Source organism: Puma concolor, chromosome D1, assembly GCF_028749965.1.
Source record: "Puma concolor isolate L17-30 chromosome D1, mPumCon1.1.hap2, whole genome shotgun sequence".
Classification (NCBI taxonomy): domain Eukaryota; kingdom Metazoa; phylum Chordata; class Mammalia; order Carnivora; family Felidae; genus Puma; species Puma concolor.
Window position 1 is genome coordinate 12,990,828 of NC_141676.1, and position 137,660 is coordinate 13,128,487.

At 53.4% G+C, this 137,660-nt stretch overlaps 6 protein-coding genes and 1 pseudogene across 22 annotated transcripts in view; 5 read left to right on the forward strand and 2 right to left on the reverse strand.

Annotated features, from left to right (window-relative positions):
• The window catches only part of UBE2L6 (ubiquitin conjugating enzyme E2 L6), a 14,346-nt gene extending 7,106 nt beyond the window's left edge, over positions 1-7,240 (forward strand). For both annotated transcript variants that reach the window (XM_025928088.2, XM_086677366.1), the window contains 2 exons: positions 4,023-4,209; positions 6,499-7,240. In XM_025928088.2, coding sequence (XP_025783873.1) covers positions 4,023-4,209; positions 6,499-6,650 — 339 coding nt within the window. In that variant the 3' untranslated portion in view covers positions 6,651-7,240. The remainder of the gene's footprint in view (positions 1-4,022; positions 4,210-6,498) is intronic.
• A 1,264-nt stretch (positions 7,241-8,504) lies between these two features.
• SMTNL1 (smoothelin like 1) lies at positions 8,505-20,060 on the reverse strand. Of its 3 annotated transcripts, XM_086677365.1 has the most exons (9): positions 19,928-20,049; positions 19,029-19,139; positions 16,092-16,771; positions 15,711-15,843; positions 15,537-15,591; positions 13,990-14,148; positions 13,712-13,826; positions 13,436-13,587; positions 8,505-9,135 (listed from the first exon to the last, which is right to left on the reverse strand). In XM_086677365.1, the coding sequence occupies exons 3-9, from the start codon at positions 16,767-16,769 to the stop codon at positions 8,991-8,993; spliced, it is 1,437 nt and encodes a 478-aa protein (XP_086533491.1). In that variant the 5' UTR covers positions 16,770-16,771; positions 19,029-19,139; positions 19,928-20,049; the 3' UTR covers positions 8,505-8,990. The 3 variants fall into 3 exon arrangements, with proteins under 3 accessions (XP_086533491.1, XP_086533490.1, XP_025784921.1); XM_086677364.1 differs by lacking the exon at positions 19,029-19,139 and having other exon boundaries at positions 19,928-20,060; XM_025929136.2 differs by lacking the exons at positions 19,029-19,139; positions 19,928-20,049 and adding an exon at positions 18,879-19,017.
• A 4,762-nt stretch (positions 20,061-24,822) lies between these two features.
• On the forward strand, positions 24,823-27,200 carry TIMM10 (translocase of inner mitochondrial membrane 10). Of its 2 annotated transcripts, none has more exons than XM_086677368.1 (3): positions 24,823-24,919; positions 25,420-25,535; positions 26,744-27,200. In XM_086677368.1, exons 2-3 carry the CDS (start codon positions 25,465-25,467, stop codon positions 26,943-26,945), a joined length of 273 nt encoding a protein of 90 aa, XP_086533494.1. In that variant the 5' UTR covers positions 24,823-24,919; positions 25,420-25,464; the 3' UTR covers positions 26,946-27,200. The 2 variants fall into 2 exon arrangements, with proteins under 2 accessions (XP_086533494.1, XP_086533493.1); XM_086677367.1 differs by having other exon boundaries at positions 24,841-24,988.
• Positions 27,201-27,344: 144 nt separating this feature from the next.
• On the forward strand, positions 27,345-28,244 carry LOC147576463 (small ribosomal subunit protein uS8 pseudogene; annotated as a pseudogene).
• Positions 28,245-36,622: 8,378 nt separating this feature from the next.
• Positions 36,623-68,843, forward strand: SLC43A1 (solute carrier family 43 member 1). 12 transcript variants are annotated; one of them, XM_086677374.1, is made up of 16 exons: positions 38,117-38,245; positions 40,363-40,555; positions 45,601-45,937; positions 54,348-54,525; positions 54,624-54,679; positions 54,815-54,891; positions 57,177-57,269; positions 58,887-59,020; positions 60,593-60,771; positions 61,877-62,023; positions 62,119-62,154; positions 62,392-62,530; positions 64,446-64,587; positions 64,853-64,926; positions 67,315-67,438; positions 68,514-68,843. In XM_086677374.1, the coding sequence occupies exons 4-16, from the start codon at positions 54,416-54,418 to the stop codon at positions 68,658-68,660; spliced, it is 1,458 nt and encodes a 485-aa protein (XP_086533500.1). In that variant the 5' UTR covers positions 38,117-38,245; positions 40,363-40,555; positions 45,601-45,937; positions 54,348-54,415; the 3' UTR covers positions 68,661-68,843. The 12 variants fall into 12 exon arrangements, with proteins under 12 accessions (XP_086533498.1, XP_086533495.1, XP_086533497.1 ...); XM_086677379.1 differs by having other exon boundaries at positions 38,120-38,245; positions 40,436-40,555; positions 41,488-45,937; XM_086677378.1 differs by having other exon boundaries at positions 38,120-38,245; positions 40,436-40,555.
• Positions 68,844-77,556: 8,713 nt separating this feature from the next.
• Positions 77,557-91,460, reverse strand: RTN4RL2 (reticulon 4 receptor like 2). Its single transcript, XM_086677382.1, has 3 exons — positions 91,091-91,460; positions 85,031-85,512; positions 77,557-78,361 (listed from the first exon to the last, which is right to left on the reverse strand). The coding sequence occupies exons 1-3, from the start codon at positions 91,119-91,121 to the stop codon at positions 77,612-77,614; spliced, it is 1,263 nt and encodes a 420-aa protein (XP_086533508.1). The 5' UTR covers positions 91,122-91,460; the 3' UTR covers positions 77,557-77,611.
• A 24,001-nt stretch (positions 91,461-115,461) lies between these two features.
• SLC43A3 (solute carrier family 43 member 3) lies at positions 115,462-137,418 on the forward strand. Of its 2 annotated transcripts, XM_086677384.1 has the most exons (13): positions 115,462-115,537; positions 116,222-116,589; positions 116,831-116,960; positions 123,508-123,554; positions 124,890-124,966; positions 125,188-125,280; positions 127,431-127,570; positions 128,865-128,962; positions 130,269-130,460; positions 130,710-130,829; positions 134,574-134,760; positions 135,385-135,508; positions 136,782-137,418. In XM_086677384.1, exons 2-13 carry the CDS (start codon positions 116,406-116,408, stop codon positions 136,881-136,883), a joined length of 1,494 nt encoding a protein of 497 aa, XP_086533510.1. In that variant the 5' UTR covers positions 115,462-115,537; positions 116,222-116,405; the 3' UTR covers positions 136,884-137,418. The 2 variants fall into 2 exon arrangements, with proteins under 2 accessions (XP_086533510.1, XP_086533509.1); XM_086677383.1 differs by lacking the exon at positions 115,462-115,537 and having other exon boundaries at positions 130,287-130,460.
• The last annotated feature ends 242 nt before the right edge of the window (positions 137,419-137,660 follow it).

Below are 137,660 nucleotides of genomic sequence, written 5' to 3' on the forward strand. Positions count from 1 at the left end.
CAGTGGGATGAGCTTTTGAAAGCTAATAGTAAGAGTTGCCATTCATTACCCACTGTGGACCGAGCCCTGTTTCCAGGGCATTGCCTGAGCAGTCGTACTGAGCCCTCTCAACCGCTCCGTGAGGAAGACTGACATCTTTTTAGGGTTGGGGAAATGGAGGCTGAGGCAGTTGAGTAACTTGTCACACAGAAGGTCACACAGAACAAGGTGGCAGGATACTGACTTTTCTATGATTTACTAATGGCTAAAATAGGGTCACTTTTGAGATTGGAAAGAAAAATTCTAGGGCTCTTAGGATATTGATGCAGAACAAAATAAGTTTATGATTAGCTTCCAATTATCAGTGCTGCCAAAATAACATAATAGTAGTATAATATAATAGTATTAATATAATATATAATATAATTATATAATTATAATATAATATAATATAATTATATAATTATAATATAATATAATATAATATAATATAATATAATATAATATAATATAATATAATAGTAGATGCTGGTAGTGGTGAGTTTTCATAATACTTTTATCCAGTGGCAGTTTTGTTGAGACTAAAGTTCAATTCTCCACAGCTTCAGCAAAGAAGCCCCCTTCCAGTGAGACAGTTGGCCAACACCTATAAAACACCAACTCTTCTCTAAGCACTTAGCAATGAATTTTTTTTTTGCAAAAAAAAAAAAAAAAAAAAAAGAATAAGGTGGCAGAGCTGGAAGAATAGCCGAGTGCTTTTTTTAAGCCCCAAACTCAGGGGCACCTGGGTGGCTCAGTTGGCTAAGTACTTGACTCTTGATCTCGGCTTGGGTCATGATCTCACAGTTGGTGAGATCGAGCCTCACATGGGGGTCTGCGCTGACAGTGGGGAGCCTGCTTGGGATTCTCTCTCTCTCTCTCTCTCCTCTCTCTCTGACTTTCGCTCTCTCTCTCTCAAATAAAGTAAACTTAAAATAATGAAAAATAAACCGAAAGCTTAGAAGGAAATCAGACTTTCTCAGCTGACCCTAAGGTATAGTGTGAAAGCCCTCGGGGTGGCCCAGCTTCTTCATTTTACGGATGAGGATCCCGATTCCTGGAGGAGCTCAAAGCCACATGGTGGGCTTGAGGCAGAGCTGGGGTGGGCTCCCAGGGCCTTCAAGTCCAAGGCTCCTCTGTTAAGACCCAGGAAGCCCAGCATGCAACCCTGCAGACAGGACACGTGGACATTCTCCCATCCTTTTCTGAGGCCTCATGCTCGGCTCTGTCTCCACTGCACAGGCCTTGGTCTCTTATCATCAAGAATGAAAAGCTGAGCCATTTTCCTTACCTGCCCTATACAGTTGCCCCATCTCTTATCTCAGACACGCCCAAGACCCCTATGGCTCCCCTTTGCCCTCTGCTAACTAAGAGGAGTTATCTTAAGACTTTGACTGTGGGCTTACATCCATATGTCCTTGTCCTGTCTTCTCAGTAATGAAGGCTCTGAAAGGATCTGGAGCTTTGGAAGCAGCCGGAAGCCCCTGGACTCTGTGCTGGGGTCACCCGAGTTCTGGGGCTCCCCCCTTCTAGGGGTGTAGACTAGTGCTCACATATGGAGACATAGAGTTGGCAATTCTGGGTTCCCCTCCAGCACTCCACTGGGGCCCTGGGCAAGTTACAAGACATTGAACTTGGGCTTCCTCATCTGAAAATGTAGATGCTAATAGTGGTGAGTTTTCATAATACCTACTGTATTACCTACTGACACACAGATAGTGCTTTCCATGTGCTGTTCTAAGCCCTTAACATAAATTAACTCATTTAGTTCTCACATAAGCTGTATGAAGAAGCCTATTATTGTCATAGGGAAGCACAGAGGTTAAGTTACTTGCCTAAGGTCACACAGCTAGAGTGGCAGAGCCAATATTCATACCGTGGCTCCGAAGTCCATGGAACCCCTGCCCTCTGTTGCATGGACTAATATTTGTCAAACTCTTAACACAAGGTGGCACAGAATAGGCACCCAGGAAAGTTTTTCAGGTTGCTCGAAGTCTGGAGGGTCTTCTACTGGCCCCTGGCTACCCCTAACCCCCAGTCACTCCAGCCCCTGAGTTCTTTCTTTCTGTAAAATTTTTTTATTATGGTAAAGTACACAATAACAATATTTACCCTTTTTATGTTTACAGTTCAGGGGCACTAACCCCATTGCATTGTTGTGCAACTGTCCCCATCACCCACCTCCAGAACGTTTTCATCTTCCCCTTCCGAAACTCTGTACCCATGAAACACTGACTCCCCATTCCCTCTCCCCCTGCCCTGCCCCATCACCTGGCATCTCATTTTCTATTTTATGGCTGTGAATCTGACTATTCTGGGTACCTCACGTAAGTGGAGTCATACAATATTTGTTCTTTTTTCTCTAGCTTGTTTCACTTAGCATAATGTCTTCAAAGTTCATCCATGTTGGGGCACACGTCAGAATTTCATTCCTTTTTAAGGGTAAATAATATTCCATTGTACATGTATGCCACATTTTGTTTCTGCATTCATCCATCAGTGAGTATTTGGGTTGTTAGCATGGATCCTGTGCTAATTCTGTGTTTGGATTTTTTTTTTAATTTTTTAATCTATTTGAGAGAGAAAGACAGAGCATGAGGAGGGGAGGGACAGAGAGAGAGGGAGACACAGGATCCAAAGCAGGCTGCAGGCTCTGAGCTGTCAACAGAGCCCGACTCGGGGCTCGAACCCACGAACCATGAAATCATGACCTGAGCCGAAGTCGGATGCTTAACCGACTGAGCCACCCAGGCGCCCCCTCTATGTTTAGATTTTTGAGGAATTGCCATACGTTTTTCCACAGTGGCTGCACCATTTTACATTCCCAAGCCCCTGACTTCTTATGATCCCCTCATTTTCTCCATTCCGCCCCCGCCAGTAATGATTTCTCCCATGCTTCATTCTTCTATTGCATTCTTCTTTTGCAACATGAAGACGTTGAAGCCGAGATGGCCATTTGTGGCATCATGGACGGACCTTGAAGGCATTATGCTAAGTGAAATGAGTCAGGCAGAGAAAGACAAATTCTCCATGAACGCATCTATAGATGGAATTTTTAAAAGTTTATTTATTTATTTGTTTATTTTTTTTAACGTTTATTAATTTTTGAGACAGAGAGAGGCAGAGCATGAACAGGGGAGGGGCAGAGAGAGAGGGAGACACAGAATCCGAAACAGGCTCCAGGTTCCGAACCATCAGCACAGAGCCCGACGCGGGGCTCGAACTCACGGACCGTGAGATCATGACCTGAACCAAAGTCGGACACTTAACCGACCGAGCCACCCAGGCGCCCCTGTTTGTTTGTTTAGAGAGCAGGGGAAGGGCAGAGAGAGAGGGAGAGAGGGAGAGAGAGAGAGAGAGAGAGAGAGAGAATCCCAAACAGGCTCTGCACTGTCAGCACAGAGCAGGATGCGGGGCTCAAACTCATGAACCATGTAGTCATGACCTGAGGCGAAACCAAGAGTTGGATACTTAACCGACTGAGCCACCCGGGCGCCCCATCTTTTCTTTTTAATTGTATCTGTGTGAGAAGACGGACGTTCGCTGAGCCCATGGTGGTAGTCATTTTACCATCCACTTACACCATCATGTTTGTCAATTCTTTTTCAATAGAAATGGACAGAAATTAATTATCCATTGAAAAAAAAAAAAAGAGCTGAGATAGTCCTAGTCAAATGTGACCCCGTTTTCGAACGAGGAAGCTGAGGCCCAAAGGTGGGAGGTGGCTGGCCCACAGTTGTCGCACAGAAAGAGCCAGGGTGGGACTTTTGTGACTCCCAGGCCAGTGTTCTTTTGTGACTCCACTAATCCACGGCTCAGTTGCCCAGTGAGTACAGGAGCCACCCGTGTCCGTTCATGGTCCCACCTGGGCGTGCCACAGAGGACTCCTCGGAGTCCAGGGGCGAGGCCGGGAGAGGGGCCGCCAGACCAAGGCCCCGGGAGGGAAACAGGCTTTTCAGAGCAGACGTGTGCTGGAACAGAGCTTCACCCCTTCTCTTGCGCAGGAGAAGCCACCCTACAACCTCAAGGCTTTCCACCTGCGCATCAACTTCCCTGAGGACTATCCGTTCAAGCCCCCTACGGTGACATTCACCACCAGGATCTACCACCCCAACGTGGGCCACAATGGAGAGGTTTGCCTGCCCATCATCAGCAAGGAGAACTGGAGTCCTTACACCAAGACCTGCCAAGGTGGGGCTGGGCCTCGCCTAACAGGAGGGTCTGATCCTGGAGGAGAGGCGATGGGACTGATTTTGAATCAGAAAACGCCCCAAAGAGGGGAGATAAAAATGGTGGGTCTCAGCTGAGCCTGTCTTCAGATAGAAGGGATGCGTCCTGAGATCCTGGGCCTGCTGACCTGGTCCTGCCTCAGCTTTCTACCTGGGCAGGTGGGACAGAGCAGCGTGGCCACGGGTCTGGGAGGGACGGGCTCTGTTGCTCTGTCTGCGGACCTTGCCGAGGTCTGCTCCTTCGCAGGCTCAGAGCCCGAAATGACAGTTGAGGGGATTGGCCCAGTAATGGCAGTACGTGTGGATTAAATGCTTTCTGCCCTGTGCCAGGAGCTTCACACACCACCTTCATCCAGTCCCCAGCAGCCCCGTACGGAGTGCTCTCACTGCCCATTGCATAGATGAGCACAGTGAGGCCTGTGGTAAGTGAAGCACTGGCCTGTGCTCGTCCCGCTGTCAGGTGGCAGAGCTGGGACTCACAGCCGGGCTTGGCTGACTCTAGACCAGCACTACCCTGCAGAACTTTCTATAGTGATGGAAATGATCCGTGGCTGCCCTGTCCACTTCCCTAGCCTCTGTGACAGGTGGCGATGGAGCACCTGAAGTGTGGTCCTGCGACTGATGTGAATTCCTGATTGCAGTTCATTTTAATTCCTTTCAATTTAGAGATCTGCATGTGGCTAGTGGCTACCATATTGGACAGTGCATTTCTATAGAGTCTGTGAATGTCATCGGTGCGTGAACCAACTCAGGAATTTTTTTTTTTTTAGTGTTTATTTTAATTTTTTTTTTTTTAATTTTTTAAAAAAAAATTTTTTTTTCAACGTTTTTTATTTATTTTTGGGACAGAGAGAGACAGAGCATGAACGGGGGAGGGGCAGAGAGAGAGGGAGACACAGAATCAGAAACAGGCTCCAGGCTCTGAGCCATCAGCCCAGAGCCCGACGCGGGGCTCGAACCCACGGACCGCGAGATCGTGACCTGGCTGAAGTCGGACGCTTAACCGACTGCGCCACCCAGGCGCCCCTAAATTTTTTTTTAACATTTATTCATTTTTGAGAGACAGAAACAGAACATGAGTGGGGGAGGGGCAGAGAGAGAGGGAGACACAGAATCTGAAGCAGGCTCCAGGCTCTGAGCTGTCAGCACAGAGCCCGATGTGGGGCTCGAACCCACGAACCGTGAGATCACAGCCAGAGCCGAAGTTGGACGGTTAACCAACTGAGCCACTCAGGTGCCTCTGGACCAGCTCAGGAGTTCTTAGCCTTAGAAACAAGGTCCCGGGGGGCAGGGGGTGGGGGAAGGGGAGGAGGAGTGGTCCTTGGGTGAGCTTCAGGGGGTCTGTGCAGCACTCTTAACTTAGAACTTCATGTTGGCGTGTATTCACACGTGCATGTGCCTCGAGAGATGGCCCACCGCCTTCTCCTGGTTCCCAGAGCCATCTGTGAAAGGTTAGGAGCCACGGGGCAATAGCACTTTATAGTCTGGAGCCTCAGAACCCCTTTTCCCAAATAAAAGTTGATTTATTTGGAATCCTTTTATTTTTTTTTTTTAAATTTTTTTTCAACGTTTTTTATTTATTTTTGGGACAGAGAGAGACAGAGCATGAACGGGGGAGGGGCAGAGAGAGAGGGAGACACAGAATCGGAAACAGGCTCCAGGCTCCGAGCCATCAGCCCAGAGCCCGACGCGGGGCTCGAACTCACGGACCGCGAGATCGTGACCTGGCTGAAGTCGGACGCTTAGCCGACTGCGCCACCCAGGCGCCCCTGGAATCCTTTTAAAAAAAATTTTTTTTTATTTCATTTATTTTGAGAGAGAAAGAGAGCAAGCAGAGGAGAGGCAGAGAGAGAGGGAGAGAGAGAATCCCAAGCGGGCGACATACTGTCAGCGTGGAGCCCGACTTAGGGCTATTTGGAATCTTAATATCAAACAGAAAAACAGGGCGGCTCTTGTTGGAAACAGAAACCCCATTTATCTCATTGACCCCCACGATGAGACGTTTCTATGAAGCCATGGAACATGGTTTGAAAAGCACTGACATAGCCAGACAGGGCTTTGGGCACCGTCAGTGAGGAATGAGGGGCTTTTAACTTGGTTGTAATGTCATCATCCTAAGAAATCGACCTCCTTGGGGTCCCCCACAGACTGAGCGTGGAGGTGCCAAGGGGATCTGGGAGGGGGCTGCCATCGCCTCCTTCCCAGGATTTTTCTCTCCGTCCTGATGTCCTGACCTGGCTTCTCTCCCCAGTCTTGGAGGCCCTCAACGTGCTGGTGAACAGACCAGACCTGGGGCAGCCGGTCCGGTTGGAGCTCGCAGACCTACTGAAGCAAGATCCGGAGCTGTTCCACAGGGAGGCCAGGGAGTTCACCCTCAAGTATGGAGTCGACCGGCCCTCCTAACTGGTTCTGACCCCTCTCTTTGCTGGATCCTCTCTGTGTGACGGGCGGACATTTCATGGAAGCTGTGGGGGGCCGGGGGGGGTGCGGCTGGAGCCTCCTGTCATTTGTTGCATGTTTTCCTTCTTAAGTAGCTAGTCATTAGCCTGTGTGTGTGTGTGTGAGCATGTGTGTGTGTGTGTGTGTGTGTGTGTGGCATGGACCCATTCCCACGTTCACCTGGCCACAGTGTGCTTTTCCTGCTCTTTCTCTGCCCCAGAGGCAGACGAGTTCACGTTTGTGCAATTACAGGCCAGCTCTCCAGGGCTCCGTGCTCTCACAGACACAGGTTGCCTTCAGGCCAGCTGGCAGGAAATGAACCTAGGAGCCGCCTCGCATCCCCCTAGGGCCCAGGCAGAGGGGCAGAGGGGATGTGAGGAGTATGGAGGGGGGGCAGGGCACTTGGAGAGAATCATATTTACACTTGAGTGATTTGTTTATTATTTGAAGTCAGCCAGACTGCTAATAGGTACTTCATGTCTAGATTTATGCGCGAAACCTTTCCTTTTCCCCTGATGAATCATGAAGTGAAGAATCTAATCTCTATCCAGAAATCTGACTATGTGGTTTTTTTATAGTGTGATATTTTTTAATGTTTACTTTTGAGAGGCAGGGAGGGGCAGAGGGAGAAGGTGACAGAGATCTGAGGCTCTGTGCTGACAGCAGAGAGCCCGAAGTGGGGCTTTGAACTCACAAACTGTGACATCGTGAGCTGGCCCGAAGTCAGGCACTTAACTGACTGAGCCGCCCAGGCGTCCCTCAGGCGTCCCTGACTATATGGTTTGTGTTTTTAAAATTTTTTAAATTTGAGACAGAGAGAGGGTGAGAGAGAGAATGGAGGAGGTGCAGAGAGAGAGAGAGGGACAGAGGATCTGCAGCGGGCTCTGCACGGACAGCAGAGAGCCCGATGCAGGGCTTGAACTCACGAACTGCAAGATCACGACCTGAACCAAAGTCGGATGCTCAGCCGACTGAGCCACTCAGGCGCCCCACATGCAATCCCATTAGGTTACCAGTTTCTGGGGGCCAGGCTTCAGCCTGGGAGGAAGCCCTCCAGCTTCCAGTCCGGGATGACCACAGAGACCATCTGTTTGTCCGGCCATTAAAGTCACAGATGAATTTGGAGACCGGCTGAGTGTTTATTGAGAGGATGGTGTGGTTTCCTCAGGAGAAGGTGAGGTGGGGGGTTAGCTCCATCTACACAAAGGTGTGGCCCTGTTCCCCAGAACTGGTGGCTCTCTGGGCTTCGAGTAACCCCAAACACTGTGGGCAAAGCTGGCCATGAGGGACTAGGCTGTTAATATGCCCCCACTTTACAGATGAGGCAACTGAGGCCCAGAGTGCTTCAGTGGGTTCCCGGGTCTGCTCTGCCAATCAGGGCAGAGTCCACACCTCCTGCCGCAGTGCCAAACCGGCTGGATTTCGTTTGTGTTTTTCACGAGCTGTTCTCATCCACACACAAAGCTCCAAAAGACTGATAGAGCCAGACAGGATTGTCAGCAGGAAATTATAAGCAGCTCAGGGGGTGCATCTCTAATGAGCAATAGAAAAAACAAAGCCAAGCCAAAACTTCAGCCCAAGCCGAAGGGATTAACTTAACCCGGAGGAAGGACTTTCAGGGGCCAGTGGTTCTAGGCTGTGGGAAAACCACCACTTTAGACACAAATGTAGGGTATCTTTGAGTTGAGGGAATCGCCCCAGGCCCCACTAACCTAGTTTGAGGTTTCCAGAGAATCTTCTAGCACCTGTTCTGGAATTCCCTAATTTGGGAGAAGTGTGGAAAGAGGGAAGAGAATCGGGAAAAACACCACCGATGGCTCAAAACATACGAATGCATTTACTTTCGGCCTCACTTATCGAACACTTGATGTGACAGGCACCGGGCAAAGCTTTCCGTTCATTTTATCGTCTCGTTTAACCCTCCCAACAGGTCCACGAGGTGTGACTGTTCAGATGGTAAACTGAGGCTCAGAGAGGTTAACTCACTGGTCCGAGGTCACACAGCTGCTTAGTGGTGGGACCCAGGCCCTCGTACTTTCCCGAACAGTGTTGTGGTTGTTGAGAAGTCGTGTCCGGTGAGGAAGCCCGGCGGCTGGGCTTCATTACCCCAGAGTGAGCGAGGTTCCTGGGCAGGGGGTGTAGGGTGCACTGAAGGGCCAGACAGGATTTTACAAAAGTACCTTTAATGCGTTTAAGACTGGTGCCACCTGCCCTCGCTTGAGCCCCAGCTCCGGCGGCCTCGGGGGGCCGTGGCCGGTCAGCCGGGCGTCCTGCCCCTCTCCGCCTGCAGCGCCGGTCGCCTCCTCATTTCTTCTTGGTCTTCACCAGTCCCTTCTGCACCAGGCTGCGATACAGCTCCTGGATGTAGGTGTAGACGCACTTGGAGTCGGGCACCGCCAGCCGCACCATGTCATCCACCTCCAGCAGCTGGGCACAGTCGGCCAGTTTCCTGAGGGGCAGGGGTGGGGGGTGGTGAGGAGCAGAGCCAAAGCTGAAGGATGTGGGGGGCAGGGGAAAAGGGGGGCAGCCCAGCAAGGATGAAACCCACAGAACTGTGTGTGTTGGAGCGGGGAGGTCGTCTCGGCCGGCCGTCCTATTGTACAGACGAGATCACCGAGGCCCTCGCTGTCCACACTCACACGCAGCTTGGCCTGATTCCAAAGCCCCTGTTTTCAGTGCACCGTGCATGCTCGTGTGGGAGGACCCCTGGTTTCCAGTTCTGCATGCTCGTGTGGGAGCATGGAAACCTCTGGTTTCCAGTTCCGCCTTAACCCGCCCCTTCCACGTGCTGGCACACCTGTCGTCTGGGAGGCCAGGCCCCTCGGTAAGAGTTTAGAGCATGGAAGCCCAGTCCTAGCCAGAGCGCGGCTCGCATCATCTGCACCATCGCAGTCTCCATATTCATGCAGTCTCTACGCGTTTCCTGAGGACCTACTATGTGCCGGGCACTCGCGTGGGGAATTCGGCACCATGCAAAACCTAGACTCCCTCACTCGTGTCACTCACTGACGGTCTTGTGGCAGAAGACAGGCAGTAATCAAACATGCCACAGACAGCGCGTCGGATGGTGAGAGGTGCTACGGAGAAATAAGGCAGGGAAGGGAGATAGGGTATATCCCTATGTTAGGGGGTGTTTTTTTTAATAGGGTGCTCAGGGAAGGCTTCTTAGAGTAAATCATGGGCGTGTCTGAGGGAAGAGGATTCCAGGCAGAGGAAACAGCATGTGCAAAGGCCCTGAGGCAGGAGTGCTTCGAGTGTTTGAGGGACTGCGTGGAGTTTAGCAGCAAGTCCTCTTTTTCTAACTTCCCGGCTGCTCTTCGGGGCCACGTGCTGCTGGCTTTGCTGAAGCCGATAATCGGAGCAAACCACTGTTGGGGCCTTGGTACCACATGCCATGTACTTTATCGGGGTTTCCCCGGGAGTGGTCTCATGTACTCCCCGCCTCCATCCTCAACCAGCAGAAGAGGAGCTGGAGGCTCAGAGCATTTGGGGGATTTCCTCAAGGTCACAGTGATGCAGCTGGAATTCAACCTAAGCCTGTCCCTGGCACCCTTGCCGTGCAGCTGGGTGCGGGTCCCAGCCTGCCAACCTGCCATGGGTGCCGACTGTAGGCGAATCTGGGGGCTCGGCAGAAATCCTCTCTCGGGGCTCACGGCGGCTGGGCTGAAACCCAAGCTGGACTGGCCTGAGAGTCAGGAGGGAGGCACAGACTGGAAGATTTCCTGGAATGGGCTGTGCTCCCTGACGCCCAATGCGGTCGTGTCAGCTCTGGGGTGTGGGTCAAGGTGCTGGTCCCCTACGCGGGAGAAGCTTCATTCCCGCAGGGCCTGGGGGTGGGGCCGGGCTCCTCGGGCAGCACAGCTGATGGAGCCCTCTGGGGGCCGGGGCACTGCTGTTCCCCCTCATCCCAGGATTCCATGGTGATCAGGAGAGTTCTCGAACGGGGCAGTGGGAGGCGATGGCTGTGGCAGGGGCCCCCTTACTTTGCACGCCTCATCACACCAAACCCAAAGAAAAGCGAAGTCAGCCGCCAAGAGTCACAGCGCTGAGAAGGAGGGGGCAGGATTCGAGCTCGGCAGGTCGACCTCTGCATCCTCCAGCCCCGCGCATCCCCACCAACATCCTTCCCTTTTTGCTCCTGCCCGATGCTTCTTGGCAGCTCGGCATCATCACCTGATGGTTCAGTTTGCCTGCCTGCAGCTCTGGCTTGGAACCATGGCCAGGCAGCAGCAGGAGGAGCACAATGACCTGTGTCCTGCAGGCCGGGGACACATGGTTCCTGATGTTCACTCAGAGCTCTCAGTCTCGACTGGGGGGGGTTCACTCCCATGTCACGGCCCTGCCACTGCCCTCCTGTATGAACTAGGTTGTCGAGTGACCCCACTACTGCTATCCACGCTGTAAGACTGCTGACAGGATAGAATGAGAGGGGACCCAAGGAAAGCGCTCGGCATGACACCCAGCACCTAACCACCCTCAAGTCATGGGGCTTCTCATCATCATGACAGGTGCTTCTGAGCCCAGAGCAGGACGGGGTGCTCCTGACCTCCTCGGCTTCCCACCCCAGGGCACTCACTCCATCCCTTGGCAGGAAAACATGAACCTGAAAGGGATCTTCTGGAATATCAAGGCTGATGGTTTTCCAATTGCATCCTTGGTGCCTGAGGGCCCCATACATATGCCTCAGGGAGCATCCTGGGAAGGGTGTTGGGTGCTGAGCTGGTGTGCTCCAGGAGCCCCTCCCGACCTAGAAAGGTCCCCCCTTGAGTGACGACATTGATAGACCATGAAATCGAAGACATAAGCAAGCTGATAGAGAGTGGAAAATGGTGAGGTTAATGGATTAGAAGTCCCCACGGGGCAAAAAATGTCTTGCAGTGATGGTGTTAAACCAAGTGAGTTAGAAGGGCGAGGGGTGGGGACAGGTAGAGAGCGGAATGTCTGAGACCAAGATTTTGCACGTGGTATAGTTATTGGCAGAAACTCATAACCATGAGCAGGTGGCTGAGGAGAAGAGGGACGAGCTCAAATAACCAAGAAGCCAGAGGGTTCTAATGATTCATGTTAACGGGTCACGTGGTCCAATGTCATCCAGGCTGTGGACAACTATCGTTTGGGTTAGGACATGTTTTGGGCCTTCTGTGCCCATTTGATTACATACGTGTTACAGCCATGAACGTCAAGCTCTATGAATGAGATTGTGTTTGAAGCAATATCTAAATTTCATAAGGAAAGTGTTATTTAGTTAAAGGAAAGTTTAAAAAAAGTAAAAAGTCCCCATTTAATCCGTTTTATATGTTGGGCATTCACTTAATATTTTGTGTGAGGAACCTGCTGGAAAAGAAAGACCCCATTTGAAAAGCACAGGTCAGGGGCGCCCGGATGGCTCAGTTGTTTAAGTGTCCAACTCTTGATCTCGGCTCTGGCCATGAACTCACAGCTCATGAGATAGAGCCCCACGTAGGGCTCTGTGCTGACAGCGCAGAGCCTGCTTGGGATTCTCTCTCTCCCCCTCTCTCTGTCCCTCCCCTGCTTGCGTTCTTTCTCTCTCTCTCAAAATAAATAGGGGCGCCTGGGTGGCTCAGTCGGTTAAGCGTCCGACTTCGGCTCAGGTCACGATCTCACGGTTCGTGGGGTTCGAGCCCCGTGTCGGGCTCTGTGCTGACAGCTCAGAGCCTGGAGCCTGTTTCAGATTCTGTGTCTCCCTCTCTCTGACCCTCCCCTGTTCACTCTCTGTCTCTGTCTCAAAAATAAATAAATGTAAAAAAAAAATTAAAAATAAATAAAAATAAATAAACTTAAAAAATATATTGAAAGAAAGAAAGAGAGAAAGAGAGAAAGAAAGAAAGAAAGAAAGAAAGAAAGAAAGAAAGAAAGAAAGAAAGAAAGAAAGAAAGAAAGAAAAAAAAGTATGGTTCGGCCTCACTCTTCCCGTTTTGCCCACAGGGGACACACAGGCCCAGAGTTGGGAACGTTGCGGCCTTAGGGCTTCCCGGCAGGTTGGTGGCCAGGTCTGGACTCGATGAGAGGGCTCAGCGTTCCAGACCAAGGTGTTTGCTAATGTCCCTTGTGACCTATTTCCTGTCCCAGGGCTTTGGGGGTGCCCTCGTGTCTACTCCGGGGCCTCAGAGTTGCCCTCACTGGCGACATCCTCTGCAGAGTCTATTGCCACCAGGTGGCTCCGAATCATAATCATCATAAAAAGTGTGATGTCATTCATCACAATAGAGGAACGACAGCTAAGATTTTTTTTCACAGGGTTTGCCGTGGGTGAGGCACGGTTATACTTTACTTATTTACCCAGTTCTCACCGTAATCCTGCAACGGAGGAAATGCCGTGCCCATTTTAAAGATCAGAATGTGAAGGCTCAGAGAGGTACAGGAGCCTGTCCAAGGTCACACAGCTAACAAATGGCAGAGTCAGACCGTGGCCCCAAATCTCAGCCACCAGCCTGTCGAAAACAGCAGGCCGGCTTCTCCTCTCTTTCTTACCCTGCCTGCATTTTCTTTCGGGCACCTACCCCCGCCCCCAGCATTACATTTCATACGGGGTGTGTGTTTATGATCCGTCCCTCCCTTTAGGATGTAGGCCCTGGCAAACAGGGATTTTGCCGAGTTCATCTACTGCTACGCCCTGAAACAGTTCCCGGCCATCACAAAGTGTCTGCTGGGTTCACGAGCATGTGGCCACGGCCTCCCTCTGACCACCCCACTCCCCAACCCGGGTGAATGGTGTGGCCGCGGCTTACTCAGCGGTAGAGAAGGCCAGGGTGAGGTTGTGTCGGCGCTGTGAGGGCTCCAGGGCAGTGTAGTCGAAGGCATCGGGGAAGAACTTGTGGATGAGGGCGCAGAAGGCCATGCCACTGCTCCAGCTGGAGGAGAAGTTCTGGATGTCCACGTGCTGCAGGGGAGGGAGCCCAGAGCAGACCTCGGTGAGCCTGGACGTTGCCTTGGGGCTCGGCCCCGCTCAGACCTGCGGCCCCGGGAGGGCCCCCTGCCCCACATCGCCCCTGCTCCGTGCCCACCTCGTAGTTTCTGGTCATGGCCCGGCACCACTCCAAGAGCATGTTCTTGACACTGCCAATGGCTGCCCCTGCTGCCTTCGTGTTTCGAAACAGGGCCGTGGGGCCTGAGGCTGCCCTGCAGGGAAGGGGTGGGATGGAGAAGGCCAGGCCAAAGACGTGAGATCCCACAGGAGGTCCCATCAGGGAGGAGCCCCGGACCCAGACATCAGTGCCCCCACCTCGGCCGGGCCTCCCCTCCGCGGTTCCCCGGGGAAAGCCCAGCGCAGCCCGCACCCTACCCTCCGAACTTGTCCACGATGGCTTTGCGGTTCTGTGCGCGGGGCCCCCGGGGCCGGGCAGGGGCCGACACCCTGCGCTCCGGTGCCTTCTCTTTCTTCTTCTCCTGTGAGGGAGGGGGCTCCGTGGGAGTCTGGGGCGCATCGCTGGGTGAAGACTCACTGTGGGGAAGGTTCAGAGAAGTGTGAGAGGGGCTGGGAGCCGCCACTATAGGGTACAGGGCGGGGGGGGGGGGGGGCAGGGGGCTGGCCAGGGTGGGAGCTCCCTGCAGCCGCAAGAGGCCTAGGAAGCTGAGGTCCCCACTCCCTGAACACATTTTCTCTGTGCCCAGCACTGGGAGGCGGGTCAAGACGGGATGATGAAGTTCGGTGTAACTTTGGGAGCATGTGGTCTGGTGAGATGTGTGGGCGGAACTAAGATAAGTGTGACGTCTGATGGGAGTTTGAATCCTGGCTTTGCCTCTTATTTGATCTTGGGACTATCCTGTCACTTCTCTGAGTCTCAGCATCCTGGTCTGTAAACTGGGGACGAGAAGAACTACCTACCAAGGGGGCTCTAAGGCTTGAGAGCGAGGGGGAGTGGAGAACACCCAGCTCTGCCTGTCGCGTAACTGTCCGAGTGCTCAGAGAACACTGACCCATTACCTTTCCCTACAAAAGCGACGCGGAGGTGAATTTCAGGTCAAAATAAAGGAAGCTTCTTCTAATGGGTTAAGTTACGCGATGGCAAGAAAGCTCTCACTTTATCCAGCACCTGCTGTGTGCCAGGCACTGTGCTAAGGGCTTTATACGTTTTATTTTTATTTTTTGAAGTTTATTTATTTATTTTGAGAGAGATGGAGACAGGGCCAGAGGGGGAGCGCAGAGCCTGACGCGGGGCTCGAATTCACGAAACTGCGAGACCATGACCTGAGCCTAAACCACAAGTCTGTGCCCCACCAACTGAGCCACCCAGGCGCCCCTATACATTTTCTTTTCAAGTAATCTCTCAGCCCAGCGTGGGGCTCGAGCTCATGACCCCGAGATCAAGAGTTGTATGCTCTACCGACCGAGCCAGCTGGGCGCCCCAAGTGCTCTGTACATTTTATGTCACTTAAGCCCCACAGTAATCCTCCGAGGTAGGCACGGTCACGGTGCCCACTTGGCAGAGGAGGAGAAAAGTGACAAAACCAAGGTCACACAGTTGGTAAGTGGCAGAGTCATGGTCTGAACTCAGGCTTTCTGCTCGTGCTCTGTGGGTCGTGCTGACGTTAGGGAATGAGCCGAGCCACACGACGAGGAGCCCCGTGAAGATCTGTCAAGGACGCCGAGGACAAGGAGGCTTTAGCAGGGGAGTGGGAGCGAGTGGATGAGGCACGCTCCCCCCTCCTTTGCTCCCATTCTCGGGCTCCTTTGGTTTCGTGGGCTCTGCCCTGGGACAGGGGACCGAAAGCCAGGAATCCTGGAGCATCTCAAGTTCAGGCACCAGGGAGACCCAGGCTCGGGGGTAGACTTTGAAAGGAGCATGTGGTAGAGGGAGTTGGAGCTCGGGCCCCAGACCTTGACATTACCTGGCCGAAGGACTGGTCTCTCCTGAAGCTGCTGCGGTGTCTGGACCCAACCCACCTGGAGGGAGGGAATGGGAGGGTGAGAAGCTGGAGGGAGGGAAAGGTGGGGAGAGAAGCTGGAGCTCCCCTGTCGTGTTGTCTGCACCCCCCTCAGGGGAGCTCCCTGGACTCACTCACCTGGGCTGAGACCACTGCCCTCCTCCGTGGGGCTCTCGAGCCACTCCTCGGGGGAGCTGGGAATCACTCCTGCTCCTTCCTCCGACTCTCTCTCCACACCCTGGTCCTGCTCTTCCTGGGGACCACCTGACTCCTGGAACGAACACGATCTGTGCGGGCTCATGGGCACACAAGCGCCTGCCCAAGGCTTCGTGAGGACTGCAGAAAGATCTAGAAGGCAGCCTGGGGCCACGGGCCCCACCCCAGGCTCTCGATGTCAGTGGGAAGACTGGACTTTCTCAAAGGAACAACGCGGGGCAGGGCGGGGGCTTGCTTCCTGGGCTGCCAGGGACTCCAGAACACTGTGGGGGCCTCCTGCCTCCCCTCCTTTGCCTGACTCACCGCCTCCTTCACGTCAGCCTCCTGAGGCTCAGCCTCGGCCTCCTCCTCTTCCACGGCAGCCTTCGTCTCCGAGTCCGACCCGGCCTCTGGGGCATCCGCTTTCCCTTGAGCTTCCGCTGCAGGCCCCTCCGGCTTGTCGCTCTCCTCCTGAGAGGCCACTGTGGCCCCCTCCTTCCCATCAGCCTCCTCGGCCCCAGTCTCGGCCTCCCGCTCCCCAGTGGCCTGCTTGGGCTCAGCCTTGGCCTCCTCACTCACGTGGGCTTCCTCCCTAGATTCAGGCTCGGCCTGCTTCTCGTCAGCCTGCTGCTTCCTGGAGGCCGGCGTGGTCTCCTGCCCTTCCTTGGCCTCCTTGGGGTCAAGCTGGGTCTCTTCCTTCCCATCAGCGGTCTCCTGAGGAGCCGCCGTGATCTCTTCCTTCCCGTCGCCCTCCTTGTGAAGTTCTGCCTCCCCTTTGGCTTCCACCTTGACCTCATCCCACCCGTTTGCTTCCCCTTGAAATTCAGCTGACGTGCTGGCCTCGGCCAGTGCTCTTTCCGGAGGCCCCTCTTTGAGGATCTTCTTCTCTGTGGCTTTGGCCTCCTTTTCTGCAGAGGCTCCACCTCCCTGCGTCACCGGGGCCTCTGCGGCTGGGGAGACAGTGGTCCCGTCCTTGGAGGGCTCCCCTTCCTTCTGCTCCATCTCTGGAAAGTGGAGACAAGCAGACCTGGTCGTGCCCCATTGCCGTGTGAGGTGAAGGCCCCACGCGCAGAAAGCGCTGGCCCCAGAGTCTGGAGGCCTGCTGTTCAGTCCCGGGTCCCCCATGCCTGGGCTTGTGACTTGAGCAAGACATGAAGTTTTCTCACTGTGATAAAGTGAAGGGGTACAGCGCTGCACCCCAAAGGGGTACAGGGCCACGGTGACTTGACATTGGATGGCGCCCCCTTAACAGCCCTCTGCGGGCTGTGGCTTGGGCTCTAGAGAACATTAGATCCTATGATGCCTCTTCAATGAGTTTGCCTCTTTCTGAAGAAGCCAACGAGATGGTTACAATGTGTACAATGTGGTGCCGGCGTCGGGGAACGCCTGTGGGACAGCGGCTACTCTCCCGTTTTAATGGAGCCCAAAGCAGGCGGGAGTATATAGCTAGAATGTGATAGGGCTGTTCTGTTTCCACTGTACTTATGTTTACAGTTCCTTTCTCTTCCTGGCCGGTGATATTGAGTGTCCATTTCCACTAGGGAGATAAGGTTTCTTTTGAAAATACATTTATTGAATTTAAAAATAAGTTAATGCAAAGGAAGGCATTCAGGAAAGGATACAGGTGGTACAGATGTGGCTTAATTCTGGGGGTGGTGTAAAAATGCCCGAAATCTGGGAAAACCTGGGCCAGCTGGTGTCTGGGTCTCTCCCAGCTGCCCCAGCTTTGGCACGGTCCACCTGTGGTTCTCAGAAAAGCCGGGCCTGGACACGGAAGAGTTTGTTTTGGTGAAGAATAGAAACGTACTCTCCCTAACCTCTGCCAGAGACATCTGAGCCTCCGACTGCCAGGGACGAGTCGGGGGAGAGGGACATTATGATACCTCAACGTGAGGTTCCCTATCCAAGTACTGTACCTACTGTAGGATGTACAAAAACAGGTGGGTGGGGGGGACAGGGCCGCCTCCTTCATCCCCCTGCCCTTCTTGGGTGTCTGTTTACAAAGAAAACAATCCTCAAATAGTGTTTAGGGCATGACTCAGACGGTAAGAGAAGTAGGCACTCCTGTCACTGGCTAAAAATACCTCCTGCCCTCTGCGATGCCACCATTCTGGGACACGGTACCCAGGGCACCCGGGCAGTTGGGACAGGGGCAGGAAGACAGGCGGACTGGTGACAAGGCTCTGTTCCTGCCACCCACTCGGGTCTTACTGCCTCCAGTCCGGATCCCTGGGGTCCCTGGATTTGGTGCCCCCACCGCTTCTGAGGAAGCCGGCTAGAATTTGCAAAGATGCTCGCACCCCTCCCGCTAGAGCCCCTTCATGGTTGAGCGGCTCCAGCAATGGATTAACTGGAAACTAACCAGCAGGATGGAATGCACATCAGCAGGGAGCCAGGAGGCCGAGAGCTGGCTTGACCCCCCCATCTCCTGGTCACTCCCTCTGAGACCTGAACAGATCCTTTCCTTCTCAAGTGCTCAGTTTTCACTGACAAACATAGGATTCATCTAGATCAGGTTTTCCAAACTGTTCGGCGGAAAACGAGGGCCTCCTGAGACATTAATAGGGGCTGGGATTGGGGGGATGTAGTCTCTGGCTGAGGTTATTCCAGAAACGGCCTACTTTTTACCCTTTTAGAGATACACAACTTCTTTAGCGCATAAGTGGATTCTAGATACTCCATAGTAAGGGAAATCTTAACTTTGGCGTGCCTGGGTGACTCAGTCCGTTATGCATCCGATTTTCTTTTCTTTTTTTTTAAGTAGGCTCCACGCCCAAGGTGGGCCTTGAGCTCACAACCCTGAGATCAAGGGTCACGTGCTCTACCGACTGAGCCAGCCGGGTAGGTGCCCAGAAGGGAGCGCTCGGCCCACATCAGCTCGTAATGTCCTGACCCAGCCACGAGGGCATTTAGTTGGTGAGACAAGGCAGAGAGAACGGAAGGCCAGTAAGATGTCCACAAGCCCCTTTTACACCTCAAAGCGCGGTGGTGCTTGGCAGAGACATAGAGGAGGGCTGCAGCCATCTTTCCCTTTGTCTACATGCCTCACACTGTGGGGGAGGCTGGGGTGGGGAAGGACGGGCAGGTGCACACACACACACACACACACACCTCCACCGTCCTGCGTGTTCATCACCTCAGCTTTCCGCCCCGCAGGCTCATCATAAATAGATAAGGAGTGAAGAGACTCAGGAGGTGAGAAGCCAGGATAGCACCATCCCACCCCAACACTAACGATTCTACAGGAGGTTGACAGCTTACGGTGTGGTGCCCTGTTCCACCTCACTCATTCCTCGCTCTCGCCCTTTGGAAGTAGGCGTTACTGGCCCCATTTTACAGATTGGGCACTTGAGGCTCGCGGAGTTGGAGTCCCTTGAGTAAAGTCACAGGACAATTGAATGGTTCAGCCATATCTAGAATCCAGGTCTCCTGACAACCAGCCTGGCGCTTCCGCCCACAGGGATGCGGCTCCCACCAGCTCCCCAGCCAGGGGCCCAGAGTGAGGGCCACCCCGCTGGCAGGCGAGGGCGGTTGGCTGTGGCTGACGAGTGCAGCTCTCTCTCTACCATGCATGGCGGGTGCCGTCCTCCCTCCCTTCCTCCCTCTCCTCTTCCCTTCCTCCTTCCTCCCCAGGAAGCCTACATTTTGTATCCCTTTCCCTCTCTGGGTTTCTCTCGGCTGACTGGGAGAAAAAGAACCCAGGAGCTTGGAGTCCCAAGCTCCAAATGCTGTAGACGACGCTTTATGGTTCTGTTCATGAGACCCCGAACCCCTGCCTCCCACCCTGTCTTCTGGTGGTCCTGAGGCTGCCACCATCCCCCACGCCAGCCAGTGACCCTCCCTTGGAGAAACCAGTCTCAACTGCTTAGAGAGTCTGCCTCCCACCCCAGCTGGCCTGGACTCCCAAGACCCTCTCTGCCCCTGTCCGGTCCTCCCTGTGAATGGCCACCTGTGGGCTGATCTCTAGTTGCCCAACACCTTAGGGCTGGGTCCCTGACCTCTGGCATCTAAAGAGAGCCGACAAAGAGGTGGAGAGGGTTAGCGAAGAGCCTGGATTTCTCCGACTCTGGGGCTCTGCGTAGAGGCTCCAGGCCTTGGAAGGTGGGAGAGGGGCTGGGCAGCTGGAGGGGCCACTTAGAAACGGCTGGGGCTTCTCCTACCTGTGTGGCCTCTGTCTGGGGGCTTGGAGCTGTCTCCTTCCTCCAGCTGAGCGGCCTCACTCCCCGGCTGCCTTTAGTCCCAGCCAGTGGCCTCCAGCCCCCAGCTCCTGGGTCTGCCCGCCTCCCCCTCCTCCTCCCCCCTCGCACCCCACCCCCACCTCAAGAGCCTTGGGTCCAAGGAGAGCATTGTTTACTGCCCTGTTGGTACAACACTTTCCCTTGGCCTAGGAGGCTCAGATTTCCCGTGAAGATTTGACAGGTGGCACCTTTCAATCACAGCGCGTCTTTCCTGCCCTGACCCCGGGGGCATCCATCCTGTGGCCACCTTTCTTCCCACTGTACTTGCCTGGCCCTGGTCACCCCGCAGACCATCCGCAGGCCCATGTGGAATATGGTCACCAGCCCTCTGGCCTCGCTGGCCCGTCCACAGCCCAGGCTGGGACTCCCCTGTTCCCTCTGCCCCCCCACCCCTACCCCATGTTCCTTTAAATAGTCTTTTACTCTTCTACAGACGGAAACAGCTGCTGAGGGGTGGGCTGCAAGGGGCCTAATGGGACAGCTGCCCACAGTGGGGGTGTCTCAGGGGCTCACACTGCACAGAGGGATGTGGGGGTGGGGGGGAGGGGCGAACAGGTGAGGAGGGATGGCCCAAGCTGATGGATCGCTGGGCTTAGAGTCTAGAAAATACAGGACTGAATTCTGTTTTAAGCTGAAGGGACGGGTACATAGGAGGCTCTGAACACATTTTTGTACTGAGTTGGGATTTTTGCTCAGAAGAACAGATCGTGCCTTCTCTAACGTGTCCTGTGATGTAAGAGAGGTATACTGTGGGAGAATGTGTGTAGGGCACGCCCCTGTCGCTGTTGAAGCCTGGGATCCCCGCCACCGCCTCCCCCAGCCCCTTCCACTCTGGCCTCTTTTCTGTCCCTCAAATAGGTTCATTCCTTTCCACACTCACGGCTGTCACCTTTTGGCTTCTGCCCTTTGCGAGACTGTTCATCCTTCTCAGGCTGCTCTCACCTCAAATTCTGTTCCCTTGGAGACCCTCCATGGCTTCACTTCCTCTCCATCACTTCAGCCTGTTTTATTTTCTTCATAATATTTATTGATATCCAAAACTGGGTTATTTATTTCCTTATTATCTGACTCTCATTGGACTGTAGGCTCCATGAAGGCAGGGACTTTATCTCCCATGCTCATCTCCCATCTCCCATGACTGTGTGCCCAGGGTCTAGCAAACTGCCTGGTTCGTATGAGGTGCTCAATAAACATATATTGAATAAATAAATAGGTTAATATAAGGTCATGGGAGGGGGAGGGGGCAATCCCGTGGGGCTTAGAGGCCACTGTAAGGATGTTGGCTTCTGCTCTGTGATTGGGAGCCAGTGGACCCTTTCAGGTGGCGAAGGACATGATCTAACTTTAGTTGTTGACAAGATGACTCTGGTTGCTGTTTTGAGAATAGACGGAGTCGGGGGGGGGGCGGCGGGGGGCATGAGCGGAGATGGGGAAAGCAGTCAGGACATTACTGCAGTAACCCAGGTGCAAGATGGTGGTGGCTTGGACAGGATGGTCAGCGCTGAAGTTGAGGGGAAGTGATGAGGAATGGTGACAGAGGATAACAGCGATCAAGGCTGTGCCCGCTTTGTCTCCAAGCTCACAGAACGGCCATTCTGTTCAAGCCATGGACGGTCTAACTCTCTCGTCTCCTGCTCATCTCAAAGGAGTCCACCTGGGCTGTCTTTGTATTCTGTACACGTCTCATGAGTGGTCAGGGCCCATGTAAGATTCCGGGTGACAAGCCAGCATCCCTTCCTTTGGGGTTGAGGTCTCAACCAAGAGGACAATACTGTTCCACGGTGAGTCACGAATACACAAGTCCCTTCTGGGAGGCTGCGGGGCTTGGAAGGGGTGGAACACGGTAGAGCAAGAGGCCAGAGGTTCAGCGTGGTGCTGACAGGGGTCAGCAACTGTAGATGATGTGTCTGGATTCCAAAGATGGTGTATCTGGATTCTGGAAGGTTAGGGCTGTGTAAACTATTTGTTTACGTTTATTTATTTTGAGAGGGGAGCATGCTTTGGGGAGGGGGCGGCAGAGAGAGAGGGAGACACAAAATCCCAAGCAGGCTCCACAATGTCAACATAGAGCCTGATGTGGGGCTTGAACTCACAAAACATGAGATCATGATTTGAGCTGAAATCGAGAGTCGGATGCTTAACCAACAGAGCTACCCAGGTGCCCCAATAACATGGAGGGAGTACTCAAGGTTAAATCTTACATAACCATCTGCAATATCAAAGCCAGGAAATGGACACGGGAACAATGGTTTGTATAGTTTTATGACATCTTATATGCTTAGATTTGTATAAACACCTCCACAGTCAGGATGCATAGCCATTCCATCAACACAAAGCTCTCCCTTGCTACCCCTTTATATGCACCCCGCCCCCCCCCACACACACACCAACTCTACCCTGGGTAACCATTTATCTCTTTGTCTCTATAATTTTGTCACTTTGAGAATATTATTTAAATGGAATCATACAGTACGTAACCTTTTGTAACACCTAATAAAAATCCCATCAAGGAAGCAGATAACTCTTGTAAGAACCCATTCCTTTTCCCATGCACTTTCTTAATATTCCATAATATGTTAGCTATAATATCAAAAGCAAAAACCAGCACAACGTGTGTCCACTAAAATATGTGTGCAATATTCACGGAAGCATTGTAATAATAGCCCCAAACTGGAAACAACCCCAAAGTCTATCAACAGGTGAATGGATAGATGAATTGTAGCTTATTCATACAAGCACTAGACAGCATTAAAAAAAAGAATAAAAGATAGACACAACATTGAGCTAAAGAAGCCGGGCACAAACCAGAAAATAATGTATAACTCCATTCACATGAAGTTCAAGAGTGGGCAACAGAAGTCAGAATAGGGCATCCCGGTGGCTCAGTTGGTTAAGCGTCCGACTCTTGGTTTCAGCTTGGGTCACACTGTCACGATTTGTGGGATCGTGCCCCATGTCTGTCTATGCTGACAGTGCAGAGCCTGCTTGGGATTCCCTCTCTCACTCTCTCTCTCTGCCCCTCCCTCCCTCTCTCTTTCAAGATAAATAAATAAAACATTTAAAAAAAAGAAGAAGTTGGAACAGTGGTTAACTTTGGGAGAGGGGTTATTGACTGGGAAGGAACATAAGATACTTTTTTTTTTTAAGAGAGAGAGAGCAAAAACGATAGTGAGAGAGACAGAGAGAGAGAGAGAGAGAGAGAGAGAGAGAGAGAGAGAACACATTTGGGAGAGGGGCAGAGGGAGAGAGAGAAAGAATCCCAGGCAGGTTCCATGCCCAGCCCAGAGCCCCACATGGGGCTCTTTCATGACCATACAATCATGACCTGAGCTGAAATTAGAAGTGGAATGCTTAATTGACTAAGCCACCCAGGTGCCCCCATAAGATAACTTTTGAAGGTGTTGGAAATATACCGTATTTTGATTTGAGTGGTGGTCTTAAGAATGACTATGTACGAGGTGCCTGAGTGGCTCAGTGGGTTGAGCAGCCGGCACTTGGTCTCGCCTCAGGTCACGATCTCACAGTTTGAGTTTGTGCCTGGCGCTGGGCTCTGTACTGACTCATAGAGCTTCCTTGGGATTCTCTCTCTCCCTCTCTCTGCCCCTGCCCTGCTCACATGCTCTCTCTCTCTCAAAATAAATAAACAAAATAAATTTTTAAAAAGTTAAAAAATCAAGTTTGTTTCATACATTTGTCATTTTACTGTATAAATGTTATACTTTAGTTTTATTAAAAAATTTTAAGTAAGAGCTACACCCAACATGGAGCTCGAATTCACCACGGGGTGGAGATGTAAGGAGTTGCATGCTCTACTAACTGAACCAGCCCAGAGCCCCTGTCATACCTTAATTTTAAAGTATGGGGGCACAGGGTTTGAGAAAGATGAGTCCTTACAGCAGAAAGGAGGGCCAGTGTTTAAAAATTTTGACTCTCCCGGGGAACCAGGGAAGCAAACAGTGACCAATCATATAGTGTCTAGCCCATCTTCTCCAACGGGCAGTGTATGCTTGCACCATTCATTTGCATCTTCTAAATTTCGTTTACTGGGAAATCCCTTGAAAAATCAAAGGATTGGGGTGGGTTTTTGTTGTGCCGGGGTGCAGATCTAGGAACACATGGAACCTGGAAAGATGCGTTCACAAGTACCTTCCTCCTCCCTCGTTCAAATACACTAGGTTAGCTCTGGTGGCAGCCAAAATTGCTCCTATTCACCTTCTCATGGCCCAGGGAGTCTAACAGAAGTTGCATAAAACAGACCGTACACATGTCTCATCTTTCTGTGAGCAGGAACCGTGCCTCGCTTCTCTGTGCAATCCCAGAGAAATCTTAGCACCTACGTGCAGCGGTATTCCCAGTGTCTCGGAGCGTTGGTTCTCAACTTTGGCTGCACAGAGAGCACTGGAGGATTTGAAACATTTATCGATGCCTACAGCCTATTCCCGGGAGTTCTGATTTAATTGGTATGAAGTGAGGCATGGGCTTCGGGGTCTTTTAAAGCGTTCCAGGTGACCTTAATGTGCAGCACAAACAGAACTGCTTTTGGGGGGCGGCTTTCCTTCCCCGCGCCTACTTTGCTGCCGTGGCGTCAACTCTCCGGGGGGTGCGGGCTCGGCCCCGCGACCCTTCCTCCGGAACAGTTAAATTCAGACCTCCCCGCGATCACCCAAGGGACTTGACAGCCAGGCTGCAGGCGCTCTGCACTCCGCCCAAGCCTCTATGGTGTTTTGGTGTCCTCTCTAGCATTTGCAAGGCGTCTTCGCCTCCAGCCGCGGCCGGCGGCTCCCTCTCTATGGTAGCGGATTTCCCAGCGCACCTCGTTGGTACTTCATTCCGGAAGCGGGTCCGACCAAAGAGGCGGGACTTCCCTCCCGGAAGTGACCCACGTGCTTCCGCCTTAGCCTACCTGGTTTTACGGTGAGTTCCTGGTATCTGCCGTAAGTTGGGGTCACTGCGGGCGTTGAGACCGGCTCCAGGCCGTGGTAAGTGAACTCTCGACTCAAGGTGACCCTGATAATGGCGCCGCCATTTCAGAGGTGCAGCCTCTGGACCGGGACCTGGGCGCCCTCGCTCCGCGTGTGATCGAATTCCCAGCGCCCTAGAGGTTCAGGCCCGCGGTTTAGTGTTTCTCTCCGGGCTCCCCATCTTCTCCTGGATAGAAGTGGCCACGAGGGACTGAGCGTCAGGGCTCCCGGGCTCGATTTCTAGGCCCTCCATTGATGCGCTGTGTGACCTTGGGCTAGGCAGTGTTCCTTTTCTGGGCCTCAGTTTCCCCATCTGTGAGATGGGGTGGTTAAACTCACTGAGGTCAGTGGCTCCTGCCCGCCCGGTGTCCTATGATTTCTCCACATCCCCCATCCCCTGGGATGGGAAACTGAACGGGAGGGGTGGACGCTGACGGTGATGTCTGCTCCCAGGTCGAGGAGGCCAGAAGGAGATCCCTTCCACGGTGCAGGGCTGAGATGGATCCGCTCAGGGCCCAGCAGCTGGCCGCAGAGCTGGAGGTGGAGATGATGGCTGATATGTACAACAGGTAAGAGCCAACCGCACGTTACCTTGTCTTCGAGAATGAGCCTAGGTCACCCTTTCTCAGAGTACCTTTCTGAGGGTACCCACCCCCACCTGCGACCCTCATGGTGGAGGGCTAATGCAAAGGCAGTATGGGGTCACTAGAATGAGATCGGGATGCTGATGGCGAGGAAGGAGCTGAGCAGGAAGGGCAGTTAAAGCTCTGATTAGGTTCCAGGAGCAGTTGAGCATCTGCCTTTTGACAAGCAGTACGTAGCCCACTTAGCAGTGGACGTTTCTTAAACTCGTACTCCACCTCAGGCACGTGCTGAGCATTTTACACACGTTAATCTTTTAAAAAAAATCTTCAAAATGACCCACTGGGCTAACTTTAGTTGTCCCATTGTACGGTGAAGACATGGAGGCTTCTGGAGGTTCAAGAACTTTCTCGGGGTTCACAGTTGGTGAATAGCAATGTCAGGACCAGTATATCAGTCTGACTCCAGACTAGTGGCCACAGCCATATGGCAAATTTGGGAACAAATTGACTCCCATCAATCACCGCTCTTCTGGTCTTGGGCAAATCACTTGGATTGTTGGACTGGTGGTTCTCCTGTAAAATGGAGATAATAATAGTACCTACCTCCTGGAGACATTGTTAATGTTAAACGAAGAAATGTATGACAAGCTCTAAGTATGGAGCCCAAAACGTAGAAGGCAATCCACACGTGTTTGCTGTTTTTATCGGCTTAAGCTTCCTGGTATTTTCTCTTGGTGGTTTATCTGGGAAGCTGTATGTTTGAATACTTTTCAAATATTTTAAATAATTTTAAGATGTAGGCTGTGAGGTCAGGGTCCATGGGTTCATAGCTAAGCTTTATGGGATCCTGAGGCTCTCCATGTTTTAATTTCCTTATCTGTAAAATGGGGATAGTGATAGCGCCTCTACCTCAGAGGATTATCGTGGGGACTGCATAACAGTCTGTGTCAAGCACTTAGTATGATGCCTGGAACCTAGCCAGTGCTCAACTAACGGTTCCTATATAATCAGTCATAAACGTGGGCTCAGATGACGTGAGGACTGTTAAGGACATTCTGAGATGGTTGAGATGCAAACTGAGGATTTAGATCGCCTTCTTGGGAGGTGAAATCAGTGTGACGGCAGGAATGATGGCAAGTTCCTGGTATGCCTCGGGATGCTGCCGACCTGACCTTGCCCTTGCTTCCCCCCAGAATGACCAGTGCCTGCCACCGGAAGTGCGTGCCTCCCCACTACAAGGAAGCAGAACTGTCCAAGGGCGAGTCTGTGTGCCTGGACCGCTGTGTCTCCAAGTACCTGGACATCCATGAGCGGATGGGCAAAAAGTTGACAGAGTTGTCTATGCAGGATGAAGAGGTGATAAAGAGGGTGCAGCAGAGCTCTGGGCCCGTGTGAGGCCCCAGCCGGTATACATCCCGAGGTGCGCCCTGTCTCTTCCCACTTGTCTAACAAAAGTGCCCCCATTGGGTGTCATCTGTGAAGACGGCCAGGCCGAGGCTCCTTGTGGAGAGGCTCCAGGAGCCCAGAGTATGATAGAGCTGTCTCCCAGTTGAAGAAGGGGTGTTTGTCCCCCTGGGATGTGACTGTGCATGTACGTGTATGTGTGTGTGTATATATACATATATATTAAAACGGATTTGTCGACACTTACCATATGCAGAGCAGTGTGGCCGGCACTTGGGGTAGAGGCAGCAGACACAGGCTCTACCAGCAGAGGGGGTCCAGCGTGGTGTTTGAAAGCACAGACTGGTCCGAAGGTTTAGGTTCCTGCCACAGGTCGGCCACTTGTCCTGTGACCCTGAACTTGTCCCTTCCCTGTGCTGTAGCTTCCTCATCTGTCAAATGGGGACAGTCGTAGGGCTGTTGGGAAGATTAAATGATGTACCACGTGCACAGCTTTTAGAATAATGACTAGGGCACAGGCAGTGCCCAGTAAGTATTAACCATATACATGTGTTGAAATAACAGCTTAAAATTTAAGTGGAGTCAGGCAGGCATTTTTCCAGATCTTAAGGAAATACTTAGAGGAGCGAGTGAACAGGAGATGGGATTTGAGAAGGAAGTAGCCAACCCCTTGGTTCCAAATGGCAATATCGAAACATGTGAAGGGCCCAGCCTCGGGTGTGACGTGAGTGATCAGGGAGGGGACTGAGTGAAACCCACTGCCATTCGCTGCTCGCCTGAATCAGAAACTGCACTCCTCACTCTTCACATGATGTCCGAGGTAGCTCTTTCCACCATCTTTTTGTGCTGCCATAATGGTGCACGTGAATGTCCTGGCCGACACCCTCGAGAGCATTAACAACGCTGAAAGAGGCAGGCACCAGGTTCTTACTAGGTCATGCTCCAGGGTCATCGTCCGGTTCCTCATTGTGATGAAGCATAGTCACGTTGGCAAAGTTGAAATCGTTGATGATCCCAGAGCTGGGAAAATTGCTTGTGAGCCTCACGGGCAGGTTAAACACGTGTGGAGTGATCGGCCCCAGATCTGAGATACAACTCAGAGATCCGGAAAAGTGGCAGAATAATCTGCTCCTGTCCCACCAGTTTGGTGTCGTTGCACTGACCGCCTCAGCCGGCGTCATGGGGACCATGAAGAAGCAAGACAAAAACACACGGAAGGGAAAATCCTGGGATTCTCTTTCTAGGGATGGAATACGTGCATGCAAATAAAATGTCTCGATGGTAACAAAACATCTGACCTAATCCACTCACCTGGGCTAAGGGGTCCTATAGGGGAGTGGGGGCCCAGAGAGGTGGTTGCTGGCCGGAGGTCTCATGAGAGGAGCGGTCACATGGAGGCCAGGACTGACTGCTACACTTTGCCGCCTCACTGAGGAGACCAGTGCCTCGACTTCCTGTCCTTCCTGTCCTGAGTGCCTCAGAGAACTGCAGCCTGCAGAACGTGTGGGTCACTCCAGGTGGGGTTTTGGTTGACACCAATGCCACTGGAAGGAGTGCCTTCACGGTAGAAGGTGTGTACCTGGGATGGAACCTCACCGGATCTCTAGGCATCGAGCAAAGGAAGCGATAGAAGCAGTGAGTTTGGGGCTTAAAAGGGCAGGCCGTCTGGGGTGAAATTTTCTAGCTGCGTGATCATGGGTGAGGCATTTACCTGCTGTGTGCCTCAATTATTCCCTCCATAAAATGCTAATGGTACCTACCTCACTGAGTGTTATGAAAATGAATCATGTTAATAACTAAAACACTTAGGAAAGTGTCTGCCTCTGTCACATTAAGGACTCCATGTTAGCTTTTTTGTTTGTCTGTTGCGGATAGACCCCGGGGAAACCTCAAAACCATGTCCCTTGACCTTAGTGGCGAACGGAAGGTGAAAGCTTCTCCCTAGGTACTGAAGTGCAAGCGTGGGCCAACAGGTGGCGCTGTCTGCCCGCATGATCAGCACTGCCGTAGACAATTCCACAAATGCCTATTAGCCTCTCCTGTGCTCGCCTTGTGCTAGGGAGAGGGGAGCCGGGAGGAAGATCTTGTGCTTGCCCTCAGGTTTAGCAAGGAACATCGCAAATTCCGATAGTGCATAGCGGGAACATCACAGAGGTGGTAGGAGTGGAGAGAAGAGGTTCCAGCTGGAGGGAATGGTACTTACAAAGGCTTTGCAGTGGCAGAAAGTGTGGAGCGTTCCAGAGACCGCTTCAGCAGGCCTGGGACGCTGAGTGTGAAGGGAGGTAGTGGTGAGAGATGAGACCGGGGGGGGGGGGGGGGGGGGCAGCGCTGTAAGAGCCTGAGAAGCTGTGTTAAGGACTTTGGATTTTCTCCTACTAAGGGCATAAGCAAACTGTTGAAAGATGTAAACCCTGGCAGTGAAAGTGACAGATTGGCATTTCAGAGGCTCTCTCCAGCTGCCAGCTGGGTGGGAAATGCAAGATGATGGTAGATAATGGATTAAGGGGAGAGGTGCCAGGGAGCCAGTAAGGATAGCTCGTGAGTGGCAGTGGTGTATTAATAAGTCTACTGTTTCAGTTAATCCTTATAACAACTCAGAAGCAGGTACAGTTCTCACTTTATTGCTTTTCTTTTTTAGAATGTTTTTGAGAGAGAGAGCATAAGCAGGAGAGGGGCAGAGAGAGAGAGAGAGAGAGAGAAAATCAGAAGTAGGCTCCAGGCTCTGAGCTGTTAGCACAGAGCCCGAGGCGGGGCTTGAACCCATGAGCTATGAGAGCATGACCTGAGCTGAAGTCTCAACGCTCAACTGACTGAGCCACCCAGGTGCCCCCAGTTATTCTCACTTTCTAGATGAAGAAGTTGAAGTCTGAAGAGTTAGTAACTTGCTGAAGGTCATAAGCAAGTGACAGAGCCAGGATCCCAGCTTATTCAGATAACAGAGCCCACTTTTAACCACCCCTCTAGGATTGGGGTGGTGAGGGGACACTCCTTAAAGAGATACAGGTCAGCAATTTCTAATTTCATTCAACAATATTGACTGTTGCTGTAACATGCAAAGAGCTATAGAAAGGGTCCAAAGTGAATTTGCTTGGACCCTGCCCTCGTGAATGGTGGGATGGGGGCAAGAGGGTGGGGACAGGAGAGAGGTAACAAACATACAAAGGGGGGGGGGGATGGGTTAGGCTCTTTCTGCCATAGAGAAAAGTCAGGAACTCCTAATCCTCATGTATTTTTGCTAGATTATCACAGTTTTACAATCAGGAAACGTCTCATGAAAGTCTGGGCTTTGCCTTCTTTTGAAAGTTTAGAAGCTCTCACAAGTCAGCCTGCATCCATGCTTGGTGGCAATCTGCTGGAAGATGGGCAGCAAAATTCCCACTAATTTCTTCCCTTTTCATCATCTGCTTGACCCATAGGCGTTGGTCTGTGCCTTCTGGGTTTTCAGATGAGCCGGCTGCTAAAACACGGAAATGTCCTGAATAGGCAGGCAGGCCGATGGTCTTGCCTTTGCTACTCACTCCTGGTACAGTCTGCTTCCCTTGAGTGTGCACCAGACCTACATACTTGCTTCTAACAAACAGAGCACAGCACAGGTGACAGGATGCCATTTCAGAGGTCAAGGTACAAAAGATTGTAGTGGCCTTCTTATTCTCTCTCTCTCTCCTCTTACTGTGGTGAGGCAAGCTTCATCTCGTAACTGCCTCCGTGGAGACCCATGTGGTAAGGAACAGAGGGCACCCTCCGGCTGGAGAGGAACTGAATCCTGCTGACAACCACACGAGTGAGCTCAGAAGCAGACGTTCCTCCAGTCGAGCTTTCAGATGACCACAGCCCTGGCTGATCCTTCACAGCTTTGTGAGAGACTCTGAAGCAGAGGACCCCTCTAAGCTGCACCCTGACTCCTGACCTGGAGAAACCAAGATACTAAATGTTTTAAGCCATTAAGTTTTGGGGTAGTTTGTTATGTAGCAATAGCTAACCAATACATGTACAGTTCTCACAACTATTACAATTTGTCTGAGACTATGGTCTTTCTACACCTATACCTGGCATGGGCCAGGCAACATTCCAGGCATTTGGGACACATCAGTGAACCAAACAGATAAAGATCCTTGCCCTCTTGGAACCTGTATCCAAGTGGGGATGGCTTTGCATAGTAGAAGTCTGGGTTGGCAGTGCTGTTTTGAAGGAGAGAGTCTTCAGCTCCTGGGGACAGTTCTTTTTTTCTTTTTTTATGTTTATGTTTTGATAGAGCCAAGGAGGGGCAGAGAGAGAGGGGGAGAGAATCCCAAGCAGGCTTCACACTGTCAATGCAGAGCCCAATGTAGGGCATGATCTCTCAAGCCCTGAGCTCATGACCTGAGCTGAAATCAAGAGTTGGACACTTAACCGACTGAGCCACATAAGCACCCCTCCCAGGGGAAGGTTCTTAACTTCTTTCAGGTTTTGGACCCCCATGAAACTCCAACACAAGCCATTATTCTTTAGAAAAATGTACATGCACATAGAATTTTGCATACAATTTTAGGGATCATCATAAAAATTTTTGTGGGCTGACCTGAAGGGAGTGTTGTGACGAGTACTGTTTTAACTGCTGGGGCAAAGAGAAAGACAAAAAATTTAACGGGAAGGTGTGGTAAAACCAGTTGCTTTTGCAGTTGTGAGAAGTGTGAGGCTGTGGGCCTATGTAGAGGAATGTGCCCCCAAGTCTGGGTGCTCAGAGAAGGCTGTCTCCCAGAACATGGTGGGTAAGTGAGATCTGAAGGATGAGTAGGAAATTGCCAGGCAGGGAGCGTGTACGCAGTGGGTTCCGTGCTAAGTGGCAGGAGGGTAGTGGTGAGGAAGGTGGGCACGGATCCCTGCCCTCTGGCACATACAGTCCATCAGACAAAACAGACACAACTTGATGAGTTTCATCAAAAGGAAGCTCAGTTATCACATAGATCACATAGCAAGGGAATTTATCGTTGGAATCACGCAAAGGGTGCCATCCCCAAGGAAGTGACCATGAAATCATAATCTGAAGAATTAGATAGCCAGAGCAGGGGAATGTTCCAGGCCCAGGAGGAACTGGAGGTGGGAGAACATGGGGGTACTCGTGGGCATGAAGAGGTCACCATGGTGAAAGCATAAGAAGAGAGAGGCCAGAGGGAGGTTGGGGCCCAGATGGACTTGAGGGTGTTGATGGGAGTTTGTGTATTTGTCCAGGGGTCATGGGAAACTTGGCAAGGGGAAAGGTCTGATCAAATGTGTGTGTGTGTGTGTGTGTGTGTGTGTGTGTGTGTGTGTGTGTTTATGTTTATTTACTTTTGATGGGGTGGGGGGGGCGGGGGGGGGATAAAGAGACAGAGACACAGAATCCAAAGGAGGTTCCAGGCTCCGGAGCTGTCAGCACAGAGCCCAACGCGGGACTTGAACTCAGGAGCCGTGAGTTCCTGACACAAAGTTGGACACTTAACTGACTGAGCCACCCAGTGCTCCCAAATCTGCATTTCCAGTAGATCGTTCTGATTGGATGGTGGGGTCACCTGCACAGGTGGACTCAGAAAGGCCAGGTTGAGAGGGGCGCCTGGCTGGCTCAGTCGGTGGGGCCTGCAACTCTCCATCTGGGTGCTGTGAGTTTGAGCCCCACCTTGGGTGTAGAGATTACTTAAAATCTTAAAGAAGAGAGAGAAAGAAAGCCCAGGTTGAAAGGGCTGCTGGTGGCAGCTGCTGATGACCTGGGCTTTGGGATGGCAGTGGATGGAGACCAGAGGTCTTTAGAGGTAGGACCCACAGGCTCTCTAGACGGGTTGGATGCGGAAGGTGAGGCTGGGAGCAAAGTCGGGTAACTCCAGTTCTGTGGCTTAAGCAACCAGGTGGAGGGTAGCGCTTTTACCCACACAGGCAGCAACGGAGCAGGAGCAGGTTAGGGAAGAGGAAGGTCATTTATGGTCATTATCGAGCACTTATTATTTTAAAGATTTTATTTTTTAAGTAATCTCTACACCCAATGGGGCTCGAACTTAAAATCTCAAGATCAAGAGTCACATCCTCCACCAACTGAGCCAGCCAGGTGCCCTTTTTATTTTAAGATTAAAAAAATTTTGTTTCCATTTTTTTTTTTTTAACGTTCATTCATTTTTGAGAGACAGAGAGCACGAGTGGGGGAGGAGCAGAGAGAGAGGGAGACACAGAATCCGAAGCAGGCTCCAGGCTCCGGGCTGTCAACACAGAGCCCGATGCGGGGCTCGAACTCACGAACCGCGAGCTCATGACTTGAACCGAAGTCGGACGCTTAACCGACTGAGCCACCCAGGCGCCTCCCAAAAGTTTTTAAAGTAATCTTAAAAATAAGTTATTTTAAAGCGTAACATTCGGTGGAGCCCAGTACACTGACAAAGTTGTACAACCGTCTCTACTATCTGATTGCACATTTTCATTGCCCCAAGAAGACTCATACTCGTTAGTAATCACTTCCCACCTTTCTCTCCCCCAGCTCCTGGCAACCACATGAATCTACTTCTGTCTCAGCGGTTCTGCCTAATCTGGGCATTTCATATAAGTGCAGTCATACAGTATGTGGCCTTCTGTGTCTGGCTTCTCTCACCCAGCATGCTTACAAGGTTCTTCCCTGTGGTAGCAGCACCAACTGGTACTTCATTCCTTGTGACCGAATACGACCACATTGCATATTAGTATACACACATTTTGTTTTATCCATCAATTGACGGACCACTGAGTTGTTTGCACTTTCTGGCGATCCTGAATGATGCTGTTATGAACATTTGTGTCCAGATTTCTGTGTCTGTGGATGTTCTCGGTTCTCTCGGGTATATTCCTAAAAGTGGAGTTGCTGGTCACGTGGTAACTCCATGTTAATGATGCCAGAAGCTGCCAAACTGTTTTTCCAAAGCAGCTGCACCATTTTATTTACATTCCTCGTGCAAAAGTTTATAATAACTACTTATTAGAAGAAATCATGTCTTACATACTGAACTGGATACTGTCATTTCCAGCACTTACCGGACTAGGAGAGGGGGGCTCAGGAGCGTGCGTGCCTTGGGCAAAATTGCTCAGCTCGTCTGCTGCAAAGCCAGGATCAGGACCCCAGCCTGTGTGCCTCCGAAGCTGGTACTCTGGTCCGCTCAGCTGTGAAGCAGGCTGCAGCTGGCAGCCAGCAGGAGAGCCCATGTGACATGGGTAGTGTCAGAGAAACGGAGTCTAGGAAGGGATTCCTTTTGGGGGACAGGAAGGGGGCTGATAAATCCTATCAATTCTGATATGGAAGTGTGTCTTAGATCTGTTCCCTTCTATTTAAAAAAAAAAAAAATCTAAACTATTAGAGTCGCTTTAAGACCTCTCAACTGTTCTAGGTTCTCTCTCCTTTCCAGTATATCCTCCATTCATTAGGCACACAAACTCGACCACATCTAATCGCCATCCTTAAAGAAAAGAAAAGAAGACAAGAAAATGCAATCCCGGAGTTCCTGTCGCCCATCTCACGACACTGAAAGTCCTTGGCCTCACAGAGGTCATTCCAGACTGACCCCAGCTTACTTTTTCAGCTTCATTTCCCACCCACCCCCCTTTCGTTTATCCAGCACATTTAACCAGGGGCTCGTTTACCTGCCGGGTGCTGGCATAGGTGGCAGGCACATACCTACCACGTGGCACCTGCCCTCGAGAAATTTATAGCTTGTGGGGGGAGGAGGCAGACAGCTACACCAATGAGTCTAGGTCAGTGTGAGGGCTTCAGCGGAGGTTAAACTAGTGTTTTGGGGGAATACATGGGCCCCCCGCGCCCCCCCCCCCCCGGCTGAGCAGACCAGACGGCTCCCAGAAAAGGGTAAAACGTGAGGTGAGTTGTGAAGGATGAGTACGTTGGAAATGAAGAAGGGAATCTGTCATGCCCACAAGAAGGAGAAGCAGGTGCAAAGGCAAGGAGGTATGAAACCAGCTGGCCTCACACTTCCCTCCACAGGTGCTTGCTGAGTGCCTCTTAGGTGCAGGTGCTGTTCTAGGTGCTGGGGATACAGCAGTGAGCACAGCCGGCCAGACCCTCCCCCTCCCGGAGCTGAGAGTCCACGAGGGGAAAACATGGACCGGTGTCAGGGATCAAGAAGGGCAAGCTTTAAAGTCGTGGGGGCCCATGGACCCCTAACGCCCACGGAAGGGGTCCATAAAGCCCTGAAATTTGAATGTGTGTATGTGTTCCTGGTCACACATGCATTTTCACAGGGAGTGCGCTCAAAACATTGCATATTGCATTCTCAAAGGGATCTGTGACTGTCTCAGGTTAGAACCCTTATTCTAGGCTAAGCTAAGGTGTTTGACCTTGATCGGGAAGTTCTGCGAGTCACTAATGAGCTTTAAAAGGTGAAACCATCAGAGCCTGACACCCCACTCCTGCCAGAGAGAACTCCTTGTGCCCTTTTCACTGCTAAGCCTTTGCTCTTGCTGTTGCTTCTGGCCTAGAGGGATGGAAAGGGCCACTCTTAAAAGCCGGAAGATCTGACTTCACATCTTGCCTCCACCTACCTTGTTCCAGCCGCCAGCCTTCTCCCAACCCCTGTGGGGTTGAAATGAGACCATGATGTTTTGAGGGTTTAATGGTTTTTGTTTGGAAAGCGCCCAGAGTTTAGTAGCCACTCAGCAAATGTGAGTTCCCTCTCTTGGCTTGGTGGCTTGGCCATTAAGGGATCCCCTGGTCTTGAGGTCTTCGTGGCCAGTCGCTCACATGGCTCCGGAGCTTTGTGGATATCACCACTACCACTCTCAACACGCTGTATTAAGTTCACATCAGTATTGACTGGCCTTTGCTTCACCTCATTAACCCACACCTCCCCCTCTATTTCACAGATGAGGAAACTGAGGCCCAGGGAGGTGGGGAGATTTACCAGGAATCAGTAAGTGTCTGGAAGCATCCTATTCCCAGGTCTTCTGAAATAATAATAGCAATAGCAGTAACAACAATCAACACTTGTTGCACGTACCCCACGCTGAGCGCCGGGCTCAGCATTTGACCTGCATCATAACCCTTAACTCCGTCGTCCTTCACCGCCCCCCCCGCCCCCCCTTATCCTAATTTACAAAGAAGGAAACCGAGGCTCAGGGAGTTTAAACAACTTGCCCAAGTTAAGCCAGGCCAGTCACTTTCCAAGTCCAGATGCAGACCTCCAGCTGACTAACTCTAAGGAAACCCATGTCATTCTGCTTCTCAGAAAACACTACTCCCAACTGCACAGTTCAAAACCCCACCCAAGCCGGCCCTGCATCGGGGCCAGTCGGCTCCAGCTGAGTCGTTCTCTGTTTTGACCAAGGATACAGAGGGAGCTGCCCAATTCGTCTGGGGGGCCCGAGGGAGAGGGCGGGGGTGGGGGTGGGAATTCTTTGTGCTGGGGCGTGTGCTGCGGGGGAGTATCTGGGGACTAGAGGGCGAGTCACGTGCGCGTGAAACTAGACCTAGGGGGAGGGGAAGGGAAGGGAGCCCCCGCCCCCACCTCGGGGCGCAGCCCGGGACGGGTGTAAATACAAGTATTAACTCCGTGGATCCGCTCCGCCTATGCCCCGTCTCGCGGATCGGGGGTGCCCGGCGGGTTCCCCGCTCCCCGACTTCTTCCGAGGGGGTTAGAGGAGGCAAGAACACCAGACTGCGGCGCTGAGTCCCCGAGGCGGCCCGGCCCCGGCGCGCAGAGAAGTCCGATAGCCCGTGCGGTTCGCAGCTGGGCCCGCGCGACCACGGCCGCAGAGCGTGGACGCGCCGCGAAGGCGCTGCGCTCCCGGAGGCGTCCGCAGCCGCGGGAGGCGCGCTTCCCCCCACCAGAGGTGAGCGGCGGGTGTGGTTAGGGGGTCCCCGGCTGCGGGTCCGCCGAGAGCCCCACGGGCCGTCTCCCACCGACACTCCCAGGCTCCCCAAGAAAAAACCCGCTCCCTCCCCCGAGCCCGTGGGGTCCCGCGGCTCGCTGTCGCGTCTCTCCAAGCGCGTCCCTCCCTCCCTTTCCTCCGGCCCCTCGGGTACTCCTCTTCCTCTCGGCCCCCTCGGCTGCACTTCCTCAGTTTGGAGCAACACTCTTGTCGGAGTTTGAACCGACCTGCGGGCGCGCCGGAACCCAGAGCCCCATTTCACAGATGAGGGTACTGAGGCCCCGGCAGCCGCGGCTGGTGCCTTCCGCCCCTCCCTCGCGCCCTTCCCCCCTTTGCCCTTCCCCGTCCCTCTCCTCTCCGCGGCATCCGTCTCCCCCCTGCCGCTCCCCACCCCCGCGCCGCCCGTGTCCCGTCTCCTCCCACGGTGGTGGCGGCGGCCGCGGCGGGGGGAGCTCGGGCTCCTTCCCTCCCTCTGGTAAACACACCCGCCCGCCGCCCGCCCGCGGGGAGCTCGGCCCTTATAAAGTCAGCGGCCGCGGGACTTCCTGCCGGAGCGCGAGCACCCTTCCCCGACCCGAGAGCGCGGGCTGGCTCGGATGCGCGCCGCGTGGTGGCCCGCGCCCTGCCGAGTGAGTGAGGGGCGCCGGGGCCGCCGGAGGGCCCGCCCCGGGTCTCCTTCCACGTGGCAGCTGTCTGCCTGGATCGAGGGACGGCGGGGACACCGGGCGCCTGGTGCGGAGAGGCGGAGGGCGGAGGGCCAGCGGGGGCCGGGCCCCAGAGGAGAGGAGTGGTCTTACTGGGGCAGCAGGAATGGGGGGGGGGGGTGTCTCAGGCTAGTCCCAGACTTCCCCTTCCTCCTCCTGCTTGCTTCTGGGGGTCCTTCCTGGCGCGGGCGGCCGGATGCTGGCCAGCGGTGGCTTCAGAGCGCGCCCTGCCCCTTGCTGACTTTTGGGGACTTGGGGAGGTGCGGGTTTGGGCCCGGGGAGCCGGGCTCTGCGCGTTCTGGCCTGGCTGGAAGAGCCCGGCAGCGCGCCAGGAATCTGTTGCGCTCAGACAGGACCTTCCTTGTTTCCGATAGTGGCCCGGCGGGAGCGCAGCGCCGCGTGAGCCCCTGGCACTGCCAGTGCGCCCAGAGCCAGGTCGGCGGCACCCGCCTTGAAGCCCAGGGCCCTGGGACCTTCGCGGGCAGGCTCGAGGGGTCTCAGGAGCCACCGGGATGCGAGACCCTTCCCCGGGGCCGCCGGGGGTCCGTTTGCTCAGCGCGGTGTTCCTGTGCAGGCTCGCGGCCAGCATGGCCCCCACGCTGCAGCAGGCGTACCGGAGGCGCTGGTGGATGGCGTGCACCGCGATGCTGGAGAACCTCTTCTTCTCTGCCGTGCTCCTCGGTTGGGGCTCCCTGCTGATCATGCTCCAGAAGGAGGGCTTCTACTCCATCCTGTGCTCAGGTACGCCCGAGGAAGGGCACGTCGGGCTGGGGCAGGGGCAGCAGAAGGGGAAGGTGGAAGCCGGGAAAGAACGCGAGGCTGAGCGGACGGGACGCGGGGCTGCCTAAGACAAGCACTGCGCAGGCGTTGGGACAGCCCCACTTCTTGACCAATTCAAACTTCTTCTAGAGAGTGGGTGGGTTTTGCCCCCTCTACCTCGTGTATCTAATCTAGGCTTCGCTGAATGCCAGGTATCGTGCTGGGCATTCAGACCCTTTGGCAGCTTCAGGTCTAGATCAAGATGGAGACCCCTAGAAGGAGAACAGGCACCCAGCTGGGTGAGGCATGTTTTACCAGGACTCCTATAAGGCTAAGTAAGACAAAGGAGAGTCTACAAAGTGCACTTGAATGTTAAACAGGCCGGTGCCGCTCCTTTTCCAAGACTTTGAGCCCGGGGTCTTCAAATCACCATCTGCACAAAGTCTAGAAGCCTCATTTCCTCCAGGCCAGGCACTGTGGAGGGACCCTGCTTTCCATTTCAATTCCTTTGGCTTCCCTTGTGTTGTCTAATGAGGAAGTAGGAATCCTAACGCTCCTGAGGGGAGGGGAGGAGTCCAGGTCCCCTCTGAATTGTTTTCCCTGGCAACTGGAGAGGACCTGCCCTTTGTCATGTAATGGTCTTGATTCCTGCCCTGCTCCTTCCGGCCTTCTCCACCTGTTTGTTTTTTAAATCAACTTTATTGAAAATTAATTTACATCCCATTAAAACAATTTTTTTCTAAAAATTTTTTTTTTCTAACGTTTTATTTTATCTTTTGAGAGAGAGAGACAGAGCAAGAGCAGGGGAGGGGCAGAGAGAGAGGGAGACACAGAATCTGAAGCAGGCTCCAGGCTGTGAGCTGTCAGCACAGAGCCCGATGTGGAACTTGAACCCATGAACTCGAGATCGTGACCTGAGCCGAAGTCGGCCGCTCAACCGACTGAACCGCCCAGGCGCCCCTACGTCACACATTTTGATCAGGCTTGACAAATGTATACCCCGGGAACCATCACCACCATAATCGGTATTTAGAATATTTCCATCACCCCCAGACTCCTGCTTCCCTTTTGTTTCCCACCCCTCTACCCGTGCTTTTTAAAAATACATGTGAGAGCTTTATTAAGATATGTCACATACCTTATGATTCACCCATTTAAAGTATACAATTCAATAAGTTGTGCAACTGTCAACATAATCAATTTTAGAACATTTCCTTTACCCCAAAAAGTAACCCTGTACCCATTAGCAGAATCCTAGGTTTATGTGGGACAAAAATAGATTTTTTTTTTTTTTTTTTTTTTTGAAAAGCACTTGTTACCTTTTAGTAGACCTCCCTCCATGGGGCTTCAAGCTGCCAGGACACAGCCATTCCTACCCCTTGATCTTCTCTTCAGCTCTTCTGTTGAAGAATTTGGCCTTCACAATGACAGGCTGCTTGGGGGAGCCCTCTCCTGTCCAATACTTTGTAATAGCCTGATGGTACCACATCACTGATAGGAGCTGTTCTGTATATTTTAAATAAATGGTGTCTTCTAATATGTGGGCTTTCGTTATAGGCTTTTTTCACTTAGCATGATGTTTTCAGGGTTGTAGTGTAATAGGTCGACTTATAAGATATCAGAAAGCTTACTGTGTATAAGTTGGGCTTAAACTCACCTTTCATGAATAATTGAGATAAAAGCTTATGCAGTTCCCTATTAGGGTTATCGGAAATTACTAACCACCCTATCTCGCTTCCGTAACTTCACCTGCTTGCTAAGTAGATAACTTAGGTTGCAAAATGCTCCCCACCCCTTCTACCAAGATCTGGCCTAGGCAAGACCAACATGTAGAAAGTCATGAACTCACTGCCCCACGGTATCTTAGGTGTCTAACTATGATTGGTGATTTTAAACCCTCTTAGAACAAAGAACTTTAAATTGATAGGTTCCCGCCAAAACTAACGGTCTGTGTGTCACAATATAATTGGCTACCGTGAAATGCTGTCAATTGTAATTGGTTAACTAAATAATGACGTACTCTGACTTGCTAAAATCCATGTAAGCTCACTGCTACCTTTGTGCGGGGCCATTCTCTGCACTTTTCTCCTTAAGATCAGGAGAGCAGGTTTGGCCCGGCCGTGAATAAAATCTTGCCTCGCTTCTATTCGGCGTCTGGTGTTTCATTTGGAGGTCCCACCGAGATTCTATGACCACCCGAAATTCGGAGGCTGAAGCGGAACAGCTAGGGGAGAGCTCCCGAGAGACGTTCCTCGGCCCCGGCCTTCCGTTCTCAGACCTGGCTTAAGCAAGGTACGCGAGGCGGCACCTATTTTCGATTTTCTGTTCTCTGTTTTCTGTTACCGGACAGATCTGATTCTAGGAGGGAAGGCTGGATGCGGCTTAACTTCCCCCTAGCTGGTATGTGGTGGAGACGTCCCCAGCACCATCTGGGTCTCCAGACCCTCTGGGTCTTCGGACCCTCTGGGTCGGGCTTGATCACCCCAACCATTTGTTCTACGTTCAGTGCTCTGTGTGCCCTGTTAAACGTTTCCTGTTAACCTATCATTATCTCTGGTGTGACCCACTGTTTAACCTCCGCCATGGGTCAGTCTTTGTCCAAGCCTTGCCCGCCCCCCCCCCCCCCCCCCCCCCGCCGCCTTAAATGGATCCTAAATAACTTCTCTGGTTTCAGAAAAAGAGGAAAGAACTATGGCTTTAACCTAAAGCCATCGTGGCTGCGGACATATTGCCAACTGGACTGGCCAACATTCTCTGGGGTTGACTGGCCCCCTGCAGAGGGCTCCTATAATCTTAACCTTGCTTATGCTGTCCGCAGGATTTGTCATGATGTTCATCCCAACCAGGAGCCATATGTTGTGACTTGGGTCGACCTAGAAGACCCATCTTCCTGGCTGAGAGAGTGCCAGAAACAGGGCCAAAAGCTCTCATCTGGCATCTCCCTTTCCCACTCCCCTTCCTCTTCTCCTCCAAACTCCAAACCCTTGCTTCCCATCACTCAGCCTTCAAAGAGGCTTTACCCAGTGCTTCAGGAGATAACCCGAAGGAAGGGACTTGTTATCCGATCCTCAGAGACCACCTCCTTCTCCCCAGACTCCACTAGCTCCCCAGGAACCCAAAGCCGCAGGAGACCCTTTGACTAGTCCCCCACATACCAGATCAGGAGCCCTCTGTAGAGGAGAACACCAGTCCTCTGATGCCCCAGTTCCCATCCTTCCTCTTAGGCAAACGGCTCTGGCTCCCGGTCCAGACGGCGGTCAACACGCCCGATGGTTGTCTACACTCCTTTCTCCACCACGGACCTCTACAACTGGAAAACTCAGTTTTCTCTGAAAACCCCCAGGGCCTAATTGACTTATTGAGCTCTATTTTCACCACCCACTTACCTACTTGGGAAGATTGTCACCAACTCTTGCAGGTCTTAACTGACTTCAAGGAAAGGGCCCGAGTGCCCCGGGAAGCCACGAGAGCAGTCCTTGGCCCAGATGGAATGCCTACCACAGATCTTCACAGAATAGAGCACGTTTTCCATTCCGCGCCGCCCCAGTGGGACCCTAACGCGGGTAACGGTAGGGAGCGTCTACTCCAGTATCGCCAGATTCTGTTACAGGGGCTTCGTGCAGTGGCACGAAAGCCCACCGATCTGACAAAAATTCATGACACGGTCCAGGGACCGAATGAATGTCCTAGAAAGGCTTTACCAGGCTTACCACTTATACTCTCCTATTGACCCCGAGGCAATAGAGAACCAAAAAACCATTAACATGGCTTTCGTTTCTCAGTCGGCCCCAGACCTCCATAAAAAGCTCCAAAAATTAGAAGGATTCGAAGGAAAGCTAATTTCAGAGTTGGTAGAAATAGCCCAGCAAGTTTTTCAGAGCAGGGACAGCTCTGCCGTTATGCAAGGGAAGGAAATAGGGAAAGTCCTCGTAGCGCCTGGGGAAAACCCCCGGGCAACAGCAAAGGACAGGGAAGGCCTCAACCCCGAGGCCAGAAAAGACCCTGAGCAACATTGGAAAAAAAATCCATGTGCTTATCGTAAGAAAGAAGGACATTGGAAAGATGAATGCCCCAACAAAAAGCCTCCCATCCTGGTCGCCCAGGAACAATGACACCACCACAGCTCCCCTCTTTCCCTGAATCCCCAGGAGCCTGTGGTTACCCTCAACATAGAAGGGAAAGAAACCAGATTCCTGGTTGACACTGGGTCTTAAAGAACCCTTAGGACCTGTGATTAAAGAAAAGGTATACATTCCGGGAGCCACAGGACAAGCGCAAGGCTACCTGCAGACTCGTGCCCGAATCACTGACCTAGCTGAAGGGACTATTACTCATTCCTTTGTGCTCATACCTGATTGCCCATATTCCCTTCTGGGGAGAGATCTGTTGCACAAGCTTAAAGCCCAAATTTCCTTTACCGGAAATTCTATAGACTTGAACCTACCGCCACCTGCCATTCTAGTTACCTGCCCTATATCAGAGGAATATCTACTCTTAGAAAAACCAGAGCGGAAAGCGTCTCCATTAATAGAAAAGTGGAAAGAGACAATTCCTACAGTTTGGGCTGAAACTAACCCCCCTGGACTAGCCATTCAACAAGCACCGCTAGTAATCCAGCTAGCTGCCACAGCCACCCCAGTCCGGGTGAGGCAATATCCCATCAGCCAGCAAGCGAGGGAGGGAATTGCCAAACACATCAACCGCTTGCGAGAAGCTGGGATCCTAATGCCATGCCGTTCTGCCATGCCATACTCCCTTGCTTCCTGTCCCAAAACCTGGGACTTCAGAATATAGGCCGGTACAAGACCTCAGAGAAGTTAACAAAAGGGTGGAGACAATTCATCCTACAGTCCCCAACCCCTACACTCTCCTGAGTGAACTCTCACCAAATTACTGCCTTTACTCTGTCCTGGACTGAAAGGATGCATTCTTTGCTTTGCCGATTGCAAAGGTCAGTCAGCCTATTTTTGCCTTTGAATGGACAGACCCAGATGGAACTTACAATGGACAGTTAACCTGGACTCGACTGCCCCAAGGGTTTAAAAACTCCCCCCACTCTTTGATGAGGCTCTCTGAAGGGATTTGGTCCCCTACCGGGAGAGCCACCCAGATGTTGCACTGTTGCAATATGTAGATGACTTGCTCCTAGCCGCTGACTCCTTAGAGAACTGCACAAAGGCTACAGAGGACCTGCTAAGGGAATTAGATGTTCTGGGATATAAAGTTTCCACAAAGAAGGTGCAAATTTGCTTGGACTCTGTCATATACTTGGGCTACCAACTGCATGCAGGCAAGCGATTGCTGGGGCCAGAAAGAATCCAAGCTACCCTCAGCATTCCTAAACCCACAACTAAAAGGCAGATTGGGGAGTTCCTAGGAGCTGCTGGGTATTGCCGCCTCTGGATACTGGGTTTCGCTGAAATGGCAAAACCCCTGTACTCCGCCACTGGGGGTGAAGGAACTGAGATGGTCTGGGGAGGACAAGAAGACAGGGCTTTTGAGCAGATCAAGAGCGCCCTCACCCAAGCCCCAGCCCTAGCTTTACCTGGTATTACCAAACCCTTCCAACTATTTGTGCATGAGATCCGGGGAATTGCTAAAGGGGTCCTTACTCAAACTCTGGGCCCCTGGAAACGACCTGTAGCCTACTTGTCCAAGCGGCTGGACTCTGTTGCCACCGGGTGGCCCAGTTGCCTCAGAGCTGTCGCCGCCACTGGTTAAAGAAGCTTCCAAACTAACGCTTGGGCAAGACCTTCAGATCATAGGACCTCACGCAGTAGCATCCCTGCTGCACTCCCCACCAGACCGATGGATCAATGCACGAATCATCCAGGATCAGATATTGCTACTAGACCCTCCATGCATCACTTTTCTGAAGGCAGAGGCTTTAAATCCAGCCACGTTGCTGCCTGATGACGACTCAGAGGCCCCACGCCATGATTACTTGGAAACTGAGTACTCTGATGGGACTGAGGGGGGGTACTTAAGAGATCAACCTCTGTCAAAGGTGGATTTCGAGCTGTTCTCTGATGGCAGCAGTTTTGTCAAAGATGGGATCAGATACGCAGGTGCAGCTGTAGTCACTCAGGACCAGGTTATCTGGGCCCAAGCCCTTGAGCACGACACTTCTGCCCAAAGAGCAGAGCTGATGGCTCTAGCCCAGGCCCTCAGATGGGCAAAGGGAAAAACGGTGAACATTTTCACGGATAGCAGGTATGCATTCGCCACTGCCCATGTTCATGGAGCTCTACATAAGGAAAGAGGACCGTTAACATCAGGAGGGAAGAAAATTAAAAAAGAAATCCTGGCCCTACTGGAAGGAAGCCTTATGGCTTCCTAAAAAGGTGGCCATTATACACTGCAAGAGCCACCAAAAGGCAGACTCGCCCCGAGCGAAAGGAAACGCCTTTGCTGACGCAACGGCAAAGGCCACAGCAGAAAGAGATGTTCTCCCGATTAAAATTTTGCCTCTGCTGCTTCCACGCTTTCTCCCCACGGAACCGTTTTAGACCAAAGAGGAGCTACGCCTGATAAAAACCTTGAGGGCAGAAAGAGATGACCAGCATTGGTATCACCTCGAGGATGGACGCATCTTCATACCAGAAGCTATAGGACGGACCTGGCTCCCGCAAGTCCACAGCTCCACGCATCTAGGGGCAACCAAGTTGTCTGAACTGGCCCAAAGAGACTATTTTATTCCAAACCTTAATAAAATCGTACAAAGCCTAGGAGACTGATGCAAAGCCTGTGCTGAGACTAACCCATCTCCCAAGTTTAATTTTTCAGGACAGCGACTACGCAGACAGATACCCAGAGAAATATGGGAACTTGACTTCACTGAGATGAAACATGGACCCTGTGGCTATCATTATCTCCTCGTACTAGTGGACACCTTCTCTGGATGGTTAGAGGCTTTCTCCACTAGACAGAGTCAGCTCAGATAGTGGCTAAGAAATTACTTCAATGAATTGGTTCCCCGATTTGGCATCCCTGTTGGTTTGGGGTCAGATAATGGCCCGGCTTTCATAGCCCAGATATCTAAAATGTTGGCCAAAAGCTGACAAATAAATTGGAAATTACATTGTGCCTACCGCCCCCAAAGTCCAGGGCAGGTAGTAAGAATGAATAGAACTCTAAAAGAAACCTTGACTAAATTAATTCCAGAAACTGGCGAAAACTGGGTAGGCCTCCTTCCTTTTGCCCTCCTCAGAGTACGCTGTATACCTTACGTAAGAGGCATTCCCCCCTTTGAAATCCTATTTGGAAGACCACTTCCCTTGCTTCCAAAACTGGGAGATGAACAATGGGCGGAAATCTCAAACCAACATCTCCTTAAGTCCTTGCAGGCTCTACAAAGTACATTTCCAGCCATCCGTAACCTAGTAAAAGAAAGCCGGAAGGAACCGCCCTCTGCAGTCGAACCATCAGACCAAGGACTCGGACCTGGAGATTGGATCTGGATGCAACATCACACCTCCCAAATTGAGAGGCACGCTGGGTTGGGCCCTATCCAATCATCCTGTCCACCCCATCCGCTGTGAAAGTTGCCGGCCGGAGCCACTGGATCCATCGTTCTCAAATTAAAGCAGCACACCCCGACCACATTCCTCTACAGTGGACTGTCAAACGGACCGAAAATCCTTTGAAGGTCCGGCTGGTAAAAGAATCCACTGGGTAATTTTGTTCTTAATAATTTCCTTGGTCGGAGAAACATGTTCTTACCACGCCCCTGTCCAGTACCGTTGGATAGTTAGCAAAACCACTACGGGACCGGTTTTAGCAAATTCTACCTCTTACGCTTCCCCTGCCTTGACCTTTAATCTGTGTCTTCTGTTCCCCATTGAGTGGAAACAACAACCATGATATCAAGGTGCTACCGGAGTTTTGCCTTGCCAGAGAACCCCAGACTGCCCAAGTTTCAAAGGAGTACAGCTTTATGCTTGTCCCTCTGATGGGCCCCCCGGCTGTCAAGGACGAGGCCAGTTTCACTGTGCCTCATGGGGTTGTGGAACCATAGCTGACTGGGTTACTGAAAAGGATCAGTTTATACCGTCTACAAGAGCAGTGTTTCCGACCGAGAGTCAACACCTAGTCACTATCATCATCAAAAATGGTTTAGATCCCTGATGGAATACAGGGAAAACATGGGGATTGAGATGATACGTTTCTGGTCTTGATCCCGGCACTGAGTTCACCATTCAGAAGTTTAAAGTTAGAATCACCCCTAGAGCGCCCATTGGGCCCAATCCTGTAATTAACCCTCTCCCTGACCCTGAAAAACTGCCCCCCAGGCCTCTAGCCCAGTCATCAGCTAAGTTTACGGCCCATTCGCCCACCACTGCTGCCCTTGTGTTGACTCCTCCCCGCGCTAGGAACAAACCTGAAGTAAGAGAGACCGATACCTTTAAAGTCTTGTACTATACCTTTAAGTTTTTAAATGCCACCAACCCTAACATCACTTGGGATTGTAGGCTGTGTTTGGATCCTAGGTCCCCTACTACATAGGAATAGGTGCTCCGGTCCCTTTGGGAATGAGAGAAGACCAAGTCAGGAATTTGAGCCATGGCCAGATAGAGGGTCATTGTACCCGGGGGCAGAACCCAAGTCTCACCTTAGGAGATCTAGAAGGAATGGGGACTTGTTTCTATGCTGGAAATTACCAGATGAAACAGTCCAGGTATTTGACTTATTGTAACAACACCATCTACTTGCCAAATACTCATGTGGGGGGTACCCTTTACTTCCTTGTACCGCCCTCTGGGACTTTGTTCGCTTGCTCCTTGGGTTTAACCCCTTGTTTAAACCTCCATCTTATAATCAAGAGGTCTGATTTCTGCATTCTAGTCCACCTCCTACCCCAGGTCTTCTACTTTTCAGGTGAAGGAGGAAGAGAACACCTAGGTTTCATTCCCCAGTCGATTTACGAGGGAACCCATTTCTACTATTCTAGTGCCCCTCTTTGTAGGACTGGGGGTTGCAGGATCCTTTGGCGTAAGTACTGCCGCTTTCATCACAGGGAATCAGAACTTCAAATTACTAAGCAAACACAATGATCAGGATATATCAGAATTAGAAAGGAATATCGGTAAACCATCTGAATCTGTAAACTCTTTAGCTGGGGTGGTACTTCAGAGTCGGAGGGGCTTAGACCTGTTATTTTTATAACAAGGAGGGCTTTTATGGCCCTTGGGGAACAGTGCTGTTTTTATGTCAATAATTCAGCAATCCTCTAGCAGAGCTTGAGTCAGGTCAGACAACGACTAGAGGAAAGAGAAAGACAAAGACAAATTAATCAAAATTGGTATGAGTCTATATTTTCCTGGTCCCCTTGGCTAACAACTCTCCTAAGTGCCCTTGCGGGACCCCCTATCTTTCTCTTTCTAGCTATAACTATAGGACCCTGTTTGATAAAACTACTACTCCAGTTCATAAATCAAAAAATAGGATCTATAAAGCTTATGGTATTACGTAGCCCATATGTCCCACTAGCCCAAATGCCAGAATAAGGTTATTCAAAGGTTTGAATAACTGACGAACAGGAGTGGGGAATGTAATAGGTCGACTTATAAGATATCAGAAAGCTTACTGTATATAAGTTGGGCTTAAACTCACCTTTCATGAATAATTGAGATAAAAGCTTATGCAGTTCCCTATTAGGGTTATCGGAAATTACTAACCACCCTATCTCGCTTCTGTAACTTCGCCTGCTTGCTAAGTAGGTAATTTAGGTTGCAAAATGCTCCCCACCCCTTCTACCAAGATCTGGCCTAGGCAAGACCAACATGTAAAAAGTCACGAACTCACTGCCCCACTGTATCTTAGGTGTCTATGATTGGTCATTTTAAACCCTCTTAGAACAAAGAACTTTAAATTGATGGGTTCCCGCCAAAACTAACGGTCTGTGTGTCACAATGTAATTGGCTACCGTGAAATGCTGTGAATTGTAATTGGTTAACTAAATAATGACGTACTCTGACTTGCTAAAATCCATGTAAGCTCACTGCTACCTTTGTGCGGGGCCATTCTCTGCACTTTTCTCCTTAAGATCAGGAGATCAGGTTTGGCCCAGCCGTGAATAAAATCTTGCCTCGCTTCTATTCCGCATCTGGTGTTTCAGTAGCAGGTGTCAGGACTTGGTGTCTTCCCATTGCTGAGTAAGACTCCACGGTATGGATCTACCACATTGTATTTATGCGTACATCAGTTGATAGGCATTTGTTTCCACTCTGGCTATTATGGATACTCCTGGAATACTTAGGTACAAGTTTTTGTGTGGACATATGCTTTTCTTCCTCTTAGGTATTTACCGAGGAATGGAATTGCTAGGTCATATAGTAACTATGGTTAACACTTTGAGAAAATGCCAGACTGTTTTCCACGGTGGCTGCACCTTTTTTTTTTTTAATGTCTATTTATTTTTGAGAGAGAGAGAGAGAGCGAGAGCGAGAGAGAGAGAGATGGAGAGCAAGTGGGGAAGGGGCAGAGAGAGAGGGAGACACAGAAGCTGAAGCAGACTCTAGGCTCTGAGCTGTCAGCACAGAGCCCGACGCGGGGCTTGAACTCATGAACTGTGAGATCATGACCTGAGCGGAATTCAGATGCTTAGCGGACTGAGCCACCCAGGTGCACTGTGGTTGCCCCATTTTACATTCCCACCAGTGGTGTATGGAGTTCCAGTTTCTCCATATCCTCACCAACACTAATGATTGCTCGTCTTTTTTACTATAGCCATTCTAGTGGATACAAATTCTCTTTTTATGGTTTTGATTTGCAGTTCCCTAATGGCTGATGATGATTAGCATCTTTTCATGTGCTTCTTGGCCCTTGGTATATCTTCTTTGGAAAAATGTCTTTTCAGATGCTTTGGCCATTTTTAAGGTGGGTTATTTGCTTTTTTATTATTGAGTTGTAAGAGTTCTTTATATTCTGGGGCGCCTGGATGGCTCAGCCGGTTAAGCGGCCGACGTCGGCTCAGGTCATGATCTCGCGGTCCGTGAGTTTGAGCCCCGAGTCAGGCTCTGTGCTGACAGCTCAGAGCCTGGAGCCTGCTTCAGATTGTGTGTCTCCCTCTCTCTCTCACCCTCCCCCGTTCATGCTCTGTCTCTGTCTCAAAAAGAAATAAACGTTAAAAAAAAAAAAAAAAAAGAGTTCTTTATATTCTAAGTGCAAGTCCCCTATGAGAGACATGATTTGCAAGATTTTTCTCCTCCCTGTGGGTTGTCTTTTCACTTTCTTCATGGTGTCCTTTGGAGCATGAAAGGTTTTTTAATATTGAGGAAGTCCAGTCTATCTTTTCCTTTGCCATTTGTGTCTTGCTTCATGTTCAAGAAATCATTGCTTAATCTAGGATCACAAAGATTTATGCCTAGGTTTTCTTCTAAGAGTTTTTATACTTACAGCTCTTACATTTAGATCTAGGGTCCCTTTGGGGCGCCTGGGTGGCTCAGTCAGTTAGGCGTCCGACTTTGGCTCAGGTCATGATCTTGCGGTTTGTGAGTTCGAGCCCCGCGTCGGGCTCTGTGCTGACGGCTCAGAGCCTGGAGCCTGCTTCGGATTCTGTGTCTTTGTCTCCCTCTGCCCCTCCCCTTCTCACAGTCTGTCTTTTTCTCAAAAATAAATCAACATGAGATCTTGGGGCCCTTTGTGGGTAATTTCTGTCTGTGGTATGAAGTTTCCACTTGGTGTTTTGAGTTGACCAGAGGCTGAATATGTGTGTGACCCCAGTTGTCTGGGATACCTAGAGGTGACCAAAGTGAACCCTCCTACTTTCTCTGAACTTATTTGTCTGTTGTTGGAAAGCAAGACACAAGGTGTCCCTCCTCCCCCTCAGGTGACTCCAGCCTAAATCTAAATCGTCAGCCATTGGGCTGATGGGGGGAGGGTGCTGTACCCTCTTTGCCTCAGTCACGCTGCCCTATCGAAAGTGCTTACTTTCCGCTTCTTGAAGCCTCATTCATTGTGGACCCAGCCTCCCTCCTCAGGGTTGCAAGAACAATCAAACCAGGAATGTGTGTCCTCACGGTGTGTGGAAAGAACCAGGCAGCATGGCTTCCAATTCTGTGTGTTGCTAGACCTATTTCAGATATTTACTTCACTTTCTTAATGTCTCAGTTATCCCATCTGTAAAATGGGACCAATACTCCTTACCCCCTGGGACCGCTGTGAAAATGAAATGAGAGCAAACACGTGGACTACAGGTGGGGGTCATAATTATGTGCCGGACCCAGCTTTGCTGTCATTTGCTGTGTGACCTTAAGCCAGTCACCCATCCTCTCTGGATCTCCACTTCTAAGTCTGTAAAACGGAGTGGATCCCCCTCGTCCTCCTTGCCACAGAGCAACGATGTGAGCACCAAATGCTGTCATTTAACAAATGTGGAGTTCATGGTCAAGGTGTTCACTAGGGTCGGCTTTGGGCTCCCTGGCCACACCCTCTGTCTTCTCAGTGTTTTTTGTTCTCTCTGGAGGGACACCCTGGGGTGAGTGGTTGAACCACCTGTAGGGGTGTCACGGTTGAAGAGGGCTCTGTTATTCAGAATTTAGACAGGGGCAAATCAACTTAACACATAACTACTCTTTATCCAGCAAAAGTGCCCAAACAATAAAACAATGGCTAAAGCTCATCAAGCCTTTGCTGTTTGCTAGATAGATCTTCAGTCCTCCTAGCAGGTCTGTGATATAGGTATGACTATTAACCATGTTTTGTAGAAGAGACAGCTGACGCTCAGAGAAATTAAGCCACTTGCCTGAGGTCACACAGCTAATGAGCAGAGCAAGGATTCAACCCCAGATCTGACTCCAGGACCTGTCTCCTAGTCCTCGTAGGAACAGTGTAGCCACTTCCAACCTCCTTCAGCTTAGAGTTATCCTGGAGCAGTCCTGCCATAGGCAGGACAACCAGCTAGAGCCCAATCCCACAGATGTTTTGGTGAACCTGACTGTCAGCTGCAGGAAAGTGAAACCTCAGGCCTTGAGGAGGGGCTGCCCATCCCTAGAGACTCAGAGAATGGGATCATTTTGTGAGTGTGTGTGTGCACGCGCGCGGCAATCCTCGGAGCCAGCCAGCCTCTCGAGGTTGCAGCCGACCACCATCCCATTTCACAGATGGGATAACAGAGTCTCAGAGTTTCAGCAGCACGGCTAGTGAAGCCGGGGTTTGAATGTGCTCTGTGTGTGGCTCCAGGAGTGAATGTTTGCCCGTGGTCCTGCTTTCCAGGGCTTCACAGATCTTGTCACTTGTAGTTCACCCTCATGATTTTACCTTTCCTCTGTCCTAGGAACTATTGACTTAATGCTTCCTTTTACATCAACCCACTTAAAAAAATTGGCCTGAGTTTAAAGCGTAATATCCTCGGAATGTTGGGTTTGATTGTACTTACACATACATCATACCTATGTGTCTAATACACACACACACGCACACATACATGTCTCCAACATACATACATATATGTGCGTGTTTTTCCAGTACATTCGCATATGTATGTATATGTGTATGTTTCAGATACACATTGAAATGACTAATAACTGTGAAACATCAAACTCCATTCCCTGCATCTCCTAACTCATCCGGAGTGCCCCAGTTATGCATACCACAATTAGGGAAACATGGTTTTTTTCTAAGGCTTCAGCTCTATCAGTAACTCAGTACATTTTCCCTGTCCCACTCCGTCACATTACTTGCCTATAAAAGCGGGCAGTTGGATTTCAAAGACCTCTTCTGTTGTAATTGGCGTGGATAGAGTTCTAAGTGCATGTTGGGCTGGCTTTATCCAAGGAGTCCGGCTTTATCCAACCACGCAGAGTGGTGGGGCCTCAGGAGCCAGCTCGTGTTGGTCAAACTCATAAGAGGCTGATGGATAAACCAGACCAACAGATGCGTTGACTGACTTTGAGCTGCTAGCAGGCCCCTGGGCTGTGTCGCTCCATGAGTGGAGGAACACGTCTCCTCGCCAGCACCAGCACAGGCACGGGAAGCGTCCTGAGCCGCCGTGTTCAGGACAGAGGGGCCTGGGGTGGACGGAATCGGGCTGGCCCTTGGAGACGGTCTTGAGTTTGAGTGTAAGCCCTCCTGTAAGAAGCTGTATGGCTGTGAATTGCTGTGCTTCTCAGAGCCTCGCCATCTATACGATGGGGGTCATTGGACTCACTTGGTAGGGAGGCTGTGCGGATGGAAACAGATACCGTATGAAAAAGCCTGGCACAAAGTAGGTGTTAACTAATCAAGAGCTAGTAGGACTTGTGTGAGGGAAGGTGCCGTTTGATGATGAAAGACTGAGGGGTAGAATCAGTGTCTAATTCAGGGGCTGCAAACTCAGATGCCAACTGGGCCAGGCAGTTCACAATAATCAATTAATAATAATAATAATAAGGTAAGGCAGGTGTAAGGTGGCAAATGTCTGGGGGGTAAAAGAGAGGTGATGACTTGGGTGGCTTAAAGGGGGCAAGACCTGGCAGAAAGGGGTGACCTCCACTCAGCTCCAGCAATGGCCAGATTTTCCGACTTCTTAAAGAGAAGCCAGATTTTTATGGGATAACTCCTTTTTTTAATGTTTATTTCTTTTGAGAGAGAGAGAAAGCATGAGAGCACATGAGTGGGGAGGGGCAGAGAGAGCGGGAGAGAGAATCCCAAGCAGGCTCTGCACTGTCAGCACAGAGCCCAACGTGGGGCTTGAACTCACGAACCACAAGATCATGACCTGAGCCGAAATCAAGAGTTTGATTATCAGTTGGTTAACTGAGCCACCCAGGTGCCGCGTTTATGGGATAACTTCCGATTTTGAACCGCACCCAATTAAAATTTGCACGCCAAGCAAAACACAGGTGCAGGCCACTGCCAGTCGCCTGTTTGCAGCCTGTGGCCTAAATGATCTTTGCATTCCTTCCCGCTTTGCCCACTGTCCCAACACAGTGCCTGGCACACAGCAGATAACTGGTGCAGGCAGACCTGGTGGAGAACTGAACCGTGCTGGTGACAATCACTGAATGATGGGGCTAGCCTGAACCCTACAGGCTTCTTCCACGGGCCTGGCCACCCTCCCCAGCTTCCCTGGCAGCTCCCCATCGCCCAAGGTGTTTCCTGCCCTGGTTGGCCAGCACTCAGGATCTGAGACTTCTTCCTCGTGTTCTTCCTTATGTTAACACACAGGTCACGTCACCCCTCTGCTGCCTGCGTGTGCTCCTGATATCTGAAGTCAGGAGTCATTGTCACCATGGAGGGTGGGTGCTTCCTCTCCTAGCACTCAGGCACCGGCACATCCTCCTGTTTTGTTCTCTTCATCGCACCTGTCACTTTTCACTTTTCTTTTTTTAACGGAAGCACTGCCCAATGTGGGGTTTGAACTCATGAGCCTGAGATCAAAAGTCTTGACTCTTTTTTTTTTTTTAACATTTATTTATTTTTGAGAGAGAACGAGAGTGCAGGGGAGTTGCAGAAAGAGAGAGAGAGAGAGAGAGAGGCAGACACAGACTCTGCATGGACATCAGAGAGCCCGATGTGGGGCTTGAACTCATGAACCATGAGATCATGACCTGAGCTGAAGTTGGAAGCTTAACCAGCTGAGCCATCTCGGCGCCTCCCCCCCCCCCCCCCCCCACGGAATCTTCTAAGGAACTTATGGCTTAGGCATCTTCTGCTCCCTTTTACAGGCTAAGGGCCTGTGGCTCAGAGAGAGGGAGTTACTTGTCCAAGGTTGCCCAGTTGGTACGGGTGGTGGCAATTTCGACCCTGGTCTGTCTGCCTCTGGTGCGCCCTGAGTGTGCCCTTGGCAGTGATGCTTAGGTAACAGAGAGGGGGCAGGGGAGCAACCACCTCGTGATTCAGTGAGCACTGAGTGAAGTGAATCACCCTCCTTCCCTCACCATTAACCATTTTTATTAACTTGTCACGACTCCAAGTGGGCAGTTTACCTTGAGGACGAGTCCTCACCGGAGTAGATGTGACTCTAGGCCACCCTCAAAGTCGCCTGGTTGGCAGTGAGCCCTAAGCGTGGGACTTGAGCTCAGGTCCCCGGACCCCGGGCCTTTGTCTCCCGTGCCTGGCTGCTCCCGGCTGTCACGTGCTGAGCCCTCCCTTGCCTCCCCAGCTGAGAACGCCACCAACACCACCCAGGATGAGCAGCGGGAGTGGCTGAGCTGTGACCACCAGGAAGAGATGCTCAACCTGGGCTTCACCATCGGCTCCTTCGTGCTCAGCGCCACGACCCTGCCGCTGGGGATCCTCATGGACCGCTTTGGCCCCCGGCCCACGCGGCTGGTTGGCAGGTGAGGGGGGGGCAGGAAGGCAAGGCTGGTGCTGCAGGGGGGAGGGGAGGCTCAGGGTGTTCGCGGGCAACCCCTTCTCCTTCCCTGGGTCTCCACAGTGCCAGCTTCGCCGCGTCCTGCGCCCTCATGGCCCTGGCCTCTCGGGACACCAGAGGTGAGTCGTTTGACCTCTCGCCGCCCACAGGAAAAGAATGGGTGGGATGAAGGCAGATCGCCTGCCATCCCGGCTCCTGCCCTTGGCCTCCCACAGCCCCCCAAATGCCCTGACCCATCGCTCTCCCCTTCCCAGTTCTGTCTCCGTTGATATTCCTGGCGCTGTCCCTGAATGGCTTTGGTGGCATCTGCTTAACGTTCTCTTCACTCACGGTGAGTGTGACAGGCCCCGCTTGGCAGGAGGGCACCCTGGCGTGGGGGTGGGAGTAGAGGAGAGTGAGGGGGACAGCGGGTGACGGAGGAGCCAGTGGACCCAGAGCAGAGGCGTGTGCAGGCTGCCGCTGAGGGTGGACGTGAGGCTGTGTCCGTGGGGATGTGATGCCTTGTGGGAGTGTGGGTGTTGGGGGGTGCGTGTGTCCCCAGCACACAATGTCTGCTGGCCTCGGTTCTAGGCGCTGGGGGGACAGCACAAACAGAACTGCCGACTTCCTCACCTTTCTGGAACTTCCGTTCTGGGGTTGGGCGAAGAGGCAGCCTTCTCCAAACAAGTAAACTAATAAATTCTGTCAGTAGTCGGAAGTGCTGGAAAGAAAAGAAAGCTGGGCAGTGTGGCAGATAGTGACACGGTAGGAGCAGCGTGTGCGTGTGTGCATGTGTGTGTGATGCTCTAGATGGGCAAGGGCGTGCACAGGTGAATGTGTTCCTGAGGGTATTAGGTTAAGCCACGTCAAATTGCCGACACTTGACCGTGCTGGACCTACAGAAACAGCTTTTTCCACATGACTCAGCCTCCTGCAAATGTGTGTGGCTTTGTGTGTGTGTTGCTCTAAGTGTGTGTGTTTCTGTATGTGAGTGTAAGGGTTAAAGGCTGATGAGTGTGTGGTGGGGGAGGGGTTCCTGGCTGGGCCAGCCTCAGGGCTGTTTATCTCGGATGAGGGCCACCCTGACCCGTCCTGACCGCCAAACTGGGTGTTTTTGGCTGAATTTCACCTCACCCAGCAGCCGCCTTTAATTCCAGCCCGGGACGTTTCACAACTCTCCAAGGAAGCGGATCCCTTCCTCCCCCACCCCCACCCCCACCCCCGCGAAGCCCCTTCTCCACGCTGTGCAGCTTGGCTGGGGCCCTAGATCCCTTCTCTCCTCTGTGCCCTGTCCCGCGCTGCGCGGTGCGCAACCTCGGACCCTGCCCCTGCCGGCCTAGGCTCTGCGCCCGCCGCCCGCCCGCCAGCCCGCCGCTCCTCCCCCTGCCCCGCAGCCAATAATCTCCAGCCAATGGCAGGGCCCGGCGCCTGCCCCGCCCCCGCCCCGGGCCTCTGCCCTCGCCCGCCAAGACAGACCCGAGCCAGGACCTCCAGTGCTGCCCAGCCCCTCGCCCCCCGTTAGCCCGGCCGGCCTCGCGCCCTCCCCCCCACCCCGGCGCCTCCCTGCTGGGCCGAGACAAGCGCCCCGAGACCCTGGGGCGGGGGTGCCAGGGGTCCGGGCAGCTCTCCCTGGCACTTTCCCTGGTGTCCTTGGCAGCGTGCCTTGCAGATACCAGGTGCCTGGGAAACCTCTACCCCAGCAGGGGTCAGCCTGGTCCCACCCCCTTTTCACAACCGCTTGGAAGTTGGTGGAGGACTCAACTCTCTGCGGGTTTTCTCCTCTGTGGAGAGGGTTGAAGTGTTGCGTGGCATCTAAGGCCTTTCCCAGCTATGGGCTCTGTTGACCTGGGGGGAGGGGGGGATGGTGGGGCCAGAGGGGGATGTACACAAAGGGCAGCATGACTTTGCTTTCTCCTCCCCGGAGGGCCTGGCTCAGGCCAGAGAGCAGAACATATGATCAGTTCTCTACTGGTGGCGATTCTTGGCCTGCTGTGCGCGTCAGAGCCACTTCTCCTGGTCACCTGGCCTGCCCCTGCCCCCTCCTTTACATCCATCCTTCCCTCCCTGGCACCTCCCGTGACTTGTGCCTTTGGGGCCACCCAGGAGGGCTCATTACAGAGCCAGCCATGGTCACAGCCTTGGGGTCCGGGATAGAGCCGGGGTTGCCAGAACAGGGGAGAAAGTCATTAAGGAGCTCTGTGAACTTGAGTACATTTCTTTCCCTCACTGGGCCTCAGTTTTCTTATCTGTCAAATAAGTTGCACTAGATCAGTTTTTCTTAAACACCCATTCCGTGGGTTATTAAGAGGCGTCACAAAATAGAAGGGCTCCACGAACAACTAACTTGGGAAACCCTGGGCTCGAGCGGAATTGACAAAAGTGTTCTTTGAGGGCACTTTTGGGAACCGTTGAGATGCTCAAGTGCATTGGGAGTCTGTGGGAGGGAGGGTGTTAGCCAGTTTCCTGTGATTTTGCCTTTGAGCTTTTCTGTTGCCTCTCCTGAGGCTGGTGTTCCTGGAGCTCACTTTGAGGGCTGAGGGGTGGGATGCATCGAGGCTTAGTCCCATTGACTGGGCCAGGGGTACCCTGGGCAGTGTCAGGGTCCTTCAGCTTACTGGTACTGCTTCCCGCCCTCAGCTGCCCAACATGTTTGGGAACCTACGATCTACGTTCATGGCCCTCATGATCGGCTCCTACGCCTCTTCTGCCATCACATTCCCGGGAATCAAGGTATTGGACCTGCAGTGAGGTCACCTGGGTTTTCTTTTTGCCTAGAGAAACTAGGTGGGGCTGGGTGAGTGGCTGGCATGCCTGGGAACTGTTGTTCCTGCCAGGCAGAGGTCAGTCCCCACCACCGTGGGGCAAGCACTGAAGTGTCATGGGAGGGGCCCAGGCATTGCCGCTGGTCGATGGGTCTCCCTGCTTGCCTCCTTTCCTGTCCTGCCATCCTAGGCCAGGCCTTCGTCCTCTCTTCTGGGCTAGCTCAAGCCTTCCCAGCTGGTCTCCCTGCCTCGGACACCTTTCCCCTCTCTGGTCTGTCCTTCACGTGACTTCCAGATTGATTTTAGTTGGAGGCCTGGCTCACACATCTGCCCTGCTTCACTGACAGAATCAAGTCCCTCCATCCTCTTTACAGACATTCAGTGCCCTTGATCTCTCTTGCCTCAACCACTTTTCCAGTCACATTTCCTTCACCTGCCCTGGAGAGGCTTGTTGCCTTGGTCCAAGGTCATGAAGTTAGTCCATATCAGGCTACAGCCTGAACAAATCAGCCTGGCAGAATTAGAACCAGAAGGCCTGAGTTCTAGCTTGGGGGCAAGCTTGGGGCCTCATGCCTTCCTCTGATATCAAATGATAACAAAGCGTGCTTTCAACTGGGCCATAGGATGCCCTTCAGATTCCACCATGGGCAGTGAAGTTTGTTTAGGAGGCACTTGCTGGGTGCCCCCAAAGGAGTTTGAGAGTGCATGGGTGGGAGTGGCCATCAGTTGTTCAGGTAGCAGCAGGCATGGAGGGTGGGAGGGGTTTGAGGAGGCAGATCTTAACACCCACTCACTTGGAGATGTGGTTCTTTGAAGCTCTGTCCTGTCCCCCAGAGAAGAAGAGAGCCTCAAGGCCCAAGGCTGAGGAGGAGCAGAAATTTTCCCAGGCAGCACTGGAGCTCTGGGCAGGAGCCTGAGGAGGGGGCAGGTGTCAGTCATCCCAGGCAGGGAGGACAAGAGCAGGGACACCATCTCTAGGTACCTGGCTTCCCCAGTGGAGGGCTGACGCATTGGCACAGAATCCCACTCAGTTCCCAGCCCACTTGGGTTGGAAGGCCTTGGGCAGCGCTCTTTGCACACATGCGCACACGCCCACGCTCTCAGTTGTACTCCCTGGGAACACCTGTGAAAGGTGAGATAAGGCTTCTCGGTCGGGTGTGTCTTTCCCTCAGGGAACATGCCAGGAAGGGGCAAGATACACACAGGCCTGGTAAACCTAGAGCATTACTTTTTCCCTTTTGTACATAAAATGCAATGGCATTTTTGTGTGGAAGCCAACATGTGCGTGGAGTCACAGGCAGGCTTGTGTGTCCTTTTCCGATAATAATTGACATTCCAAAGACCTTCAGCACCCGGGGGTGGGTGGGTGGGATTACTTCACGTCTTGTTAGGGGGCTGGGGTGAAAAGGGGAGAGGATGGTGGTCTCCTGGGTCTCTTAACTTCCGGCCTCCACTTCCCATCTGCAAATCAGGTGCAAGGAATGGGGTAGAAGAGACCTTGTCTAGGGTCTCTGAGGCCTGGGCTCTGCCTTGGGCTGGGAGAGGTGAGGCCAGGTGGTCCATGGGCCTGCCCCTCCTTCCACAGCTGATCTATGACGCTGGCGTGTCCTTCATGGTCATCATGTTCACGTGGTCGGGCCTGGCCTGCCTCATCTTTCTGAACTGTGCTCTCAACTGGCCCAGCGAAGCCTTTCCTGCTCCCGAGGAAGTCAACTATACGTGAGTGGCTGTGGAGGGCTGTGTGACGAGGGGGACTCCCCTCCCTGTGGAGGGAGGGGTGGGTGGGGAGTGGGGGGCGGTAATACAATGGACAGAATCAGCTTTGGCCTCTGCTTTCTCATCTGTACAATGGGCGTGATCCTCCCCACCGACAAGCGTTTGAGTAGAAGTGGCACATAACGGGCGGTCAAAACACCGCCACTGTTATTCTTTCTGAGTTTGGAGGACGGGAACAGAGTAGGAGGGATCCCAGCAACAGTGCCATGTGTCATATGGTCCCAGGAGGGGGATACAAAGACTCAAATACCCCACCCTTTGTAGGACAGCCTGAATGCTGACTTTTCTCCACCCCCTATCAGTTCAGTGGGGTCAGGGGAGATGTTCCACAAGGAAGCCTGTCAAAAAGCTGATATTTGAGTGTCTGCTGCGGGCCAGGCCCTGTGCTTAGCAGTCCTACCACCCTCCACAGTCCTGTTAGTGGGTTCTTTTATTAACTCCATTCATAACAAAAGTTCAGGGAACAAAGTGACTTTCCTAAAGTCCAACCATTGAAGGGGGCAAATTAAAGATTGGAACCAGGCTCTCTGACTCCAGAGTCTGAATTCTTTGGTTTTTTGTTTGTTTGTTTGTTTGTTTTTATTAAAAAAGTTTTTTGGGGGTGCCTGGGTGGCTCAGTCAGTTGAGCGTCTGACTTCAGCTCAGGTCATGATCTCACGGCTTGAGTTCGAGCCCCGTATTGGTCTCTGTGCTGACGGCTCAGAGCCTGGAGCCTCTTCAGATTCTGTGTCTTTCTCTCTCTCTCTGCCCCTCCCCCGCTCACACTCTGCCTCTCTGTGTCTCTCAAAAATAAACATTAATAAAAAAAAGTTTTTTTAATGCTTATTTTTGAGAGTGAGAGGGAGGGACGGAGTGGGGGAGGGGCAGGGAGAGAGGGAGACACAGAATCTGAGCTGTCAGCACACAGCTCAACGTGGGGCTCAAACTCAAAAACCGTGAGATCATGACCTGAGCCGAAGTTGAATGCTTAACCAACAGAGCCATCCAGGCGCCCCTCCAGAGTCTGAATTCTTTTTTTTTTTTTTTAATTTTTTAACATTTATTCAATTTTGAGAGACCCAGACAGAGTGCAAGCAAGGGTGGCGCAGAGAGAGGGAGACAGAGAATCCAAAGCAGGCTCCAGGCTCCGAGCTGTCAGCACAAAGCCTGACATGGGGCTCGAACTCACCAACGGTGAGATCGTGACCTCAGCCAAAGTGGAATGCTTAACCAACTGAGCCACCCAGGCTCCCCTCCAGAGTCTGAATTCTTAATGCTGCCTCCATGGCAACAGCCCAAGTGAAAAAGGACTCGCCCACCCTTCACTTACTGGGTGCTAAAGCTGGCCCCTGGCCCAGGCTCCGAGTGACAGATGCGAGCCTGCACTAGGCAGCTTGTCAGTGGGCATGTCAGCCAGCGCCAGGTAAAGGGTTGCGCAGCACCCCTAGGGCAGACTGGGATGGACCCCTTGGGCAGGCTGTCGAGGGTGGGCTCTGCGTGGCTGGTTCCCACATTCCCTGGCCCGGCTGCTGGCAGGAAGAAGATCAAGCTCAGCGGACTGGCCCTTGATCACAAGGTGACAGGTGACCGCTTCTACACCCATGTGACCATTGTGGGCCAGCGGCTGAGCCAGAAGGCCCCCAGCCTGGAGGACGGGGCTGAAGTCTTCATCTCATCCCAGGATGTTCGTGGCATCTCAGAAAGCCCTCCTGAGAGTGAGTGTCTGGTCAAGGGGCCAGCCTTGGGTGACAGGTGGGGTGGGTCCTCATGCTTATTAGTGACCACTCGTTCTCTCCCCTTGTGCTCTATACCCAACACCCCATGATGTAAATAGGTGAGGTTTGATCCCCATTTACAGAATGAGGGGAAATCAGAGCTCAGAGAACTCCACAAGTGCAGACTCGGGGGTACTCTGTTGGATTCCTGCGTGAAGGAGGGGGGGAGGAGCTTCCAGAATGGGGCAGGATCTCCAGGCCTGTGGGACGGTTGGTTTCATCAGGGCTCCCTACAGCCTCTGAGCCCCTTGCATCAGGTGCCGCCAGGTTGAGCCAGCTGCGAGGCCCTCCAGCGCCCGGCTGGCTGGCTCCCCCTGCTGGCTGGAAGAGGATCTGCAGCCACCTGCCTGAGCCGCTTCCCAAGGTGTCAGCTCCCAGAAGATCGGCAGGTGCACCTGCCCTGGAGTCAGGAGGTGGGGAGTCCGGCTCCTCAGTTGCAGGCCGTGTGACTTGGGCAGATCACTTAAGCCTGTTCTGGCTTTCCTTATCTCTGAAACTAGCAGTCATCATGCGCAGTGGAGGGGGAAGTTAGCGGTGAGGCTTAAACGGAGACGTGGATATGGCAGCTCTGTAATAAATGGCACAAGGCTGTGCAGTCGTGAGGGTATGACCCCCCCACCCCCACCCCCGCGGAGGCTCCCGTGGCAGAGTGGTGGCAGCCATGAGCTGAGTCCAGCCGACCTGCAGCTTCCAGCCCTGTGAGCTTGAGCAAGTCACTGGGTCAATTTCCTCATCTGCAGAACGTGCTGAGGACAGGGTTGTTGTTCACTTTTGGTAAATGGGAAGGTGCTTAATAAATAGTAGCTAGAGTTATTACCACACCAAGGTATACACCCAGCGGGCAGCTGAAAACGTTCTGTTGAGATCAGTATTAAACTGGGCAAGAACTTGGAGGCCAGTGAATCTGAGCCCTCGTTTCTGAAGGAACCAATCCCCTGAGAGTCACACAGTGAGTGGCTGAGCCCCTCTAGAACTGCATCAGCTGGGACAGTTGGAGGGCAATGGAAGATCTGGGGCTCAGGGGCGCCCTCTGCTGTCTCTCCAGAGTCTGTCCCCTTCCGCCAGAGCCTCTGTTCCCCCATTTTCCTGTGGAGCCTTCTCACCATGGGCATGACCCAGCTGAGGGTCATCTTCTACATGGCCGCCATGAACAAGATGCTGGAGTACCTCGTGACTGGTGGTCAGGAGCATGGTGAGGTGCTGCTGAGCCCACTGGGGGCTGGGGGCACAGGAGGGTCACCCTGGCGGGCTCCTCTCACTCTGGCTTCTCTCCCCACCCCCCAACAGAGACGGACATCCTGAGAAAAAGGGCGGCAGAGACAGGTAGGGGGATAGAAGTTGGGGGCCTGGCCCACACCCGCCCCACTGGTGCCCACTCCACAGGGAGCCTGGGCCCAGCCTTGTAACTCTGGGCATTTGGGGCATCTGAGAATCTGGGGGTCAGAGGGGGGCTATTCTGGCACGGCTTCTCCTACACCGGAAGTGGGTGACAGTGCCCACCGGGCTGCTGGCATTGCTCGTGCCAGCTCCTGACTCCACTTCTCTTCCCGTCCTGCCCAGTTGGGTTCTACTCCTCCATCTTTGGGGCCATGCAGCTGTTGTGCCTTCTCACCTGCCCCCTCATTGGCTACATCATGGACTGGCGGATCAAGGACTGTGTGGACGCCCCCACTGAGGGCAGTGCCCTCGGAAACGCCAGGTGACCTGTATAGGGATGGTGACAGCTTTTTGTTTTTCATGTGCTTTCACACCCGGCTTCTCATTTCCTTCTCCCGAGAGCCCTGGGAGAGCAGGAATATCTCCCCATTTTACAGATGAGGAAACTAAGGCTAAGGTGGGCATAGCTCACTTGATCATAAGGATAGCTGAGGTCAAGTGCTGACCATGCACTAGGCACCTTGCATTGTCTTACGGAGTCCTACAACAGCTCTCTGAGGGAGGTATGTTATCCTCACTTCACAAAGCTGACACGCAGAAAGGTTAAGCAACTTACCCAAGATCGCACAGCTTGTAGTAGCATGTTCCGGAACCTATGTTGTAAAGGGTATACTCAAAAGCCTTCTTATGGCTAGAAACAGAGAGAGTTGGAATATCAGACATCTATTGCTGTATCACAGATTAGCCCCAAAGCTGGGCATCTTTAAACAGCTAACGTTTCTTGTCTCGTATAGTTTCTGAGTCAGGAATCTGGGAATGACTTAGCTGGGCGTTCTGGCTCAGGGTCTGTCTGTCTGAGTCTGTTTGGGCTGGTGTAACAAAATACCACACACTGGGTGGCTTAAAAACAATAGACACTTATTACCGTTCTGGAGCCTGGAAGCCTCAGATCAGGGAGCCAGTGGTTGACCGAGGACCTTCTTCTGGGCGACTATCTTCTTGCTGTGTCCTCACATGGCCTAAGGAATAGGGAGCTCTGTGGGGCCTCCTTTATAAAGGCACGAATCCTATGATGAGGGCTTTCCCCTCGTGATTTAATCACCCGCCGAGACCCCCACTGCCTAATACTGCCATGTTGGGCATGAGGATTCTAGCATGTGAATTTCGGGGGGACACAGTCATTCAGACCACCGCAGGCTCTCTAGCTGTCGGCCAGGCCTACAGATATCTGAGATATTGACCGAGGTCAGAGAATCTGTTCCTGAGCTCACTCAGGTGGCTCTTGGCAGGAGGTTTGGCCCCTCTCCACCTGGGTCTGTCCCGAGGGCTGCTCACCACAGAACAGCTTCCCCCAGCAAGGGGTCTAAGGGAGGGAGACAAAGACAGAAGCTTCTGTGTCCTTCATAGCGAAATCTCACCAGTGACATTCCATTGTTTCTGTCGTATTCTGTGGGTCATCCAGAGTAACTGGTACAGTGTAGGACGGGACTACACAGGACATGGGTAGCAGGAGGTGGGGCCAATGAGGCCCATCTTGTTGGCTGGAGACCGCAATTGGGTCTTGAACCCGGGTCTTCTGGGTTCTTTCTGTGTTAATCCACATAGTTCCTGTTTGTCCTGAGAGGACAGGAGAGAAGGCAGCTAAGGAACAATCTCGTGGCTTCCCTCCCCAGCATCGGTACTCCAGCCCGGGCACCCTGCCCATGGCCCCTGATGGCAGGGTCATCTGTCTAGGATAGATGAGCATCTCGGCCTGATGGCCTCTCCCCTGGAGTGTGCCAGAGAGGGGCCTGCTGGATAGTCTGGGGCCAATCTGCTGTCCCCGGAGTGGCATCTACTTTTGTCCAGGCTGATGGGCAGAGATGCTTCCGTAGAGGCGTCCAATTGGAGACGGCGTGAGAGCTTCCGGTTCGCCACCTTCTTTCCTATCCTTGATTCTCAGGCTTCAGTGTGTGTGAGACGTGCCTGGGCTGTTTGTCAGAATGCAGCTTCCTGGGCCCAGCCTCTGAGATTCTGGGGTGGGAGCCTGGAATCTGCATTTTAAAGAAAGCCCCGAGGTGATGCTGGGGTAAAAGGTGGGGGAGCCACGCTTTGAGGAACACAGGGCTGGGGAAGTGGTTTGCTGCCTTTGTCGCCCCTGCGGTAGAGGCCCGGGAGAAGAGGGGAAGGCCAGGCGGGGAACCAGGCAGCTGCTGGGGACGTGGAGGCAGCAGCCGGTGACATCCTGTTCTCCTCAGGGATGGGGTCGCCACCAAGTCGGCCAGACCGCGCTACCGCAAGATCCAGAAGATCACCAATGCCATCAACGCCTTCACCCTGACCAACTTTCTGCTGGTGGGGTTTGGCGTCACCTGCCTCATCAATAGCTTACACCTCCAGGTACCCACCTCTGTCCTCCCCCCTCTCCCTGCCTCCCAGGACCCCTCCGAAGGGCCATTTTGCCCCATGCCTGCCTTCCAGGAAGCCAGGTTCTTGTCCTCTGGGTCTGTCTTCTGGGTCTCTGGGTCCCCCCGGGGGGGGGGGGTATTCCAGGGATCGGGTGGGCAAGGGCTCCACGTGGCTTCGTGTTGCCTGCCACCCTCCCCATCCTGCCTCTGGCCTCCACACCTGCTCTCACCTCTTCCCTCTCTCTTCTTGGTTTCAGTACGTGACCTTTATCCTGCACACCGTGGTTCGAGGTTTCTTCCACTCAGCCTGTGGGAGCCTCTACGCTGCAGTGTGAGTCAGCCGCTTCCTCCCCCAAACCCGAAGAATCCCCCCCGAGCAGAGTCGAAATGGCCCCGCCCACCCCATCATGCCCCTCTCCCCTGCCTCCCAGGAGTGCTGACCTCTTGGAGTTGGTGGGGAGCTGGGAGGCCACCTGGTGGGCTGGTGGTGGGGCTGCCCTCTCCCGGCATCGGCATCTCATCTTGGGTGGTGGGGTCCTTGCCTCTTCAAAGGTAGCCTGCTGCCAGGGGGTCCTCCCTTAGAGGAAGCCAGGATTATTCTTCTTCTTCTTCTTCTTCTTCTTCTCCTTCTCCTTCTTCTCCTTCTCCTCCTTCTCCTCCTCCTTCTCTTTTTTTTTTTTTAAAGTTTATTTATTTTGAGAAAGAGAGAAAGAGAGAACAAGCTGGGGAGGGGCAGAAAGAGAAGGAGACAGAGGATCCGAAACCGGCTCTGTGCTGACAGCAGAGAGCCCAATGCAGCGCTCGATCTCAGGAACCGTGAGATCATGACCTGAGCCGAAGTCGGACGCTTAACCAACTGAGCCCGCCCCCCCACGTGTGCCTTGGTCCTATGTCTGCTCTCCTCTCTCCCCCGTCAGCCCTGTAGAAATTTCCAGATTGCAGCCTGCCTTATGACTCTCCTGCTCCATCTGGAGCAGCCCCCGGTTCCCTCTCCCCTCACCCTTCTGGTTTCCACTGCCAGTGCTGCTGAGGGACTCCCCGGGGTGTGTAATGAGCAACGGCAGTGACACTTGTCACCGTTACCAGGGACTTGTTCAATGGCAGGCGTGGTGCAGGACACCTGGCCAGGGTCAGCAGAGGGCAGCCCGTCTCCTTCACCTGCTCAAGCCGGAGCCTTGGAGTGAGCCTTGGCTCTTCCCTTCCTCACACTCCATGTCTAGTCCTCTGCGGTCCCGCTGTCCACAGACCCCGAATGCGACCCTCTCCTTGTCTCCACCGCCACCCCCCTGCCCTGGCTGGGCGCAGCAGCTCCTGGCCGGGTCCCTGCATCTGCTCTTGCCTCCCTCGGTCTAGTTAAGTTTATTTATTTATTTTGAGAGAGACAGAGCGGGCAGGGGAGGGGCAGAGAGAGTGGGAGAGAGAGAATCCCAAGCAGGCTCTGTGCTGTGAGCACGGGGCCTGATGCGGGGCTCAAACTCACAAACCATGAAGTCATGACCTGAGCTGAAACCAAGAGTCTGATGCTTAACCGACAGAGCCACCCAGGTGCCCCCTCCCTTGGTCTATTTTTAACACAGGGGCTGGAGACACCTGCTGGGACATAAGTCTTTTTCTGTCACTCCATGGCTTCCTGCCTTGTTTCTGAGAAAAAGCCAGAGGCTTTGTTATGGCTTAACAGGCCCTACAAGGTCTAGCTCCCCCCTCCCCCACCCCGGGCCCTGTCTGCTCTCTTCACCCCCCTTCCCCCTTCTCTCATTCTGCTGCGGCCTCTTCATTTCTCAGAAACCCCAAGTGTGTCCCCTACTTAGGCCATTTGCGCTTCCTGTTCCCTCTTTCTAGAACAGTCTCCCTCCAGATAGCTGCAAGGCCCACAGTTACCTCACCTTCTCCAGGTCCGTACCCAGGGTCCCCTTGTCAGTGAGGCCTCTGCTGGCCATCCTGTCCACGGTGGCAGCCCCCTGGACGCCCCCACCTGCTTTCTCCACCCTACGTCTCTCCTTGGCTCTCGTCACCAGCCAACAATCTGTGTGTGTATCTTGCTCGTTGTCTGACTGACACCGGCCCCACCAGAAAGCCACCTCTACGAGGGTTCGGTTCAGTGCTGAATGTGCTTGCGCCTTAGAATGGCACCTGGCACGTGGGAACTCAGTGAATCCTTGTCAAAAGAATAAATGAACCGCCCAGCGAGGTCAGTGCTATCTCGGTTATTAGTGGAGGAAGTGGGTCTCCGAGAGATTGCATAACTTGCTGTTATCACACAGATAGTAGTTGGCAGAAGCCAGCTTAGTGGCCCCGAAGCCGCAGCACACAGCTTTGAGGCCAGAGTCCAGAAAGCACAGGCAAAGAGGCTTTTTTTTTTTTAATTAATTAAAGTTTATTTATTTATTTATTTGGAGACAGGGAGGGAGAGAGAGTGGGCGTGTGTGCGCACAAGTGGGGGAGGGGCAGAGAGCAAGTGAGAGAGAGAGAATCCCAAGTAGGCTCCACACTGTCTGCACAGAGCCCGATGTGGGGCTCGAACTCACAAACAGTGAGATCGCGACCTGAGCCGAAATCAGGAGTCGGATGCTTAATTGACTGAGCCACCCAGGTGCCCTGCAAAGAGGCTCTTAAGTTCCACCCTGCCCGCCTAACCTGGGGGCGGGGGGGAGTCTGGCACAGGGGGCTGGACTGGAGAGGGCCACGTGCCCGTCCTAACTGGGCTACCTCTTCTTGACAGGTTCCCGTCCAACCACTTTGGGACGCTGACGGGTCTGCAGTCCCTCATCAGTGCTGTGTTTGCCCTGCTCCAGCAGCCGCTTTTCATGGCCATGGTGGGACCCTTGAAAGGAGAGCCCTTCTGGGTGAGAACTGCGGGTGGCGTGGGGGTGGAGAGCAGGAGCCCCTTTCCAGGGGACTGAGGGGGAGGGGCCTTGAGGTGACAGAATCCCTCACTCATCTCTCAGACTGAAGGTCTCTGATCTGGGGGCTCCCCAGCTGGCTGTCCATCACAACCCGTCACAGCGCGTTAAAAATACAGATTCCCCAGCCAGCCGCATCAGCATCCCTCACCCTGGGCCCAGGAGTATCTTTGTGCTAAGCCTCCGGGTGCCTTGTGAAGTGGCCTAGCTCTGATGCAGTCCAGTTTCACCCAGTGCATGGATCCTTTCTCCAGCACCTCTGGAAAGGGGTTCCAACAAACCCTCTCAACACCCTCAGTGACGGGGCAGCAGCCATTGGTATGGTCAGAAGGGCTTTTCCTTACCCAGAACCGACATCTGCCTCCCTAAAGCTGACCTTCTGTCTGCCCTGTGGGGCCACCTGTCCCGTAACCTTTCTCCCATAAGAATGATGGAGAAAGCGTAGCCACCCTTTAGTGAATGCTCACCAGGTACTGACAGCCCTGAGGAGGGACTTAGAGTCATGGCGATTTGCCCAAAGTCACACAGCGAGAAAGGCAGAGCCGGGTGTGGACCGAGGCCCAGTGCACGTGAGGGCCACTGCCCTGGGCCTCCTGTCCTCCGGCTGCGTGCCTTGGCTCCTTTAACTGCCTTCGAGTCTCTTCTCAGCACCGGCAATGGGATCCCCTTGTCAGCATCCTCAGAGGTCATGGTTCCCAGCCCAAAAGCTTCCATGTCAGAAAGTAGCCCAGACTGCCTCAGTAGCTCCCCAGAGGGCTCCAGCTGGTGTGGGCACCAGCCTCAGCCAGGGTTCCAACTAGGCTAAGAAACTTTACGAGCTCGCTGAACATTGAATGAGATATTGGTGGAACAGTGACTGAACACTGGAAGCACTAGCTATATTTATCATTGTGGCCCAGGACCTGAGTACAAATGGCTGCCTTCTCCTCTCTGCTGAAGGTTAAATGGGAGGGCCCTTGAGGGTGATGGGGGGGAAGCGGGTACCTGTTTGACTCTTGTCTTTCTCCTTGCCCTAAAGGTGAATCTGGGCCTCCTGTTATTCTCACTCCTGGGATTCCTGCTGCCTTCTTACCTCTTCTACTACCGTGCCCAGCTCCAGAGGGAGTACGCCACCGACTGGGAGGGCCCAAAGAAGGTGCTTGGAAGCTCCGAGGTGACTGCCTAGATCCCTGCAGCCAAGGGACCCGGATGACAGGCCAAGGCCTGAGCTACCAAAGGGAATGCCTTGCCGGAGTCCGGCTCCAGCGGGCCCAGGGGTTCCCGAAGGATGAACGGCGTCGGCGAAAAAGTGAAAATAAAACAAAACTAGAATAAAAAACTAAAATAAAAACGGACACAGACAACAGCAGTGCGTTGAACTGGCCGATTTATTGTAGCAAACGTGGCATGATATGTGTGCTAGTGATTTCCTTGGAGCATACGTCATCTGTGTGTTCCTAACATCGCCTAATTTTAAAAATGTTCCTACGTGTAGTCAACCTTTAAGAAATAACATGGCGATTTTCTCGTAAAGTTCCCGCATACCCTTTGATTATTGATTAATTTCTTACCTTATTCCATTATGCATCTGCGTTTATCTATAATCTACAAAGCATTTGCTTTGCTGTTCTCGTGAAAGGCCCTCCATTTCTCGATGCCTCAAGTGGAACAGTTACAGGGACATGACCTCCTAACCACAAGAGTCCAGAAGAACAATGTGTTTGCCTCGGTCCGAGGTGCCGGGAAGGGGCCGATAGGACCTTAGAAACCCATGCCTCACACATTCTCAGAGAGACAACGCACCTAGGAACTAAGGAACCATCCTGTACGTGAACCGACTAGGTTCAGTCACCATCTGGAATGCCTCCGGGGGGCCAGGTGGGCCTAGGAGTTGAAGTCACCTGTGCCCAGAGATACACTCCTTAGTTGCCCGAGTGGGGCTTTCAAATCCATTTGTCTCTCCTTTACAGGCCCTCTTTGCTGGCAAATGCAGAGGCCATCCTTCCTGCGAGTGGAGGAGTCTCCACAGGGCACGGCAAGGGCTAAACGTAGAGCCGCTCAACTTCTTGCAGAACCTTATTTTCTTCCCTAATGGTTCTTTTCCCAGGGGGCCTGTCGAGGGCAATTCCCCAACAGACAACACCCCAGGTACTTTTAAGGCCAAATTACCTAAAAGCGGGAGGACAAGAAGCTTCACTGTCGTCGGGCCGCCCTGCAGTCACCAGTCCGTCCACAGCCCGGGCCCCGCCACTCAGGCTGGGCTAGCTCAGCTTCCAGCAATGCCTCATATGGCTTTTCTACCTGTAACATACGCACAGAGCTGGGCCGTGGATTTATAAATACCAAGAGAAGTTCTATTTTTGTAGGGACTTGCTAAAAGGAAAAAAAAAAAAAAAAAAAAGAACTAAAAAAAATTTTCCCCAAAGCAATAATGCTCCATTGACTGAAGACAGCCCTGTGCTAGAAGGATTGGGCCTTCTTTCTCCTCAGATTGGAGGAGACCAGGATGCGGGCTGTCTTGCCTCTGGGCCTTCATCCTAGGGGCCCACCTCCTGGTGCTTCCTGGCGGCTTGTGGGATCAACAAACAGGTTACCCCTAGGGTTCTAGCTATGCGATGCCCAGAGAGCGGGCACGCGTACACATGCACGTGTACGTGTTTGTGTGCACGTGCGTGTGAATGTGTGTGTGTGGACGAAACAACCTTCCCCTTGAAGAAAGGGGCCTGAGGTGGTGGCTGTGTCCTGGATGGGGTATTGGGGGTTGGGTAAGCCCCTTCAGGGCCGGAGGGCAGGTTCCCTCCCTGGTACTGCCTTTTGTAGGTCTTAGAGGAAATAAAAAGGGAAGTGAGAGACTGGCTGGTGTGTGCCTGTATCTTTGTTGGGGGGGGGGTATTTTCCCACACTCCCATCCCTCTCCCCCACCCAGGCTTGGCTGGGCATTAAGTAGGACACCTGAAGTGCCAGCCTGTCCACCTCTGGCTGTCTGCCTCACCTCCCTCTGCTTAACCATCCCTGCCCTTAGTGTCTGGAGGGAGCCCACATCCTGCCCTCTGCTCCTGCTCCCCCATTTCCCATGGTTTGAGGTACAGCCAGGAGGTTGCTTTTGTCTGTACAGGGGGATCGGGGCAGGATGCTTTAGAAATAATCCCTTAGAATGCTGGAGGTTTGTTGAAATTTACACTTTTTTATAGTCTCCTGTTTTATCTTAAAACTTATGCAAATTTTGAGCTCCACTTTCTACTATATTTATACTTATTTTTAACATCGAAATGAGGCTTTAAAATCACAAAGGTAAAGACACCATCTTTGAGAATGAGAGACCCTCCGGGAACTTCCACCTTTTTTATTTCAGGCCGACACCTCTTTATGTCCCTGGGACAGCAGCCTTAGAGGCTAGAGCAAGTCACAGAATGGAGCGGGGGCGGGGGGGGGGGGGGTGTGCAGGGAGGGGCGCTGACATTTGTTGAGAATCTGCCTGTACTTCACAGGTTATCTCATTTCGTCCTAACTATAGCCCAAGAGGTTAGTGTCTTCACACTGTTTTTGTAGGTTGAGGAAAGCCCAGACAGGTTAAAGCACAAGACCAAGGGCACACGGTTGGTAGGTGTGGAACTGAGCTTGAAACTTGGACACTCTGACTGCTGAGTCCTAACCACAGGCCTGCCAGGGCGGTTAGGGACAGAAAGGAGGTCCCAAGCTTCTCAGCCCAGCCCAGCTCTCCTCACAGGGCTGAGAGTGACCTCAAAAGCCTTGCTCATCTCCCCCACCCCAATCCACCCGCGGGTGTGTGTGTGTGTGCGTGTGTAACTTTGGAGAACCCTCAAATGTTAGTGCTGAAGACAGTATCACAGATGAACTGCCTCTTTGTCCTAAATTATCTTTAGAAGTTAATGGAACAGACTAATCCACCCATTTCATAGATGAGAAAACACGTCCAGAGGGGTCTGGAGACTTGACAAAGTCACATAGCAGATCCCTGGCTGCTGTAGCCCAGACTCCTGGCTTCTAACACAGTTCCCTTTTTGCAACATTCTAAACCAGAATTGGACAGCACCCACCAACGGGTTGGGCGGGTTCCCGGAGGGCCTACCTGGGTCTCACTGCTCACCATCCCGCGCCTTGACTTTCCAAGTAATCTGGTGGAGGGCGATCGCGAGCGATTGCGAGCGATGGATCCCACCCGCCCCGGGTCCTGGCTGGAAGAGGAAGCAAGGTATGTGGGCCGGGGGATGGGTGTGCCCAGCAGGCGGCGCTGCGGGGCTGTGTCCGGGATGCGATGGAAGAGGTGGGAGGGGGCGGCGAGCCTGGAAGGGAGCCCCCCACACCCCTCCCCACACACAGCCTCCCCACGGGTCGGTCCTTCCCGGGCTTCGACCCCCAGACTCCTACCCTGGCTTGCACTGTCCTCCTTTGAGATCTCATGCCTTCCCGACCCCCACCCTTGCAAGCGTTATCTGCACCCCCACAGATGCCCAGACGGAAGGAGTGGGTCCAGACGTCGGCCGAAGCCCAGCTGGGGCTTCGGACGGGGTGGGCGTTGCCGGCAGAAATCCCGGCCTCCCGGGGGAGGGGTGGAGAGCTTGGGGAGGGGGCTGGGCAGGGGCGGAAGCGAGCTGGAGCCGTGTTTGTCGCGGCGCTGCCGAGTGGAACAGATGGCTGGGGAGGGGAGAGGGTACGTGGCGGGGGGTGGAGGGGGGAAGGAGGGGTGCGGGGGCCGGAGGATGAGGAACGAGGAATTTCGACGCCCTGAGTCTCCCAGGAGAAGCCCCCCTCCCCATCTCTTCCCAGGAAGAGGGGGGTAGCGCCGGCCTTTTCCCGGAGAGCCTGGCCTCTGGCCTGCGGCGGCCCCCGGCTGCGCCGCCCGCCGCCCCAGGGCGCGCCCCTTATCCCTGGCCCCCCTCTGGCGCGGGCCCGGCCGGCGGGGTCAAGGCCGCCTCGAGCTGCCCGGGGCGCTAGGGTTACGGGGGCCGCACTCCGAGGGGCGAGGGGGCGGCGGGAAGCCAGCTCCCGAGCTGGGAGCGAGTTCAGGGATCGTAAATAGCTGAGGGAAAACGTGTTAATTGGAACTTTATGCAGATGAGCTGGGACCCGGGGCTGGGGGGGTGGAGGGAGGGAGAAGGTCAGGCGGGTGCGGGACCCGAGCCCAGTTCCGAGGGGAGGGGAGGGGAGGGGAGGGGAGGGCTCTGGCTCGGGACTGATGGGTGAGTATCCTCACGTCTGTGTGGTGGCTTCCCGGGAGGGCCGCGCGTCCCTGCAGGCGAGGCTTCCTGCCTGAGCCCCCACCCCAGAAACCGAGAAGACTCTTCCGGCGTGTCCACATCCCACGTCCAGAGGTCCGGGGTCTCAAATCGCCACGAGGGTGGGGAACACCTTGCAAGTGTCTGTTTCCGCTTGTGGCTGCTTACCTTGGGTCTCACTGCTGCAGTGTCCCCTCCCCTGTGGGTTTCCTCCACCTCCCTCTGACTCGTCCATCCTTTATGCCCCATCCCTGGCAACAGCCTCTTCCCCTCTGGAGTGTTGTCTGTTATTTCCATCAAGTGTGTCTGAGGTGGGGGTGGGGGGTATCTAACTTTTCTCCCTTTGCTTCCTTTCCCCTGTCTGCGGCCTCTCCCCTGCCCCTCCCCCCACCTTTCAGGTGTTTCTCAACCCTTAGGATGCTTGGTGACACCCCCCCCATACATACACAGTTCTAGGGTCCCCCCCCAGTAATCCGATTCAGCAGGTCTGGGGGGCTCTGGAATCTGCATTTTAGCAACTTCCCACCTAAATCAGATGGAAAAGACCCTCGTTTTTAGAAACACTGGCAGGGAGTTGGTGTGCTGGAAAGACTGGGCCAGGTTCCTTCAACAGCCCCCCACTTCCAAACCTGTCTCCATGCTCCTGACCTCACCTCTGCTCAGAATGGCCATTCTGGCTTCTGGCGTGACCCGACCAGCTGTGGAGAAGGTGCCAGAAGGAGGGAAGGAAAGAAAGAAGGAGAAAGGGAGAGAAAGAAAGAAAGAAAGAAAGAAAGAAAGAAAGAAAGAAAGAAAGAAGCCTGCACCTGGCTCTTCTCTCTCTGAGTAGGGTCTTCTGCTTCCTGTCTGCCCCTTCCCCTCAGCTGGACCATCTTCCTCTCTTACTCCACTAGCCTGGCCTCTCCTTCTCACTTCCTTTCCTTTTTGCCACTTCATCTGAAGTTTCTAGGAAGGCCAAAGAGTCACTGGGGGAGAGTGGCAGGCCCAGCCAGAGTCCCCACCTCCAAAAGAAAGGGGCAAGAGGCACCTCTGGTGTTGGAAGGAAACGGAGGAGGGAAGCCGGACTTGAGGAAAGGGGACAACAGCAACCATGTAGGTCACCTTTCCAGGGGGGTATTGTACTTATTCCCCACAACAGCTCAATTTAAGCAGCCGGTATTGCCCCCAGATCACAAACGAAAGACAAAAAACACAACGGACATTCAGAGAGGTTAAGTAAGTTGTTGCAGGTCACACAGTAAGTGGGAGAATAACTAGGTCATTCGCCTTCCACTTCCCCCGAATCACTTCTCCAGACGCCACTGGTACACGTCCCTGGCCTGTCCTCCCTGCCCCCCGCCCCAGGGGCAATGGGGATGGGGAAGGGCATCATGTACAGGAACGAAAAGAGATGCTCAGGTTTCGGAACATCTGACAGGTCTGGCTGGACGTATTAAAAATTCATGTAGAAACCTGACCCCAGCCGGACCTTGGGTCTGCCACCTGGACTGTAGCCGGCCTTGTGGTCTCTCAGAGGCTGGTGGGCAAACTTCCCTTCAGCAGTGTCCTGCAAATCTTTGTATTTCGGAGGAGAGGGGTTCTCTCGTGGATCAGGGATCTAAAGTCAGGAGCCAGCAGCTCAGAGAGCAGGGCTGAGAACCCTTCCCCCTACTGAGTGTAAGAACCTTAGAGGCTTAAGGGCTTATAAAGGCCGTCATCTGGCGTCCTTCTCCTGTTCCTCTCCCCAGGCGGCTGGCTGCTCACGTTCAGTTCACGTTGACAGAAGCCTGTCTGTGATTCCCAAGGTGGCCAGTGGGGGGCAGCCGTCTGCTTCGAGGTAGCCTGAGCCCGAGCCTCTCTGCTGCAGCTTTGAAGGACAGTCAAAAGAACTCCCACTGAGAAGGTCAGAGAGGTGCAGACTGGGCCTTGGAGAAGGGGTCTGGAGTCTGGAATCTGAGGAGCGGGGGAGAAGCGTCCTACTTTGGGGGAGATTGAGGAACTTTGAGCTTTGTGGGTTTCAAGTGCATGATCCAATCATTCTAGCTTTTTTAGAGTGAGGATTTGGGGTGAGGCCATGAGAGAAAAGGCTAGAAAGGCAGTTGGCACCAGACTCTGAAGGGTCTTTGATGCTCTGCTAAGGCATTTTATCTGTAACCTGTAGGCAGTAACGACGCATTGTAGGTTTCTGAGTGACATAAGGACATAATGCAAATTTTGGTCAGATGAATCTGGCCACCATGGGCAGGCTGGGTGGGAGGGAGAGACTGGATGTAGGAAAACCAGAGAGGAGGTTATTGCTATTTTCTTCTGTATTCTAGGCATGAGGTAATGAGGAGATGAAGCAGGGAGGTGGTGGGGGGATGGAAAGGAAGGGGTGGGTTGAGACAGAACTGGGTAAGTGAGCAGACACAGGACATTAGAGAGAGGAGTTAAGCACAGCCAGCCGGGGGGCCTGGCAGACAATGCAGAATGTGGGTAGAGGTGAACGATGCTTTGTTTCCTTCCAGGGTGGGGAGTCTTGGACAAATCCCTTCCCCTCTCTGGGCCTCAGTTTCCCCATCAGAGCACCGACGGTTGGACTGGATGGTCTTAACGGCCCCTCCTGTTTCAGGGTGTGGGGTTCAAGGCTGTGACTCTGAGTTGTTTGGAGACGCTGGGGGTCTGTGCCAGTCAGATCTCTGGAGGTGGTCGGTGCACGGAGTCCTGTTTCGGTGGCCGTGCGGCTATGCGTGCACGCCGGTATTTGGGGTACATCTGCCTGTCTGTGGGACCCGTGGGTGTCAGCCTGCCTGCACGTGCTCCGTAGCTCTGCGTTGTGTGAGTGTGTGTGAGAGAGCGTGTGAGCGTGGGTGTGCACGTGATGGGCGTCCGTGGGTCTGTCTGGGCTGGTGGGGGTGGGGTGGTGGAAAGAGGCTTTGCTGTAGGTTTCTTCCTGAGGCTCACACACTCCTCTTGCTTTCACTGTTCTGAAATAGAATCTGGACCGAAGGCCCATGAATATTTCACAACGATAATTCTGTGACCTGGACGGCCTGCATCTGATTTCCCAGCACCCTCCCTTGCCCTGCCCAGCCCCCAGCAGCTCGTCCTCCATCAGAGCTCTTGGCCCCCTGGTCCCAGTAGCTAGCCTCCTCAAAGTCAGCCTGACACAGGCACCTGGGAGACCCCCGACCCAGAGCTCCCCAGGTTCCTGACTAGCTAGCCGTTTTCACTATCTCCCCACCCACCCCACACACTATCCAAAGTCGGCCTGCCTCAGGCCTTCAGCGTCCACTCCTTCCTGTTTCTGCCTCCTCTCCTGGCCAGCCTTCTATTTGCCCGGCCAGAGTCACAGAACCTCTGCACCCCTCCCGTCTGAGCGCTGGCATCTGGTCCCCTCTCTTGCCACTCCCACCCCCCAAGGTAGCTTCTTAATCCTAAATGTAAACCATCCACCTTCTCCCTAGGTTGCTCTGGTGAGACTCACTCCTAGGCTCCATCCCAAGTCCTTCTTAGTCGAGCTTTTTCCTTCCCCTCAGTCTCCCCTTCACACACTGGAAAGATGAAGCTTCTGGTCATACCTCAAGCCAGCAGGACACCCCAACTTGGGACTCTTGTCCCTCTGGTCACCCCAGGACCTCAGTCTCTCTTCTAAACTGCTTGCAGGACTGCTTCTCTGACCTGGTCCATCCCACCTTGCAGGAGCCATGGGAAAGAGAACATTGACCTGTAGGGTTAGGCTGCACACTGCACAAAGGCACTCAGCCAACGGGGCCAGTGTGAGCTGAAATTCAGCCTTAGGCTCCGCTTGCTAAGGTGTTTGCTGTGCTGTGGGGCTGGGTTCCCCTGAGGAAGAGGTGCCTTTTTCAGATTTGCCCAAAGCCATGTTTGGGCTGGCTGTGACCGTGGATGTCTGTTATTTCTCCTTGCAGGGTGAGGTGAGAAATGCTCTTCCCTCCTGAAGGAACAGGGCCTGCGAGGGAGCTGTTAACCAGGCTGCAGGCCTTCCCCAGGGTTAGCTCCTCAGGGCCAGACAACCCAGGGTGGGCTGTAGCTGCCTCTCTGGGACAAATGGGGAGGTGAGGTGATGTCAGCCCCTACTCTTGGCTGTCAGATTTCACCTGGCCTGCCCGGGGCTCCGCAAACACCCCTCTTCCTCAGTCTTGAGCTTCTCATCGTCGGGGAGCAGCATACACACGGGCTCCAGCCAGCAAGAAGCGCTTTGATGGCATGGGATGGATCCCCTCTCTCTAACCCTCCTGGCCCTGAAATCCCACTGGTGCTAAGCCCTCTTCCCTCTTTTGAGGTCCTGAGCCAACAAATCTTACAGAAGAAGGTAAAATAATAGAATTTTTTAATAAATTTTTTTTTCCCCAAACAACTTATGTTGATCTTCACCACACGGGGGCCACGGTGGAGAGGAAAGTTCTCTCTGGGCACCCTAAAAAATGTCCCGGGTAGACTTAGGAGAAAAGTATTCCTCCGGTGTCGGGAGGTTGAGGGGGGCTAGGATAAGCAGGGGCCTCGGGTTAGCCTGGCCCCAAGTGAGGCATCCCTCCAAAGGGCTCCTGGGTGGGGCTCCCTTCCCGGGAGCTTCCGAAGGCTCTGCTGGTGGAAGATGCTCTGCGGACGAAAGCCCCTCTCGTCCACGGTGGGCACTGGGAGAAGGGGACAGCGGCTGCCTGGGGTGTCCCACCCCAGCCTTGGGGTGGGAAAGAGTTAATGGCCGGAGTTGGGGAGAACAGGGCTGAGCCACCAGACGCGTCCTGACTTCCGGGGGCTGCCCTGAGCCAACAGCCCAGGAGGCACGGAGAGGCCTGGCCAGGCCGGGTCCCCTGGGAAGAGAGGAGAGGGGAGGGGACAGGAAGGCAGCAAGGCCGGGGGCGGGGCTGGGCGGGGGGGGGGGGGGGTGACGATGGCCTCTTCAGTCTCAGCACCGCAGTCAGAGGTGGTGGGGCGCCAGGAGCAGGAGGCAAAGCAGAGGGGTGGGCAGCCCGGCCGAGAGCGCGGGGCCGCGGGAGTCCGGGGGCGCCTGGCAGGCAGCGCCCGGGCACGTCTGCTCCCCCCGCTGGTCCTCGCCCCCGTAGCCCCCCCAGTAGTCGTCCTCTGTGGGCGCGTCCCCGCCCTGGCGCCCCCGCGGGTCTTCGGCGGGCAGGTCTCGGTACAGGGTGGAGGGGTCGGCGGGGGGCGCCCCGGCCTCGGCCACCCCGTACAGGTGGTTGGACGAGCTGTTGCCGCGGGCGCGGCTGCCGGGCCGCGTGGGCGCGGCGGGCGGGCAGGCCTGGAAGTCGGCGTCGCGGAGGGCGCGCAGGTCGCGGCCCTGGCGCTCCGGGGGGGTGGCGCAGGTCACGTCGGAGCTGGACACGCGCGCGCGCTGGAACCAGGCCCAGAGCGGCCGCGCGCGGCAGTCGCACGCCCAGGGGTTGGCGTTGAGCCGCAGGAACTCAAGCGCGGGCAGGTCGGCGAGCGCCTCGCCGGGCAGCGAGGCCAGACTGTTGTTGAACAGGTAGAGGATGGTGAGGCGGCTGAGGCCGCGGAAGGCCGCGCGGTGCACGCCCTGCAGCCGGTTCCCGTGCAGCAGCAGCCGGTCCAGGCTGCCCAGGCCGCGGAACACGTGCTCCGTGAGCAGCCGCAGGCGGTTCCCGTGCAGGAAGAGGTGGCTCAGGTTGGCCAGGTCCGCGAACAGGTCATCCTGGGGGGGGGGGGGGGGGGGGGAGGACGGGGAGGAGGGAGAGAAGAGAGCGGTCCTTAGAGGCAGGTGGAGAGGAGGGAGGGGAGGGGGAGCGCTGCGGTAGACCGGAAAGGGTTTGACCTTTTGATTCAGAGTCCTGGGTTTGAATCCTGCCTCCCCTCACCCGCGGAGAGGGTAAGGTGGGGAACGCAATACGGTTGAGGGCACTGGTTCTTAGACCGCTAGTGCTTTGAATCTCCTGCAGGGGCCTGCGTGCTGCCCCCTGGGTTCCTGATTCAGCAGGTCTGGGGTGCGGCCTGAGGCTCTGTTCCCGGGTGGTGCTGATGCTGCTGGTCCGAGGACCACACTTGGAAGAGGAGAACCCTGGGTTTGCTTAAGTATGCAGACGGGGCAGCCAGACTGCCTGACTTCAAGCCCTGGATCCAGCAGTCCTGACTGTGCCACTTGGGGCGAGTCTCAGGATCTCTGACTCAGTTTCTTCACCTGTGAGATGTGGAGATTAGATAAGCAACATACACTCAGTTCCTTAGAACAGGATTTCCACAGGGGTAGGCATTCTGTGGGTTGGCCATGATTGCTGATTTGGCCGTGCCAGTAATCTCTCTAAGCCTGTTTCCGCATCTATAAAATGGGGATGAGTGTACCTCCTCCCGGGTTTGTTCTGAGGATTAAAGAAGACGATCCACACAAAGAGCAGATGGGTGAAGTGCTGGGCACAGTGCCTGGCACATTGGGATTCGGTCCAGTGAAGCCCACAGGCTCTGGAGTGACAGCCCAGGGCTTCGGATGCAGCTTGCCCTCTTTCCAGCTGCGTTACATCGGGCATGTTCTTTAGCCTCATCTAGCCTCAGTTTCCTCAGCATGTATAACCCAGAGAACAACCTGAGGGTTAGGTGAGATCATGCTGGAAGGATACAGTACCCGCTGGGCACACAGACCACCACCAATAAACGGTGGTTATTACGACAGTAGGGTCTCAGTTACAATTAGGTCCATCCCTTTTCCTCTAACAGAGAGGAGCTTCGTGGGGCTCAAAAATTCTGCTATTCTACTTGGCTGGGAAATTAATGGCACCAAGCATCAGCCCCCCTCCCCCCACCCCCGGAGGCAGCAGGGAAGGGGAAGGAAACCTGCTGTCTGATGCCCTGCATCACTGGTCCCCTTAGAGGGGCTGCCCCGCCTGCCTGCCTGCCTGCCTGGGGCTGGGGGGGGGGGTGTCCCAGAATCAGGCCAAGTTAGTGCTGGAAGGATCTTGAGCTCTTATTCAGAATTAATGGGGGTGAGGGAATAGGTCTAGGTATGCTGCACAGGGGAGGGTGGGTAGGAGGCAGGGGGGTGGATTCTGCATTTTATCCAGCTCACCAGCTTGGTGATGGCCAGCCAGACTTGGGAGTCAGTGCTTTGGGGTCCACCGCCCAGCCACTCTTTATGGAGGAAAGCACAAAGACCCAGAGAGATGAAGGGCCCAGGACCCCAGCACTGAGATCCACCCCTCTGTGCGGGACATCGCTGTGGTCAGCAGGCCCAGGAAATCTAGTTCCCAGCGATAAGAGCATACGCTGTGCTCAAGGCAGCTCACCCCTGGGTCCTGTTTCCAGGCTGTGGTTCCCACCGGTTCCTGCCAGGGGGGATGATCCTGCCCATCCCACTCAGGAGCCTGGTCGCTGGCTCTCAGGTGGGGGGAGGGCGTTGACTCCTAGCCCACACCCACAGCCTCCACCTTCCTGAGCTCCCGCATTTGCTCGCCCCCTCCCATCTGCCTTCCGCCCTCTCTGCTACAGGAACTGAGCCTGCCAAGAACCCTCTTCTTGGCCACATTGAGATCCGTCCCCTCAACCTTCTTGGCTGTCTCTGACACCAGCGTTCTCTGCCCCCTGCTGCCACCACCCCGTGTGTCCAGCTCAGGTCTCCAGTGGGCTCTCTGCACAGCCGTGGCCTCAGCCTGTCCCTGTCTGGCCTTCCTTGTCCTTGTCTTCCTGGCCAACCCCCCCTCCCCCGCCTCAGGGAGTGGGCTCTGAAACCCTTCCACTGAGACACCTAGTTAGGGTTTCTGTTTTTTTTATGGAGTGTTAGCAATAGTGGGCCCCACCCAGAGATCCCTGGTCAGGATCAGTATGGGGCGGGAGTAGAAGCAGAGGTAATCGGCACTTTGGGGACTTCCAGAGGTCAGGAAGGGAGCACCAGAGGTTCAGACAACCCAGAAATTCAGGTGCCTTTGACCCACAGTCCCAACTTGGGGGCTACAGAATGCCTTAATTCCCGCCTCTTCTCCTTGCCCCCTTTTCCCTCTTGCAAAAGTCCTGGCCTTCCCCTTGCTGAGCCTCTGTCTGGGGGTCCGCACCCCTCCCCTCTTCCAAGCTGTTGCCAAATCCCACAGCCACTTCCTGGGCTGCAGCTCTCAAATCCGGGCCTTCCTCTCTCCCTGTTCAGACGTTCTCTGTGCATTAATAAGCTCTTGACTTTCACAGCCCTCACCCTCACCACCACCCCACCCCCCCACATCACCCCCTCCCTCAGGGCTGAGAGTGGTTGCTAAAGTCATCCACATCCATCTCGGAAAACCACATTTCCCTCACCTCCCCCCAGGTCAGTTCACAGCTCCCTGCATCCATTTGGAATCGAAAGGCAGCATCCCTGCCCTGCCTCCCCACCCCCCCCCCCCCCCCCCCCGCCCAGCATTCTGCTCTTCACTTTGCCTTCCACCCTCCCAGCTCCAGTCTCTGGCGTGCTAGCCGCTGGGCTGTGTGACCTTGGGCAGCTCCACGAACCTCTCTGGGCCTCAGGTGTTTTCATCTGTGAAACAAGGGACTGGAGATGGTTGATCATTAAGATCCAACCTCATCTGATATTTATGAGTAAGTGAGTCCTGGAATGTACCTCATTCATTCAACAAAACTGTATTGAGTGTCTACTCTGTGCCAGGCACCCCCACTCACAATGCTCACCAGTCTGTGCCAGGTGTCACCGTCATCGTCTGCGTCAGCATCGTCAAGCAGCTGACTTGCTGAGCTCTCACTGTGTGCCAAGCTCTGTGCTGCCCAGTCCCATGTAGCAACTCCATCATCGCGACCCCACGAGGCCGATAACATTATTATGTCCCTTCCAGAGAACAGGAGAGTGGGGCTCCCCGAAGGCAAGCCACTTGGCTAGGGTCCACCAGCCGTGTATGGTGGAATGTGGATGTGGACTCTGGGGTCAGGCGGACGGGGGCCAATGCTAGGCTACGCTCCTCAGCAGTTGGGTGACCTTGGACTGGTGCCTGAGCTTTGCTGAGGGTCAGCGTCCTCAGCTGCTAAATGGGGGGAATGACGCCTACTCTGAGCCGCCCATCGTGCGGAGCCTTTTGCAAGCAGCATGTGCTTTCGCCCCCACAACAAACCTCCGAGGCGCAGGTCATGTTCTCCACCTTACAGATGGGCCCGGTGAGGCTCAGAGTGGTCAAGTAGCTTGCCTAGAGCCACACAGCAAATCAGAAGTGGACCTGGGATTCCAATTTGGATCTGCCAGAGTGCAGAGACTGCCCTTGCGTACCGTGCAGGCTGTAACGATTAAAGGAGAGACCTGGTGTCTCTATCATCTGGTTCTCCTCAAGTAGGACATCAGCTCCAGGAGAGCAGGGACACTGTTTCTGTTCGCCGCCAGAATCCCTCGCATATAGCAGGTGCTCTGTAAATATCCACTGATGAGCGAACCCCCCTGGTGCAGTGCCTGGCCTACAACAGACGGTCCATGAGAAACTCCACCCCATCCCACCTCCACCTTCCTCTTCCTGAAAAGCTGTGGCCCTCTCACCGCCTCCGAAGCTCCCCTCTCTGGGTAGGCGCCATCTTGGGTCACACCTGCACTCTGTGGATCTCACTCCCGCCCGCGTGTCTCCTCACCTGCCTATGGCATCTCCCAGGCAGAGGCTGGCTCTTTCTCCTCTATGAAGGGCCAGGTGCGAAGACACTTCCTTCCCATGATCCCCAACACCGTTCACACCAAGGGGTGCCTGACACACATGTCCTGTTTCAGGGGACCCCCCGCCCTCACCGTGTCCACTCAAGGCCCCCTTTGCCTAGGCCTTTCCTGACCTCAGGCTCTGGCTGCCATTCGTGGCCTGAGGGTCAATGGAGGGTCATGTCATCACGACATGATTTATTCTGCACTGAACTATGTGCTTTATATACACAAATGCATTTGCTTTTTACAGCCGTTCTTTGTGGCAGGTATTACTTTTATCCCCCCCCCCTTTTAAAGATGAGGAAACTGAGGTTCAGAGGGGGGGGCACCTTGCCTAAAGTTCAGTAAGTCGGAAAATAGAGCAGGGGGATTCAAACTCGGGCCCTCGGGCCCCAAAGTCGTCATTCTGAACCAACTGATCTATATTGCTAAGGAGGTCAGGGGCTCCGTAGGAGTAGTTGTTGAACTACTGGCTGTAATAGGATAATGATGATAGCACCCGCATTGAGTGTGGCTCAGGGCTAAGTGTTCCACCTTACAAAATGTCCTAGATAAATGTTAAGTACCATCACGATTGCCATTTTAGAGACGAGGAAATGGAAGGCCGGGAGGTTGAGTAATTTGTCCTAAGTCCTACGGGAGCCAGGATTTGAACCTTGGTTTAGCAGACTCCAAGGCGCGTGCTCTCAAAGGGGAGCCCACACTGCTGTACTTCCTGTGCCCGGACAGAGCCCGGTGGAGAAGTCTGAGTGGACGCAGGCTCGAATGCCACCCGCCCTTCCTGGTTGAGTGGCCTCAGGAGCTTCTATCCCGTGTCCCTATTGCCAGGTTCCCATGAGGCTCAGCGAGATGGTGGGACACGCTAGCCCCCTGTCACGTGGACTCTGTGCAGTGGTTTAAGAGACTTCGCGGGAAGAGGCCTTATATCTACAAAGTCTTTGGGACTCTCGGCCTCCACTTCCTCCTCTGTGGAGGAAGCAGCCTCCAACGGGGCTACGGAAATGAGGTGAGGTGGCCGAATAGACTTCATACACCCTGAGATCTGAGGCGAATTTAGGCAGGCAGGGAAAGGGAGGGAGTATTCTGGGACCCACTCATGGCCTCAGGATAATCCATGAGGTTGACCCAAATCTCCAGGATTGGGTCCAAGATGGGCCATTTCACCAAGACCAATGTTAAATGAGGTTTGTTTCTCTTTTTAAAATAGTGTTTTAACAAGCATTTATATAGTGCTTACCGTATGCCAAGCACTATTCTAAGTGCCTTACAAATTATTCATGCACTGAACGCTTATAAAATCCCTGGGAGATGGGGGCTGTTGCTGCCCCCGTTTTACAGATGGGCAAACTGGGGTTCAGGACGGTCAAAATTTGTCACACGCCTGTAAACGACACCAGAGTCGATGCCTGTCGATGCCTGTGCCAGACGCACAGTGTGCCCACTGAGCAGTAGTGGATGCTACTGTTATCATTATTTTTGCAGTGATAATAGCCATGACAAGATTTCCAGCATCCTCTGCATTTTTCTTCTGGTCTGTCTCCCCCCACTAGAATGCTATCTCTGAAGGCAGGGAGCTTGGTCTGTTTTGTTCCCTGCTGAGTTCTCGGCACCCAGCCCATAATGGGTGCTGGACGCAGGTTTGTTAGGGTATTGTCATTAACTCTGTCCACGTCAACACTGACCTGATGTTCAAATTGGCACACTGGTGAGACCAGGCAGGCACCGACCTGGGGAGGAGCAAGAGCCTTCCAGGCTTATGTGGGGAGAGGGGAGAGTTTGGATGTCCTTGCCCCCTTTCCAGCCAGAGGCTATGTAGCCAAGGGAGGAATTTCTTCCAGAGTGGTTTGGAGGGTGTGTGATTGCTTCCTGGGGAAATAGAACGGGAGGATCTGGCTGTCAAACAGTCAGCATAACAACAACAATAAACAATATTTAGATCAATGACAATAACAATAAATAGCAATTACTGTTATTCCTTCCGTTTCCAGAGCATCCATTTTCCAGCTACTTAACAGCCCTTTACCCTTTTGTTCTCCTTCTTCCCTTGCACTGGGATGCCAGGTCTGGGGGACAGGAATCCAGAAAGGGGAGGACTTGCCCTCGTCCCATTACCCAGTGAGCTGGAGAGAGGCAGAGCCTCCCATGGGGCATAATGGTAGGGGCTCTGCCCTCTTGCTGTTCCTCCCCGGGACGTGGGAGGGTGTGGGGGCAGGTGAGAAAATCAGCCACAAAGGCCTTCGGGCTGGGTGCCCGGTGAAAGGCAGAGCCCCCCGAAGGCAGCCAAGGGGGAAAGGAGGGATCACAGAAAGAGACACACACATACACCCAGACAGACATGGGGGAGTGTGTGGGGTGGGCGTGTGAAGGGAGACAGACAGAAGAGGCAGAATAAGACAGATGGGGGAGGCAAGTTGGTGAGAGAGGCAGAGAGGGACAGAAAAGGATAGACAGACAGACAGCCGGGCAGAGGGAGACAGATGGGGGGTTGGAGAGTTAGTGAGAGAGGCAGCAAGGGACCCAAACAGGCACAGACAGGAAGACAGAGGAGAGAAAACAAAAGAGAACCCCGCCTGGAGAGAGTGAGAGGGACACAGAAACTTAGAGAAGGGGCAGAGTAATAGAGATGCTTTGGCAGGAAGGGTGTCCCCATGGGTACCTGGACGGAGCAGCCCAGGGTCCTGGGAGAGCTCTGCGCATGCGCGCGCGCCCCGGGCGGGGCCGGCTCACCTGTAGGTGGAGCAGGCTGTTCTCCTGGAGGTAGAGGTACTGCAGGCTGACCAGGCCGCGGAAGATGTTGCCGGGCAGGCTGCTGAGCTGGCAGCGGTACAGATGCAGCGACTGCAGCCGCTCCAGGCCCTGGAAGGTGTCGGGCTCCAGAGAGCGCAGGTGCCGGTTGTCGCCGAGGTCCAGCTCCTCCAGGGCCTGCAGGTGGCGGAAGGTGCCCGGGTAGATGGTGGAGAGGTTGTTGGAGAAGAGCCACAGGGTGAGCAGGCTGGGCCCGAAGGTGCCGGGCCGCAGCGTGCGGATGAGGTTGTTCTGCAGGAAGAGTCGCTGCGTGCTGGGCGGCAGGGACAGCGGCACCGAGGAGAAGTTGTTGGCCTGGCAGCTCACGGTGGGCGGGGACGAGTAGCAGGTGCAGAGCATGGGGCAGCTGGGGGCCGCTGGGGGCAGGGCCAGGAGCATCAGCAGGAGGCCGGCCGAGGCGGGACCTGCGGGGAGAGGGAGGCGGGTCTGGGTGGGCTGCGGGCCAGCGCGGGGTGCGGGGGACACCTCACCGCAGGGCTTCTCGGGGAGGGGTTCTGGGTGCATCCCTAGAGTCGCGAGAAGCCCCAGCCACTTCTGATTTTTGAGGCTCCTGGTGTGTTAAAAAATAAAGAGATGCCAAGAGGGCACTGTAGACAGCGAGGTTTAACGTTGTTTGACGAGTGGTGGTCTTTTCTCAACTGGTTCCACTGTGGTAGGTTTGGCCATGTGGACTGCCAGGGCTCCCTCCCCCCCGCCCCGCCTCGGTGTGGTGCGCCTGATGGTTCTTTGCTGCCGGGGGCAGTCCTATATGATGTCCTATTTCGGGTATTCCTCTACCCGCTAGATGCCAGTCACACCTGCCCCCTGGTTATGATAACCAAAATGTCTCCAGACATTGCCAGATGTCCCTTGGGGAGTGAGTCGCCCCCATTTGAGATCGGCTGGAACTAAATTGAGAGCCTTGGTGAATCTAAGGCCTGTGCATGGTGGCCCTCTCTGGCTGACCTGGGGTCTGGCCCTGCAGAATCCACTGCTGCCTGCAGCCCCCTCCCTCACCTGCCGGCAGCTTTCACCTTTCACCTTGGAAGAACCAGGGCCTCTCCAAGCTGGAAGGCCCCTTAGGGACCAGGGGCAAGTGCATTTCTATCTGGGGCCAGCGGCCGCCTGCAACAGAATCAGCTGGGTGGTCCTGGAAAGATTGCAGCATCGGAATTCCTGGGGGCAGCCTGGGAATCTGCATTTTTATACCACACGCTGTTCTCATTCGAAGTCACTTAAAGATGCATATACGTATATATATTTTCAAGCAACTTGAATACTGGAAATAGCTCAGCCTTCTTATGATACGGATGGAGAAGCAGGCCTAAGGGCCTGGGGCTAAAGAGCCGAGTCTAGGTCCCCTGTATCCCTGTGCAGGACCCCCTCGTCCATCCCTGTCCCCTGGTCTTCTTGCCCTCCCTGCAGCTCCTAAGCTTGTGGACTGGACCTAGCTTGACCTCTGCCCTTTACCATGACTTCCAGATGACTCCTGGGATTTTCTGCTGGCACGTTGGCCTGGGGTGAAGGGGAGCCTCCACCCCACAACCCGGACACTGATTCCCTGGGCACACATAGACTGAGAGCCTTCTGCTTCAAGCAATGTATTAGGCCCATGAAGGCCGAGGGGAGGGAGATGGGTGCTTGGACCCAGGACCCGAGGTTTTCTGGGCTTTCTGGGCCTCAGAGACTCCAGGGGAGAGACCGAGGGTCTGTGAGTTTAAGTGGTGCCTTGTGCTCTAGAGGTTGCCGTGTGGCGTGTGTGTGCGTGTGTGTGCGTGTGTGTGTGTGTGTGATGGTAGGCAAGGGGTGTGGCGTGGGTATCGTGGACCCTCTGCCACGCCTCCTCGCCTGGGGGGGACACACAGGTGCGGGGGCGGGAGACCCCATGCCTGATGTGTGCGGTGTTCCTGTTCCCCCACCTCCGGCGCCACCCCAACTCTGACCGGGCCCCTCCTGGCGCTGTGGGGTGCGAGCGTGCGAGCGTGTGCCGGCTGCACTCCGCGTGTGTGTGAGTGCGGCCCCGTGCGTGTGTAGGCTGGGTGTGATGTAATACTCAGTGACACAGCGGCTGCTGTTCCGTTCCTTCACACCACCTCCGCGTTTCTCGGCCCTTCTCACCCCTCCCCCGTGCGGCGTTTCACGATTACTTTCTCCTCCTGAGTTTTTCAGAGCCACGTGGGGTGGAGGGGCGTGTCTCTCACCCCTCATCTGAACCAGGCGGGGGGCAGGGAGCGCAGGAGGGAACCCTGGGTGGGTTTCACGAGGACTGAGGTTTGGGGCTTAGAACAGGAGATCTCAGAGCTGGAAAGGTCCTCCAGGCTCATCGGGTTCAAGTTCTTATTCTATGGAGGGCACATTGGGGCTCAGAGAGGGCAAGGAACTTGCCCAAGGTCACACAGCAAAGTGGTTGATGGGGCAAGGACCAAAAAGGAGTCTCCTGATGCCTGGCCAGGACACTTCTCTTCTTAGCAGTCCCCCTCTGAGCTTGCTTCCCCAAGGACTTGACACCAGGGGAAGTCAAATCCTTTTTCTGATCCTTAATCCCACCCCTTATCCACAAGCTCACAAGAGAGTGTGAGCTCTGAAGGCCACAGCCCTCCAGAGGATTAGGGAGCTCTTCCCTCAGCCTCCAGGGCTGCCCGGTATCCCAGGAGAGACAGGGGAAGGATGTGCAATCCCACCGCTCTCCAGAGTCAGGGGCCACTCACTGGCCCCAGGGTGTCCTCCAGCCTAGAGGCCAAGGGTGCCGGGGCTGACTCACAACTCCCTGGCCCCCAGCTTGCCCACATCAGGGGGCTCCTCTCTTCTTTCCCCACGCCCCCTCCACCTGCCCCTGTATCCGCCCCTCCATCACGGCCCACTGCCCCAAGTTGGAGCTGGTGTTCCCTGCAGGGTCTTTGAGGAGGGGCCCTGAGCAGGGGGCCCCTCTGTGACAGCTGCTGCGTAACAGTGACTCTGTTACCATTTCTGGCCCTCTCTGCCGTGCAAAGCAGCTGTAACCCAAGGAGCCTCATCCATAATTCAGGCTGCGGCTCTCACTGGAGGCAAGGAGGAGGGGAAGGTGGGGGGCGCTGGGTTTCTCTGCCCCCCACCCCTGGCCCTTGCTGGAGCGCTCCTGGGCAGAGGCAGTGAGGGCTGGCGGGCCGCACCTCTCCCCCTCCTCCGCCCTCGGTCTGTGCCCGTGGTGTGAGCCCTTTTTCTTCTCGCCACACGGTCCCTTCCCCACCCCCTGCTTCCCACGGCTCCTCACCATTACTCCTTCCCTCCAGGCCTTATCTCCTTTCCCTCCCTGAGGACCACATGTCTGCTCCCAGCTCCCATTTTGTGACTCCCTAGCAAAGGCCGGGGCAAGATACACAGCGTCGGAGCTGGAAGGGGGAGTGGGTACGTCAGTGGCCAAAACCCTTATTTCACAGGCAGTGCCACTGAGGGCCGGAAAGGGGAAGGGTCAGTTTCTGAGTGAGCAGCTCAGGCCTCCTGACATGAATGTCTGGCAGTCTGCCTTTAATATCTTTCTTGAAGCCTTCAGTTCACTGAAGCCCTCACTACTTATAAGGGACGGAGGAAAGCTGGTGGTGACAGCCTCCCCCACCCTCTTGGCTCACCCGTCCTCTCTCTTTCCTCCTCTTCCTTTTTTCTAAAGTCAGCAGGTGATGGCTAGAGCCGCAGGGGAGCGCAGAGCAGGGGTGGGCAGAAGCCATCTGTCATTAAGCACCTACTGTGCTCCAGGCACGGTATTTCTACGTAGAGAAATAGTGTCTTTACGCATACAGTATAATGTAACATAACCCCGTGAGGTCAATATTATTGCCCCCAATTTTCAGGCGAGGGGAGGGAGGCTCAGGCACAGAAAATGAGTTGCCCCAGGTCCTGCAGCTGGAGACCCCATATCATCCACAGAACCCACACCTGAGTGTGACAGTCACTGCCCTTAAGGTAAAGGGAGACAGAAACTGCACCCAGGTGCACGGGGCTGGGCCAGCCATGATGCCCTTCCGGGTGAGAGCAAAGAAGGGACCCAGGCTCTCTGCAGATTTCCTCTTCTGGGCTCCAGCTTGTGGCTACTTTAAGGGATGGCCCATTTTGGAGTCAAAAAGGAATGACTAGTGTCCAAGAGATAGGGCGAGGATTGACCTGCCGGGGGAGCGGAGAGAGGCCAGTACATGGTATCGATCCCGGAAGGCTGAGGGGCCCGGAGCCAAAAAGTATCCATTCACTGAGAGACCATTGTCAAGGACTCTGGGCTATCACCCTGGAGTACCAAGGCTCAGGAACAAGGTTCTCACCCCAAGAGCCACCTTTTAGTCCTGAGGCTCTGGTGAGAGAAGGAGCTTGAGGAGGAGGAGGTGGATGGACTCTGGGTTGGGGGGCAGATGCCAGGGTGCTAACCCAGCGGGCAGAGTGGCCCCGGGAAAAGATGCCCCCTGGAAGGGGCATCCAGGGCTCTGGCTCTGCGGGAAGGGCACAGGGTCCCAGATGAACAACAAACGGTTCCAGACCCAGAAGGCTGGGAAAGGGCTGCGGCCTGGCAGGCAGATGCTGAGGGGGGTAGGGGCTGAGGAGGTGGGGGCGCAGAGAAGGATGGAGGTGGCAGTGATGCCTGTGACGCAGGGGCCTGGGGAAGCACTGATGCGGGTGACGGAGGGTTAGAGCTGCTGCAAACAGCTTCTCACTCTGCCAGAATGTGACACCCCAAAATAAGCAGCCGCCAGGGTGGTGGTGGCAGGATCCGACGGCGGGGCCCAGAGATATAAATGGCAGCACGCAGCCAGCCAAGGTGCCCACCTTTGGAGGCTGCCACCCCACTCGAATGTCCTCACCCTTGCCCCCTCACAGCTGCCTCCAAGGCCCTGAGCTCAGAGCTCCCCAGGCTGGCCCACCGACCACTGCCTGGGAGAAGGGACGTGCCAGGCAGGTGCTTTGGGAATGGAGGGCTTCCCACGTGGAAGTGGTTACCAGAAGCCTCTTTGTCTCATCCCTAGGCAGCCCCCTCTGGTACCTCTCTCCCTTCTAGTCCCCTTCCTCCTCTTCCTTCCCTCCTTCCTTCCCAGCCCCAGCCCCAGCCCCTCTCCCATTTATGGTTCGCTATGTGTGATCCTGGTGTTCATCCTGGACCCTCTTCCCGGCTCCTGACACCCCATCTCCATCCACCACCCCTTTCTGGTTTCTAGGTTCCCCATCTTCCCACTCTCCTTTCCTTCCTGGTCCCTAGGGTCCCAGCCTACCTCCCTCTTTCCCATTACGCATCCTCCTTTCCCGATTCTGGGTCCCATTCCCTCGTTTTCTCTCTATCTCCCTCCAGACCTGGTCTCCCCTCTCCTTCTCTCTTCCTCGGGCCTCACCTGGGTCCCACTTCCCTCCAGGTTTTTCCCGTCTAACCTTTATTCCTCCTCCTCTCTCTCCGTCTCTCCCCTAAACCACTTTCTCCATCACCGACTGCCTCTTGCTCTCCCCCTCTCTCTGACCCCTTCCCCACCCCACCCCCAATCTCCGGTCCACACCCTAGTTTGTCACTCAGTCCGTGAAACAACCCCCCCCCCCCCCCTTCTAGCGTCCTCCATCTGTCTTACCAGGCAGGGCCTTTTGGGTTTCCCTCCGAGCCTCCCATCCTCCCAGACAGCCCCCTACCCACACCCCCAGTCTTCCCAGGTGACTGGAAAATGCTGAGGCACGGGGCACGAGGAGTTGCTGAGTCGGCGCTTCCCCAGCCGGCCAGAGTCCTCAGCGTCCCCCGGAGCAGGTGGAGCCCGGGCCGGGTCCACCTGCCCCTGCGTCCCCCCTCGGTCACGAGCTACCCGCACTTCCCAGCAGGCTCGAGCCGGGTGCGCTCCTCCAGCCGGCCACCCTGGGCGCGGGGGCGGGGCCCCCAGCTAAGCTCTCCCCCCCATCCCCAGGCTCCTTCCCTGGACTGCCCCACCCTCACGCCCGGGGGGGGGGGGGGAGGGGGCACCCGGCTCCCCTCCCCGGGTTGCCCTCCGCCCGCCGGCGGGCTGAGGTCCCTACCTTGCAGCAGGCGCCCGAGCCCGGGCAGCATCTTGTCTCGACGCTCGGGGGAGGGGGCGGCGGGGGAGGGCGCTCCCACTCGCTCCCTGAGCCCGCCGGACGGACGGCGGGGACTCCGCGGGGCTCCGGGAGGGCCCGGGAGTCCCCGGGCTGTGTGGCCGGGCCGCGAGGCTCTACCCTGCGCCCCCCGGGTTGCGGGCCTCGGGAGGAGCCATCGGCCCCGACGGGACGGGGCGGGGCGCGACGGGGCTGGGAGGGCTGGAGCTGGCCGTCGACGCCCGGTGCCAGCGCCCCCCAGCAGCGCGAGCGGCGCGCGAGTCCGTCAGTCCGTCGGTCCGTGCGCCCCGGCTGCTCGCCGAGGGAGAGTGGGGACAGCGAGGATGCACTTCCCAACCACCCCCACTCCTTCCCGCACTCTCTGGCTCCTCCCTCGCTTCCTAGCCAGCCGACTTAACCCTCTCCTGGCCACTAGGAGGCGGGCGCGGCTCTCCAGCCCCCTCCATCCCGACCCCCTCCCCCCCTGGGGGAACCCGGAGGACGGTGTTCGATCGCCTTCGCGAAGCCTTGCTTCGAGAGAAATCCTTTCCTGGGGGAGGGGGGCGGCGGCGGTGCAGTAGTGTGAGGGAACCCTGTGGACTTGTCCAGTCCCCCCTCCCAACTTTCCCGGAGGAGATGGGCTCCCGGGTCACCTCTCCTTCCTGCCGCGTCCCCAGCGCCAAAGTCCAGGCCTCCACATTTCTCTTTCCTGGGAGAGCTCCTAGATTCCACTTTCCCTTCCGTTCGCAGACCCCAGGCCCGGAGTGTGTGCGACTAGAAGAATAGCATATGCAAGAGTTTGCGTGTGCAAGATGGAGTGTATATGAGCGTGCACGCGCGCACAAGGACACTTGTGAAGGTGTGACTCTGGAGTGTTTGCGCGCGACCTTCTAAACGGGCCCGGGGAAGAGGGGGGCACGTGAGTGTGCGGATGGGTGAGCCGCGGAGTGCCCACCAGCGCGCGGGGCTGCACTGGTGGGAAACGAGAGGTGTGCTAGAGTTTGGCGCGAGCGAACTTGGGATGGCTGGCAGGGGGATAGGGCCTGGGTGTATGTGCCCTTAATGCGTTTGCGAGCGGGTGCAAGTTTGGGTGTGCGTGCGAGTGTGTGCATTTTTATGTGTGAGTGTGATGTGACCTAAAGGGAATATCTCATCTCCTGCGTGGGGAAGAGACCACTGATTTTACACGAGCTGCTTCTTCCTCTAAAAGAGGGTTGCGTTCTGATCCCGACGGAGCCCCTCGCGCCTCGTGTGGCCGCGTTCGAGGCTATACCATCCGAGCCGTGACCTAAGCGTCTCCTTACAAAGACAGCGAGGACAATGACCCCGGCCGCGACCCCGCCCCGGGCGCCCAGCATCCGGCCCTCGGAGCCGCCCCGGCTCCGGACAGGCGCGCGGCCATGGGGGAAGGCGCTTCGGGGACGGTGGCCTTGCGGCACCCGCGGGGTAGGCGCTGCGGGAGCGGCGCGTGCCGCCCGGGCCAGGGCCATCTGCGCGCAGCCCCACCCGAGGAAGCGCGAGAGCCCCGGGCAGCCGCTCCCGGGAGCACAGAAAAAGAACCCCTCGCCCCCGCTGCCTCCTCTCTGGCTCCTCCTCTCCTCTCGGTGCCAGAGTCCAACGCAGCCCCTGGCATACAGTCGGCGCTTTATAAATGCCGGTTTCTTTTCCCCATTCATTCCCCGCTCCACCCATAGTCTCTCATTCTTCCCTGGCTCTCATTCGACTTCTCTCACTTTCTTCCCCCACCCTTATTCATATTTTGTAGTCTCTGTCTCTCTGTTCCACCCCCCCCCATTCCTTCCTCTCTCCCTCCTGCCTCTCTCCCTGTCATTTCCTATCTTTATGCATCTGTCTCTATCACTAACTTCTCTGTCTCTCTCACCGTCTCTCCGTGTCTCTGTAGCCTCCCTTCTGTCCCATGGCCCTCTGCCTCTCTGCCTCTACATCTCTGTGTCTCTTGTCTGTTTCTCGGTGTCTGCCTCCGTCTCCCCACCCCCATTTCATTGGCAGGCTCTCGGCAGTCTTGCACCTGGACGCTCGGGCGCCCCCTGCCGGTTTGTCGCCTGCCCTTCTTGGGCTCTCTCCTCACCTAATGTCCTCTGCCGCGCCTCTGGTTCAGGAGAGGCAGGAGCGGAAGGGGCGTCTCTGGGGCTCCAACCCCCCTCCCATCTCTAGAAGGCAGGAATAGGCCCCAGCGTTTCCTGGGACCCACCCTACCGAGGCCCCGCGCCTGGGAGGAGGGCCTGGAGGGGGAGGCGGGGAGGGAGTGTTGGGGGTAGCAGGGTGGGATTTGGCGTCCTTCCCCGGAATGAGCCGCGGCACAATCTGTCGCTGGGTTTGTTTGCCGAGCTGCCTCCGGAGCGCAGTGGGGCTGGCTCCCGGGGAGCGAAATATCACAAGATGCGGAGACAGACGCTGAGGGGCGGGTGGGCGGCGGGCTGACTCAGGTGTGCTGTCATCGGCTCCCTGGGCCCGCGCTCTTCTGAGAGGGGTGGGAGGACCCCTGGCCCCCAACACAGGCCAGCACGCGAAGCTGGGAGGGGAGCCCCCATCCCGGGGTGAGATGCAGTTGGAAAGGGGTGCTCCTGCCCATAATCCTTGGCTCCGTGCCTCTCCTTCAGGGCTTGGGAGCCCCAGAGACACCTTCCACTTGGCCGCCCCTCCGAGGGTCGCAGACCCTCTGCTCACATCCCATTGTACAGCCGTGCAGTTTCTTATAATTATCTGCTGACTCACCACTTTCCCGCATTAGACTGCCAGCTTTTTGAGGGCAGGAAACTCCTCTCATCCGTCTTTGTGTCCCCAGCAAATGCTCAATGAACCCTTCTGGATGGATGGATGGATGGATGGATGGATGGTGGGTGGGAGGGTGGGTGGATGGTTGCTTTACAGGAAGTACCACAATGCATTTGGCCTTCCCTGTAGAGCCTTCTGACCCTTTGTTCCTCTCCCTGTCCACACCTGCATCCCCCCCACCCCCCCCCCCGCTCCCATCCCCCCAATCCCACCTCCAGGTGGTCAGGGAATTGGAAACCACTCTCCCTCCAGTCTGAAGACCAGCGTTCTCTAGGTGACCCTAAGTAAGTTACTCCTTTTTCTGGTCCTTCAGTTTCCTCATCTGTACAGTGGGAACATACTCATAAGGCTTCAGTACATCTCTAACCACTCAAGATATGAGAAAGTGCTTAGTAAAATGAAGTTCTGACCCGTGTCTGTGGTGATAACCAATTGTCCTTACTGTTTTGGTGGTGGTTCTTAAGATCTTTGTCCCAGTGGAATCAGGCACCACGTGTGAACATGAGTTTGGCTTCTACAGTTAGATGTTTTGACATCCGAGGGAGTAAGCTGATGGCAAGATACAAAGGATGGTTGTGTCATAGGGCATCTGGGTCCATCCCTTCCTGGCTGGACACTTACTTGGCCAGTCTCTGGGGGTACTGGGTCCTCAGGACTCGCCACAGAGCTGGCCTGCCCTCTGGTGGCTGTATGTGGACCTGCAGCCCCAAGGGAAACCCAAGGAGCTTCAGGAATGGACTGACGGGATGGATGGATTTTCCCGGAGAAGGGGGAGGGTCCCTCGTGTGGAAAACGGTAGGCTTTGGAAAGGAGGTCAGGTACAGGAAACAAGACATTGGCACACATTAGGCGAGTCTCGACTTCCTCTACGAGTGCCCACTCACTAACAGCACTCCTACTCTCGCTGTGACCCCCAGGGCTCCTGTTTCCTCTGGGGGAACCCATCTCGTGAGTCCACAGCACATCCCTGGCTCTTTCTGACACCTGCTTTGGCAACTTCATTGTGTAGGACACTTGGCGGGCGGCGGCCGAAGTGGGGGTGGCTCAGGGGTCCAGGGCAGGTTCCTACCGCGGCTCCGCTGCTGACTTAGCTCCAGGACGCTGGGCAGGGTATTTACCTGTTCTAAGCCCCAGTTTTCTCAGCCAGAAAATGGAAGGGGGGCAGTACTAGTTCCCAGGGCACGCGGTTGTCTGAGGATTAAATGAGATAAAACATGAAAGAACCTAACAGAGTACCTGACCCTGTGCTCAACAAACTCTAATAAAATTACTATTAATTTTCCTTTTCAGCCTCACAACAGCCCGCAGAAATAGATATTGCCGTCTAGTGGCAGAGGGTAGGGTGGGGACCCGAGGTCACAGCTGATTCTGGGAGTCGGTGTTGAGTTACAACCTGTTTTTTTTTTTAAGTTTATTTATTTTTGAGAAGGGGGAAGGGGCAGAGAGAGGGAGACAGAGAAACCCAGGCAGGCTCCATGCCAGCTGCCGTCAGCGCAGGGCCTAACACGGGGCTCAAACCCACAAACTGTGAGATCATGACCTGAGCCGAAATCAAGAGTCGGACACTTAACCAACCGAGCCACCCAGGCGCCGCTGAGTTAGAACCTCCTACCCCGTGTGTGTGTCTGGCCTCCACATCTCTCCCTCCCTCTGGCACGGACCAGCACTGCCTGGTGTGATGAACACAACCCAGGCCCGAGCTCCAAGTCCGGTTCTAGCCTGCAGCCAGCCTCCAAATGGCTGTGTATCCTGGGACAGACCTCTCTCCTCTGTGGGCGTCAGGCTCCCCATCATTGAAAGGAGCAGTGTGGACACACTGGAAAGGTCCCCTGAGCCATGCCTTTGTGACATCCTCATTTCTCCCTCCGGAATCAGAAGCTACTGGAAGGCAGCCTCCCAGCTAGGTCCTTTTCCATGCTGCCCTACCCTCCCTTCCCAGCTCTGGGGGTGTGATGAGGGACCCACGGGCAGGTCAGAACTCTAGGGACTCTCTAAGGCCCCTGAGCCTTTCAGTGACTGCGTGCTGGGGCGGGGGCGGGGCCTGCACTTTTCACCCAGAACCGTCCCCCCTCCCACCCAAAGTCCTACTCTGCCTGCCTAATGGGGACAGGGCTGCTTTCCAAAATCAGGAAAAAAACATAAACCGAAGTAGTTTAAAGGGCAAGGGTGTTACAACATGTTTTCTCCTTCCCTGTTTGGTTTCTAGGGTCTCTGTCCATTTATATTATTTATAACAGTTACTGGCATTTATTAACCACTTCATGTCATGAACTATGTGCACTGGCTCATTTAACATTCAGAGCAGCTCTATGGGGCAGGGTCTATTAACATCCCCTGTTTACCGATACAGATTCCTCAGAGAGGTAGTATTACTCTTAGATCCGTCTTGTCCAGGGGGCGCCTGGGTGGCTCAGTCGGTTAAGTGTCTGACTCTTGATCTCGGCTCAGGTCACGATGTCACGGTTCATCAGTTCAAGCCCCACGTGGGGCTCTGCACTGACAGCTGGAGCCTGCTTGAGATTCTGTCTCTCCTTCTTTTCTGCCCCTCCCCTGCGCATGCTTGTGCTTGCTCTCAAAGTAAATAAATAAACTTAAAAAAACAAAAGATCCTTCTTGCCCTGGGTCCCATGCTTTAAAGGGTTTTGTTCGGGTCCTCCTCTAGCCAGCATCGCTTCATGGGGCGTGAAGTCCCTGCAACCAAGGGGATATGCCCTCTGGGAGACTGTATTCCCCTTCTAGACCATACTGTGGGTATCTAGAATTCTGGAATCTTTTGCTCAAATGGCCCAAATCTACTTCCAGGGCTTATGGGAGTGTCTTTTCCCGTTGGGGAGCTGTTTGTGGGGAGTAGCTGGAGCTTGGACATGTGGGTAGGATATTCCTACATAGGATGTATGTAAGGCCCTTGTTTGGGATGGAGCTATGTTTGGGAAGACAAGAGGAGGTGGCTGAGTTTGTGTGTAGAATGCCATGGAGTCAGATCATTCTATGTTTGAACCTAGTTTTCCAATGTCAGATTCCCTTGAAGAATGCAAAGGAACAAGGCTGGTGTGGGTAAGAGGCTAGGGGTACTTGTGGGCAGGGGTTGCCTGGCATGGACTGGTGGGGTGAGGAGAAACCTCCCAGCCTATGGTACCTACCTTCCATCTGCAGTGTTAAGCCTGCAAATGTTAGGGGCAGCCATGCTGAGATGTCATGTGACTTCATCAGAGCTGACATGACTAGGAATTTGTGGACCAAGCTCTGAATCCAGGTCTGTGTGAATCTTTCCTTGTTTCATGAAGCTCCATGCCAGTCTTGACCAAAAGTCAGAATTTTGGCTCCCTGAAGGTCTGTTGGTTAGAAATTTGGGTCCCATTGTGTCTGCTGGAGTTCCCTTCCTGCTGAAGAGAGCCTCCCTTTCTTAATAGAGTGTGAACTTGCCAAGCACAGGGTCCATGTTTTCTTTGACTTTATATCATGCTCTGGGCACAGCCTTGGCACAGAGTAGGCACTCGGCAAACAGCGCTGACCTCCTTCCTGGACGCATGGTCTAGTAAATAATCATGATGCAAGGTGCTGCTGGTTGCATTGACGTACAGCAGAGGGGGCAAGTCTGGGATGGAAAGTGGGCTTTGGGAAGTATTGGGGGGCCGGGGGGCTATTAGATGAGCTGCTTTAGATTCTGTTAGACTGGGAACCCACATTATGTGTTGAAAGACTCTGATGATGCCCCCTTCCTGTTGCACCAATTCTCCAACCCCTTCCCTACCTCCAGGAGACCCCGGAGAAGGAAGGTGCTTATGGAACCCCTTTCCTGTGTGATTCCCTGTGGGCAGTGCTTTTTCTCATTTCCGTAGTGAATGGACAGGACAGGATAATTTCTTTCCCCTTAAATTCTGTGGCTGAAGCCACTGAATTTGCGAGAGAGTGCAAATGTGTGAAGGGCATTGTGGGAGACAGGGCAGAGAGCCACAAGCTCTTGTATGGGGGACACGGACCCGCCTACCCATTCCCACCACCCCTGCGCAGTTCATGCTCCTGCTATGGCGTCAAGCACAGTAGCCATTGGCAGATTTCTCTGTCTCTCAACCCACTTACCTCAGTTAATCTCAAGGTTAATCCCCCAAAATGTAGTTGTAATCTGATGACCTCCTGCTCAGAAGCCTCCCGTGGCCAAATCTGGCCAGCAAATGATTAATATCTATGAACTCTAAAGCGCTCAAATTAATAAGGAAAACCTTAAGACTTCAACAGACAAACAGGTGAAGGATATGGGCAACGATTTCACCCAAGAGGATAAGCAGAGAGTAAACAAATACTTGGAAAATAGTTCAACCTGTTTGTGATCAAAGAGAGGGAAATGAAGGCAGTCTCAGGATAGCGTTTCCTACTTATTAAATTAGCAGAATTCATAAACACCATCACCCAGCGCTGGCAACGTTGGATGAAGTCTGTGTTCCTACATCTCTGGAAGCAGCATGCAAAACTCTGCAAAACAATCTAGTAAAATGTAACAGGAGCCTCAAAAACATTATTACATTTTGACCCATTAATCTCACTTCGGGGAATTGATCTTAAGAACATAATTCAGTAGATGAAAAAAGGTCATGGAATGCCACTGGCATTATCCTTCTACACTTTTCCAGGCAGCGAGATGGTTAAGAAAACCAAGGCTCATCCCGTCAATGCAATATTAGGCAGCCACAAACAGATAATTATAAAGAATATGCAGAAGCATGGAAAATGTTTATAACATCATGTTTGTTGAGAAAAGGCAGGATATGAAATTTGCATGAACACTGTGATTGCAGTTATGAACAGTAAGTATTCATGTTGACAAAGTCTGGGAGAGAATATGCAAAATTGAAAATTATTTAAGGTTGGGAGAATGAGTGCTTTTCCTTTTTGTTTAAGAATCTTCTTTGTCGGGGTGCCTGGGTGGACTAGTGGGTTAAGTATCTGATTCTTGGTTTAGATTCAGGTCGTGATCTCAGCGGTTCCTGGGTTCAAGCTCTGAGTCGGGCTCTGAGCTGATGGTGTGGAGCCTGCTTGGGATTCTCTCTCTCTGCCCCTCCCCCTCTCCCCTGCCTCAACACACTCTCTCTCAAAAGTGAATAAATAAACACTAAAAAAAGAATCTTCTATGTTAATTTTGCAGTATTATTTTCAGGGGGGCCTGAGTGGCTCAGTCCGTTGAGAGTCTGACTTGGGCTCAGGTCATGATCTCACAGTTTGTGAGTTTGAGCCCCACGTCCAGCTTTTCACTGACAGCCGAGCCTGGAGCTTCAGAGTCTCTGTCTCCCTCTCTCTCTGCCCCACCCCCACTCATGCTCTCTCTCTCTCTCAAAAATAAATGTGAAAAATAGAAATATTATTTTCACAACAGAATTAATGCTATACGAACAAAACCACAATTATTGGTAATAAAAGCAAAACTCTTTAGCCTAGACTCACTCTAATAATTATAGTGATCGTGTTTGTTAGGGGCTTACTCCATTCCAGACAGGGAGGTGAGTCACGTATGTGATTTCATTGAATCTGCATGACAACCCTGTGAACAAAAACTAATATTATGCCCATTCTACAGATCAGGAATCTGAGATCCACGTGCCCACAGGGTAAATTGCAGAGCTGGGCTTGATCTTCATGCTGTCTGCTTCCAGAACTTGCACTAAATTCCATCGCTGGCTTTGTGCATCAGTGTTTAAAGAACTTCAGTCATTAATGTATTGCCATCATGCTTTGGGGGATAACTGTGGCTCACACATCATGTACTATGATTTACTGAATCTTTAAATTTAAATCAACTCACTTTTTAAACATTCAAACGCCTACTCTAGCATTATCCTAAGTAAGAGCCCCTTGGAATCATCTGTTAAATGTGTTGGTTATATTTTTCAGTGTACCAGTGTACAATAAAAAATTTTAGAAAAATTAATAGTATAAAAAAATCACTAAAGATCATCTTGTACACACAACCCCCTTTAGGAAAAACTGAACTATCTTATGCCACAGTCTAACTCGACTTTCCGTTCCATTTAACTTCCTCCACACCATCTGCCCTATCGGCTACCATCATTCCCACGGCCTGAACCGGTCCCAGCCAGATCACCTTTCTGGAGTCCACCAGCCCCTCCCAGCCTGGGGCCCTGAGACCCACCCTGTGCCCCCTCCCTGCTCCTGTGCTCAGTGCTTCTCCAGGGCTTGCTTGAGCCAAATCCAGATCAAAGCCATTAACGGACAAAGAGGACACTCAGATTCAGAAGGCTGCCGACTACAAAAATTAATTCTCAGATATTAAGCTCCCACTGTGTGCCAGGCACTATACTAGAAGCTTTATGTATACATAATCTCTGTTGGCTCTTTTTTTCCCCATCTTGGGGTCAAAGTATATCCATTAACGAATTCTTTTTTTTTTTTTTAATTTTTTTTTTCAACATTTATTTATTTTTGGGACAGAGAGAGACAGAGCATGAACGGGGGAGGGGCAGAGAGAGAGGGAGACACAGAATCGGAAACAGGCTCCAGGCTCTGAGCCATCAGCCCAGAGCCCGACGCGGGGCTCGAACTCACGGACCGCGAGATCGTGACCTGGCTGAAGTCGGACGCTTAACCGACTGCGCCACCCAGGCGCCCCGTCTTTTTTTTTTTTAAATATATTTTTGAAGTCTTTATTTTTGAGGGAGAGAGAGAGAGAGAAAAAAAAACCCACAAATGGGGGAGGGACAGAGAAGGGAACAGAGGATCCAAAGCAGGCTCTGTGCTGACAGCAGAGAGCCCAATTGTGGGGCTCGAACTCACGAACCATGAGATCATGACCTGAGCTGAAATGCTCAAGTGACTGAGCCCGGGAGGCGCCCCAACCAGTTCTTTTTCTTTTATTGTGGTAAGGGCATTTCACATGAGATTTACCTTCTTAACGGATTTTTAAGGGTGCCGCTAAGTATTATTATCTCTAGGCCCTGTGTTGTACAGATCTCCAGAACTAATTTACCTTGCGTAACTACCACTTTATTACTGGCTCTTTATAATGACCCTGTGAAATGCATATGATTTTGAATTTCTACTTTACATGTTGGGAAGCTGTGGTCCACAGGTTAAGACATTTACTTGAGGCACATAGCAGGTAAGTAACAGGGCCCAGACTCGAGTCTTGTACTATTTGACCCCAAAGTCCTTCCTCTTACCATTCTGGTCCTTGATCTTATTAATGACGAGGGGAATGTGACAGGCCGACGCTCCCTCCTCCATGCCCTGCATAGTGGGCCCGTGAATTTCTTGTCTTTCCATGGTAGGAGCAAGAGGTATTCATTCATTATGGGAGGGAGTATTATTTGTCTGACCACTTTGCAAGACAGTTTGACAGCAGCTATTATGTTGAAAACGAATATAATATCCTGTTGACTCCAAAATTGACTCTTTAAGACATTATCCTTCGGTAATTCTTAAAATGTACACAAAGGCATCTGTAGATTGATAGTCAATGCTGCCTTGTTTGTGGTAGCATCTGATGTAACACACATAACCTAAATTCATCAAAAGGGATTGGCTACATACATTTTAGTACATCCATATACAGTCATCAAAAAGCATGAAGGGCCACCTGGCCAGCTCAGTCGGTAGAGCATGGGACTCTTGATCTCAGGGTTGAGAGTTCAAGCCCTACTTTGGGCATGGAGCCTACTTTAAAAAAAAAAAAGAAAGAGAAAAAGAAAAGAAGAAACGAATGAAGGAAGTTTCTATGTTCTTATATGGAACAAAAGCAGAGATTCGAAGTTACAGCAAGGTGCAGAACAATGCGGTGGTGTATTATCACCTGTTTCAAACCCTGCGGGATGGAATATATGTAATCACACACACACATACTGATGCATGCACCGGCTACCTCTGGAAGGACATAAACAAAGCAAGTAACAGAAGCTGCCCAGAATTTTGTCTTGGAAGGACTCTGCTTGAGAGTCCTTGAGAGGGAAGTGCTGGGTTTGCAGTGGTGTCTGTCCAGCCAGGAGCCCGTGCTTGCCTCTCAGGGTCATTGGAGGGGTCTGTGGATGTGAGTAATAGACGTGTCCCCCCGCTACGTGCCCACCACAGCCACCCTGCCCTGGATCATGGCAGACTTACTTTTTACTACGTAACCTTTTGTGCTGTTTGTTTCTTAAAACCCGGGGCATATATTATCTCTTTAATAATTTAAAATTTAAAATTAAAAAAAGAGGAATTTCTTGCCTGAGGCAAGACCCACCTAAGGAATGAGAGATAGCCAGGCTGCAAGTGGAGGGGACCAGCATTGGTGGGTCCAGGCGGGAGACCCTGAGACGGCTGGACCCCTGGCCTCTTCCACAGCACGTGCAGGACCTCGGGAGCCTCTGTCCTCTCCCTTCTGTGACCGGCAGCTGGTCATGGCTTCAGAGGCAGCTTTTTGGTCAAGGTATATTTCAGTAGCTTCACTGAACTCAAGTTTCTTCACTTCTGTAGGACTGTATCTCCTTGCTTCTAAGATGGGGATAATACGTGTTTCACAGGGTGGTGGTGAGAATCAAGGAGCCGATGCTGGGTGGTACACAGAGAGAGGACAGGACAGTGTGGAGACCCCTCCACGACCTTGGCAAATTGGGAAAAGCTTCCTGGTGAGGGATCAAGGCAGCACACGTGGAAGTGGAAGGAAGGGCCCATATTTGTTCAGTTTTTGGAAAACTCAACCCAAATTTGCTAGCACATAACTCCTTATCCATATCCAGGAGAAAGCAGGCCTCCGCCAGTCATGGGCTGAAAGTCTTTCCCTTCTCCCTGGGGTATCTTAGGTCAATCCCCTCTAATCATCATCCGGAGGGTAATATACACTGATTGACTGAAGTCAGGATCCCCAATCAGTCTCCTGGGTGAGGAACGTGATACCACCTTAACGACCTTGGACTCATCAGGGCAGCCCAGCAGGTGAGCTGAGTCACGTGACTGCTGAACAGTGGGAGGAGGAAAGAGATGTTTGGGGGAGGAGCCAACCATAATGACCATGCTGGTCCCCTAGGCCCAGGTAACAGTGACTTGGCTGGACATTAAACATAGCTACACAGAGACCGTCCATCCAGTCACACGTCTATTCTTCTGTCCAGTAACTTCTCAAATGACTACTGGGTGCCAAGTACGGGGCCTCAGGCTGGAGATGTGACGGTGACCAGCGGCCCTCTGCCAAGTCCTTGCTTCCTTCAAGGTTTTGCCTGTGCCCCCCTTTGCAATGAGCTCTCCCCACCTAGTCTGGCACCTCATGCTTTCACCCGCACCCCCACATCTGCTCTACTTTTCCTCTTTCCCAAAGCACTCATAACCTGCCAACGTGCTATGTAACTTATCTATTTATTAGGTTTCTTGCTTATTGGCTGTCTCTTTTTACTAGAACGTAAGCTCCACCAGAGCAGGGTGGTTGACTTTGTACCCACTTGACTTTGTACCCACCGATACCTCTGTAGCCCCTGGCCCCCAGCAATCGCTCAATGAATAGTTGTTGAATGACAGAAACTGGCCGCCCCCCTTGTGTGCTGGTGAGTGTTTATGCACCTGAAGGGCAGGGGGAGGACTCAGGAATCAGGTCACCCCCAAACCCAAATGTGTAATTACCAGCAAAGATCGATTCTATGAAAGAGTACTGGCCACAGTGCGTCCGCCCTGGGACTCCGTGACCATGCTCTTCAGGAAGTTGTATTTGAGCAAAGCTCTGAAGGATGAGTAGGAGTTGGTTGGGGGTGAGGCAGTAAAGGATAAAGCAGGGGGCTTCCTGCGGGAGCCAGGTGGCACAGAGGGCTCCGTGAGGCGGAGCCAGGCCCGGGAGCTGTGTGGCCTGTTCAAAGTTTCAGATCACTTTAGTAAATGGAGAGTGGCGGGTCCTCCCGGTGAGGGACAGACAGCCATGAGGTGTCAGAGCCCAGGCAGCCTGCCTGAGGGGTGACACGCGGCTCTCTCCCTGACTGGGCCGCCTTTTGGCCCTCCACACACCCCAGCATCTCAGCACCAAAGCCATTCCCAGCCAGAGGCCCTCACTCAGTGCCAGCGTTCTTGGGCCCGCTGCCCACCATGTTGATGACGGAGGGCACGGGGGTGGGGGACGGTGCCATGCAGATTCAGAGCAAGGGCTTCCAGATCTGCTGTTCTGGGAGAAAGCTCCGTGCAGTTTCCTTCCTCTTTTCTGGTTGAGGAGGGGGCTCAGAGGAGAAGGCGCTCATTCATAGTCACGCAGGGAGAGTGTGTTACAGCTGGAGGGAGGCTTATGGACCAGGGATGGCCAACACAGGCTTAGGCAGAGATCACAGTGACCTTTGACGCCCAGGCCTCAATCCTGTAGACTTGTTGGGGGCCAACGCCTCCCAGATGCCCCGCTGAGTGGTTGTCCTGTGTCATACCCGTTGTTGCTTGCTCTCCGGCCTCCTGCTGATGCTCATGGCCCCTTCCCAGGGGGGCAGATCTCCTGCCAGAGCTGAGAGGGGAACAGCTCTCTTTGCAGTGATACTGAAGCTCTTTAGTGGAAGTCCTCAGGCAGTTTTGTTCTTGCCATTTTCCTGGACTCTCCTCTCTCGAGGAATCCGTACAAATGACTCAGGACTAGGTCCCCAGATAGTCCAGACTATGTGTCTTTCTCCAAGCCAGTTAAGCCAGTGCTCCCAGGACTGGTCTCAGGCACCCGCAGTCTTGCCTCAGGCTCAGGTTCCAGCTTCCCTGGGCACTTTCTGCAGGCGTGAGGCAGCCTCAGTCCCAGGGCTCATTTTTTTTTTTTTTAATTTTTTTTTTTTCAACGTTTATTTATTTTTGGGACAGAGAGAGACAGAGCATGAACGGGGGAGGGGCAGAGAGAGAGGGAGACACAGAATCGGAAGCAGGCTCCAGGCTCTGAGCCATCAGCCCAGAGCCCGACGCGGGGCTCGAACTCACGGACTGAGAGATCGTGACCTGGCTGAAGTCGGACGCTTAACCGACTGCGCCACCCAGGCGCCCCATTGATTGGCGTAACTCCAGCTCTGGGCCCTTCTGGTCCCCAAGCCAGGGAACTATAGGTGCATAGCTGATTATATGCATCACCCCTGAGCCCTGAGATATCCAGACCCTCCACACACGGAATCCATCAGCATGACCAGGTATAAACCGAGCCATGCACAGAACTCAGCAGGTATCAGTTCGTTCCTGCTGCCCTTTCTGGATCAATCTGCCAGCCCTGCTTCTTGGAGCCTGATTGGTCAGTGTTCCTCCAATCCCGTGACTTGCTTTGGACCTCTTTGTTTCCAGAGTCCACTTGGGGCCTCTCCTTTGCATTGTTAATATGGCTGGGGAGGTGGTGGGGGAAGTGGGGGGAGGTAGGGGGGTGGGTTAGGAGGTGGGGGACTGAGCCCATCAGCAAGTGGCAGGGTGAGGCAGGCCAGCTTCAAGTAGCTCAAGTCACAGTGTAGCAGGCTGCTCTCTGGCTGCCCTGGCTGCCTGGCTTTGGTAGATGGAAGGGAGGTTCAGCAGCTGACTTGTCACCTGGTGGCAGGGTGACAGCGCACAGAAGGAACACTCAGCCTGTATCTGCTCTTCCAGAAGCCTCAGGCCTCTGACTGCCTAGTGGAATCTGGGCATCTCTGTGCTACTGCTGCCTCTCTCACTTGCTCGGGTGCTGGGCTGGAGCCTATTCACTTGATTTGTCAATGGCACCTCTTTGGTGTCACTTCCCCCGAGCCCAGATACCTATCCGCTTGGCACTGATGAGCAGCCTCTGGGAGGTATCGGCTTCTCACTGGGGACCCTGAAACCAAACCCTTCCCAGAAAACTCTGCATCCTTTCCAGCTGGAGGGCGGGGGCCGGGGGAGAGGCCGTGGTGGTAGGCAGGTGTTCAGGGAGGGCTTGAGGAATTTGGCTTTGTTTGGCCAGTTGCGGGGAACTGTGTGAATACTTGGGACTGTTCTGTCTCTTGCCTTTCCTCCATCAGGATGCAGCATCGCACAGCCCACATGCACCAGTGAAGGATGGAAACGGAGGCTCGGAGGGGACACAGGCACTTGAACGCACATCGGCGTCACCTGCTCCACAGGTACTGCTGGGTTTCAAACAGGAGGAAAGGGAATTAGCCTTATTTTGAGTTGTTCGGAAGCTCAGGCCATAGTGTCTGGGACTCTCATGACCTTCAAGAGCTTCCCCAGGGAGGGTGCCTCCCTGTCATGGAGCGGGATCCTCCGGTCCCTAAATGATTCAGCCTCTGAAGATAGAGGCAGCTGTCCTGGGCCCGATCCTGCCAGGAGAGGGCGGCTGAGCGGTGTTCAGGATATGGGAAAGTGTTGTGAAAACACGGTAGCTCCCATTCCTAGAAGTCCCCAAAGGAATGGTCCGTGAAACCTACCTGGCATCTTAAAACCAAGAGCAATTCGACTTTCAGAGACTGTTAGCACACCTTCCTGATGCCCTTTCTAGGAAGGAGCTTTGTTTGATTAAGTCCCACACCTTGGGCAGGGGGGTGGGTGGGTGGGGGATGCTTTTTGAACAGGAATTGCTTTTCCAAATCCCAGAGAAGTAGGATTAAAATCGGATGTTCTCTCTCCTCGAAAAGGCTGGTTTTCGGATGAATTCAAAGATGACTGTCTATACAGAGTGGGGAGCAAACTGAAGAAATGAGGCACACACAGGGCCGTTTTCCCCTACGGTGGTCCCTCAAGGGCATCAGAGCTGATAGGTATCTCTGGGGGCGGGGCCAGGAATCTGCATTCCAATTGAAACCAAGGCACAGCATACATTCAGTAAAGGGCACACGCCTTAAGTGTATAACCCAGTGGATTTTGACATGTGGCTAGAACTGTATAGCTGCTACCGAGATCAAGACAGAGAACACTCCCAGGGGCCCCCAAGATTCCATCAAGTGGCGAAGTGGTTAACCCACCTGTCCTCGGCAGTGATCAGCCACTGTGATTTTTGTCACTGCTAGTTGGTGTTGCCTGTCCTTGAACTTAACGCAAAAAGAATTGTACATCATACATGCTTTTGTGTCTGGTTTCTTCTGCTCAACATCATGTCAGCAAAATTAATCTATGTTGTGTGTACCAATAGTTTTGTTCCTTTTATTGCAAAGCAGTATTCCATTGTGTGAGTATAGGACAATTTGTTTAGCCATATTCCTATCGATGGGCATTTGAGCCGTTTCCAGCTTCTGGCTATTATGAATAAAGCTGCTATGAACATTCTTGCACATGTCTTTTGGTGAACATATGCACTTGTTCTCTTGGGTAAATATCTAGAGTGGAATTGCCTGATCGTAGGGTAGGTGTGGTGGCTAACACAGGATTCTCTTCCTTATGTTTCTGGTTGGGGTGGGGCCACGAGGGGGGATTCTTGAGGGGATTTGGAAAGTGGAAGGGAATCAGCAGCCCTTCTGTAGCTCACACATGTTGTGGCTGCTCCGCTGACACCCCTTGCTGACAGGAACAAGCAGCTGGTTCCTCCTCCTGAGCCACGTGTGTCTGTGTTTAGCTGGTGGCGAAACACTGGCTTCTGCAAAATACCCACATCGTCGGTGACAGACGCAGCCAAAACTGACACGGGTTTCTGGGATTCAGAAATTCATCCTTTGGTGGGGGGGTGGTTCCAGTTAGAGCTTATGGGGTCCAGCCTGTTCCTTGATCTCCCCCAGATCCGCCTTCTGTTCCTGGCTGTCTGACCTGTGGCATCGAAGCTCCAACTTGAGAAGCAAAGACCAGAGTTTCCCAAGAGTGCTTAACCAGCTCCCACAGTGAGTAGGGCTGAATCCCCGAGCACCTCACCAAGAGTGGTTCTCTCCCCTGGTTGACCCTGGCTGACACCAGCCAGGTGTTTTCTCGCTCCATTTGAAACTGCCAAATACCTTTCTCAAGTGACGGTGCCTACCTAACTCCCTCTGGTTGTCCCACGTCCTCGCCAGACCTTGATGGTTTCATCCTTTTAAAGGTTACCCTTTCTGGTGGGTGGTGAATCTGCATTTTTATTTTTATTTATCTATTTATTAAAAAAAAATTTTTTTTGATGTTTATTTATTTTTGAAAGAGAGACAGAGTGAGAGGCGGAGGGGCAGAGAGAGAAGGAGTCACAGAATCCGAAGCAGGCTCCAGGCTCGGAGCTGTCAGCACAGAGCCCGACGCGGGGCTTGAACCCACGGAGTATAAGATCATGACCTGAGCTGAAGTTGGACGCCTAACCGACTGTGCCACCCAGGCGCCCCTGAATCTGCATTTTTAAACAAGCTCCTCTTGGGATTCTCATGAAGGGTGAAGGCTAAGAAACTGGGTTTGGGAGAAACCCTTGGCACCTGAAGGAAGCCAGTTTGCTTTTGAATGATCGCTTCGCCACTTACTGGCTGCATGATCTTAGTTGACTTTTTATCTCTCTGGGCTTCAGTTTTTCCATCTATAAAATGAATTATTAATCATCACTAACAAGTATTGAGTGCTTACCAGATGCCAGACACTGTTCTAAGCATTTTATGTGTACTAACTCGTTGCACTCTCCCGACAAATGATGAGGAGGGTGCTATTATTATCTGCAACAGAGAGATGGGGAAACCGACTCTCCGGGATTCAGACCTAGGCAGTCTGGCTTCCATGTTTTTTTTTTTGCCATCTGCCATCCCTCTGTTGCAGAGCAGCACAGAGATGAAATGGCCACGTGGAAGTCAAGGCTCTGTAAAGGGCAGCACAGTATTGATTCTTCTTCTTCACTGGGTCTCAATGGTAAATTCCCTCTCCGTTCTATCAGGTATGCAGAAATAATCTAAACAAACAAGCTAACAAAAAGGCTAGGCACAGTCATGATACAGGCAGCCAGAAAGGCAGGATCTTCCTGGGATCCAGAACAATCCAGCACTATCCAGAGAAGAGGACACCCATAGGGATCCCTGCCTTGGATTCGGACTCCTTGGCAGGTAGGAGGCTTTATAGGGGTGTGTCAGGCTTTACCTAAGTGTCAGTCCGTCAACTCCCTTCACTCTGACTTTGTACTGAACAAAGAACCTTCTGGTATTGATTTCCTTTCCCAAAAGTCTATCCTTCCTGAAAGAGATTGTGCTGACCAGTCAACCTCAGGATTCCCGTCTGCCGGCTGGTTTCATTTCTCAGTGTAAATTAATAAACCGCCTTCCAGGTTTATCAATCAGTCTCGTATGAGTTTGTTTAGTGTAGGTCGTTTCCCCCACACCTCATCACAACGGCCAAACTCCCAGGGAGAGTCTGGGAGGCAAATACTACAAAGTAGTATAAGGGAGATGTCCAAATAATGGTATAAAAAGATATGCTGCGAGACCCAAGAGGATGGAGAGAGGACTTTTGTGTAGAGGAAGGGGGCATCAAGGAGGGCTTCCTGGAGGAGGAGGACATTGGCACAGGACGAGGGACACTATAGCATAAAAATGTAGTTAAAAACACAGGCCCTGGAGACCGCCGACCTGAGTTGAATGTCTATCTCTCCCACTTATTGGCCGTGCGATGTGGCCAAGTTACTTTATCTCCCTTAGGCCTCAGATTCCTTATTTCGAAAGGGGGCAAAATGAGATCAGCTACCTTCTGGGGTGGCTTTAAGGATGAAATGATTATATATATAACACATATAGCTCTGAACACAATGCCTGGCCCTCAAGCAACACTTGGTAAAAGGCTGTCATTGCTGTTGCCTGTATTACTACCCCAAATGATGTTTTCATTGAGGAGAATTCTAGGACAAGGGTCCCCGTTGGGGCCTGTTGTATCCCCAGAGGTGCTTTGGTCTCGGAGGGAGCGGAGCCTGTGTTTGCTTTAAGATTCAGAGGGCTCTTTGCCGTGTAAGGCTCCTTCCTTGAGAGTGGTCACGGCCCATCCTGTGGTTTCGCAGCCCACGAAGGGAGCTGCCTGTACAATCTATAAGAACCCATCAGCCTCAAGAACATCCGTGGTTTCTGAGTCACTGTCAGGCCATTTCAGCTTCCAAGCAGAGACTCCCAGGGCATGCGCACCCTCTAGGCCTTTGCTGCCCTCCTCTGTGTGGGGAGGGGGAGGGCGGCGTCAGGAGGCAGCCTGCTACACCCACAGCGGATCCTGGCTTACCTTGGCCTGAGGCCCGGTGTGGCAGCCAGTGAGGGCTGCGAGAGATCAGCACTGGCTTCATGGCTTTCCCAGAGGGAAGGATGCTCTAGATTGCCTGGCCGGGGGCTCCGAAGCCCAGGCCTCCTGCTTCTTTGTCCAGTATGTTCTGCCTACAGATCCTGAGGGGCCTTTTCTAGTCTCCCCTCGGGTTTGATTCTAGCCAGTGCAGGGAGGAAGGAAGGGTGAGTCCATCATACATGGGCTCTCCTGCCAAGTGGAGACCCCACTTTTCTCCAATTCCCTTCCCCTTGCTTCTCCCAGTGAATTTCTGATATCCCTGCACCCTACCCCTGTAGCACCAAGGAAACGGTTCCAGATTCTCTCTGCTTCTCTTTGTCTTTCCCCACAACAAAAGTATAGAGCGTTCCATTGGCCCCAGCTCTTTCTTGTTCCTCTTTTCATGGGGGAGCTGGACATCTGGAAAATCCTGTTGCTTTCGTGAGCGTGCCTGTGGGGGTGTTTGGGTGAGTAGGGCTGGGAGACACAGGCCCATGGCAGAGTGGAAAGTGATGCTTCTCTCTTGTTTCAATCAACGATGCCTTCTGAACGAGGTTCCCACCCCCATTCCTATGACTAATAGTTGATACTCAATGCAGCCCAATTCCAGAGCTCATGCTCTGTCTAGAGCTTGGGGGAGCCCCCTCAGGGAGGCTGGGTGGGGTGCTGGTTAAGAGCACGGGGCTCTGATTTCTATCCCAGCCCTGCCACTTACTCCCGATGTGAAGTTGGGGGAATGGTTTAATCCCTCAGGGCCTCAGTTGGCCCAGATAATGGATGCTAATCACAACGCCTGCTCTCATAGGGTTGTTAGGAGATTCAATGAGAGAATAAGTACTCGGTACTTAGAATAGTGCCTCAAGGTGGTCAGTGCTCAGTGAACATTGGGTACCATTGATATTTACTCTTCTGGGGGGGGGGCAGCCCTTGGTGTCAACAGCATCCCCCAGCCCGGTCCTCAGCCTCGGAGATGCAGAGGTTGTCAGTGCACCCACGGCACTCTGTTTCTACCAAAGTCTATACCGAAGTCGAGTTACCAATACACGATTGCTTCATGAGTGTGGAATTAGAGCTGAGTGGAGCATCCGGAGGCTTTCAGGGCTGAGTGCAGTGGGGCCCGGGGCTCCCGTTTCTATCACAGGGACTGGCTCAGAAGCTCCCTGTTCTCTGCATGGTGGAAGGGAGGCTGATCTGGTGGCAATGGCTTCTGACTCCAGCATCCACCAGGGATGAGGGGCTGACCTGACAGGCTGGGGCAGCCCCCTCTCCCGGGTGCCTCTTGGGTGGCTTTAGGATTCACCCTCGGTTACAAAAAGGTCTTCCCAGAGCAAGGAGGACTCGTCTTCATTCAGGGCTTCATCCAAGAAGCTCCCCACCCTTGTCGGAGCTGTTCTGAAGGCAGTGGGAGATACCCTGAAGGGTCACCAGTAAGACTCCTTCCCCTCCCTGTTTACTCTGGTTCACTGAATAGACTTCCTTCCTACAGCTCAGAGTGTAATCAACCAAGCCCCTGCTTGGACAAGCCCGGCCAAGCGGGGCAGGACACCCGGCTGACACTGATGTGCATTTATCTGGACGCCGCCTAGAGATCAGTTCTCTGGGGTAGGGCTTCTGGGACAAATGGCCAAACTCACCCATTATACAGTATTTTGGGTTTTTTTTTTTTCTTCCTTATTTATTTCTCTTTTAGGTTAGGAGCACTTTGCAATCCTCCTCAAAATGATTTCATGATTTCCTCTTTGCTCTTCAGTAATTAAATCATTTTTGGTGACAACAATAGCTGCTATTCATCACGTTTTATTTGTTTATTTTAAGTAATCTCTACACCCAACGTGAGGCTTGAACTCATGACCTTGAAATCAAGCGTCGTGTGGTCATCCAACCGAGCCAGCCAGGTGCCCCTAGTTGCTATTTGTTAGCTAGGGTATGAGTTGGGTGATTTCCTTACGTTATCTTGAATCCGTCCAACAGCCTGCTTCCAATTTCATACACGAGGAAACTGAACTCAGAGGGAATCAGTAAGATCTCTAAGTGGCCCAATATCAGTGTGGGAATTTGGCTTTGTTTTGATATTGCCTCAAGATGATTCGCATCTTCTCCTCAGTTGAAATGAAAGAGAAAATGTTTGCTTATCTTTTGACTTCCAAAATAAGCTCTCGAGACCACATTCAAGACCCCAGCCGGGAAAACCAAACATTTTGATTTACAGGAGACCGGATCCTGAAAGGACAAAGAAGTTTGTGTTTTGTTTTGTTTGTTTGATCGTTTGGCCGATCAGAAAGCAAAGCCCTTTATACGAATGGCTCACGAATGGCTCGCGGTGTCTCCACACATCAAAACTTAGGAGGGGACGAGGGGCAGGAAAGAGTGGGTTCACCTTGCCCGGAAAGTGACGACAGGGTGTGGATGGCGGGTCCTGGCTGAGGTTATCTGGAGGAGGTTTGAGGAAACAGCTCAGTGCTGGGGTGGAGGTAGGGTAAGGAGTGGGGGGGGGGGGTTGGGGGGCAAGGGGTAGGGGGCCTGCACTGGAAGGTGGCCCTGCTGAAGACCGGCCACTTGCTTGTGACCCACCCAGGATGCTTGGTGCACCTCATCCGAACTGCCTTGTTTGCCAAACCATTCTTCCCCGATCTAAATACACACACCCCCTTGCGACAAAAACATCCACAGGGTGGACCCTGGATATCCAGACATGATCATGGGAGGGAAAAGCCCCCCAGCACCGGTACTTGCATGGGAGGCAAGAGATCCAGTTCAGTGCTTTCCTCTTCCCTCCGATGCAGTAATGTCCCATGGCTGGTGTCCCAGGGCCTGGACTGGCCCTCACCAGTCGGCTGACTGGAACTCTAGCCTCTGAGCGGTTTTGAGCAGTTAAGTAGTGTCACCAACTGGGGACCGTGGAAATCAACTCCTGCAGCGGAACGGTGTGGGTCTGGAAGGAGGTAACGTCCGGGTGAGAGATGATGAGCGTCTGAGCAGGACAGCGGTCAAGGATGGACAGGAGGTGTATTAAGGGGTAGGATCAATAGGACGTGACTGACATGGGCCCAAGTCCAAATGCCTTCACTTAGCTGGCCGCTCCGGCTTTGAGCCACTACCATGGCCAGTGTCTGCTCTAGCTCGTTCCTGAATGTTCTCCCTCTGTCAAGGCTCCACGCCTTTGGATGTGCTGGGCTGGCTTCTGCCTGGGTTTCATGGTCTGACTCCCTAACTAAAGAATGAGTTCCTTATGGGAAGGCGCTGAATCTCTTCTCTCTGAATCCCAGCCCGGCCACGAAGCCTAGTGCACCCTGCCTATTGGTTGAGGGAATCAATCAATAAAAAGAGACGCAGGGTGAAGGGGAAGGAAGGAAGTAAAGAGCAAAGGAATGAAGACGTCGGGCGCCCCGTCAGACCTTGTTATAATCAGTCCTCTCTCTGATGTTACACATCAATCCTCATCGGAGCGAGGCAGCGAGTGATGGGAATGGCGTCTGCCTCAGCTAGCTGCTGGAACTCGAACCAGATAAAATGGGAACGCTTCAGAGAACATTCTAATATTCTGTCCCAACAATTTCAGCAAGTCTGTCGCATGACTAGAGGCAGTGCCTCCTGCAGACATTGAGGCAGTGTAGGGTGGGGACACGGGGAGCCCCTCCCCCGCCCCCCCCCCCCCCCCCCCCCGAGATAACACGATAAGGAGGACGAAGCCCCAGTGACCTGTGCCAAGTCCCGAGCTCCAGTCCTGGATGCATAGACAGCCCATGAGCTGGCCCTTTCGGACCTGCTTCTGCAGATTTACATTTTAAAATCTCTCTTTGCTTTGACTTTTTTCTCTTCCTCCCTTGCTATTCCCACACTCACTGATCCCCCCAGGTCCTCAGGAGACCAAAATGTAAGCCAGAGCAGGAGAGAGGGCTTGAATTAATTTCAGTGTCTTTGTGTCTTGCAGTAAGATAGAAAAATCTGACATCTTAAGGCCTGTTTGTCCCCGGGCGGCTAGATTTCCTTATGGTTGTTTCCATCAATGAATTTTTTAAGACAAGATTTGTTTTCTCTAATGTCCGAATATCCGATGTTAAGACTGGGAGGGTTACGAGCACAGGTTTGGGGGTCGGGCAGACACTGAGACTTTGTAGGGTGACCCGACCTTGGTCAAATTCCTTCGAAGACCCCTCAAAGCTGCTTCTCTGGCCGTTTACGTATCTGGAAACTGGAGAACCCAGTGCCATCTGCAGTCTGGCGATGGCCTACCATACCTGCAAGGATTTCATAAACTTATCTCATATTTCTTTGGTGACAAATATTGTAATTAAGGTAGTGCGGTCCTCACCTTCCAGGTAGGGCAGCCAAGAGCTTCCCCGGCGCTGTGGTGAGTATCTGGGTATAGGACCTGGGGTGAGTGCCCCTGACCCATGCAGGCAGTCACTTTGGTGGGCACACTTTCTTTATTCTTTGTGCTTTGGTGGAGATCTGGAAAATACTCTCTGGTCCGGGCCGTCCGCTCTTCTAATCTCTTATTTCTGTGTCATCAAAAAGAAGTGTGGGCTTGGAATAGCTCAAGTCCCTGGCCTCAGGGGGAATCCAGAAGGCTGGGCGTGGGGGTCTGCAGACTGCATGGAATACGCAAGATGCTCTCCCGGCAAATACAGCTTTTACTGGGGAAACGGCCACACAGGTCAAGGAAGCTGTCAGCCCACTTGCTCTGGGCCGGAATGATAGCCCCACAGCTGGCTCAGCTGCCTTTCTCATGCTGATCACAAGCTCCAATGGGCAATTATATATGTCTTTGATTAATAAAAAATGGAGCAATGAATGAATACTTAATAATGCAGTCTGGCGAGTACAATCTTTCAGAACCTGGGCTGGGGGTGAGGCAGGAAGTAATCAAAGGGGTCCTTGGGGGTGAAAAGGCAAGGGCACCCCACGGGAGTGGGGGGTGGGGTGAGATGGGTTCTGGAAAACAGTTCAGCCCCGGTCCTTGGCTCTCTGCCTCTGTGCTGGGGATTTGTCGGCAGCCCTGGGAGCCTGAGATCAGGACAGAGGTTTGAGCGGGTGGGCAAAAGGGCGGAAATGTGTTCTGTGCCCACCCAAGTGGTCAAGCTAAAGGGCCTGGAATAGGGGGTCTGTGTGCGTCCGTGTGTCTGCCAGTAGCTGTCTCCTCCATGTGCGCGGGGTGTTTGTGCTCCTTTCCGTGGGTCTGCTTGCGCGAGCAACCGTTTTGAAACTAATTTGGTTAGGGATGGGGCGGACGGGCAAAGGGGCCAGACGGCTGAAGAGGATAGAGAGAGGAAAACACACACAGCTGGGGCTGGCGGGAGATAACGGACTGGAGATCCAAGGGCCAAAACTGTGAGCAAGGGAGAAAGGAAGTGACAGAGAGGGGGGGTGGTGGGTGGACCTCCCCAGACACCGCCCCCCGCTGGTCAGGGCCCTTCCGGACTAGAGCAAGGCGGGGGTGGGGGGTGGGGGTGAGGGCGGGGCTGGGAGGGGCGGGCGAGAGGCGCGAATCCAAAAGCGAAGGGCGCGGGGTGGCAGGGGAGTCCCAGCGAGGCGGCCTGCCGGGTAGGGCGCTGGGGCCACGCGGCGAGGGGGGGACGGGGGGAGGGGGGGGGAGCGGAGGCCGCGGACCCCTGCGGCGCCTTCTCAGGGAGCTTGGGAGGGAGGTGCAGGTGCCGGAGGGGGTGCCGGTGGGGGTGCGGGTGCGCAAGGGTCCCGGGTCCCCCGGGGCTCCCTTTGGGCAGAGAGTGACACGCGGCAGAGGGTGACACGCGGAGAGGCAGGAGGAGTCCTAGCCCGGGTCAGGGAAGGTCCCGCTGGAGTGCGATATTTTAGGCTTTCCACTGGCTTGTGCTGTGACTAACTAGCCCACGTGACCTTGGGCAAGTTGACAACATCCCCTGGACCTGTTATTCCCTTGTCAGTAAACTGAAGAAAACAAAACGCTAACTTTGCCAGGTTGTTCGAGACTTTGTGAGGACATATACGAAGTGTCACCCCCTCCCCCCTCCGGAATTGCCGCTGTTACTATTTCTGTGGACGGTTCCCAGACCTGGGCTCAGTTCCTCCTTCCCCACGTGCTGCCAATGTGGGGCAGAGAGGCTTTTTTGCAGCTGTTTCTAACAGCTGGCCTCTCTCCCCAGCCCTCCGGGGAACCCTCCTTCCACCTCTACCTTTCCCCCAAGTTCCCCCCCCCCCCCCCCCCCCCCCCCCCCCCCCGAGCCAAGCAGCCTCTGCCTTATTTTACAGGATCCGGACAGTCTCCCACTGCCGGTTTTTTGCTCAGGCCCGAAACAGCCAGAACCACAGCCTCCTTGAACAGAAGGGCTTGCCAGAGGAATTTTCCAAGTGCTCAGAAGGCCAGCCCTCGAAGCTCCTGTGGTCAGCGCGGGAGGCCCCCCGTGAGATTTGGGGACCGGCTTCAGCTCAGGCCATGCAAGGCCAGGGTCTGTGTCTCCGAGTGGCCACCCTGCTGACAGGGCTGCTGGAATGCCTCGGCTTTGCAGGCGTCCTCTTCGGCTGGGCATCACTGGTGTACGTCTTCAAAACAGAGCATTACTTTGACGAGCTGTGTGAACCAGATGCCGGGGCCACGGGCAACTTCACGGTGCAGCCTGGTAAGGGACGTCCTTAGGGAGGCAGAGTCTGGTTTCCAGGCAGTAGGAAGGGGCAGGAGGGACCCCACCCCCTGCCCACACCGCCAGCCTCTCTGTGCTGAGCGGAAAGGAGTGTGCGCCTCCCCACCAACTCCCCGACCTTGGTCTAAGAGGTACCTGGGGAGGGAAGTACCAGCCCCCAAGGGGTAATTAGGGGCTGTCACATGTCAACTACCTGAGATCTCCCCTTTCTCTCCTCCAGACTGCAAAGCCCAGGATGAGAGGTTCTCACTTATCTTCACCCTGGGGTCCTTCATGAACAACTTCATGACATTCCCTGCCGGCTACATCTTTGACAGGTTCAAGACCACCGTGGCTCGCCTCATAGCCATGTAAGTGCCAAAGGCCCGGCCTGGGCAGACATAGGCAAGAGGAATTCTTCCGGGAGCGGCCTCGCTTGGAGGGGGACCCGGTCAGGCAATTGGGTCACGCTGCCCGGCCCCGTCCTGGCAGCTGTCAGAAATAGCCCAGGATGTGGACTCTGTGTGGATCCACCCTCTTTCCTGCACCCTACTTCCCTTTCCTCTGCCCTGTTCTTCCTCCGTTCCATGTGAATGTAAATTCAAGTTGAGCAGGAGCCTGGGCCCACTTCCGGTGAGGGCTGGCCTGGTGCCTGGGTTAACATTACGGAACCTAAAATGGTCACTCTGCCTTCACCCCAGGGATCCTTGTCTACATGTCCAACAAGACCTCACATCCAGGTCCCCCAGGCTTCATTGTCATCCTCCTCACCATCTACCCCTGTCACTCCCCAGACACTTAGTAAGGTCTCCTGGGTATCCCCAGTGGTGGGAGTGCCCGACCCCCTGATTGGAGGGGAGACTGTGGGGGTTTCACGGAGGGTAAGGGACCTCGCCTCGCCCGTACAGGGTGGCACTGCAGCTGGCCAGCTTCAGCGATAAGCAGTGGCCTGCTGAGGCCTTGATAGGACCCAGAGCAGGTGCCTCCTGGCACACCCATGGGAAATGAGCCATCAGATGGAGGGACTGCAGGGCTGCCTGATAAAGCCAGTTCCTGCTCTTTAAGACTTTGTCTATAGAAAGACTTTATCTCAGTCTGTCTTGGTCCTTGGCTCCCTGTCTCCTTCCCACCCTTTCCTTTGTCCCCTCCCTCCCCTCTGGCCTTCGGATGTTCGGAAAAACTCTGTCCTTCCTGTATTTCCCTTTTGCTTTCACATAGAACACTTACTTCGGACACATCAGGTCACCAAGTATGTGGGGTTTTTCCCCCACACGAAGCAATTCTGTGACGTCAGCTGGTGTCCTACCATTTAGGCTGGCTCTGACGCTATCCACCTGGAGAAAGCGTCAGATCCTGCAGGTTCAGGGCCGGGTCCCACAAGACTGCCCCCCATTTCACATGCCGATTGCAAGGAGCAGGCCCCTCAGGTTACCCCCAGCTTTGGTCCGACTTGGCCCCAAATCGGAGGTTCCCGTGACCTTCTCCCTCCTGGGCTGGATTATTTGCTAGAACAGTGCACAGGACTCAGGGAAACACTTATGTTCTAGCAGTTTATTAAAGGATCAGATAAAGGATACAGATGAAAGATACAGGTTCGGAAGCACTCTGAGCCCCATCCTATCGGGATTTTATGGAGGTTTCTTCATGTAGGCTTGATTGAGTATTAACCGTTTCCAGGCCCCCTCCCCTCTCTAGAGAAGTAGAGTGAGGGCAGCTGAAGACTCCCAAACTTCCAGTCATGGCTTAGTCTTTCCAGTGACCAGTGCCCATTTAGGAGCTGTGCGGGAGCCTCCTGGAGTCACCCCATTGGAAGAAAAAATGTTCCTAGTGCCCTTGTCATCAAATTTACAAGGGTTTTAGGAGCCCTGTGTCAGGGATCCGGGACAAAGACCAAATAATGTATTTCTTATGATAAACCACAATGCCACAGTGCACTCCTGGTCTTTGAACGTGGGTCCCTTGTAGCAGAAACGATCATAAAGGTCAAAAGATACCGGCACATTATCTGAAACACATTCAGTCATGAATAACTACCCAGGCCCTCGTTGTAGCATCTGAAAGTGTCTCCCAGGGCCACTTATGCACAGGCTTCCATTTGATCTTGTCAGGTTCCAAAAGCAGGCGTGGTCTCGGCATTATGTACCTTTACCCTTCAGGCGTCTGGTGTTGAGCTAAGGCAACATGCCCTCTTGCCCTGAGCCGCTTTGGAAGCGTTCGTGTAACACTGGATTTGCCTCGTCACAGAGCCCGCTTATTCATGCCCTTACCGGCTACCTTTCCCTTTCTCCGTCCATACCCTAACACTTCCACCTTTGGAAGGGGTGTTCGGTTTGACCACCGTGCGGATCTGGATCACAGGCAGAAGCACCCGTCCAGCCAGTGCCTCCCTCTCACCCCACCCCCTTTCAGACGGGGCAAGGTTACACAGGGACAGAACCAGCGGGCTGTCTTTCCCACCAGGCGGTGTGGTGGCATTCACCGTCAGTCCCAAATTTGGCAGATAGAGGGACAGCAGGTCTGCCCCACAAGGCCCTTAGGAATTCTAACATGACGGTGAAAAACACAGTTTCTTGCTTAGGAATCATCCCTGCTTCCAGCCCCTGTCGTGGCAGTCCTGGCCCTGTGGCCACTGTGTGAGGGAGGGAGAACTCCCCTAGCCACCGTGCTAGCTAGGGGAAACGGTCCCCGTTCAGACGTAGCGTCCACCCCCCTTAAGACAGTCGGGTGAGGGGCGCCTGGGTGGCGCAGTCGGTTAAGCGTCTGACTTCAGCTCAGGTCACAATCTCATGGTCCGTGAGTTCAAGCCCCGCGTCGGGCTCTGGGCTGATGGCTCAGAGCCTGGAGCCTACTTCTGATTCTGTGTCTCCCTTTCTCTCTGCCCCTCCCCCATTCATGCTCTGCTGTCTCAAAAATAAATAAAAACATTAAAAAAAAAAAAAAAGACAGGTGAAAGAGAGACAACCCCTTCACATAAAGCCTGTTCTCTTAGTGCACCCCTCCGATGCCGTAGGGATTTCCATAGGGCTGTGCCCTGTATGGCCAGGTTTCCAGTGTCCTCCTACATGACCCTATGGCCAGGCCACTGGGTCAGTAAGAACCCGAAGGTCGGGGCCTTTTCCATTGTAGATGTCTTTCCTCTCTGCTAGGACAGCAGCGTGCAGTTCATTGAGCCCCCTGAGCTGATCTGTCTGTACCTTTTTGGATCAGAGTGCGGGCCTTCCAAATAGGATGCTGTCCATTCATCTTGGAACACAGCCAAGTCGCTCTTTGTTGGTTAATCGAGAGTTCTTTAGAGGGCACCGTCCAAGGGGACGGTAGACTCCATCTGTTCCCCACATGGTTCCAGAGTCCGCCTTAGGGGAAAAGAGGCTCCCTGTCCGTGGTGTCTCCTCCGTGCCGTCCCCAGGCAACACGATCCTGTTTAACCATTGCTATTTTTAGTATGGAATTCTTCTGGGCATTGCTGTCCCCATTAGAGCATTTCTCCGACATCATGGTAGACATTGTGGGTATTTCCTGTTTTAAGATCATTTGATGTACTTCAGTTATCTGTGTGGATTCAGTTAATGTCTGAGAGCAAGACAATAGATGCCCCTCAAACGGAAATTCCCTCGTCCGAGATGCCAGTCATTGTCGCTGGGAGGTAACCGCAGACTTTTGCCATGAGTCCCAGTTTATGCTCCCCATAAGGTCATGGCACAGAGCATTTGTCTTCTACCAGTACTCCACCTCCTATTCCACACCGTCTGGGCTCAGGCAGTCTCACTGGCTCCCATTTAACATGCTCTGTTAACACGAAGGGCAGATTCACACGCCTTCCCGTCTACAGGGCTAGACGTGTCCCTGCCTGGACACACACAGCGGCCACCCCCATAATACAGTTCAGGTAAAGGAGAGGCCAGCATTCTCACAAAGCCTGTCCCAACGTGCTGGGTCTCCTATGAACGTTTACCCTTTCTTCCATCAACCCTTCTCTTCCTACCCGGAGCCTCCTTAGGACTTTGTCTGCAGCTGCTTTCCCACATCAGATAGGGGAAGGGTTCCCGGCCAGGCAGAGTATGCATTCTCATAAGACATCAGGTGAGGTAGACACAACTTCTTTACAGAACGCTTGTTTAAACAGCCCAACTTTCATAGTGTTTTTATGCCCCTTAATGTTTATTTTTGAGAGAGACAGAGAGAGAGAGAGAGAGAGAGAGCAGAGGAGGGGCAGAGAGAGAGAGGGAGACACAGAATCTGAAGCAGGCTCCAGGCTCTGAGCTGTCAGCACAGACCCTGACACGGGGCTGGAACCCACGAACTGTGAGATCGTGACCTGAGCCAAAGTTGGACGCTTAACCGACTGAGCCACCCAGGTGCCCCTGTCTTCTGGCTTTTAACATTTTTGTAAATGGGGATGAATAGAACGGACTTGTGTGCAGGCACTTTAATGCTGGGAGCCATCAGGGGTCCCTTTGGCTCCCCGCCCCCCGCCTTAGGCAGTGTTGTATTAACACCTTTTAACCTTATCAAATGTCCATTTCCTTTATTGCACATCTCTATAACCCTCTGAAGATTTCCACCCTCCGGATGACCTCATGACTCTCCTCTGTTTCCTCTCTGTTCCACCCCCATCGGGATTTGCTTTCCTCACCTTATTCCTTAATAACTGTTACAAAATTTCTACTCTTCTAAGACCAGTCTCTTGATCCTCCCCTCTCCCTTGCCCCATTCTTCTGTTAGTTGACCTGATATATTTATTAGCATCTATAAGACCCAGGAGGGGAAGCTGAGCCAGCGATTCAATAAGCCTTTCCAAACTGTTTTTTGTCCTTTTGTAGCAATAGGTTTTTATGGGGTGCCCACGTGAAAGGGACCCCCTTCACCACAGCATTTACCTCTGAGATCTGGGCACAGGTCACCATCAAGCCACTCCCCCACAGCTTGCACACAAAGGGGATCAGCTGCCCCATCTGGACTGTTCCATTTGTAGGGGGACACCACCTTACAGTGGTTTCTATCCAGTCCACCGGGCTGGCTGTGCCCTCAGGAATAACCTCCTGTGTGTGTGGATTGTTCCATAACAAGCTCCTGGGTCCTGCATCAACCCAGACCCGTGCACTTCCAGTCTGCTGCAAACAAAACCCAGGACACAGCCCCCAGGTCAGTCACTGACCCAGCCCATTTCAGTAAAGGATCCCCAGGAAGCTGAGGGTACCCACCCACAAAATGTAGCCACTCCTTTGCACCATGCCACTCCTCCCCGCCACCATCCAGGTCCGTGGCTTTGCCTCCTCCCACACGGACTACCTTCTTGGGGACCAGAGGTCTTAGAGGAACTTTCTGTTGCTCCTGCATAATTTTTCCCTTGGGGGTGACTTGGAGGCTAATGGCCGAAGCTCAGAGTGCCCCAAATCTGACCTCGGTCTAGCATGAGGATCTGAGCCGGCACTCTTTTAATTTCGTCTTTGCTATCACGGATCCCGGTAACCAAGAGCTTGTACGTTTCAGCTTTTGCTTATTACTTTGCACTTTGGTGAACCCGCTCCCCAGGAGTTGGCTCCATTTCTGAATTCGGTTGGTAACTTTTCCTTTTAGTGACTGATTATACTGCAGCCACTTCTCCACAACCCAGGAGCCAGGGGCTCTTCATCCCCCATGCTTTCGTCCTTTCTCTTTCTGGACGCACATGTTTCTTTGAGCCTGGGCCGTTCTAGCAACTCCCGCTTCACTGACACCAACTGTTTGGAAAATCTTGCATATCGCCTCCTGCATTGCTCCTTGACTTTCAACAGAACACTGCCCTCCTGACACGTCCGGTCACCACACGTGTGTGGGGTTTCCCAAACCATGCAATTCTGTGACACCAGCTGGGTGTCCTACTATGTAACTCAGCTCTGACACCATCTACCTGGAGCCTCAGATCCCCCAGTTTAAGGGCTGGGTCCCATGAGTCTGCCCCCCAACTTCAGATGCCGATCACAGGTGGTAGGTCCCCAACTCACCCGCAACTTTGGTCTCACTTGGCTACAAATCAGACGTTCCCATGACTGCCTTTCCCTTGGACTGGATTACTTTCTAGAATAGCTCGCAGAACCCAAGGAAACATTTACTTATGTTTACCAGTTTATTAAAGGACATGATAAAGGATACAGATAAACAGCCAGATGAATAGATATGTAGGGTGAGGTCTGGGACAGTCCTGAGCACAGGAACTTTTGTTCTGGTGAAGTCTGGGCTGTGACATCCCCTCAGCCTGTGGTTGTCTATACCAGCCCAGAAGGTCTCCTCACGTAGGCTTGATCAATTATTAATCATTTCCAGCCCTATTCATCATTTCCAGACCCTTTCCACCTTTTGCAGAAGTGGGGGGCAGGGCTAAAAATACCAAGTTTCTAATTCTGGCTTGGTCTTTCTGGTGACCAGCCCCCCACCCGCAGCCATCCAGGAGCCGACCCAGAGTCACCTGATTAGAACAAAGATGCTCTTCATGCTCTTATCCCTGAAGAATTTACAGGTGTTTTAGGAGCCCTGTGTCAGGCACTGGGGACAAGGACCAAATGTGCATTTCCTATTGTAAATCAAAACATCACACTTAGGCATGGCTTCTCTTACCCCATGCCTTGCAAGACCCCCAAACTGCTAAGAGATCCCCATAACCTTGGGATTGTGGGTCCTGAAATCACAGTGACCTAGAATTTCTAGAAGAGTCCATTCATTTCCTCATATAGAAAAGGCTCCAGAGGCCCAGAGAAGGGCAGTGCCTTACCCAAGATCACACAGCAAGGAGGAATTAGAACTCAAAGTTTTGCTTTGTAGACCAGGCCCTAATCCCTTTCTCCAAGGGATTGGCTGTTGGGACCCCAAGTGGGAGGACCTTGGCTCTATCTTCTCTGTCTTTTCTTGACATCATTTTCCATCTCCCATTGTATGTTTCAGATTTCTCTATACCAGTGCCACCCTCACCATAGCCTTCATCTCTGCAGGTGAGTGCTACCAGATGGGTGGGAGGGACACAAGGTCAGGGGCACTTGGTAGATGGGAAGCTGATGGGTAGGAAACACTGACCCCCACAATTATCAGAGATCCACAGACTTTGAGCTTGAAAGAACCTTTGAGGGAGTGATTGCCAGTCTATGAAACCAGTCTAGTCTACTGAGAATGCAAAAAAATAAGGACAATGGAGGGATTGCTTCAGAGAGAAGAATTTATTTGAAAGATTCCGTCCTTCATCTTGTCCGTGTTAATGTGTTCTCTTTTTATTTTATTATTTTTTTAAATGTTTATTTACTTTTGAGATAGAGACACAGAGTGCAGGTGGGGGAGGGGCAGAGGGAGAGGGAGACACAGAATCCGAAGCGGGCTCCAGGCTCTGAGCTGTCAGCCCAGAGCCTGATGAGGGGCTCGAACTCACAGACCTTGAGATCACGACCTGAGCTGAAGTCGGACACTTAACCGACTGAGCCACCCAGGCTCATGTGTTCTCTTTTTAAAACAAAAGGATAGTATGGAAGATGGTTCTTTTTGAAAATACCCTTACTTAGTAGGGCAAAAGTCAACAACCCTATCGTAGTTAAAAGTTTTTGTTTCAAATTTTACTGGTTTACGGACATAGAAAATTTCCACGGTCTGGGAATTTCAGTCGGGTTCATTCTCCTCTTCTCCCACTGTGTAGAGGAGAAAACTGAGGCTGGAGAGAGACGCCTTGCGAAGACTTGTAGGGGGAAGTGCTCTTTCCTGGTGTCTTGGTTGTGCTGGCCAAGTGCTCCAAGTTTAATGAACCAGGAAAACACAGTCCATGGCCATTTCATGCTCAGATTTCACAGCACCCCGTAAGATAGGAAGAGCAAAGACGGTTATTCCCATTTAACAGATAAGGTGACTGAGTCACAGATTCGGAATCCAGCTCAAAGTCATGCAGTAAGTTAGAGGCTGGCCTTGGGGGCCGAATCCAGGCTTCTCTCCCCGGCAATATCAACCATAAAGAGAGGGGCTGTTGTGGCTTAATGAGGGAACGGAACAGTGGCTTCGTTTTGAGTCTTGCCTCTGCCTGTAGGCATGCAGGTCTGCTACAGACCGAGGACCACCTTCTGTGGGGAAGAAGTGGCTCAGGAGACCTCCACAGGGTCCCTCTGCAGGGACATTTGGGGGAGCCCTGACCACTATCTTAAGATTCTCAGAGGATGCTAGGAGGCTGGCTGGCATTGGGGCCCTGACCCCAGGATTGTTGGGAATTTGGAGCAGGTGGGAGCCAGAGTCTGGGGCCCCATGTTTGGGTTGCACTGTGACATGACCCCCACCTCTGTCTTTGACTGTTCCAGACTCGGCCTTCCTGCTCTTCCTGGCCATGCCCATGCTCACTGTCGGAGGAATCTTGTTCCTGATCACCAACCTGCAGGTGTGAGCCTGCCCTAATGCCAGGCACCTGGCGGGAGGTTGGGGAGGGTGGAGGGAGGGACAAGCGCTTTTCCGCATTGGCTACCTCCTGTGGGGTTGGCTCAAGCCAGGGCAGAGGCTCCTGGGATGGAGATGGGTCTGGGTAGAGTAAGGGCCTGGTGCATGCTGGGTGCACAGGAAATACTGTTTCACGGACAAATGCGTGATTCATGTGTTCTCTAGGTTGGGAACCTATTTGGTAAACACCGCTCGACCATCATCACCCTCTACAATGGAGCATTTGACTCCTCCTCGGCTGTCTTCCTCATCATTAAGGTAAAAAATATCCGTTAGCAACATTTACGGAACACTTACACGTGCCAGGCACATGTCTTGTGAACTTTGCATGATTTCTTTCCTTCGACCCTCCTGCAGCCAGTAAATGTGACTCTTGAACTTGAGCCCAGACCTGTCTGCTGCTAGAGCCTCACCTGGTAGTGATTAGGCTCTTTATGCCTACCTAGGAGTTTTGGGGAGAGGCTATGATGTGCCCCGGCTGGTGCTAGGCCGAGGCTGGGAGCCCTTTGGAGTGGGGTGTTTGCACCTGTGAGCTTCTGATTTGGACAAAAAAGGTGAGAGGTAGCTGGTGGGAGCAGCGGGGCAGACACAGAGGCCTCTCTAGCTCTCCTACCGGCTGATTTGGGGGCTCGGGGGTAGGGGAGGGGCCGTTCCCAGTGTTATCAGTGGCTCACCCAGCAGCCACTCCACCTTCTTCCTTACTAACAATTCTACCTGGGCAGTGAGGTGCCAACCCAGAGGATGAACCCTCATTGATCTAAGCCAATTGTGGCAATCCCTGTCCCCCTTGCTGGTGATGGGTAGAGGTGGTCATATTATCCAGTCCTTGTTAATGAGATGAAGGGTGTATGTCCTGGAGGAGTTTAGGGGACATTTCCCCTCCCTGATGGAAGGTGAGAGCGGAGCAGACAGAAAGCCTTTCTCCTTGGCCCCCCTTCCCACTTTTTCTCTTTGAATGTTGTGATGGCAGGATGTGATAGCTGGAGCTGTGGCAGCTATACTGTGATTATGAGGCAACCAGCTGGAGGACACTAAGGATGACTGAGTGGAAGGAATGAAAGAGTGTGGGTCTTTGACACTCGAAGCTGCCTAACCTGGGACTTCCCTCCAGGCTTTGTGTTAGGCCAGAGGCAGCTGGCACAGCCCATGGGCCATCGGGAAAGAGAAGAGGAGCTCTGGGAGTCACTACTAGACATGAGACTAGCTTAGTCCCATGAGCGCCTTGGCTTGGAGGGGCACCCAGAGACTGAGCCCCAGGGGCACTTACCCAGGCCTCTCTCCCCCTGGTATAAGAGTCACTTTCCTGGTTCTCCCTCCTTCCCCTGGGTGTGCCTTCCTTTCTCTCTTCCCTCCTTAGAGGTGGAAGGAGAGAGAATGACAGAGCAGGAGCTGGGTTCTCCATTTGATCTGACCTTGCTGCCGCTTCCTCTGACCTAGAGCAGTTCATTGCACCTCTCTGGACCTCACTTCCACCCCCTGTGAAAGGAAGACATTGGGCTACATCAACGGTTTTCAAACTGGGTGTTGAGGAACACTGAGGGGTTCTCTTTGATAGTATGTCGGTCACCAAAGGAGAACGAGGGGGAGGATGACTGGGTTCTTCCCGCCGATGTGTTTCATAAGTTGAATTTTGTGTAAAGTTTTGTTTGAGAGAAAGGACCTGGCTGCTGTTAAATGAGATAAAAAAGCAGGAGGCTGGCAGGTCTCTGAGAAGCCACCTTAGGAGACTCTACAAGGCCGTGGTGACGGGTGACGTGGTGGCTCCCCTGCTGGTTGAGCCATGGGGTGAGGCTGAGCCTGTGTGTGGGTCAGGCGTCTTTGATCAGCATTCAGGGTGGAAGGCAAGAGCCGGTGACAGGCTGGGGCTCCAGCCCGTGCTTCTTACACTGACTTTTTTTGTGGGCTAAAATACACATCACATAAAATTTACCATCTTTACTATTTTTAAGTGTGCAGTTTAGTGGCATTGAGGTCGTTCACACTGTTGTGCAACCGTGACCACCGTCCCTCTCCAGGACTCCTTTCAACTTTGTAAAACAGAAACTCTGTACCCGCCAAACAATGACTTCCTGTCCCCCCTCCTGCCCCAGCCCCAGGCCACCGCCCTTCTGTTTTCTGTTTCTGTGCATTGAACTGCTCTAGGTATCTCATGCACGTGGAATCATGCAGTATTTATCCTTTATGTCTGGCTTATTTCACGTAGGAGAGCGTTCTCAAGTTCACCCATGTTGTAGCGCGTGTCAGAACCTCCCTCCTCTTTAAGGGTGAATAAGGTCCCGTTGTACGTATGTGCCACAGTTCGTTTACCTACTTCTCTGCAAATGGTTTGCTTCGACCTTTTGGATGTTATAACTAAGATTGCCACGAATATGGGTGTTACGCTGACTTTTCCCCTTCTCCTTCTGCAGCTCCTTTATGAACAAGGCATCAGCCTCAAGGCCTCCTTCATCTTCCTTTCCGTCTTCAGTGCCTGGCATGTTGGGCGTACTTTCCTCCTGATGCCCCGAGGGCACATCCCCTATCCAGTGCCCTCGAACTACAGCTACGGGTAAGGACTGTGATCTGGTGATCGTGGGCCAGAACCTTTCACCTGACCTGCGGCAGGAAGCCAGGGGTGGGACAGATGTGACCTCCTGTCACAGGACAGGAGGACTAGACTGGGGGGGTATCAGCTAGCTATTGCTGTGTAACAAACCATTCCAAAACTCAGTAACATTAAGCATTTCTTATTTTTCATGAGTCTTTGGGTCGCTGGCTAGTTCTACTAATCAGAGACAGGCCTGGATGGTGTTGACAGGCTCACTTATGCCTCCGGTCATCTGGTGGGCTAGCTGGGGGCTGGCTAGTGAAGATGGCCTCCCTCATATGGGGTTTGTCCGGCAGTCATTCAAGGTGACAAAGATGTCTGGGTCACGTGGCTCTCATCCTCCATTAGGCTGGTTCCGGGGTTCCAAGAAACCCGTGCAGACGTGCACAGGGTTTCTTGGAATTGGCCCAATATCACTTCTGTTGCATTCCCTCGGTGGAAGCAGGTCACGAGGCCAGCCCCGGTACAGGGGCTGCGGAAACAGAGCCGTAAAGTCCCATTGCAAAGGTTAGAAAACAGAGCAGGTGCAGAAATGTGACCATTTTTCCAGTTAGCACCACAGGTAGTGGGGGGGGGTGGGCATTCATTGGTGCTCATTTACTATTTGCCACTCCCCTTGTGCCCTCTGATTTCACTGAATGATAATCCTCTCAGATAGATATCCTTATCTCCGCTTTCCAAGTGAGAAAAATGAGGCTCAGGGGGGGCTAAGTCTGAGCCAAGTTTCCATAGCTGGGAGGAGGCAGAACTGGGATTTGAACCCAGGCCTCGCCCGCTTTGCCCACACTTCCAGTGGTTCCCAAACTTTGCTGCATAATAGAATCATATTATGGTTTGATAATGATAATGACAATGATATGGTTTGATAAAGGAAGCCTGGGGCGCCTGGGTGGCTCTGTCGGTTAAGCGTCTTTAAGTGGCTCTGTCGGTTAAGCGACTTTTGATTTCAGCTCAGGTCATGATCTCACGGTTCGTGAGTTCGAGCCCCGTGTTGGGCTCTGCTGTCATCTGGGAGCCTGCTGAGGATCCTTTGTCTCCCTCCCCGTCTGCCCCTGCCCCACTCGCGCTCTCTCTCAAAAATGAATAAAAAATAAACATGTAAAAAAGTTACGGAAGCCTGGCTCCTGTGCCCAGACATTCTGCTGTGACTGGTCTGGGCTGTGGCCTGTGCAGTGAAATTTGGGAGTCCCTGCAGCCTGAATCTCAGGCTCAGCTCTCAGTCCTGGGGTTGGGCTGGGGGCTTCTGTGTCCATAGCCTGTGCTCTGGGAACGACGCCAGGGAGGAAGAGAAGAAAACGGCAGAGTCTGAAAAGCTGGAGCTGCAGTCCAAGGAGTCCCTTCCAGCAAAGGAAGGTGAGTCCTGAGAGTTCAGCCCCAAGGCTGACCTGGTGCTCTGCCTCCAGAGCTGCCCCGGGGACTCAGAGTCACGGAAGGTCCGTCCAGGAGCACCTGGGTGGCTCAGTCAGTTATGCGTCTGACTTCGGCTCAGGTCATGATCTCATGATTCGTGAGTTCGACTCCTGAGTCAGCCTCTGTGCTGACGGCTCAGAGCCTGGATCTTGCTTCAGATTCTGTGTCTCCCTCTCTTTTTGCCCCTCCCCATTCATGCTCAGTCTCTCTCTCTCTCAAAAATAAATAAACATTAAAAAAATTAAAAAAAAAAAAAAAAAGGAATGGTCCATCCAGAAGAGGATGTGGGGGGTCTTCTCCACCCCACCTCACGTCCCTTTTACAGAGGGTCCATGGAAGGGCGTAGACCTCTGTGCTTTCTCTTTCTGCCCCTCTTCTCTCTCCTAGTCTCATTAGACGTCCTCCCAACCCCCAGGTCATTTGCCTTCCCCTCCTCCCACCCCTCAGTCCCTGAGTCTGCCTTGTTTTTGTCCCGTTGCCTGTAGATGTCCCGCCCAACCCCCCCCACCCCCTTCGCCCTCTCTCATCCCCTTGCCGCCTCCCTTCCTTCCTCTGTTTTGGGGCTTCGGTTACAAACATCCCAAAGCACTGCCGACAAGGTAGAAGCAAGAACAGGATTCTGGGAAAGCTCACAAAATTAAGGGGAACGTGAACTTGCCAGGCCCCGGGAAGAGGAGAACCAGGATACCCCTGGGGATCCCTGGGGACTAAAATCACAGCCAGTCGGCCTCGCCAGGGAGAGCGATCGAATTGGTCAACCCTGGGTGAGGAACAGGACACGTCATTCACAGCCCCGCCCGGACCACGAGGACTCAGGCAGGGGACGATTTCCAGAACAGACTCGGGATCCTGGTACTGAAAGCAAGGGAAGGGGCGCGAGTTGCTGCTGAGACAGTGGCTGTCCGCCTACTGACCCTCACCTCGTCTCCAGCGAACGTTCTGTTCTCCTTGTCTTTCTCTTCCCCGTGCTGGCTGGGAGAGTGTTGGTGCAAGAAGTGTCATTGGATCCGAGCTGCGAAAGACAGATGGGGTTTCAGCAGACGGAGGGGGGACGTGGGTGGGTCATTCATGGTGGTGGGGCCGGGATAACAAAGGTATAGGGGTGGGGACATGCTGTTTACTGGCAGCTCGGAGAACACACCAGATGAGGCCTGGAAGCCAAGAGAAGGTGAGCTCACTCCTTAGGCTGCCCCGTGAGGCCCCTACACTCCTGCCCATCCCACTCCCCTACCTTGTAATTTATGCCCAGATCCTTCCTCTCCATCAGAGGCGCTGGGACCAGGGAAGCAGCAGGAGCCCCGCTCTTTCTGGAGCTATGTTCTCTCTCAGCGCTTCGCCTGGCACCTGGTGTGGCTGTCTGTGATACAGCTGTGGCATTACCTCTTCATCGGCACCCTCAACTCTCTGCTCACCAGCCTGGCCAAGGGTGACAGGGCGCTAGGTACGTGGCAGGGCTGGGGGTGGGGTGGTGGTGCAGCCTGCCTCTGTGTCCCTGCCGGGGACTTGGAACCTTGAGGCGGGGTTGGGGGGGGGGCGTACTGAGCTCGGTGGGGCTATGTGGTCTGGAGGAAGGTCTGAGCAGGGGTGTGGGGAGGAGGGACAGGCAGGGCAAAGGCAGGTGGGGAGAGTCCTGTCCCGTAAGGCAGTGCTGGAAGTTTCTTACCAGCCACCCCCTGTCTGCCCTCTGCAGTCAGCGCCTACACAAACGCCTTCGCCATCACTCAGTTCTTCGGAGTGCTGTGTGCCCCCTGGAACGGCCTGCTCATGGACCGGCTCAAGCAGAAGTACCAGAAGGAAGCGAAAAGCACAGGTGAGGCCTGGAGAACCCGGAAGAGGAGGAGTCTTCATGCGCAGCCAGAGTCCCCTTCTCTTTTGTTCTTAATCCTTCTCTGCTTGCATCCATCCGTATTCGTCCATCCACTGGTCACGGAGTGTGAATTATGTGCCAGCCATACTTCCAGATTCCACAGCGGACGGGACAGGGACTCAAGCTGTTCTCAAGCTGTTCTCCGCGGAGAGAATGGAGAAGGGCAGGCGATCAGGCGTTGCCGTCCATGCAGTCAGCTCCCGGGGTGGGGGCGATGGGGACACACAGGCACAAAGCCTGTGCTGGGTGAGGTTGCGGATGATGTCAGGGAAGGCTTCCTGGAGGAAGTGGCTTCTGAGCTGAGGCCTGAAGGATGAGCAAGAAGTGAGGAGAGGAAGAGGAGGGCCCTGGGAGAGCAGCCCAGGAATACGCTGAGGTCAGGAAGGTGAAGGAGCTAGCAAAATAGTGGGGGAATCTGGGGAATCCCAGAGGGGATGTCCGGCTGACCCAGGGCACAGAGAAGGTGCTGAAGGGGGAGAGGTAACAAGGGGCAGGCGGTGCTGAGCCAAGGAGCGTGGATGAGACCCTTGGATTCCGAGACCAGAGGAACAGGGGGCCTCTGAGGTACCCTCTTCCCCCGCACTGTGCCTCCTACCCCTGCTGGTGTGTTTTGAGATAGATCTCAGGCATCAGATCCTTTCCTCTGTAAATACTTCAGTCTGGGTCTCTAAAAACAAGGCCCTTTTTATGTAAACGGTACCGTCATGTCATGGTCACGTACAAAACCCAATAATTTCTTAATACCATCTAACATGCAGTCCCGTTCAGATTTCCCAAATTGCCTCAGATATGCCTTTTTTTTACAGTTGGTTCGTTCAAATTAGGATGCACACGGGGTCTGCGCTGTGTATTTGGTTGATGAGCCTTCCGTATCTTTTTACATTTGTATGTCCCCTCCCCTCCCCCCACCTTTTGTTTCTTCTTGTTGTTTATTTGTTGAAGAAACTGGGTCATTTGCTCTGTCAGATTTCCCCCAGATTGGATTTGGCATCCTTTGGTATCATTTAAAAATGTTTCTTTGATTGGGTATTTCCTGTAAACAGGCAGATTGGAGGCTTGAGGAGACGCAGTTTAATATTTTTTTGGGAGCATGCTTCGGAGGTGGAGCCTCGGGCTTCCTCTGGTTCCTATCAGCCCCTGGTACTCGCTGTGTCTGTTCTTACGATGTTAGGATTGATCAGTGGGTCCAGACATTGCCAGTCTGATGCACCCATTACCGAGTTTCCCATCAGCCTTTTGGCTAATGATTTTAGTAGCTCCTGGCGATCACTGCCGGGATCCATTATCTTATTAGGATTGCAAAATGGAGATTTTCTATTTCTGTCTTTCCTTCTGCTTTTACTTGCTAGAGTTCCTCCCGAAAGAAAAGCTTTCCCTCATTGGTGGCTTTGCATCCTGAAATAAGTGCTTGGCTTTTCCTCTGTTTACCAGTTTCAGAGTACTGACTTGGTGCCCTAGCAACCTCCAGAGGTGATGAGCTGTCACTTCTCCGTTGTTTCGTTCGTTACTTTATTTCTTAACGTCATTTCTCTTTTAAAGTCTCATTTTAAATATATTTGACAGGGGCGCCGGGGTGGCTCAGTCGGGTAAGCGTCCGACTCTGGCTCAGGTCATGATCTCACAGCTGCTGAGTTCGAGCCCCGCATCGGGTTCTGTGCTGACACTGCGGAGCCTGCTTGGGATTCTCTGTCTGCCTCTCTCCCTGCCCCTCCCCTGCTCCTACTCCGCCTCTCTCCCTCTCTCAAAAACAAATAAACATTAGAAAAAAAAGACCAATTTAAATATATTTGACACGTTTCCATCCATGTCTGTCACGATTCTTCTTTATGCTCGAATCGGTCCATCTTCTTTGGCCACTGGGAACCACCAGGTCAGAGTCTGTGTCCTTTCACACAGCCCCAGTGGGTTTAGAGACTGTCTTACTCCCTAACACAGAGACATGTTCAGATCCGTGTCCCGGGGTAAGTTTCCTGCCCCGGACCTGAAGCAGTCATTTCCCCAAGTAGTCCTGGGTCCCTTTAAGTGGGAAATGGTATTTAAAGACTGCAGTCTGGATGCTAGAACTTCCGGTTCTCCTGGGTTGTCTGTGCTTCGAGGCCTTGGAGAGAGGTAACATTTTAATTCCAAGTTTACTTTCTTGGGGCACCTGGGTGGCTCAGTCGGTTGAGCGTCTGACTCTTGATTTCGGCTCAGGCCACAATCTCACCATTTGTTAGATTGAACCCTGCATCCGGCTCTGTTCTGATTTCTAATTTCTTGGGAGAAATGAGAATTTCTAAATTCTTGGGAGAATCTTTGGGATTCTCCTCCGCTTGCACTCTTGTGCTCTCTCTCTGTCTCTGTCTCAAAATAAATAAGTAAACATTAAAAAAAAAACCCCAAGAAACAAAGTTTACTTTCTTGACTTTATATGTGTCTATTTTCTCTTCCTCTGAAAATCGTAGTTCCTAAATAATGCTATTTACGTATACTGTATACACTTTCTCTATATGCTGTGCACTGTATACATATACACATGTATAGTATTTTAAAAATATAACTTATACATAATGCCTGGCTTCGCAATATCAGTACTATTAATAATGATTGCTGAGTACTGTTGCCCTCCCTTCCTTCCTTCCTTCCTTCCTTCCTTCCTTCCTTCCTTCCTTCCTTCCTTCCTTCCTTCTCCTTAAGATATATCCCAAAGAGATGTACAGTCAAATTACTGTGTTTTAAGAGTCACCATCTTGACGTATATACATGTCCATTGGTTTCTGAGTTTTTGCGATTGCTTTGTTTTCCTCCTATTCTTTTAATTTAATTTAATTTTTTTTAAAGCTGATTTATTTTGGGAGAGAGAAAGAGAGTGCAAGCAGGGGAGGGGCAGAGAGAGAGGGGGAGAGAGAATCCCAAGCAGGCTCCGAGCTGTCAGCCCAGAGCCTGACACGGGGCCTGAACTCACGAACTGCGAGATCATGACCTGAGCCGAAATCAGGAGTTGGATGCTTAACCCACTGAGCCACCCAGGCACACCTAATTGTATTTTTAGTCATTTACTAGCAGACAGTTCTATTTTTCCAAGCTGTGAAACAATATATTTGAAGAAGTTTCGTTTCCCTTCCTGTTCCCTGGATCCCCATTCATTCCCTCTTTCTTTAGGTAATTATTTTTATGGCTTTTTAAAGAAATGCAGAAGATATATATCTAGTCTGCATTCTCTGAAGTATTATTGTGCCATTGCAGATGATTACAGGATATCGTAACGCACACCCACATTATATTTTGTCTCACCCTCTCTTGGGTGAAGGCGCCCACCGCATGCCGTGGCCTGTAGCTCTCTCCCTCCCGAGGGGGCTCCGGGACACGGCCTCCTCTGGCCCCGTCAGCTGCTGCCCATCCGTCCTGTGGCTGCGGCACTGATGTTGCCATCGCACGAGAGCCACACGGAACAGCTGGCTGTGGCTTGGAGGGGGCAGAGCACGTGACCCACGGACCAGGCGGAGTCAGTGGGGGTAGAGAGCAGTGGGTGCACTTGAATGGCAACTGGGGGATGGATTGGAGATGAGCATGTGGGAGGAAGAGGTTTCTGCCCGGACGGCTGGCGGGCCGGGGACGGTGGCTCGACTTCCTCTCGCGTCTTTGTGTCCCTTCCCCATCCTCCACCGTGCTCGCCTCCATGTGCAACCTCTTTTTCCTTTGGACCAGGGTCCTCGGCCATGACGGTGGCCCTCCGCTCGGCGGTGCCTTCTCTGGCTCTGACGTCTCTGCTGTGCCTGGGCTTTGCCCTCTGTGCCTCGGTCCCCATCCTGCCCCTCCAGTATGTCACTTTCATCCTGCAAGTGATCAGCCGCTCCTTCCTCTACGGGGGCAACGCAGCCTTCCTCACCCTCGCGTAAGTGGGCTTGGGGTGCGTAACACCACCGGGGACGTGCGGGCGCAAAGGGAAGTGTGCTGGATGGACCTGGGGCTGGTCCAGTGAGGGAGGCAGGGTCTGGGAGCCGGTGTAGAGGGTGGCGTAGTGGGAGAAGCTGGTGGGAGGGATAGAACATTCACGAACTGGAGCCTTCATATCAGCTCTCCTCTCTGCCTCTCTTATCTACCTGTACACCCTCCAAGGCCCGCTTCCGGTTCAACTGTCCCAGAGTCAGAAAGAGAATGTCTTCCTTCTTTGTGCCCTTGGCACTCTGGTCCTGCTTCCTCTGAGAGTGCACCCATCACCCAGCAAATACTGACCTGTTCATGTGTCTGTCTTTTCCTTGAGACCTCTGTGGGCACAGCCTGTGTCTGGGTCCCTGCTGTTTCCCCGGGGGCCCCGCACAATACCTCCTCTGTGTTCTGTGTTTGAGCAAAGGTGAGGGGGGAAGAGCTGTGTGGGTGTTGGGTGTGGGTGAGTGAAGCCAGGCCTAGGACTGGGGGACTTGGGAGAAGTGGCCTCCACAGACCCACCACGGCCAGGCCCCTCCTTGGAAAGAGGGCTCCTGGAGCTCACGGGAACCCTGTTTGTCTCTCTCCCCAGTTTCCCTGCGGAGCACTTCGGGAAGCTCTTTGGGCTGGTGATGGCCTTGTCAGCCATTGTGTCTCTGCTCCAGTTCCCCATTTTCACCTTCATCAAAGGCCCCCTCCAGAACGACCCGCTCTACGTGAGTACTGTGGGGAGGGGCGTGGCCCTGGCCTTAGGCCAGCAAGGACATCTAGATTGGGGTGCCTCAGCGGGGCCCCCGCAGGGGGTGCCCCACATCTGGCTGAGATGGTTCCTTTAGGAATGTTTGTGCACATGGGGGCATCCTTGGTCTTATTTCTCAAACTGGGGTAGCAGGGGACCCCTGCCACAAGGCAGGGGTACCTGAGACCACAAGACTCACCTGCGGGGTTGCCAAGAGATTTGGGGAGAATATAGTCTTTGTGTGTGTGGAAACAAGCAGACGTACTCTGGCAGAGAATGTAAAGTGCTCACAACATTTCAAATGAAAACCGACGACTTGAAAGACATTTCCTGCTTGCGGTGCCCTGGCCTCGGCCCTGGGACTACAACACGCATCGGCTTCCACGGTTATTCCAAGGGCTGGGAGCTCTGTACCCTCACCCCTGCGTCCCCACACTGGAGGGGTACTCATAGGCCCAGCCCTGCTGGTGTGGTGGTTCACCTCTCTGCAGATTGAAGACATCAGTTCAGGGATTTGGGTTCCGTGACTTAGACATTCAGAAGCACAAAGCCAAGGAGCAGAAATCGTTTGACTTTGAATTTCATATTCCGACCACCGCACAGCTCTGTTAGCCTCATTTAAAAAAGGGTAGCAAGGGGCTCCTGGGTGGCTCAGTTGGTTGAGAGACCGACTTCGGCTCAGGTCGTGATCTCATGGTTTGTGAGTTCGAGCCCTGCGTCGGGCACTGTGCTGACAGCTCAGAGCCTGGAGCCTGCTTCTGATTCTGTGTTTCCCTCTCTCTCTGCCCCTCTCTCACTCATGCTCTGTCTCTCTCTGTCTCAGAAATAAATAAAAATTAAAAAAAAAAAAAAAGGGTAGCAAAGTGTAGAGCAGAAGTGTAAGTCAGTCATTGGGAGAAAAAAAAAAAAAGGGACTGAACTTCAGAACTGAGGAGAGTGCCTCGATTGTGACCTCCAGCGAGTCTGACCGTATTCAGAAGACGTGTGTTCCAGCCACTGTCCCCGACTTCCCATGTGACCTTGAGCAGGTCGTTGAGCGCTCTCAAGACCTCTGTTTCTTCATCTGAAATGGGCACGATATCCCTCCCTGACTCTGCTCTTCTGGGCAGAGAGGAAAAAGAAGTCTTCCCCCCCCCCCCCCCCCCCCCCGGGCACTGTAGTGTCTCAGGAGAAAGTCGAGGCTGTTCCTTTGTTGGTGGAGGCTGCTGCTCAGAGTTCTGGACCTCACTCCTCCCCTCTCTCCCCGCCAGGTGAACGTGATGCTGGTGCTGGCCACTGTCTTGACGTTTGTCCACCCCTTTATGGTGTACTGGGAGTGCCGGCGGGAACGGAAGTCCCCCGTGACTGCCTAGCTCCGAAGCTCTTGCTTTTCACGCTGAGGACGCTTTGCTAATCTTTCCCCACCTTGGAGGACCCCGTGTCCAGGCGCGCTCTGCCTGCCCAGGCTACCGGTATTAATTGGCCATTGCTGTTTCTTTAAAAAAATAAAAGACGTTTCACGGCCAGCTGACACCCGGATTAACAAGAGAAGAGGCCCCGTTGCCCCGCTGATTGCTGTCAGACGGACCCAGAGCAAAGGCCCATGGAAGTTCTTAGTTTCGGAGCAGGAAGCACATGACCTTGGTAGACACCCGGTCTAAGGGGAGGTGATGTGATGGGGAGGAGGTTTGTCACCTACTTGTTCGGACCTCTTTGGCTGTGAGGCCTCTGTGTGTTGAGCCCTTTGTGCCAGGTAAGCTTCCAGGTGAAGAGTACGGTTGTCGTGACCTTGGCGACAGGGCCCGGCCCTTGGAGGGGGCTCCCTCTATTATTTACGTTGGGCATAACAGAAAACATTTCTCTGGGGAGTAATCTTATAGAAAAATAAAATCTCTCTGCCCGAGGCAACTACTGGAGTGGCTCTCACGGCTTTGGGCTGCTGTGTGCCTGTGTGCACGTGTGTGTGCATGTGTGTGCTTGCTTGTGCTTCCCCTGGGGGGGGTGCTCCAGCCTGGGGAGTGGCCGCGGGAGTGGGGCAGAGGAACCTGGGTGCAGCATCCCCAGTGTAGCAGCTGGACCCGGAGGTGGAACCTCAGACCGGGACCCACTCTCCTGGTCCTGGGACATGGGCCTGATGCTTCCTTCCTTTG

Excerpts from the sequence above, each read along its gene's own strand:
- TIMM10 (XM_086677368.1), top strand. The coding sequence starts at position 25,465 with ATGGATCCGCTCAGGGCCCAGCAGCTGGCCGCAGAGCTGGAGGTGGAG. Across the intron at positions 25,536-26,743 it reads ATGGCTGATATGTACAACAG|AATGACCAGTGCCTGCCACC; the intron begins GTAAGAGCCAAC and ends GCTTCCCCCCAG.
- SMTNL1 (XM_025929136.2), bottom strand. The coding sequence starts at position 18,900 with ATGAACACGCAGGACGGTGGAG. Across the intron at positions 15,592-15,710 it reads GGGCAGTGGTCTCAGCCCAG|GTGGGTTGGGTCCAGACACC; the intron begins GTGAGTGAGTCC and ends CCCTCCCTCCAG. Across the intron at positions 9,136-13,435 it reads CTGGCCTTCTCTACCGCTGA|GAAACTGGCCGACTGTGCCC; the intron begins GTAAGCCGCGGC and ends CCTGCCCCTCAG.
- SLC43A3 (XM_086677384.1), top strand. The coding sequence starts at position 116,406 with ATGCAAGGCCAGGGTCTGTGTCTCCGAGTGGCCACCCTGCTGACAGGG. Across the intron at positions 123,555-124,889 it reads CATAGCCTTCATCTCTGCAG|ACTCGGCCTTCCTGCTCTTC; the intron begins GTGAGTGCTACC and ends TGACTGTTCCAG. Across the intron at positions 135,509-136,781 it reads TCCAGAACGACCCGCTCTAC|GTGAACGTGATGCTGGTGCT; the intron begins GTGAGTACTGTG and ends TCTCCCCGCCAG.
- SLC43A1 (XM_086677372.1), top strand. The coding sequence starts at position 38,092 with ATGGCCCCCACGCTGCAGCAGGCGTACCGGAGGCGCTGGTGGATGGCG. Across the intron at positions 38,246-54,347 it reads CTACTCCATCCTGTGCTCAG|CTGAGAACGCCACCAACACC; the intron begins GTACGCCCGAGG and ends TTGCCTCCCCAG. Across the intron at positions 67,439-68,513 it reads TGAAAGGAGAGCCCTTCTGG|GTGAATCTGGGCCTCCTGTT; the intron begins GTGAGAACTGCG and ends CTTGCCCTAAAG.
- RTN4RL2 (XM_086677382.1), bottom strand. The coding sequence starts at position 91,121 with ATGCTGCCCGGGCTCGGGCGCCTGCTGCAAG. Across the intron at positions 85,513-91,090 it reads GCTCGGGCGCCTGCTGCAAG|GTCCCGCCTCGGCCGGCCTC; the intron begins GTAGGGACCTCA and ends CTCTCCCCGCAG. Across the intron at positions 78,362-85,030 it reads ACAGCCTGCTCCACCTACAG|GATGACCTGTTCGCGGACCT; the intron begins GTGAGCCGGCCC and ends CCCCCCCCCCAG.